The sequence below is a fragment of the Tyto alba genome, unplaced genomic scaffold (genome assembly GCF_018691265.1).
Source record: "Tyto alba isolate M040663 unplaced genomic scaffold, T.alba_DEE_v4.0 Super-Scaffold_6, whole genome shotgun sequence".
NCBI lineage: Eukaryota > Metazoa > Chordata > Aves > Strigiformes > Tytonidae > Tyto > Tyto alba.
Window position 1 is genome coordinate 41,474,606 of NW_024881327.1, and position 144,179 is coordinate 41,618,784.

A 144,179-nucleotide genomic window follows, 5' to 3' on the forward strand; every position below is an offset into this window, starting at 1 on the left:
TTCTTACCTTTAGGCATACCTCCGGCACGGAGCTGGGGATAGCACTGCCAACAACAGCCAGAACAGGTCTGTGCTTCAGTCCTGGGGGTATTGTGATGTGTGATGCAGGTGTCATTAGTTTTATAATGTGCTCTATCACCGTGTGTTTTGTGGACACGTGCTCTTGCCCCAAAGCCTTAATACTTTCCAAGGGTTCCTCTTGCTGCAGGTGGTTATACAAGGCAAGGCAGCTCCCGAGCACTCCTGCAGCAGTGCTCTGACCCCATGGCAGAGCCCTGTGGGCTCCGGGGACCTCCTGCCGTTTCCTGAGGCTATTTTCTAAAGAAGCCCTTAATTACTTCTTTAATTTAACCTGAAAGGATGCTCAGCACGCTAAGTAGTTTTAACACTACTCTGTTTCAAACTGACTGGTAACCACCTTTTGCCATTCTTCGACTGTGTGACGCCCACCTGGCCAACTCACCTACTTAGGAAGTCATTCCCACTAATCCACTAATTCTCTCTGCAGAACAAATGTCTTGACTTCTACTTATGGCAGGGATCTGAAAGCATTGCACAGCTGTGTGTATTCAAACTGAAAGGGCAGAGATCAGAGAAACCAGTCAAAAGATAAACAGTGAGAAATTGTCTGTGTTCAGAATAATTAAAGTAGGAGTGTTTAGAAATTGCAAGACTGAAATTGCCTAGCTGTACACACCACCATCACCACCACTACCCCCCCCCCCCGCCACCAAATGGGAGGAGAATAGGTCAAAAATCAAGAAAAAGATAATCTGAAAGTAGTTCCTTTAAGAGTAAGCGATCATTTTCTTAAAAATATATATAAAACCTAAAATCTAATAGTAAAGGGAAAAGTATGGATTTTGGTCCTTACATGTAATTTCCAAGGATGTCTTGATATGAAGTTGCAGCATTTGGCTTTGTGATTTTGTCTGTACAGGTTAGTAATAGATGCAGATCAAACACTACCATTTGTTTTAAACCTACTTATGGGTCTGGCAGCAATAAAGGTATCTATGAAGAGTTATAAGTCAAACAGTATGACTTTGTCACTACTTTAGCTTTACAACCTGACTACATTTCATTGCCTTAGCGTTTGTGGTGAGGGCTGTTATCTCTATAACTGACATGGCCATGTTGTTACTACCTGTGCCACTGCCAGAAAAACAGCAGATTGCCTGAACTGAAACAGGATGCGCACCTCCCTCTTGCTTCAGTAGGGATTTTACTGCTATAGCGTTTTCAAGTCCTTTCAATAGTATTTTTCCAAGTGAATCTTAAATAAATGTAAATGTGTTTATTTACCTGTTAGTTACTCTTTGAAAGCATATTGCTTTCTATGTTTCCTGAGTGCACAGCAGCTGATAAACACAAGTACTGTGCTTGTTTACCATAAGTATTTTAAGTATTCAGCTCTACCAGAACTGTCAATTGCTTTACTAATAGGCAGTTTTGTAAAAGAGATCTGTTAAAATACTGTTCTGCCAAAACAGTTGAATCAATTATGTTGTAGAAAACAATTACTTTCAAAATATTTTTAATTTTTTGGTACTGGTAGTGTCTTGGTAACTGTATTTTCTTTAAGTAATCTAAGTGAGTTATGTACATTGCACAAGGATGTTAATGATATTCAGGTTCTTTGTTAGATTTGTGAAAGCACTTAGGTGCCTCAAAAAGACACCCTCCTGTACCTACCTATATACAGGTACCCACAGACATATGTAAAAATATCTTTAAAAGCTGGCCTTCATTTTCCAGCAGAGCTGGATGTTGGTTTTCTTTAGAGTTTGTGTAAACAGTGTATGTTGGGTCGGTTAGACTACTGACAGAACACATGAACCATATTTGTTATCCATTTGTAGTCAATATCATTATTTATGCTTGACATAAGTGTAATTTTTCCCAAATGAGAGGAAGAATAAGCTTGATCAGGATGAGATGTCTTCATACAAACAGAACTGTCATTGCACTGTGGTGTTCTGTGGGCATGATGATACTGGGTTTTTTAAAAAAATCATGTCCCTGACTGACACAGTTGTAGCCTGAGGAGAAATTGTGTTTTGAATGGGCTTAAACTTTCTCTGAAATTCTGTGAGTTAGTATGCTGATCCTCTAGAAAAATGTCTTGACAAATAAAATAATTAAAAGTCTTTACAAATTAAGATCACAACTTTTCCCCAAAAGCAAGTATTAGAGACCTAGTCTTACTGAAGCTCCATGTGATCTAGGTTAAGAAAAAATGTCTATACAGATTAAAAGTTATTCCCCTGCAGTTGGGAGAAGGTAACCAGTCCCTGCTGCTGCTACTTCTGGAGTGTTTTATACTATCCATAGCTGCACAGTAGATCTATTCTACTAGAACAGGTAGGATAGCTTTTGAATGGATGACATTCTCCTTTAGTAGAAGTGATAGATACTTCTTTGTGTTTGCAAAATTATTTCCTTATGCAACACTCCTTTTTGAAACACTCCTTTCTGACTTTCTAGTAGTTCACATCTATGTATGATAATTGGAGATAGATGAAAACAAGAACAGAATACTGGGAAATCACAAAAATATCCACTTGCTCCTCTCTTTGTCCAGTGAGCTGTTGCTTTATGATCTTATGGCTACCTGCAAATTTTTTTGTTAAGAGCCAGTTGGATTGAGTTCAGCTGAGCAAAATGCAGTTAGGCAGTTGGGAAGGTATTAAAATACACCACTTTGGACTTCTTTGTAGGGATTATAGCCTGGAGATTGACACTAAACTACTACTACTATTGTGAATTAACTTGGCCATCCCAACACTCTTGAAAAATTGTCCTTTTCTGTGTCTCAAGCCTCAGGCCTGATTTGCTTTTCCTTTGTAATTCAGCTTTGTCTATAATGGGAAATTCAGCAGGGAATTGTGAGTTCATCTTTGTCCAGTGCTTTGAAGACATAAAGTATTTTTGGAAGCTGCTTGGTACAGTTGCCCATATTCCGCCCAGACAAACGAATCTAACATTTGCTCTCTGCAGCTTGCCCTCAGCTGAGCATTCAAGGAGTTCTTGCTCCCTTTCTGTTCCCACAAGGCAACTGGATATCTTTACTGCCAGTTCTGACTGAAGACACTGATTCAAGAACCAAATTTATGGAGAGTCCTGAAAGTGTGTGGCAATTTTCCTCAGCTGGTGTACTTTAACACTCAGTGGGAATTCTGTATTTCTGGAATTGTTCCTTGCTTGCCGTTTTTATTTTCTATTTTTTCACTGCTTTTTGATTTTGACTCATTCTTTTTCAACTGTGCACCATGTTTAGAGATTTGATTGATTTAAAATTCATAACTACTGGGTTTAGATTTCTTAGCATCTATGGTGCTTAATGCCCTCAGATGCCATTTCCTAAAGTAACATAAAATAAGTAATTCAAATATAGAGGTGACAATGCTGCATATTTTACAAATAGGTTCTTTTAAAATCTCTTATATCTCTTGCTGTGAAATACTGGTATTCCTGCACTAGTCAACGTCTGTGCTGTCTGCATGTAGGTGGTCTTGGTTTTAATTTTTTCAGCTAGCAGACAAGGAACTATTCTTGTGGCAACCAGAACCTGCAGGGTTAATACTATTTCTTTGAAGTTACTACTGATATTGCTTGCTACAACTTTTTGTCATCATTTTTCAAATTATCTTCTCTTGCATGGATTGTCAGCTTAAAGGAATGCAAAGTGGGTTACCAGGATAGGAAAAACTGCTGTTTTAAAGCCATGATAAAACTCTAATCTTACAAATGAGTGTGATGTGCAGTGCACATAAGCTGCGAATGAGGTTTTGCTTTTATGGTTCTTAATAACAGGCAAGACTTGAGCTTGTAAAAGCCTTTCCATCCAGAATGTAAAACTAATAATATTATATGTTAAAAGCAATACATTTTTAAGTCAAGATTACCTTTCTGATGTTAGTGAATTAGTTACACAGTTTTACTTCATTCGCTGACTTACTCTATTTCATTGAATCATAGAATGGTTTGGGTTGGAAGGATTACTATCTAGTTCCAACCCCCCCTGCCATGGGCAGGGACACCTTCCCCCAGACCAGGTTGCTCCCAGCCCCTGGCCTTGAACCCTTCCAGGGAGGGGGCAGCCACACTCACTGTAAAGAATGTCTTCTTTATATCTAATCTAAATCTACCCTCTTTCAGTTTAAAACTGTTATCTCTTGTCCTATCACTACCTGTCCTGATAAAAAAAATCCCTCCCCACCTTTCCTGTAGACCCCCATTTAGGTACTGGAAGGCCACTATAAGGTCTCCCCAGAGCCTGCTCTTCTCCAGGCTGAACAACCCAAATTCTCTCAGCCTGTCCTCAGAGGGGAGGTGCTCCAGCATCCAGACCATCTTTGTAGCCTCCTCTGGACCCATTCGAGCAGGTCCGTGTCGTTCTGATGTTGGGGGCCCCAGAGCTGAACACAGCACCCCAGGTGGGGTCTCATGAGAGCGGAGTAGAGGGGGAGAATCCCCACCCTTGACGTGCTGGCCACACTTGTCATGATGCAGCCCAGGGTACGGTTGGCTTTCTGGGCTGTGAGAGCATGTTGCTGGCTCATGTCCAGGTTTTCATCCACCAGTACCCCCAAGTCCTTCTCCACAGGGCTGTTCTCAGTTAATTAAGTTCAAAGCTGCACCAGGTGAGGTTTAGACTGGACATTAGGAAGCATTTCTTTACCGAGAGGGTGGTCAAACACTGGAACAGGCTTCCTAAAGGGGTGACCAATGCCCCAGGCCTGTCAGCCTGTCAGAGACATTTGGACAACACTCTTAACAGCATGCTTTGGCTCAGCCCTGAAGTGATGAGGCAGTTGAACTAGATCATTGTAGGTCCTTTCCAGCTGAAATATTCCATTCCATTCCATTCTTTGTCTGGCTCCACCCACCCTGAAAAATACGAATAGTGTAAGCACAGTACCTTGCTGTTTAGTAACATAGCTGTTTCCAGTTCTGTTTTTCAGTGTACCATATTTAAAGCTTTATTAAAAAAAAACCCACAAAACAACACAGTGGAGAACTACTGCAGTCCAGGCACCTAATTCTAATCATTCATTACTTCTTAAAAGGAACAATTCATCCTTTCAGTAAAGGTGGCTGGCTCATTCATGACTTGCTTTGCAGGCTCCCTCTTATTTTTCACTTGTTAGTCATCTGGAGTGAGCAGATGTTTTGTACATCCCCCTCTCTTTGTCCTTCCACATTTAGAAAGCTTTGTAAATAAGAAGCATATTTAGGTGCCACAGAACGACACATACGAAAACTGCCATATTCAATAAATGGGATCCTACAGATGTAGGCTCCTCCATCACTTGGCTGTTTTGGAAAACTTTTCCCATTATGCTGCATCCCTTTCCACTCATTTCAGCTTTTTTTCTCATCATATATTTAAATACTGAACAACTTCTTAAAGTGCCAACCTAACTTATCAAAAGTGATCATTAATTTCCTATGCCTCAGATTTTAAGTGCTCAAATTAAGAGTGGGTCCTGACTAGCTGGCTCCCTTCCCTTTGCTTTCTTGAAGCCATTCAGTTTCCCTGCTAAAGACTGAGATAGCCCAAAACCACTTGGTGGTTTTGGCAATTTCAGTCAGTGGATGTTGAAATGAAAGTGAAATCTTAGAATTCTGTCACAAGTACAAATTGAATGAAAAAGCAGAGACACAAAAATACAGAGCTTTCAATTTCCATGTACATTAGAAAATGCCTGATTGGGGGATTTTTGCCCTGGACAAGTTCTGTTTGCAAACTGAAATACAGTGAGATCAAGGCCATGTGCAAAAACTTAAATGGCATCTTTTGAAAAATTGCCCCATTAACCTGATGAGTTTCTAATTACAGTAAGATGTAAAAGCTTTTCTTTCCCCATGCTATGTAGGATTTTGTCCTAACAGTTTTTTTTAAAGCTACCCTGCTGTTAAAATAATTTAACTGCAGTGTTTCAGTGTAATTTGTCCTATATTTTTTTTGCTTTCTCTGAGGAGTTACATAACTTTTTCATTTCTAATGAGTTTTCCTAAATATAAATTGTGATGTTATATTATGCACCTCCTTTGGCTCCAAACCAATTAATCTGAAGTGGTTCAAGGCCAAAGAGAAGTCTAGGATTGTATCCTAGCATTTCTGGTGAAAGGTTTGTTTATGCAGTTTTTAAAAAAAAAATAAATCCATGATTAAGTCAATATTCTTTTGAAATAGATCTTATCCTTTAAATTCATGTAATGCTCTAAGTTAATAGAGGATCACTTGGATATCTGCATGACCTTGTGTTACTCAGATGCTTTTTAGAATCCATTTGTATAATAGCCATTGTGCTTTCCTGAATTGGATAACTTTAGCCATTTAAATGACTATTTGAATCATAAGCAGGATTAACCTGGGAAGGGATCAGGGAAAGATCAACCTTGCTCTACCCCTAAAGCAGTGCTTCCTTGTCTTTAAGTATATCCCACCACTGCTGTCTCCCCAGATTCCTCTGCCAGAGCTCTGCATCCTCATTGTCAGGACTGTCACCTTTCTGCCCCAACTGAGCAATGTGGTGGGTCTGGTAGCCAGGAATAGCAAGAGGCCTGGAGAACAACTTGCCTGCCAGCACTGCCTTCCCTTTCTCCCCCGGACTCAGAGCACTCCTCTCCCCCGCTGTATTTTGGCATCTTCTCGCTGAGATGAATCTGCAGGTCTGCAGACAGTGTGAAGTGGTACCACACGTCATCTGCCTTGTAGCACAATTTCTCCCTCCTGCTGCATTTGCAAGCTCAGAGTACTGACACTCAGAGCAATCTTTCTGGTTTTTACTGCGCTGTATTTTACGGGGGTATATCACTGGTGTTTGCTTCACTGCTTGAAAAAAGCTGCTCTTGAGAATCTGTCATGGTTTAAACCCGGTTGGCAGCCAAACACCACACAGCCGCTTGCTCACCTTCCCCTGCTCAGGGCATGGGGGAGGGAATTGGACAGGTAAAGGAGACTGATAGGTTGAGATAAAACCAGTTTATTAATTGCAATAACATAAAACAGTAACAGAAAGTACAAATAGGCAACACACAATGCGATTGCTCACCACCTGCCAATGGATACCCAGCCTGTTCCCATCCAGTGATCTCTAAATACCAAGATCCCAAAACCGCAATCTTGGAAGCAAAAGAGAACCCCCTCCTTCCTGGCCACCCCTCCTCTGTATACTGAGCATGACGTTACATGGTGTGGAACATTTTACTGGCCAGTTTGGGTCCGGAGCTCTGGCCGTGCTCCCTCCCAGCTTCTCGTGCCACCTGTGCCCGGGCAGGACATGGGGAGTTGGAGAGTTCTTGATCTCTCAGCAACAGCTGAAAATATCAGTGTGTTATCAGCATTCTTCTTGTACCAAATCCCATACTGAATCCAAAACACAGCACCGTTCTAGCTACTAAGAAGAAAAATTAACTCGATCCCAGCCAAAACCAGGACAGAATCTGAGTGCTTAGAACTTCCTCTCGGTGTTATTCCAATGTGTGGACTATTTTCCTTCTGAAAAACCTTATTTAGATGTCTGCATACGAAATCAGGATGATTAACATTAGGAAGCTAAGCTTGAATAATTGTTCGATGTTTTAAAGGATTTCCTAGCTTTCCAATGACCCAAAGAAGAATTCAATCATCTCCTCCATTTCAGTGATTTTAGAAATAAAAGATAAGCATTCTTCAATATCAATACCTTTATTTCCATTTGGCAGTTCTGAAAATCTGGCAGTAACTGAAAATCACATTTTTTTTCATATTGTTGTTTTGTGTCATCAACAAAATGTCACTTTTGTTCATACAAAATTTCACTATTCATTTATCCATTATCCATTTCAGCACAAATATAACAATTCTAGAGTTGTTCACACACAAGCCTATCACATACACAGATCAGAGAATAAAATCTTAAACAACTTCAGTTTTAGCTTCATTGCTGTCCCAGTGTGGATTTACCGGTCAGAGAGAGGGACTAAAGGGGCTATATACACCTTAGTGTATCTGATGAGGTAAACTCCTGGTTGTATCATGGGCTAGTAGCCATGCATTTCTTGCATCTCCTTTGGTACATCACTTAATCTGTGTTTCCTTATTGCTGACTAAGAGTTTAATATAATTTCTGAAGATTATTGGCTTATTAAAATGGACTAGTGGTTCACAATTATTTATGCAAGACTGCTCTTCTCCCTTTGGTATTTGTAAGTAACCTCAATGACTGAAGGGATGGACCACTTGATGCTTTAGGGTAAATAAACTGCTGGGACACCTGACAAACAACAATAGGTTGTGCTTCTTTACTCCAGCAGAGTTTGTCTCTTTTCATGAATGCTTATGTTGCACAAGCAATTGATGCATTGCACTGCATCAGCACTGTTCCTAATCCTGATTTGGAAACATCAACTGTTAACTTGACAAAGCGTGACACGTGGTATGTTGAAGTGTTTTCAGCTGCACTAACACAACAAATTGTAATGGCTCCAGAAGAGCCATTTCAGTTGATTGTGTCAATAAACTACAACCTACAAAGAAAAGGACGTGGCCAACCTGAATAAAGCATAATCAAATCACATATAATAGGCTAATGGTCACAATTTTTGTCCTCATTTTTAGAAAAAGTATTTTGCAAGGAAGAACCCTGTGATTTCTAGAGCTTTCGCCTGTGATGAATCAGAAGCCCAGCCCTATGGCACATGTTTACAGTATTTCCTTCATTTCCATATGTAGGGAGTGTGTGACTTTATTCTTTGTACTTCTGCTACAAAATGAGGACTTGCCATGTGTTCTCGGTTTAGGTCAAAGCCCAGGCTGTCCCGTGCAATTGGTCTTTCTGCAGCTTTTGTGAGACACAGGCTTACTGTAATTTAAGACAGACTTCTGTACCATTTCCTGGACCAAGTGCCAGCAGACACAAGCTTGGCATTACCTCTTTTTTTTTTTTTTTTTTTTTTCTTCTCCATTAGTTAGTTCATTAGGAAGAACTACATCTGCTCGATGGTAGTGCAAATTTTCTGCTTTCATAGTTAGGCTGATGGTACACACAGTGAATTCTAACCTCACTGAGACCATTAAGATTTCAGAGTAAGTAAATCAGGGTACAATCTGACTTAATGAGACTAGCTGCTAGGTCATCAATTCTGTGCACTGGCTGCTCTTTCTGTTGCCTACATACCAGTCAAAACCCACAAGGAGCGATCGTGTTTCCTCAGAGATCACTAACATTAGATAAAGATTGCTGGCCATGACACTTAAGTGCCTCAGCAAGGATGTGCGTTATTTGTTAAGCACCTGGAACTTGCTGAGTTACTCTGTAGAAGGTACAGAGAAGGACAGTTCTTTCCCAAAATTTACAAGCCCCTGAATAACCATAGGAAAATGACCTACAGCAGAAGCTCTTGAGGAAAAAGGTGTGCTAGTTTTGAAGACACATTTCAAATATTATTTAATATATAACTTTTTGCATCTTTAAGGCAGCGACTTCTGACTAGGAAGCACACCATTTTTCTTAGTAAGTTATCTCACTCTTTCTTCTGAAACCATCAGTAGCAAATTACATAGTTGGTTATTTGATATCAGAAATTAAATCCCCTTAGCTGCTCATTTTACATAGCTGGCAAATAAAGACACTTATTAGTCACAGATATTTGTGTGTGTATGTATATGCACATGCACACACACATATATTTTTTCCGTTACATCATAGTATATGGGGTCAAATGCACTGAAAATGAAAAACAGTAAGCCAAGTAGTACACAGTGACAACAGTGCTGTATCTAGTTGATTAACACAATGCTACGTAAGGATTTTTCTGTAAAACTAGAGAACTGGATAAGTCTATGCCTAGTTAGTATAAATTCATAAAAGGCAGATTACCACTGAAGAAATGCACAGTGCCAAAGAGAGTAATAATTTACATCATAGAAAGGATATCCAAAATTCTCCTTTTCTCTGCAAGGGACGCTAAAACAGACTACCCTGTGAATATGCTCCAACAACTGAAAAAAATGACTCGCCAGTCAACTGGGGAATTTACATCCGTTCATCTTAATCTGATACTGGTACTTCCTCATGCACACACTTAATACACAATTGCCCGTTGGTTTTGACCAGCTTCAGCCAACAGAAGGGCTCAAATATAAAATCAGGGAAGATGGAGATGAAAGGACCTCGTCAGTCCATTTGTTAAACCATTTGCTGTGTTATTTTGGCTTCCTGTAGTATACTGTCAAATACACTTCTGATCATTGCTTGGATTTTTGATGTCATTTGAATTCTGAATGACTTTGGCTTCACACACAAATGAATGGATTACACTCATCCATCCGTGGGTTATTCATCTGTTCTGTTCAAGAACACTTGCTTGTAAGACAAGGGTATTGCCAAAATTAAATAATTAAAGTGCTGCTTGTTTTTGAGACACCCCTTCATTTCCACTTACAGGTCCAATTTTCTATATAAAATGAGTAACGTATTTTTTCTGCTTAACACATCCAAGTATGATTTATGAAATGTTACTCAAGTAAGACAAGCTTATTTTACACTTTATTTACTCAGAACAGAACACTGATGGGAAAAATAAATGAGACAGACAACGTGATACATCCGTCAGACACATGACTTGCTTTATGCCACGGCTCGGAAGGGAATCTGGGCCTCTTACATTACAGACCATTGACCTTGGAAAAAGAGAGATGGAATATATTTTGGACTGGACAACTGGAACAAACCACATAAGAAATCAGTATGTATTGAGAGCTAATTACTGAATGCCAGCCGTATCTGCCAGACATATGGGTCAAGATGCTCAGAACACGCAAGGCTGCAAAAATAAGGCATCGAGAGGTATATAAATGCTGCTGCCCTTATAATGCTCAAAGGTAAATTCACTATTTCAGAGTCCTCCTCTTCTATATTTGGTATGATCTTCAACATCAGAACTGCTTGCTCAGTAATTGAGAGGCAGAACAGTCAATTTCTACCTTGAAAATGTTTTGTGTTTGTTTCGGAGGATTCTGTTCTATATTTGAAGTAACCTATTCCATTGAGAATGTTTTAAAAGTAAGTATTAGCCTATTGATCATCCTCAGCTTCTAGTATGTTTATTTGGCTGCTGCAAAGATAGTTATCCGGCCAGCAGTTTAACTAATTAAGTTGTACTTCCCAGAACTGTGCTGATGACACTAGCATTATCAATGATGTTGATGACAAAAAAACAAAGCCAACAAAGGAAAATCCATTGTTCTGGGCCCTCTAAGAAAGAAAGGACTAAAAACAACAGATCAGTTATTTGCCAAAGAGAAAAAATGAAAAGAGATCATCGGAACCAGAGCATCTTTCTTTAGGAGACCAAAAAAAATTATCATTTATAATTTTAAACTGTGAGATTCATATTAATTTTCACAGCAATAGGATGTTAAACAGCCTTCAGTAGATTGTTTTCATTAACTCTGCACCAGATTTGCTGAGATTCTCCTACGTGAGGTGGGTGAAATCATGACTCCAATGAAGTCAACAGGACTTTCTCCCAGTGACTGTAATTGAACTCAGGTTTCATTTGCTCTCTTAACACCCACTTAAGAACTTGCACAAGAGCAAAAAAAAAGATATAGATGGCTAACATGATTTTCAGACTAAATAAAATTCTTAGATTAAAACAACACTCACAAAAGGGTTTGAGATTTGAAAAAAAAAAATCCAAACCAACCCTCAGTTTTGCTATGCTCTGCATAGAAAAGCCTAAATTCCCATTAAAATCATGAAATTCTGACTTGTAGGTGGAAGGACTCACTGCTGAAATATCTCTGGTATTATTTATCTACACAGATCACAACCTTGCCCATTTTAGAATTAGTCCAAATTCAGCCACTGATGACCAGTGTCCAGTGCTTTTAAATGCAAATCAGGAAAGCCATGTCAGTAACTTATCAGTTCATGGGACAAGAGAAGCTGTGATCAGCATGGTCTGACTTTTCTCTGCAGTTAGATTTGCATTAAATATTTCTGCGGACTGACAGCTGAATTCCAAGCACAACTAAGTCTTCAGTCTCTGCCCCTTGTGATACGATGGAAAATCTTGTCCAAATGGGAGAACAGACACAGTGGTGCTCTGAGAGCAAGAAAATTTGAAACAAGAATTGCAGTCGCTTTCAAGTTCCACAATCTATTTTTTAATACACTATTTTGCCTATAATTTGTGCTTGCTTGAAGCACAGAAGGGAAAAGAGGGGCTGTTCATGCTATCATCTATGAAAAGTGGCAGGTTGGTACTGAAGCATAAAAGTGGCTCCAGGCTGAGCACCCATCTCTGCCTCTCAAGAGCTGCCTACCATCCAAGTCACTTGTTGCATCGCCCACAGTGGTTTTGCCTCCACACGCTGAAAAGCAACGCACCTGCGAGACTACAAAATGAGCGTGCTGGTTGCCTTGGGGTTCTAGGAGACCGCACAGTGAATATGAATCACTTTTTTTTTTTTTTTTTTTTTTTTGAGACAGATGAGATCATAAGATGTCCTCTCTCGGGCTGCAAAGCTCTGCAATACGCATTTACCTTGAAGTGACGCGAGCGCCGGTTCCAATATTCACATTTTTTCCGGCCCCCCTTTGCAGAGAGGAAACTCGGTCTCACCGTCCTGACAAGCACGCTCGTCCTTTCCCTGCAGGAACGACAAGGAGAGAGAGAGGGGGAAAAAAAAAAAAAAAAAAAAAAAAAAAAAAAAAAAAAAAAAAAAAGCAGACGCGCTAAACCCCCTCGGTTCTCCCCGCCGGCGGGGAAGGCGAGGCCAGGCCCCCGCCTCTCCACCACCACTTAATTAGCGCAGTCCCCGCGGCGGGGCTCCCCGGGGGCGGCCGGGCCGGGAGCCCCCTCGCCAGGGACCGCCGTGAGGGGCAGGGCGGCGGCGGCGGCGCCCACGCGCCCCGGGGGCCGTTAGCGCAGGCCCCGGGCAGCCGCCGCCCCCCGCGCCGCGCCGTGCCAGGGGAGGGGCGCGGGGGGCGGCGCGTCCCGTCCCGTCCCCCCGCCTCCTCCTCCACCTGCCGCCGCTGCGCCAGTAGCCGGCTGGGGGGAGCCGCCCGCCCGCCTCATCCCCGCGGGGCCCCTTTGTGCTGCTGCTGCTCCAGAGCTGCCCTCAGCCAGGCGGCGGCTGCGTCACGGCCCCGGCGCTGCGGCCGCCCAGAGTCGCCCCGCGGAGGGAGAGCCTCCGCCTCACCGCCCCCCCCCCCCCCCCCCCCCCCCGCCCCTCACCACCATCCCCCGCCACACGCACCCACCTTGCTCCGCCATTGCTGCGCGGGCCGCGGCGGAACGACGCCTCGCCGCCCCCCGAGGAAGGGCCGGGAGCCGCGGCGGTGAGTGGCGGCGGCGCCGCCCGAGCGGGGGGGCCGCTGCCCCTGCCCCCCGCGAGAGGAGGGCTTGGCGGGAGAAGGGCGCGGGGTCCCGCAGGGCACGGCCCCGCTCTGGGGCGCCGGCAGCGAGGGGGGCCGGGGCCGGGCGGGGGGATGCGGCGGGGCCGGGGCGGGGGCCGGAGCCCTCCCGCTCCCGCGGGCTGAGGGGCGATGCCGCAGCGGGGCCGTGCGGGAGGTCATCGCTCGGATCAGGGGCTAACGTGCCGAGGATTTGGGGCTGCTTTTGGATATTTTTTGTGTGGTTTGGTTTGTGGGTTTTTATGTGTTTTTTTGTTTTTTTGTTTTTTTTTTAAACTTAAACAATAAAAGTGCTGGCTGTCGTTCTTACTTCCCAAAACGCTGTAATGTAACGGAGTCACAGCGATCAACGCGTAATTTTTATTTTTTTTTTTTTTTTGTCTATAGGGTATTTCGTGTTCCCTGGGGGCTGGGGAAAGGTCTGGTGCTTCCCGAGTTTCTGACATTTTGCATTTCTGTCTGTGTGTGCCTGTGTGTGCCCGCAGAAAATCCCTCTATCCTGGAAGAATGGTGAAACTAGGGAATAATTTCAGCGAGAAGAGCACAAAGCAGCCCCTTTTGGAGGATGGTTTTGATACCATCCCCCTGATCACACCCTTGGATGTCAATCAGCTCCAGTTCCCACCTCCTGATAAGGTACAGTAGGCTTTAATTTCCACCCTGGAGAATCACACCCAAATCTCAGGCAAACAACAAAAGAATAGCTTACATGTAACTAGCTGCTTAAAAATGTCCCGTAATACAGGGTGTTTTAAGGAGTCTTAATTCCCTCTAGGCAAAAAAAACCCAAAACAGTTAAACTAATAAAAACCCAGTAGCAATGATTTACATTATAAAGTAGTGGGAAATGTTAGCAATAATCATATATAGATTTCAGTGCTGATGTATGAAATACATAAATGTACAAATGCAAGCTTCTCTATGCTACATTGTCATAGCCCTTCCCATTCTGTATCTTTATTTTTTTGTATCTGGAAGGCACTGTGTATTCTCTGTGAATGACATGAATTTTCTCTGTCTAGAAAAAACCCCTCTGATGGAGGGATAAAGCCCTGCTTCATTACTCTGCAAGATGTGCATGGGCAGACTGGCCACAGAGAGAAAGAACTAACATGTTCCTTCTGTGCATCAGTAGGGAATTTATGCTAGCCCCAAACAAGATGAAATAATGAGCTGAGAAAATGTGGTTGAGTTTTCTCCTTGGCAACTTGGTTCAAAACCCTCCGAATAGGTGATTCAGAGGCTCTGTAGCTGGGAGGGGACAGTCCAAGGTGCTGCTTACAGGTTGGAAAGGAGGTGTTCATCCTGCATTCCTCATTACATGGCTCGATTGCTAAGGATTTAATTTTAAGGATTTAGGAAGGTGATGTGATTGCCTATAAATACGTTTTTTCTCATTGCAACAAAGAATTTATTAAGTGTTACTACAGGTAACTACATAAAGCAGTAAGATGCTTTTTCATGTATTTCAGTATCCTGTTTTCAGTATCCTAGTTTAGCAGGATACTTGCACATTTCTCACACATGCATCTGGCAAAAAAGCTTCCTGGTTTTTGAAAACTACAAAATTTAACAGGGAAGTGGCCAGGAATCCCTTAATGCTGACTTTTATTTTTGGCATTCTGTCTTCCGCGAGCTCAGTTCTACTTCTAGATAAACCGACAGCTGTACATTCCTCATAGCTCAAAAAAAATCATGTAATCTTATCTTGGGGTAAAGAATTTTAGCTTGTGAAATTTGCCTCGGTAGAGTGTTGCTTGTAGGCAATACAAATAAATTTGTGACCCCCATTATAATTGCTATCAACATCATTCTGTGTTGTGTGTGGTGACCATTTGGCAGGCATAAATGCAATAAACTATAACAGCTGTTAGAGAGCCTGAGGGTCCATTTTCTGCCCTCAGTTACATGGGTGTAAATCTTGTAACTGAGGACAAAATTGCACCCTGAGGCTTTAAAATAAGTTAAGTCTTACTGTGTCAGATACGCCTGCCAACTGGTGACTGGATATAACCGATTACCAGCAGCCAACATCCAAAGGAATTTGTTATGTTACTGCACTGCTAAGCAGGAGTCTGAGCTAGGGACCTGTATGGTAATAGGTTTAACCTGAGCAGAGCCTCTGTAGTGAACCCAGGAGGTTTGTGCCAGCCTGATTGCTCCCATTAGAGTGGAGTGGAACTCCTCCCACCTTCACTGCATTTGCCATGAAGGAAAGCAAATGTACAACTAGGCTAGAAGCTTAATTAAAGGAGTATTTGATGGTCCTTTCTACTCTTTCCACAGTCTGTTTGTATATCAGCTTTCCTTTCCTTTCCTTTTGCAAACATAAAGGAGAAAAATAATAACATGTATTTATTGGTCCTACTGGTTTCTTTCTGTATCTAATCTGGTCAGTTGTGCCAGTGTGTCTTTACTGGTTGCTGCAGACTCACAGGCAATAGTAGAGCAACTGATGTGAAAGAAAGAAACAGTATTAAGTCAAGACTGACACATGGATCAAATTCTGAAGTACAAAGACACTCATGTATAATGAATAGGAGTACATACTTCATACATCTGTGCTGCTTATTCACTTAGAAGGCTCTGGTATGGCAGTGAAGCATAACTTCTTGAACAGTAGTGACTACAGTGCTAAGAATTTGATGATTTTGACAGCTTCTGAATTAAAGGGATGAACTGATTTAAATTAATATTTAGGTATGTCAAACAAAAGAAGACATTACATAACCAAGCAGATAGAACTGTACATTCAGTGTCAGCTGGATGTGATTTGAGTTGCCTGAGATTATGCAACATAAAGGGGGGAGGAAAGGAAGTAAAATGTTAAAAAGCATTCCAAAAATCTTCAGGCAGTTTATCTCCGTGATGCTGTGGGGCAGTTGTAAAATTAAATAGTTAATAATTATTTTATTAATTATAGCTGAAAATAGGTAAAGTAGTTTCTGAACCTATGTCATGCACATATATGTGTAATGCTGTAAAAGTGTCTAATAAGCTTTGTGGTACTGAGTCTAGGTACAGTTACCCATTGTAGAGGGTATTTCAAGGAAGTGAGGAGGGGGGAACCCCAGACTTTCATTTCAGTGCCTGGCTACCTGCAAGTGTCACAGTCTTAATTTCAGAGTAAAGTAGTGGCTATTGATACCACAGGCTGCTCCAAAGGTAGAATCTGGTTCTAAAAATCTAAAAGGTTCTAGATACTTATTCTTTGGAACAACAGAGAAAATTGAGCAAAACTTAATAGCACTGTCAGTATGATAAACTGAATCCTGTCTGGAAAGTGATAATTAGAAAAAGATCCTGAAAAATTATAGAAGACAAAAATGAGGCAAATAGGTTAGGTATGTGAAAATACTGTACAATTAGAATGCCTAGGAGAGCACAAGAGATATGACTGACGTAATGAATATTTTAGGAATACAGGTAAAATGCTAAATTGTGTAGTTTGGGACAAAAGCTCATAGCAAGGAATAAGCTGAAGTTAAAGAGCCTTGGGTTTCAAGAAATCTCATTAACACCAGGGTTTGTGTGCACCTTGCTGCTTGTAGCTGATAATTTAAAAGTTCGATGTTAAAAATAAGAGTGTGAAGAGCTACAGTCTAGCACTTAGTGAATAGCAACCATATGGGTCATTTCACTTTTAAACTCAAAATCCTGCCATCAAAGAACATGGCTACTGTCGGCATCATTATCTGCTTGATTTCTGTGGGATCTCTTCAATAATAGTCTCACCCTATTGGTCTCCAGTTTGAAGTCCTATTAATGGGATCTCCTGAAGCAAATGGAGGTGGCCATTTTCAAACTATGCCAATTGGGAAGCTTCATGATTTGGATTTGAGCTACGTAGATCTTTTCCCTGGTGTAGCAGCTTGGTACCACCACAGCTGAAAAAATTGAACGTTTGTGAAACTGTTGCATAATAAGTCTTCCTGTAGGTCCATCAAAACCACTTTGAGAGATAATTTTGTTGATTGCTATGACAGTAAAAATAACTAACAACTTGCAGCTTCTAAAGAAGAATTACACAAAGTGGGGGGAAAAAAAAAGTACTCTGCTAGATGCACTTGTAGGCAGGGAAAAGAAGAGTTAACAAATAAATAAGATTCCTGTGGCTAGTTTCAGCTGACAGCTTTTTGATTTTTTTTTTTTTAAAGGTTGTGGTCAAAACGAAAACAGAATATGAACCTGATCGCAAGAAAGGAAAATTCCGTACTCCAAAAATAGCTGAATTCACAATCAGCATCACTGAAGGGGTCTCAGAAAGATTTAAGGTAAGCAGTACTATCTGAAGGTGTTAGTGACTCAGTTGTGTTCACAGAAGTCCTTAAAATCAATTGCTGATTGTAGTCAAAACTAACTATAACTGAGTTGCTGTTGTGGGTATAGCTGGACATGAAAAAAATAAATTCAGTGTTATAATAGTTCAGTATTTAGCACTTGGAAGCAAAAGCCAGTCTTGCAGCATTATTGCTTGTAATCCCTCACTGGCAGATGAATTCAGAAGGCATTTCTGTCAGCATATGGGTTTCAGAATGTGGTTGGCCAGAGTGTATGTGGGCTGCACGCAGGTAGCTCTCATGGCAAGTATAAAGCTCCTGTTAGAATTGAAGGACAAGAACCACAAGAGTATTTATTTTCTTTTTGGCTTCTTATTTTTCACTGTGTCCAAACCATTCTCTTAAAAGCACTGTCATAGTCCATTTTGTATTTTTTTTTACAGCAAAATGTATGACTTGGCAGCTCAGGGATGTATACCAGAACTCTTTGCTATCAGTTTTCCTGGTCCAGTTGTATCTTACAGCTTGGTGATGACTGTTACTAACAGATGGCAGTTCAAGAATCTGACTCAGTTTTACTCTTCAGTGTCCACACCCCTGTTACTCCTTTCAGTAGTCCCAGAGGAAAGCTGATAACTTGACTGATGCAAGGGTTGAATTACCTTTCCCCATTCTCACTGGAGCATAGGTTTTCTTGCTCTGTGTAATTAAAGCAAAGTTAGAACTTCAGCTCATGCTTTCTTACCTATTCTCTTAACAAAGGAAGACTACAGCTTTTCAGTGCTGTTAATTTGTCATCTTACCCAAGGATGCCAAATCATTTTTAAACAGAAGACCACACTGTTCAGAGCACAAGTACAAATGCATTTGAAAAGCCTAATGTTTTGTGTGAGGGAAAAATAGTTTCAGTGAAGATGTGGGTTCTCCTTATATTGCACAATTCTCACCTCTGGATGGTAGATCACACCCAAAGATTCTAGGTCTGTTGTGCCTGACTGGTGGTTCAAAAAGCTTCCCCAGGCCCAAGCCTACCTTCAGAAGTGTATACACAGCGCTCTGTGGAGTGGGACCATGCTAAACAAACAAAGTGAAGGCTCAGAGAGGAGTTAAACACTTTAGGCTACATTTGCAGTGGAACTTTGCAGAGTGTTGCCAGGACAGATGTTTTAATTGCAGGTCACCTGGTGGAGTCTTCAGCCATACATGTAGGTTCCCAGTAAGCTGTGTGGGAAACCACCCCAGAGAGCTAGTAAGAGATGTTACAGGGAGTGTGACAGGGATTTACTAAGGAGGTGAGAAACCTAGTTCCAGGGTTTTTTTATTCCATGTTTTGGAGCAAGGACATCCCATCCCTCAGGGAAGGTACTACATTATGACTAATGTTCTCTCCTTCTGGCACCATAGTACCAGTCCTTGAGAGTAATCCCCTTCCTCTCAGGTGAGGGATGTGCATATTATTGGTTAAGATGCAGATGGACAACGTAGAACAAGGAGGACTTATGTCTGGCTGTCTTCTGTGTGTGTCCTGGTCACTCTAAGGTGATCTGAAAACTCTTCTACAACATAGAAAGCAAAACGGGAGGAAGTGTTTAGTTTGAGTACTCTGCTAGGACTTCAATTCCAAGCAACTAAGCAGAACCTGTACATGAGGAATTCTGCACTTACCCACTAGCTGTAGGGACTAAGGCATTTCATTGCTCGAACATTAAATTGTAGATAAGGAAGGGGTTTGAATATCTTAGTTGCATCTAAATGTTTTGCACATCACTTTGTAGATCTGGGTTCTTTCTGTCTTTGTTGGGAGAGCTGAGCAAATGAGGCCTCACTGAACAATAAATAAATAGCATGTCATGCTGTTAGGTAGTCTTTTCTATTTTGTACAGCTGAACAGTAGAAGCCTAACCATTTTTGTGCTCCATTTTTATGTACCTTTGGATGGCATACTTAAATATCTTTTAGATATTACTTTATGATGATCACTCTGGGATTAATCTACTACAGGGTTGCTAGGTTTTGCTGCTAGGTAACTACTGCATCAGAGAGAGGTTTCAGTCAGATTTGTTATCTCTTGGGAATTGCAGGGTGATTCACACTGTGGCTGTAAGTCTAGGTTTCTGAAGAAGTGTGGGGGTTGATCAATTAGGAAAATTGTGGTTCAGTTAATTAAGAACAATAGTTTCATGCAGAACATTCAGGTCCTAAAAATGTCCCTTAATCTCTATATAACAGTTCTAGAATTGAATTATGCTGCTTGCAACATTTTAAAGAGAACTGACTGGTTCTCCGGCAGGGATGATTGTCATATTCACCACTCCCAGTAGTAAATATAACATGAATAATTGATAACATCTCATAAATATGTAGATGAAAAGTACTGATTGTGTGGGGTTTTCTCCTGGGTCCGTATTAATTGTGAAGCATCATGTTAACTGCTGCTGTTGATTGTGAAAGAGCAAAAGGATATTTGTTTGAAAATTAAATATTTGCTATAATTATGAAATGCATTATTTAATTGGTGGGATATTGACTTTGGTTTGTGTTCATGAAAAAAAGCTTCAGATGCTGTTTTAATGACTTTAATATTGTACATCACCGATGCATAAACTTGCCACAAGACACAGCCCAAATGTTGTGCTAAAAATAAAAAAATTCAGTCAGTCATATTTACAAATAATTCACGTGTATTCTCAGATGCACTCCTTAAATAAGGACAAAGCAGATTGCATTTTTGGGATTCAGCAGTGCAGATCATCTAAAGCTGTTCTTGAGAAATTATACATTATAACAAATGAAGCAACTCCAGCATGTGCATATGTCTTGTAGATCATTTGGTGTTTTAGCAGCTGAGTGAATAAGAAATTATAAAATGTATTTTCTGCATTCAATGCACATTACCACAGTTATTACAACAGAGCTAAGAATGTTTACAAAGAAAACTGCAAGTATGATTTTCCTGTATGAAGCCACATTCTGAATTCAAATCAGAATCTGTCAGAAGAATGCGAAGACTTCCTGATTCTGAGAACCCTGTTGTCTTAATTTAGTTTTATGACATTAACCACACAAACAAATATGTGATTTTTCACTGAAGATTATGTTTAGTTGAGAAATAGAAGTCTTGCTTTTGTTCCTTGAACAGTGATAGGTTGCTGTGGGGAGCTGGTCCTTCACATCTGGAAAGCAGCTTTGAACGAGGCAGATTTTTCTCCCATGTAAATTGTCTGCTGTATAGAATAACACAACAAGGCTGGAAATGTCATTTCAAAGGAGGCTTATGAATAAGGACATAGGAGGAAGCTATTGCAGGAGAGAATTGATAGTATCAGTTACCCAAGGCCAAACCTTTGCCTCCCCCACGGACAGAGCAGCATTTTTACCAACTCCAGTTGGATTTTGTAGTGGGTTGTCCGTTCTGGCACCCATTGAATTGGGCTACACTCGACAGTTGTGCACAAACATACCAATTTAAAAAAATGTCTGTTGTATCAAAGCATGAGAATTTTTTGGGGAAACCTGAATAAAGAACATGCAGAAGTATTTTGAAACTTACATTTCCCAATAAATTTCAAGCCCTTAAATAAACCCAAGCTGTGGTATGCCTTCAACCATTTGGTTCTATTCAAAGGCAATTCAATTCTTCAGGCTTTATCCTTGACATCTCTACATATGTCTAACTGCAGAGCCAAAGCCTCAAGCTTTTTTCTGTGGTAAGACCATATGGTGCAAGCCACGTACTATCAAGTAGCAAACAGTTGTTGAAATGTCTGCATGAGGTTGTGGGAAGAAATTGAGACTTCCTTTCAAAATCGTTTTTTTCAGTTTAACCTGATCACTTTAAGACTGAAAAAAATGGATGCAATGTATATTTAAGTATTCCATTTTTGATCTCTTAGAGGCATCCTTTAAATCGTATTTCTGCCTCAAGACTTTTTTACCTGTTCTTAGTAATAGAATGATGCTGCAGCAGAAATAATCAGAGACAAGGAAAATGCTTCTCTCTCTTTGTGATTACTCTGTGTGTCGAGTAGTTCTTTGCTCCCACTTACAAAGTCTGTTAGGTGCATGAGATGTCAGCTGATTCCTGTGCAGGATATCACTTCCTTAAGTATATTCTGTGTCTGTCATTTAGTGCTGGAAGAATGACAAGTACTTACTGTCATGAGTAGTTCTGTTTTCTTCAGTAGAACTACTCACAGGATTAAAGTTGCTCACAAGTAGAAGTGTTTGGCAGGCTTTGAATTTTTCCGTTATTACTTCGAGCAAGAAAAATAAAGGAGATTCTTTTAATGTAACTGCTTTTCTAAAGCAGTTGGTGTAAGTAAAGGCACTGCATGGCAACTATTGTTGTTCCATTTTTTTAAACGTTTGCTGATTCTCTGATATTACATTGACAATCCTCCTGCTAAATTTTTGGCTAACAGGATATTTTACCGTCAGAGCTGGAAGATTTAAGTAAAGTGGATGCCTAACAGCAGCTCCTCTGCTCTGAGTCAGGTGTTCTTTGACTTTGTATCTCTTAGAAATCCTTTTCTTGAAGCAGAACCAGTGGCACTGGTGACACAGATGATGTTTTGGGTTTCTCCAGCTGTAACACTTACATAGCCTTTCCTCTTATGTAGTAACCTTTTCCAGCCTTTCTCATGGCCTCAGTGATATCTTTGGGGTTTGTGTAGGTAGGTAACAAGGTTCCTACCTCAGGGCCACAGGGCTTCTTGAACTGCTTCCTCAGATCTCTGTAGTTAAGAAACTAATACGTGGTGCTGTGTAATGGAAGATGATGGGAACGCTGTCATGAACCACTGTGGTAAGCCACAGTGCTAGACTCTGGAGGCCACTGCCTTGTTACCTGTTTTTGTCTAACACTATCTCCTCCAGGTTTCATTAATCGACTCCCTTGCAGGCTGGTTCTGTTGTCTTGCACTGTTGCTGTGAATAAGCACTGAGTCTGTAGCTTCTTTTCAGTTACTGTCCTTCATGAATCTATCTGCCTTTCTTGCTGCTTCTCCCAGTCATCTCCAGGTAAGTGTCTAAGCCAGTTCTCTCTTGTTCCTTGTCAGTTCTGTTTGAGGACAGTCTTTTGATTTCTTCTTCTCTTTCTATACTGTCTACCCCCAAAACTGTACTCTTTCAGCACAAAGGTTTGGTGGCAATCTTCTGGAGAAGTGGAGTTTAGTAGATAGATACCAGCCATACAGCTAACGTGACATGGGATGTTAGCAATACTCTTCTGAAATGAGGCACCTGGTTGTCTTTTGAGTCACTGGTCATCTTGTATGTGTGTATTTATATTCCCATAGCAGGTATGGGAAATCGTACCAAGTTGTTTTGTATAATTTGGATTGCTCTGTAAATTAAGGAGTCAAATGTTGCATGTATAGATGTGAATGCTCCTTTTTTTCTTTCATGTTGCCATTTATTTTGAATTGAAGGTTCCTTAAGGATTAAGTGCATTGTTTCAGATACATTTTTTCATGTAAACTTCTAGGGATAGGCCCAGGTAATAGGAAACAAGAATATAATTTTGGAAAAGCAGAAACGTTAGGGCAAGTGGAGAGCTGATTTCAGTGTTCCCTAACGTGCTGGTAGAGGGCATTGTGCAGCTGGAGATCAGGATTTTAGTGGAGAGAGGTGAAATGGAGGTCATGGCCATTTGCAGGGAAGTCAGTGTGATGTTTTACGAATTTTAGTCTGTGGGATGTAGCCAGACACAATCTATTGTAATTACAGTCAGCCTGCCTAAACATCTCTTGTAGTTTAAATTGGATAGCAATAATCTTAATTTCCTGTCCTAAGTGGTTCTACAGAGTTGCTGTATTTCATCCCAGAGAGCTTTGCATTTCACTGGTGAGCAAAGCATAAATTGGTTGTAAATCACTTCATATGAAAGGTGCTTTATAAATATGTCTTCACTCTCGGTGAGGTTTTTTTTTGTTGTTGCATTTTTTTTTTATTTGGTTTTGTGTGGGTTTTGGTGGGGTTCATTTTTTTTTTTTTGGTGCTAGAACCAGGTCTGTGCCTAGCACTTTACAGACAAATCAGAAATGAATGTTGTGTTCCCAAGAGGCTGCAATTGAAATAGATAATGCATAGATGTAAAGCAGAGATGAGATGTGACCAAGTGCCAATGATTGAGCAGTGAAAATTACTGCATGTCTTGTTAGTTCCACTTTAGTTCCACTTCTCATAATTATAGGAATGCTCCTAGGCGGGTTTGTGTGGTGCATGATGGAAGGAAAAGCATGAAGGAAGGTGGTGCAAAGCAGCATGGTGAGAATGGGTTAATGAAAGAATTTCAGGCAAGAGGAGGAGGTATGACAAGAAAGGTGAAGGCAGAGGAAGAACAGATGGTACCCAACCTTCAGTGGGATATAAGCAAAATGGAAGGAGATAGAGCAAAGAGGAACAAAAGGGGCAGACTTGTGCATGCCTTGAAACATGGCTTGTAATTTGTTCAGAAAGGGACAGGCACCAGGAAGGTGTGTGAAGAGAAGCAGACACAGTTGGTGCAATTGATGAATTTTGCTGTAATATTCCAGCTTGATTAAAAAGGGAGCACAATAAATGTTAGCAAAGTGAGGAGGGAGCAGACTGCAGTAGCCAGGCAGAGAAAATACAGCTTGCAGAGTTTTGCAGCTGTAGCAAAGTAGGGTGGACTGGTTGGGAAAATCTAGCAGATCCTGATGGTAAGGCCTTACCATGAGCTGTTTCTGTGTTAGTGTAGTTGTCAGATCTGGTGAGTTTAATTTGTTCCGCTAAATGCTTACAGAGTCTGAAGACAGTTTGTTTTTTTTTTTTTTTTTTTTTGCTGTGGGTACACTTCATTCATTAGTCATCTCTCATTTCGATTACTGTAATGGCTTCTGGCTAGACGTTGTCCTTCTGCTCTTCACTTACAATCTATTCAAAAATCTGCCACATACATAATACCTTGTCATCTTTTCTGTTTGCTTAGTTTTGCTGCCAGATCCCCTTAAAACCAACTTTAAAGGACACTCTCAAGATGAAAACAAAACTACCACTTGGAAAACAAACCTATCACTTTGTAGTTAAAATAAATAGTTGTTGGTGCTATCTTGTGGTTATTTCATAAAAAATACTTTAAAAGCTCATCGCTTGTGTGGTGTGACAGTCACTTTGGAGGTATTCAGGATCTACATGGCAGTGAATGATCACAGTAATTCAAAAGACTTCTGCTCCCACTGTATGGGGTCCTGCACTCAGCCAGATGGCTACCACAAAGAGAATAGATTCAAGATTTCCTTCCAGAAGAGAGTGGTGCTTGCACATGCATTGCATCCTCTCCTACCTTGAATGGAGGAAGCGAACAAGTTCCTGCCAGTGCCTTGGGCGGAAGAAGATAATAACTTTTCTTTAGTTTATAGTGAGTGTGCAAAGTTGCTGTGGAAGAAGGCAATAGAATGATAGCTTTGGTAGCGGCCGTGATCTAAAGAGCAGCTTATTGCCTTCCCTCTTTCCATGCTTTTATTTCTGAAAGGCATCTGGGAGGAGAGGGCTCAGAGTGTGAAACAGAGAGATGGGGTCACACTGTGTTACCAGTGGGGGAGAGAAGCTGACTGCCTCAAGTTCAGATGTGAACCTGGGGATCTGACAATTGTGGTCCATCGGTGAATTATTATGAGAGTGAAGGAAAATGGCTGTTAGAAGGAAGAGAAGCATTTTCCGTTTACAAGGGAGAAGTGGATTGGATTAACAGGTGCCTGTGATCACCTTGGAATCCAGTGATGGATTTCTTTCCTCTGTGTTGTTTACATGTGCGACTGACTGTTACTTAAGTAGAAGTTACTTGTGTCCTGAAGGATGGTAAGAGAAGGGAGCTTCTCTCCTAATAGGAATGAGACAAGAGTTTACTTGATCAGGGATTTGCAGATGGAGTGTGATTGCAAGTTATTGGAGATAATGAGAGTAAAAATTTACAGTTTAATACCAAAATTAATAATATTAGGCAATACAGTGAGCGAAAGATTCCATGAGAATTACAAACCAGGAGCTCTGAGAGCTCTTCCCAGTGGCTTACTGAGTGGCAATGGAAGATCCATGCTGGATGTTGACTTGTACAAGCAGTGAGAACTCTGCTCCATGTAGGTCGCTGAAACAGATAAACGCTCCATGTCTCAGCAAATCAGCCCTGAGGTTGTGGCTCTACAACTTGCCAGGCTCCAGCAATCTGCACAACGCTGGGCTTTTGACCTCTTTCAGAAAACATAATTACTCTCCAAAACAGTTTCAGAGCCTTGGAGAGAGTGAGCTTGCAGTGACTGTGGAAATAAAAATCTTTTTTTATTGTCTAGTATTTGATCTCAAATACAAAATAGTATGTTAGCTCTACAGTACATTCCTGAGGCTGCATCTGTATGTCAAAATGGTTATGACTGGGAAATAATGTTATAATTATGCTATTCCTTGCTAGTAGGATGGCCAGGGAGTATGGTTAAAATGCTTTGAGATTTGAGAATATTTTCAAAGAATTTTAAACTGTTCACTCCCATCTGTGGAGAGAAGACAAATGTGGGCTGAATCGGATCTGTACCACAGCAGTTGTTCTGCTTGGTGTCCGTGTCCCATGTCACAGGCCTGTGCTCCTGGAGAGAGGAGCCTTTGAAGGCTGTGTGGAATGTATCTTGCAGGGTATGGAAAGCCTCAGCAATAATCCCATCTGGATTTAATCTTTTTCATAACCATTTTCTAGTCTCTCTTTTCCCTTTCTCCTCCAAGGGAAAGCACAGTGGCTGTCGGAGCCAAAGGAACAGCGTAACATATATTTTGAGTCAGTGGGAAGTGAATGACCCAAACCCTGCAGCTTGGACTGGGCCATATGTTGTAGAGCTGCTGGGCTGGCTGGAGTGCTCCCTCCTTTCTGGTTCTTCTTTCTGGTTAGGGGTACAGCTGGCACAAGCTGTGGGGGGGACTTAGAGGTACCAGGAAGGCATCTGGGAGGTGGGACAAGGATCCCCATCTGGGAACTGCAAGCTTAGGGGAGAAACGTTGGTTTTTCTAGAGCCTGGAGTGCAAGGAGAATTTTGGGGAGGGGGAGAATAGAAAATAAGGCTCATTACAGTTGTGGGGAGGGGAAGACACTGGAAGATGGGATGCAAGGTTTGGGTCAAGCCAGAGTGTGAAGGGCCTTGTACGTGTGTGTGGGTGTGGTAGCTGAGGAAACCCCCAAACAAATGTAGAAATAAAAAGCCTGATTAAAAACGTATGAGAAGGGCTGAGCTTGGCCAGGATGGAGGGGAGGGTGTGTATATGTTGTTTGTTTTTAAACTGGGCCACAGAGAATGATCAGAAAAGAAAATGCGCTTTATCTCTTGTCTCAGTATGTCCTGCATGAGTCCATGGGACATGTGAGCAGAAAATAGGAGGTTGGCAAGACCTTTGTGTATGAAAATGAGTAATAAACTTGAGGAAAACACTAACTGGATTTGAAAACTGATGTCAATGTGAAGATTTTGGAGGGTGTTTAAGAATATGGGGGTTTTGTTTGGTTGGTTTTTTTTTCTTTTTTTTGGGGGGAGGGGCCTAATCCAGTGACTGTTCTGAGAAACTGAAGATGTTGCTGCTAACCAGAAAGGTCCTTTGCTCCATGTCCCATTTTGATTGGCATTGTTACATTAATAGCCACACTTCTGCTAAGTTACTTTCTGATCTGCAGTTCTCTCGGCCTCTCCTCTGTCCCTCTTTTTCTGCTTATTTTCTGTCTAACAAAAATCCTTATATAACCCTTGGCTTCCCAGCACACGATACTCTCCAACCTTGCTCGAGCAAGGAAATTTAGCACTCACTGTGGTCTGCCCATGGTGAAGTTTGCTTCCCTAGTATGAGAAGTCCCTAAAAGTTCATCTCAGTCCTTCAGTGTACTAGTTCCACTGCCACACACAGTTTGCAGTGTTGCAAATCCTATTAGTTCTGGGGTTTATCATAAAGGGAGTCTGTGGTGGGTTTTTTTACCAAGAGGCAAAGCTAAAATTTTTTTTGTTGCTTTACCAAATACCAGATTATTCTTGTTTGCATAATTTGACACTGATGTCCCTAAATTCTCTTTTTAGGAGGTGTATGTATTGGCTTACTCATCTTCCTTTAAAATTTAGATCACATTATATTATGTTTTAATTAATCACATAATCTTGTTTGTTTATTACTGTTTCTTACACTGTAGCATGTGCTGGCTTCTTTATAATTTACAAAAGAATTAGCTCAGCCACTCTGTAATCTTGAGCTATACATTTGTCTATCAGAAGCTTTAGAATAATAAAAACACACATCTCCCAGGTTATGAATGCTCCTTGATCAGTTCACAGCTTCCACAAAAACTGGTCTGAATTAGGAAGCTTTGCAGTGTAACTGCTAGGCCAAAATCCCGTGCTTTCCCTTTTCAGCAGGTGAGGTAGTTCTGGTTCCCGTCTCACCTAAAAGGCTGCCGGTCTCCAGCTGCTCAGAATTTATTCATGGGAAGGGTTAGCTTGATACTGACACTGATTTCAGATTCAACTTAAGGAGCATCTTGGATTTTCCTCCAGCCCACATGCAGGACCAGAGAGGTCCTTAAGGACGTGGTGAGAAGTCAGTGCCATGTAATGCAGTCTGTAAAGGCTTCTCTGTGAGCACTGTAGAAAGAGTTTCAGCAGAACTTGTCGAGGCTAGCCCTGTGTTGGACATGGTGTATTCCCTTATGGCTCTGGCAGTGAACTTCTGTAGAATCTCTGATGAAGTAGCACTGTTTCAACCTATAAATTAAGGAGCACTGAGCAGCTAAGTGTGCAGACTACTGGTGTAACTATCCATACATTCATCGTGGGTGCAACAAATGCTCATCCTAACAGGAGAGGGCAGACGTTACTGTCCCCTTGCCCTGCTAGAGTCACCTTTGTATTCTCTGGATGACACCTGTGCTAACTTACTGTCACCCAACTGTGTTCTTGGACAGGTGCAGGAAAAACAAGCATGCTTACCAGCTGACGTAAACTAAACTTACATCATCCAAATACTGAAAAAGCAGCAGACGCGAGCTACCTCGATGTGTGCACTGAACAGAACTTCAACCAAAAAAGCCTTGTAGTACAGAGGCAATGGGCCACTGACCAGATCATCTGCTTTCCTCTCTGAGAAGGGGGAGGTAGAAGCATTTACATGCTGCTTCCCTGTTCTCCCTCAATAATTAAGAAGCTGGTTTTATCCTTTGCTCGATTTTACTGTAAAGTGCATTCATAGCTGACTTCTGCTGTCTACAGTAACAAACAGCAATATAATAAGCAGTGCATTACTAACATAAGCATGTTTTATTTTTCTTTACAGGTAACTGTGCTGGTCCTTTTTGCCCTTGCATTCTTAACTTGTGTTGTATTTCTGGTAGTCTACAAGGTTTACAAGTATGATCATACCTGTCCAGAAGGATTTGTTTTCAAGGTAAATTGTGTACACATTCTAGAAAAATAGGAGAGTATCTAATATTCTGTGTTGTTTTCTGCATAACCTTGATTAGGTCATGCTGTATTGCCTAGAAATTGTTGTTTGTTTTCATAGGTTACTGTGTTTCCTGCTATGTTTGTTTCTGCTTAATTTATAATTGAAGTTGCACTATTGCACAGTTTTCATAGTGTTGTTATTTTGCTAATGCTTTAAACATTGAAAATACAGCAAAAGACACAACACCAGTGTTCTTCAAACCTACTTCATCTGCAGTTGTCTGGACAAAGCCCTGACTCGGTCCTATGGTTGCATGTTCCTCCAAATTCATGTGTCATGGGAAAGAAGAGACTGATAAAACCCGGAGGAGAAAAATTACTCTGGAATATGTGTCAAAGGAACCGTAGTGTTCTCATTAAGAGTAGCCATAAAAGTTACCTTAGGGTTATTTTTGTAGAAGGAAATTCTTGTTCTAGAACAGTGACCTCCGAGCCCTACTGCCACAGGCCAAAAGTGGTGCTAAAAAAGGGAAAACATATTTATTGGAAAAAATACTGGTTCTAACCAAAAGAGGGGCTGGGGCTCACTTCATTCGTGCGAGCTGGTAGTGCTGGCTCCTCAGCTATGGCCTGGGCTAAAAGTCAGAAAGGTAGAAAGGTAACATGGATGTCTCAGTTGTAAATTTAGCGGGGTTGAATTTGGCTCTAATTAGATAAGAGAGTAGCAGTAATGATGGCATTCTTCCCTCTAATTTTTAAAGAATAAATTTAAAGAAGTCACAAACGGGTACCTAGTATGATCTTCAAAAGGATTTAAGAAGGAATGGCTGCCTCGGCAGTCCGTGATGATCCTGTTCAGGACTTTTTGATTCTGTCTCTTCAGGCACATAAATACCTCACAAGAATCTAGTCCAAAGTTAATCAGTGATGCCCTCCTGGATTGCCTTAGCTCCAAGCATTCAGTTTTAGGTTACTGCTTTCCCTTGGTTCAAGGGCAAAAGGTGCTGTGGTTAGAATATTTGGCTGTAACCTGAGAGATCAGCTTTTGGTTCTGCTGTTGTTTTTTTGTGTTGTCTCAGACCAGCACTGAAACTCCGCTGTGCTGATGTCTCATGAGATGATAGCCCTTTTCTTCCTAAGCTTTCTCTTGGCTTTGAGTAATTTGGTTTATGGACTGTATGTTCCTACCGAACCTATCTTGATGTGATCCTGCCTTGACAGGAATGGCCGGTTACGTGCTCCTGTCACAAGTCTAGTAAGTCTGCTGCTTCTGCTTCCTTTCATACCATGTTATCGTCTTCGAGTTGCAGCCTTCTGGATTCTTTTGTCCTTTCTTTCTAAAGTCACAAACATTTAAGGGGAGAACAGTTTCTTAGTTATATTTCAGTTACGCTGTGAACAGAATCTAGTTGGGTTTCTCTCCACAGGGCCCTGTGTGTGAAACAGAAGTTGGGCAGGGTGTCCCATAGCTCGTGCTTTGTTTTTAAGGTGCAGCACGTACCCAGGGCTGCACTACTATTAGTTTCTCCCAGTGCTGGGTTTTGTGGAGGCTGTTTCCTAGCTACTTGGTAGCATAATGCCAGGAGACACAGCATCTTTGGTCATGAACTCTCACGAGCGTTACAGGATAAACACATTAGCAAGTGACACAAGGCCTGAAACTCGCTGTGTTGAGATGAATTTGTATTTGTTGCCTTTGCATCTTTTTTTGGGAGAGTCCATAATGCGTCATGGCATGGCTTGGCACAGATGTCCTAAGAGAGATGAAGCCTGTCACCTTGTGACCAGTGTCTCTGGCCTGGCTTCGTGCTTCAGGTGGACTCAGCAACGTTCCCTGGCCTGGATGTCCCCAGGCTTTGGATGCCGATGTGCTTTCCTGGTTAAGGGCAAAGGTGTCCCCTGCCAGGTGGTGCCATGGGAATTGCTGCACAAAGGCTGAGCTGCCACAGCTGAGGCAGACTCACTCGTCTCTGCTTTGATGCTGTCATACATGGAGCAGTTCCAAAGGTATCAGTGTTTTCAGCCTTTCTGCTCTCCTGCACATCCAGGGCTTGAAGGTATGCTTAAAGACGTGCTCATCTTCCTTTGTATAGCAATCTCAAAACTGCTTGAGCCTCAGTTTTGTGCTTGCTCAAGCTTTTTGACACAGCCCTAAGACTGCTCTTGTGTAGATGATTCCTCTGAAGCACTACTGACTGTTGGTGAGACTCACCAGTTTTCCTCGAAGACCTGAGCACACTTCTATCCTGGAGGGATTTCTCCAGGGCTTCAGTATGCTCCGTACTGCACTGGTTACCCTTTAGCTTTCCTTGCCAAGGCACCTGTGTTCTGTCAGACTCATGGACAGTAAAACAAAGTAATTTCAGTGCGTTAAAGACACCGCTATTATCTATTAAGGTTGGAATTTCTGACCCAGCAAAGGCAGTGTGACACTTATTTATAAGTGAATACCACTGGGCTCTTTGTGTCAGGGGAACGAAAGGAGTCATCTTAATGCAGCCAGATAGAGACTGGCAACCAGGGTTTTCTCTGGCATCAAAGGTTTTAACCCGTAACTAATTTCTGAAATAGAAGGGTTGTGAAAGAAACACGAGACTGGCAACTCACTCTGGAGCATCCCAATTTGTCCTCATGGCCTTCCTTATTACATCTGTCACCTGGGAACCACAGAAGCAAATAAAAAGGATGGAGAGAAATGTTCTGCGTGAGCTGAAGGTCTCGGGCAAGCGGCAGGGTGAGAATTGCCACCAGTTCCCATCGCTCAGTCACTCCTGAGTGCTGCATGGCCTGCCCTGATGGGAAGCCAAGCACAGGGGGCTGTCCTTGGGCAGTACACAAGGAGCAGTGAGTAAAAGGGGAGTGTTTTCCTGTCTTCTCTAGAAGCATGAAATCCCAGGAGCAAAAATGCAGTCAGGATGGAAATTCTGCTGTGTTTCTTTGGGGTCTTCTGTCAGATGTTGCGCGTGTTTGTGATCACAAAAAATAACATTACTGAGTCATTTTGCCTGTTACAAAGCAAATTGCTTCTAAAAGCAACACAAAATACTGTGGCGTGTTTTTAGACTGGCAGTGATCTTGGCTTGTCTTCAGCACTAATAATTGTATTTGCTTGAACTTCCTTGGCAGTTTTCAGTAGATCAATGGATTGTGTTCCTTCCCCCTTTTTAAATATTTAGAATTGTGACTACGTCCCATGACTGGGGGAAATAATCACTCCAAAGCTGTCTGTGCCTATGTTCTTAGTCATTTTATCGCATCAGAAGTAGTGTCAGTTATCCCAGATAGAGCGTGGATAATACTTCCAGAAGATGGTATGGTTGATGTAGGTGAACATGCATATCTAATACCTCTGTGCCAGATTCCTGAACTATTTTTTTTTTTTTTTAAATCTAGGTCCCACTCTTGCAGCTGGCATATACTATGATTATGACCATGGGGAAGCCTCCATTGACCTAAACACTGCAGCGTAGGCACGGGTGTCTGCTTAGCGGGGGTTAAATCCCATCTGCTTTGTAGTGCCACTTCAAACAAAACTGTGAGGGAAGATTTGCCCTGGCTGCTGCCTGAACAAAAGATAACTAAACTGAAACTGGGCAGATGTGGTAATTTTGAGCACTGTTGGGAGTGTGACATACATTGAGGCTTCTGTCACACAAGGGGGTTAGAACCGATGAGGTGTCACCTCAGCAGGAGGCCTGTCACTCTTGTGATGGTGACTGTTCTTTCAGCAGTTGGACTTCCCACAAAGATTGTCTTCATTGCAGGGCAGGCAGCTTCATAAGACTACCTCCAGGCCTGTGGTTTTGGCAAGTTTTCCTTTTTTCTTTGATACCTTTTATTGTGGTCTGAGCTCAGAGGGCAACTGAGCACCACACAGCTGCTCACTTCACCCTTTCCCCCAGTGCTGAGAAGGAGAAAATAAGTCAGGCTTGGGATTTGAGATAGGACAGGGAGGGATAAGTCACCCGTTGTTGATGGGGTGTTTTTTTTACTCTAACATGTTTGGGATGCAAAATTTGTATTAAGCCAAGATGGTCTGCTGGGTCTTCCCCCAGTCATTTTGTGCTTTATGATTTAAGCAATTTGCAACTGTTGTTACTGGTGCTTATTTATGACACTTCTCTTTCTTTTTTTTTTTCTGACAAGTCAACCCAAAAGTAAAATGTGGACACATTTGAGATAGACAGCATCTGGTCCTAAAAACCATGACATTTTTGCCTGTGTGTTTTTGCTTAGAAATTTCCAGTATGAAGTTTTGTTTGACAAGTTCTATGAGAACAGTAGCAGTTCAAAGTTGCTGTGCTGTAGTACTATAGTCTTCAGGTGCTGGAAGCAAAAAGACTAAACAGCCCATTTCTTTTTAAAACAGAGTAGAAATGTTTAAACTTACTACTTCTTCAAGCTGCGGCTACTTCTAGCCTGTATTTTAGAGGGTCAATTCCATTGCCCAGGGTCCTGCAGCAGAGGACCTGCGGAGAGACCTGTGGCCACCTGGGGTGAAACCTGGGGAGCCCCAGGAGATGTCCAAGTCCCTTTTTCCTGCAGTGCCACTGGCTGCTCCATAGGCTTTTACTGCACCGTCACTGCAACGGTGGCTCGACGATACCTGCTGACACACTGCATGTGCATGTTCACTTTGGTTTTTAAGATGACAGCAAAGTTTGGATCCTACTTGGTATTTTAACTCTCTGTATCAGGTATTTCACTTCCAAAAGCTCTGAGCATCTAGCAGTTTCCATGCAGTGCTCTTGTGCTTCTGGGAAATGAAATAATGTAATCCCACAGCTAAAGATAGCTTTTTGGCTACATCTTTCTGACAGTCACCAAGAGTGAAGTATTTTGTATGTGTGTACACACTTGCACATAAGCTTGGCCACCCACGGTGTTTTCTCTGTATGTCTTATTTACTGGGCTGTAAAACTGTTCATACCTTGGCACCAATAGAGCTATATTAATTTCTGTGGCTCAGAAAGAAAACACCGTATCAGAGTGCTTGGAGCCAACCTGAGGGCAGCATGTAGGCACCTGTAATTGTAGACCAAACAGTTGGAACAAGGGGAGAAAAAAGCCGCAAAATATGGCTGGAACTAGAGATTGAGTACTTTCAAAAATAATTTCAGGCAAGCATGTTTCTTGTATGTTAATTATTCCGGCATATAAACCCAGACTGGTCTTCCTGGCAAAGGCAGCAGTAGTTTAAAGATTGCCGGGAAGAACATTCTGAATGCAGTAGGACAACACTGCAGTTAATTGCTGCGTGTTGCATCTTGACTCACAGAAAGTGGATGTTGGCTTAGACTAAAAGGACAAGGAAAAAAAAAAACCCACCCTAACCTACTTTTGGTGTGTATGGGGCTGTATCCGTAATCTAAGTGATGGATTTTCTTTTCAGAATAATCAATGCATTCCAGCTGGGTTGGAAAACTACTACTCTGAGCAAGACTCCAGTGCTCGAGGGAAATTTTACACAGTCATAAACCACTACAATCTGGCCAAACAAACCATCACGCGCTCAGTGTCCCCGTGGATGACGGTACTGTCAGAAGAGAAACTATCTGAACAGGAGACTGAAGCTGCTGAGAAATCAGCTTAGTATGATAAGCTAATTATTAACACTATGTCATTTGAAGGTAACTAAGGGACTTCAAGGAACTTTTCATTAAATATAATTATGGATAATTTAGAGGTTACTCATGTTTATGGTGCAATTGCTTCTGTTTGCTGATACTGCTTTGCATAAAAAACAAAAACAAACCAAATCCAAAAACTTGCTGCAGAACATTCATGGGCATAAAACAAGGTGCATATCAGCATTGCTTTACAGCTTTGACACCATTTTCAATGTTAAAAAAAAAAAAAATCCAATGTTAGATATGTTCTTGCAGTTTATTGGATACTGACAGATTTCTTCACTGGATTTTCAGGACTTGGACCTTAGATAAACCATGTGTTCTGTTGTCTAAAATAATACTCTATTAATTTTTTTTACTCTTTGTCACTTTGCAAACTGAAACACCCTGGCCATAACTAGAGTGATCTCTTGTTTAGCTGAAAGCTATATTTAATGTTCAGTTTTGGCTCAAGCAAGAATGACAGTCAGCATTGATGTCAAGGGCACGATGTAATGACTTGTATGGAGAAAGAAACTGTCAGGTAGCACTTTTCTTACATTTTCTTTACTGTTGTTTATTTGTAAGTGATAATGAACTTCTCTGCAACAAGGCATGCTCAATGTTTTATTATTGCTGTCAACAGGATTTAACTGTGTTTCCACTGTGGCTTTAGCATCTTGGTAAGGATGTGCACTGAAACACAAACTAGATAGACATTATGGAAAAACACAGGCAGTTTTAGTGATGGATGTTGAGGAAAGTGTAAAAAAAATACAGTTCAGGATGTTCTAATGAGAAACGTCTTTTGATCATACTCAAGAGGCAGAAAGCCTACTCACAGTAGATGTAGTCCACTGTAATTTGTTGGATACAACTGAGGGAGTCAATTTTGTTCTTTTATTACATTAAGGTTTTCCCTTGTTATTAAGTAGAAGGAGCTTTCAGTTTATGTATGGTTTGCAGTTTGATACTTTTTTTAAAGACAGCATCGAAAGCGAAATGTAGTGTTTTAGATAACACAGCTGGCTGCTTTAAAGCTACATGTGAAACAGTGAAGAGTAGAACTGCTTATGTATGGCTTGGGAGGGGAAGAGATAGAGAAGAACATAGTGTTGTGGATGCACGTTCAAGTTCCATTGTAATTACAAACTTCTCTATTATTTGTGTGAAACCATGTTTTCATTCTTATTATAAATCTTAAATATCTATTACAAAAAAGACAACTTATTAATTTAACAGACAAAAGTGTGTGAAGCATCTGGGTGAGTCACCTTTTTGTTCATGTAACTTGAATGGGACAAGGGGGAGTGGACATGTCAAAAGTTCCTTTTTTGGTGGTTGTTTATTTTTCAGTAGTGACTATACCAAAATAAAGGGAAAACAGCGGTTTGGGCTGTTTCTCAAGATCTGTAGTAGAACAAACATGGTCAGCTCTGCTTTTATTTTTCTTCAGAAGAATTGCTTTATCAGCAACCTTTCTTACCACTAAAGTAAAAATAACCATTACTACCGAAGTCTCTAGGTTTGCTATGAAATGTGCATTACACAGTATATCCGTAAAGGCTTTTTATTAAGTCAGTATGATATGTGGAATGCATACAAAGCAATAAATTATGTGCCAAATTTTTCTTTGCATTTAAAAATGTCAAGCTTATGTTAAGAGATTCCAAACATACCATGTTTGCATTTTCTAACAGGCATATGCTTTATTGGATGCAGTTAATTCATGTGTAACTTTTGACATTTTCACTCTGTGCAGAGTAAAGAATAAAGATGGTGGTTGTTGCATATAATGTATGGAAATGTACAGTTCAGAAGAAAGACAGCAACACACACATTTCATATCAACATATTTACAGAGGGCATTCAGATTTTACAAGATGGAAAGAATTGTTCCCCAAGACTGTCCTACATAGAAATGATTCATGATACATCTCTTCCCCTTAAATTTAGGACAATAAAAACTTTACTGCACAAGGAAATACTGATGAGAAAAAACTTACTTCTCTCTCCCATACTAACAAACATTAAAAAGTACTAAGCTTTATGATCTAGGAGAAACAGATTGCTCATGCTTCTTAAAGTCAAAACCTTTTTTTCCTCCAATTTAACAGGTTGTAAGTAAGGTTGTAAGGATAAGTTGATCCTTATCTACAGTTGGTTTTGAGACTTTTTAATTTACTTAACAAATCGCTCCTAATTTTAGTATTTTGAAGAGTTTGGCTTTAATATTGTCTACCCTTCGGCTTTGCTCAGACATCCCTGAACGTCTGTTTCACTGCACAATCTGTTGGTGTTGTACTCTCTCTTTTCACCTAGAAGTAAAGCTCTTTAGTTGACAACTTATTATTATTACTATTAGATCAACCTGATCTCTGACTCGAGTAGTTTCAAAGGAGTAGAAGTAGAGGTCATACATGTGCAAAATGATCACTGTGTACTGAAGTGGCATGATTAAATAAAAGCCTGAGACAGTGTAGATGCTTTTGCACAGTAACAGTTCTCTCTTGATCTGGTCTGCACACCAGGAGCTGGACTTCAGACATCACAGATGTGTGGGTGACTATGATAAAACTTTTCTTTTCTTCCGTTAGCTGTACTCCAGCTTGCAGCTTTCTTACCAGCTCTTTCAAAGGTTTCTGTGTTCTTTGCAGGATTAAATGTGGGTTTATGTTTGATAAAGGGATTTAAGATGAATGCTGTCAGCTCCCTCTGCACTAATAGATATATACACATGCTTATATACTGGAAAAGATTTCCATCCTAGCAGTATGAAAAAGTGCATAAAATACACAGGTGTGCTGTGTACCCCGCTCTATTGAAAACAATGTCAGAAGTTTTACAAAGCATGTAGACAGTATTATATTTTAATTAGTTATCGTACCAGTCCAGGAAAAGCAAGGAAAATGAGCACATCACAAGGAAGAACAGGATCCATACTCTAAATCCAGCGTTGTTTTTGATGGCCTGTGAGGAAAAGGTTCTCTCCGTTACATCACTAGTAAACATACAATAGAATTTCAACAATAGCAACCCAGGATGACATAATGGCTTCACTCTTCCTTCCCGCAAGAGAAAGAACAAAATTTGCCTGTAGTTTCAGGTGACTAGAAGTCAGGTTGGCTATATCTCTTTAGATTTATCACACTAAAGAAGTTTCTCTCAAAATCGTAAATTTGGTTATTTAAAAAAAAAAACAAAAACAAAAACAAAAAACCCAACAAAACAAAAAGTCCCACACAATAGAAATATACTTAAAACATTAAGCACAACATAAATTACAAACTACATCAAAATGTACGTGCTTAAAGGTTAGTTTTAAGTTCCAAAAGTGAGATTTCATGATTAGACATAATCAGGCCTTCAGCAGTCTAATAAACCTCCTCTGACTAAAACAACCAGAGAAACCCAAACCCGATGGCTATTTCTGGAGGTGGCTTTAACACTGTCAATCATGTCTTTCAGCCTTGGAGCAAGTATAGCAAGCATTTCTCTTGGATTCTACTTCCCCAAATTGAGACCAGCATATACCAGGGGACCTGTTTTTCTCTCATTTGTCAGATTTACACGGAGAATAGAGTTCTTCATGTGATACAAACATTAATGCGAGTGACAAAAGTTGTGTATTTATCACCTTTCTCTACCGTTTCTCAGTTTGGTTTAGGAAATGGTGACAAATGAAGCAAAAATAACTTCAGTTCATGCCATGTTTGAGGCGCTTTTCAGGAGAGCTGAGCAGGAGATAACCCACCCGAGTTACATATTCCTTGTGCTTTCAGGAGGCAGAAGAAAAGGAACTGAGCCATTTACTCAGTAGCCTGATTTAAGAACTCTGTTTCTATTGAAATCTCAGTTCCTAAAAGAAAATATAATTTCATTCTAATTAATTAGTAAGACAATGGGATAGATTTGTTTACGAGGAGCATGAGAGATGCATTCAGCATGGTACAGAGACTCTCCTGCTAATGCTCAACATTCAACTCCAGTTTCAGCAATTTCAGCACTGTCTTATTTGTAGTCTGCAATTTCTCCCCCCTTATTTATTTTTGAAACAAACTCCACAGGTGCCTCAGTGCATGCCAGGTGGCCTTCATGTTTACAAACACAGGGGAGGCGGAGCAGGCACCTGCAGACCCCTACAGCAACCCAACCGATTGGGACCCTTGGCCAACTCATACGGTTTTTCCCAAATGGTCTCCTGCCGCCCTGCCCCTCTGCTCCGGGTGAGCTCACACGCGCTGTTTAAAGCAATGCTCGGACAAAACTGGGAGTTGAAAGAAACAAGGGAATTTAAAACACAGCTTTGAGGCATTACCTCTCTTATGTCTTCGTTGCCTTCTTTGATATTCTCTGTTGCACCCACAACTAGCTGATGGATGTTGTCAATCTCAGTTTCCTGATGAAAAATATAAAATTGAGAAAGTGTGATGAATGTTAGGAAAAAACACGCTTCCAAGGACTTGGGGAATGAGCAGAACTCACAAAGGAAATGAAATCTGCTATTACTGACATCTTAGTTTCAATGATGTGAAGGTAGAGAGGCAATTAAGTTGCAATGTCTTCACCTGTGATTTTATGAGCCTGAGTGGAGGCCACCAAGATCAGCAGGAAGGCTCCCATTCATCTAGAATCACATCTAACCTCTCCCATTTGTGCCAGGTCTTTTGGAAGAGGTGCCACCATTTCCAGAAAAAGATGCTATTAAGTAACACATTTAACAGGACACTAATTCTGAGGCTCATTCTAACCCATAATGTTGCATTTTCCATTACTAATATATACTGATAAGTAACAAGAATAAATATCTTGATTTTACATTTGGAAAACCACTCAATCTCTCCCTTTACATTTGTGTCAAAGATTCATTAATCTTATGTTTACATCTTACATGCATCAAGACCAAAACACCCCCCCGAAAAAAAAATCTTCAAGCCGTACTTGCTGCTGTAGTATTAAATTATACTAACCTGCTGCAAGACTTTCTCGGTGAATATCTCTTGTAGTCTGGAGATTTCCACCACTTTTCCTTCAATTTGTCTTGGCAAAGGACAGAAACACTCCATTAGAAACCAGCGCAAACATTTCTTGCTCCTACAAATTCAGCTTCTCCAGCCCGGTGAGCGGGCTGTGGGGGAGGCACAGCTATTTTGTTATCTGTCAGTGAGGCAGCAGCCGCCTGGGATTAGTGCTGACCACTCAGGGCTGGAGGGTGGCCAGACCCCACTGAAGCTCGGGGAGAGGCACCACCCAGAAATTCTCCAACAGCAGCCCCCACAGCGAGAGCTTCACGCATCTGCCTTCTTTTAGCCAACGTCACAAAATCCACGGTGAACCTCAAGTAGTTAATTCTGACACATCTTTTTTACACGCTGCTTAGGAGGTGTGGAATTCACCTTGCCTGGTACTGAGGGTCCAGAAGTAAAGCTCTAGCCCGAGCTGGCCCCGCAGGCGTTCTGCGCAGCACACGGAGAGCCGAGGGCTCGGCCGCTCTGCCACAGCAACGCGGCTGCAACCTCCCCTCCTGCTGCCCAGCCCCGCAGCGAGCGGGAAAACTTGGCTTCTCAAAACTTAGAGAAGCAAGGCACAGCGTAAACCTTCCAAATTTAAGCAGGACTATTTCCGACGGTCCGCCTGTCACTCAGAGCCCTTCTTTACCCCGTGGGACAGCGCAGGGTGTGAGCTCCTGCAGCGGGTTCCCCGGGCGCGCCGGTGTCGCCCCCCCTTCGCGCCGCGGCCGTCCTGCTGCAAGTTCACTGGGGGCGGGCACGGGCTGGGGGAGCCGCGCGCACAGCGCTCTGCCAAGGAACAGGGAATCCTACCTCACTTCATCGGAGAGATTATTCATTTCACCAACGAGCCTCTGGTTCTCCTGTTCAAACTGGAAGAAGGAAATCGGGAGCTGACGCGCTTGGACTCGGGGAACTTTCTCCAACCCCCACCCCAGTCACCCAACTTTCACCCTTCCTTGCAATCTATCTGTATGGCTCAACTAAACAGGTCTTCAAGAATTACTAATGCTGACCTGAATGAACACCACAAATCTGCTTCTTTGTAACCAGTCACTGTAATGCCTGTCCTTTTCCTCCCATTAATGAAACAAACCCCCAAAACAACTGTTAAGATTTTGCTCAAGTTCCTTTGTAGTAAGGAAAAATATAATGAATGATATCTGTCCTTTTTTATTATTTTAGAAATTTGTGTAGGGAAAGCTTTCACGCTTGTAGAAAGCATGGGATTCTCTTCATGACATCTTTGCACTGTCCTTCACATTATTCACATACTGACCCTGGCATGAAGTTACCAGCTTTTAGATTTTGCTGCAATATGAAATACTTTGACATCTAGTACTTAATACTTTACAAATGAATTGGCTTTAGTTATTCCAGCAGACTTCTTCCATTTAAAGCTCATGAGAAAGCAATGAAACATTTAAATATACTTTTAGCACTATGTTTTTCAAAATAACAGCATAAATAGAAGACTTCATCCCGGAAAATAAGCTTTGACTTTCTAGATATACTTGCCTGTCAGATCATTGGGGATTCATGACAGAACAAGTGGTCACGCAGCAAGTACGATGACTCAGTTTGCAGAAACAATACCTGCCCAGCCAAAATACAGCTGAGGAAGGTATCCCATGCCCTAGGGCAGCTTGTTGGAAACCGCACCGTAAGGACTGTGTTTTAGAAAGGACTTTTTCAGACAGACTGAGCTGGGATTTTCCGGGTGCCTGCACGAGTTCCATCCTGCAGTCTGGCCGCCAGCTACAGCAGGTTCCAAGCCCGCGGGGGCCCGCAGAGTGCCTCGTGTTGGAAGGGTGACAAATCCCGTTCTGGGGGAGGGACGGGCAGTGGGGCAGCGTATTCAAGGTATTCTGCCGAATAACTCTGCGTGGCCAAAGCCCTGGTAACAGCTGGACCTTTGTGGTATGGACACAACTGACAAGCTCTTGGCAGTTGCCTCACAAAACTGGGAAAGACCTGGTCTACGTGGTTATATAGGAAGAGCACACAGGATATACATCTCTGCTGAAAACATGAGCTGCTACACACTTCTGACAAACCCGAGTGATACGGTCAACAGTGCAAATAACAAAAAACAGGATTCAGAATGCAAAGGATTTGACACGGGAGCTGTGGAAGACCCCAAGGCCTGTTCTAGTTCAGTTAATCTCCTGATTTTGAACTAGCCTACACAGCGCACTGGGATTTTGGCATAATTCAATCATGTTACAATTTCATTAGCAGGAAAAGCGCAGCAGTCCTCTCAGCCACCTTGCAAGGTCTTGTTATCCTTTCCAAGACAGAGTAGTGTGTTGTCAAAGATGAACACGCCAACAGAGCAGCACTACTTACAAGTCAGACTTGGTTTTCAGTCAGTGCTCTCTGAGCATATGCCCAATGCTTAAGCTTGCAAGGAAAGGAGCTGTTGCACAGAGAAGATACTAACTATCTGAAGCAATGATCAGCTTATGCAAAAAGCAAAAGAAGGAGGGAGAGGGAAAAAGTCTGAATTGCAGAGAATGGTAATAGGGAGGCTCATGTTACATCAGTGAAAGGCAAATGGGTGTTCTGCTTTTGAGCAGTGCTACTGAAATAGCTGAAAATGAAGCACTTAGCATTTCAAACTAGTTTAAACAACAACGCAGTTCATCATGAAGATGCAACATGAACATTAGTGACAATAATATAAGTTCATTTGACCCACATTTTCTTTTACAGAGCCAGCCTGTAGGAGTATGTAAATTTAACATTATTATACCACTACGTTTAGTGATGCTCTTTGGCTCACCACTGTGACCCCCACCCTGCCCCACTCATGCCACCAGCGTCTCTATCTCAGGTCTTTTAAGATCTTCCCTGTACAGCTTGGGCAACTCCTCATCGTGCATTGCTTCAGTTGCTGGTGTATGAAACCCCTGAAATGATCCCGAATGTTCCAGCTGAAACTTCTGCCACAACAAGCACTTTCATAATACACAGAGGAGGAATCCAATGTGTACAGTGAGCGTACACTAAGGGCGAAGTGAAGAAGATCTAGTGCAGCCACTGAGGAATTTGTCCTGCTCCCCTCTCCCCACACAGAGAGTCCTAAGCCAGTGCTGCTGCTTGTCTGATTCCATGGTATGACATTTTAGCTCACTCACCACTTCTTCCTCCAAACCCTTCTTGTAGTTAGTAAACTGAATCCCAGCACAGGACCAGATGATAGGGCTGGCTTAAGGGAGAGTGGAGAGCAGGAGCTGGGCAAGACTTCTTCCCTGCCACAGACCAACACAGAAAAGCGAGAAAGCAAGGAAGGCAAGCCACCCTGCACACCCTTCACTCCCTCCTCCTCACACGCCACGCCATCACCATTGCCCCCACCCCCACTTCGTGCTGTAACATTTTTCATCTTGCTTCATACCCATCAGGAGCTTGGAGAGGAAGTACCTGACTGGCAACAACAAATTAAATGTCAGCCTGCATGACTTAGGGGGAAATGGTACTGTGTTAAAAACCCGAGATTTGTAGGTTTAATTGGGCAGGAGTGAGTGTGAAGTGACAGGTATGTTTAAAGAAGGGTAACAGTGAATCTCATAGAAAAAGGTTTAGTCTTCTGACACAGGGAATTTCTATCATGAAGAATAATAAAATTATTTTAAAAATTTCTTTTAAAATACAAATTTATTTTTGTACTAGTGGTTCACTATCTACCTGATTGTCAAGAAGAGCTTTCTCTCCTTGGTTAAAGGACTCCAGAGAGTCCAAGATCACAGACAAGGAGGAGGGCTGTCAGGCACTGTCACCTTCACTGTGGGCTGGAGGCCTCAGGGAAGGAGCCCAGTCCCATGGGTCGAGGGGAAACAGAGAGGAACATACTGCACAGCTCACTGAAGTCCCACTGATTTCCACCCCAAAGATCCAATGGCTTTGTTAAATAAAAAAGTATCAGTGTTGCAATATATTGAAATGCCATTGTCACTGCTGTTTGCAGTATCTCCTTCTACAGAGCCAAGCATTTGTTAAAATATAATTGACTAATACAGTGATATTTACTTCACAGCAGCAGATGGTTAAAGGTTTTTCATCACTGTTCTCCCTGACAATCCCACCACTGCGTGTTTCTGGTTTTAGTGGAGTCGCCTCAGAACAAAGCCAAGGAACAGAGCAATGAGATGCAGCCACAAGATTTAGCACCGAGTCGACTGGTTGGTCCTTAAGCAACTAAATGGGGCCAGCAAGCTGGAATGGTTTTTCTGAATTCTGCAAGGATAAGTATTTCTGCACAAATATTCAACATTAGAAATTCCCTATTTTGCTGCCTTAGTAAAACCAATAACTAATTTAGAAGGCAAATTTTCAATAAAGCAGCAGTGAATTATTTTAATCCCTTACAAAATAGCCCAAATCCACTTGAGAAAGTATTCTTTAAAAAGTCCCTTTGATATTTAAAGCCCTCCACTGGCACAGATTGCCTTTTAAACTGCTAAATGATCTTTGTGGTTTGAAATCATGGCTGATGGACTGCTTGGTGCAGACAGCAGTAAGATATGCGAGAACAGTCAACTGAACAAAAGGTTAAAACGCAGAACACATCATATACGAGTGTCACAAGGGATTTACACAATGTGAACATAAACCAAACTAGTGATCAATGATTTAAGGCTTATTAAAGTAGCCTCTTTTATGACTGTGAAATATTCTGTTAGCAGAGTATGGCATAAAGTGCCAAGAGATGTCTAAAAATCTTAATGCAGAGAACAAACAATCACAGTTCTCTTTTGTTATTCCATGAGATAAGTCATTATATGTACTATACCTGAATTTAAGACAAAAACAGACAAACAAAGATAAAGTCAGGGAAAATTAGGTATTTTCACAACTTGAACAGCAGAGCCAGGTTTTTTCCCACTCAATGCAACCACAAGACATCTGCTCACAGTAACTATAAAAACCATTAATATACCTGTACTCAAGAGTTATAAATGGAAATTTATTGTGCAAATCATACAATAGCCTGCAACCATTTTGAACAATGTAAAGCTCTCTGCTGTGGGTAAAATACTGATAGAAATTGTTGCTGTAGCAGTATGATAGGGCTTTAATTTATTTTTTTAACCACAGGAAGGATCATGGAACCATGACTGAGACTTGTTAAGTATGATTTGACACAACACATTCCAATTTAAAACGAACACAGCAGTTTCTACACTGTAACATACCCTCCTCTGAGAAATGCTGGATTTTCTAAGTAACTTAAATGTAGTTGGTCCACTCTTCACAATTCAAATGTGAAAAACGTAAAAATTAACTTCTTTGCAACAGCAAACAGAATGCAGAGGAGAAATAATTAAATGTCCTTTTAGTGAATAAATTAAAGCTGTGACGTTTGTTACATGTTTGTAAAGACCCTTTGATTCCTGTGTTAAAGGCACAATGAAAAAAGCATTGCACGTTCAAATACTCAAAATATTTCCTAGTTACACCTATATTTACGCTTTCGACCCAAATGTACCTGAAAATCAGAATAATGGCTCCAGTGACTTTAAAATCTGTTAGGAATGAAATTACACAGTATCCAACTTCTAATAAACCAACTCTTAGCTGTAAGTTTCCTCAAAAATGCACTGGAAGAGCAGTTTTGCTGTGGAATAGTCACCACATACATCGTTAGCCTTTGTAAATTATCTCGTTACAGTGTTCATAAGACAACAAAGAAGAACCCCAAACCCTAAAAAAACAAACAAAAAAATCACCTGAGGTCCACAGAACAGAGCAATGGCCTGCTCAGCTCTGAGCATCAACATACTAGTGGCAACATTTACATGGGAAATCCTGCTGTGCACATGTCCGTATTACACAAATCTACAACTCCCTGTTTACGGTTTGACAACTCCGATAATACGCAGTCCAATCCAATGGTAAAAAAATTACCTGACAAGAAACGACCCTCACGGGGGGGGCATTAACTGTAACTAGAAAAACCAGCTTGCTTTTGACTTGACAACTGGTGAAGAAAGAAAAAAACGCCTGTATTAACACTGCCATGAATGCTGCCTCACTTTTATTTTAAATCATATTAAATGTAGACTCATTCCAAGGCAAAATGTGGAAGTAACTGATGCTTGCTAATTTTGAGGAGAGGTGGAAAGCGAGCCTGCACTTCTTCACAACAGTGCCAGCAGCACAGACTCGTAGTCAGCGTGAGAAGCTGAGACAGAGCCCTGACTGCTGGCGGCCGCATTGTCAGCCTGCAGCGAGGTCCAGCAGGGGAGAACAGCTCTGGGTGAGATCAGAACCACAGCAAGAGGCAACAGCAGATTCAGCCATCCAGCTCAGAACCAGATCTCTGCAAAACTTAGAATAAATTATAAGCAGAGAGGAGGCTGTTCTAGTGGTAGATCCCTTTGCATGCTTTTTTCAAGTCTCGTGTCCTAGTATCAGTACCAGAACACGAGTCCCCATAAAAAAAGTAAACGTAAAGTCACACATGGAAATTTAAGAATAAACTATGGTACAAAAGCAGTAACAATATTTCAGTGTATTACTATACACAGGAATTCAAAGTATGTTACTTTCATTTTGATACCATTTTGAACTGCTGCTTCTCTAAACAGATTAGCAAATTTGTCTTTCTTTTTCCATGGACCAGACTGATAAATTTAAAACTGAGCTCTGAAGTTTCCAGCACAAGTCATTTTTCTAGGCTTAATCATGGCACTGACCTCAAGGCACTGTTATATACTATACATTTTCTTGAAAACTATAGGCAGAACTGCTTAAGCTAAGAATAAGGACATATTATAGTCTGTCTGAGCTAAAGGTTTATTTAATTTGGAGCATCAGAGTTATCTGTGTACCCCTTTTCACAGGAAGTGCAACTCCTGAAAGCACAACAGACATCAATCAGTGTAAAACAACCAGTAAAAGTTTTAAAAATATATAATAATTTTTAAAAGGCATAGCACGGGAGAGCTCTGAACGGGTAAAGAATAATAGTGGATTTTTTAAAAAGTATCTGTTGGTTCTCCCCTAGGAAGAGCTGTCTGAACGCCTAATAAGAAGCAGTTTAGGACTAGAGATTTAGGAGTCTAGAAATCCTTCAAATCATTAAACTGTGAACACAGATTTTTCTCTTACTTAGGCCTGGAATCACTCCCCCTCACAACTCAATAAAGAGAACTTACTCCAGGGAAATTCAGATCCTCAGTGGGCAGAAAGTATCATTTTAATATGTTTATCTTTCTTCAGTCTTGGTAACAGAAATAGAACAAAACTCACAAACTTCAGCAACTCATCTAACCTCATCATGAGGTATCTACAGCCTTACTCTAAAAAGTATGAAGGGATTTAATGAAAGAGAAATGTATTTATTTCCAAAATACCATGGCAAGGGATGTAACATGTTTAACACTTAATTACAGTGTGAGGCCTACAAAATGCAATCCAACATTTAGTAGTCAGTTGTTAGTAAGCCTTGCCAGAGCCATCACCTCTGATGCTTGTTTCCTCCTGCTCCTCTGGAAACTTACAGCAAGGGGGGCTAATAATATTGTGCCTGAGCACAGAAGAATGAAAATATGTAAAGAATTCTCTTTAAAAGGAAAACAGAAAGCAGGAGTAACCCTTGAGATTTCAGACTGAATGCTCTCATACTGTTCTTGAGTGCAAGAGCAGCCCCTGAAGAACCTTGTCTCTTTGACAAACCATACCATAATTGTGTGCAACTCACTCATCTGATGGGATGAGTGATGCATATTGTGTTTGGGAACATCTCTAATCAGAGCCAAGGAAGCTTCACATATTCATGCTGCAGCAGTCCTTTGGCTTAGTAAAGCTCACCATTTTGAAAACTGCACATCTATTAGCTTAGTTATAAATCAGTTTTTCTTCTTTTTATATAAAACAAGGCAATGTGTGCTAATGTAGAGAGGCTTTCTTCAAATTTTGAACCATGTTCAAAGTTATAAACTTTAGGAATATCAAAAACTCTAGCAGATAGGCTCTCATCCACCATGCCTATGTCAGAAATTTTGTATATCAGTTCAACTGTAAGCAGAATTGGATGAAACAGTACATAAACGTGCTGATAACAGGGAAATGCAGAAAAGGTAAAATTAATGAGATTCTGTTGTGACAGAAAGCTTGTAGCTATTCCTTCTAGTAAACTAATCTGATTTTGATAGTCCAAAAAAATAAAAAGGAATAAAATGACGTATAACTTCATAGTTATACTTAAATAGTACATCTATTTAAGGTGTGTTCTAGAAATAGTCCAAGTAAAACATGGCCAAAACTTTATTCTTTCAGAAGTTTCATAATGCTTTTTCTGATGTTGCCTTGACTTCTACTGTTTCCTGACTAAAAATGTAAGTAGTAATTGTGATTTTCGAATCAATTTTAGTTTCAATTGTTGAAAAAATAGTTGTTACTAATTTCATGGGTCCATGTAAGTATTTTGTAGCAATTTTAAATATTAACTGCTACCAAAATAACCAGAAAGCTATGTGCAAAAGATGTATCTTTATGGCATTGTTCTGCATAAAATTAAAGTTGAAAAAGAATTTGGGTGAATCTGTACTTTTTCTTAAAACACATATTAATGCAGCGGAAAACATAATAAAACAGACAATAAGACACAAGATATACTTACCATTTGTATTTCTTCAGGTGACAGCTCATCCTCACCTTTTCCGTCCCCCCATAATCCAAGGTTACTTTGGGCATCAGGCAGATTCCTGTCTGTAAAAGAACCACCAAACACTTGAGACAGTGCAGGACACTGGAGAGTAAAGTGAAAATCATTTTTTCATCTATTTCAGAATGCTTATGAAATTGCTGTATCTCATTTGTCATTAACTGAGATTCACCCCGTATTTACGCCACAAAATCCCACCAATAACCTTTAAGTTCTAAACCGGGACAAAAGCTTATGCGTATGTTTAATTTTGTGAACTACAAGGAATTGCACCAATGTGTTGACATTGAAGGATGTAAAACAACTCACAATGCACCGAGACTTCTCAGGGCACAAAATACTGTAGCATTTAACAGAAGAAAACACACAATTTTCAAAATGACAGTCTATATGCACACCATCATCTTCCAATGAGACTTGACAGAACCACCACCAGCTCCTCACTCCAAAGAGTAAAAACAGAATCTCAAAGACATTTTGAGCAGAGTTCACAGGACAAACTCCATTTCCTCACACTGTTCTAACTGCGTATTACAGTGCAAATCCTCCTGCGCGCTGTGTCTTCCTGTGTGTAACAGGAACCTGATCAGATCCCACAAACTAACTCTTACACATCATAGCTGCCTCGTTGATTTCAATAGCACTTCCCCTTTGATTAAAGCTAATCATCTGCATAAATCTTAGCAGGAGTTGGGCATAAAAGATCTTGAACAGCTATTTCTGGGATATTCCCTTCTGGAAGATTTATTTTTAGGCTTAATTATATACTTCTGATTATAGACGGAGAAGTTAGAATGGGAAAGAAAAGAAACTATGCTACAGGAACCTACTGTTTCTGAAGCTGTTCTAACATCAGTGTTTAAAATCCTACCGATCAGACTGCACTCTTGCGAAGGCCTCTCTTCTCCCCACTGGCTGTGGCATTTTTACAAAACCCCAAAGAGAGATTCGCACCACCCCACACTGGCTCAAAGCTGAGTATTGCTTTGACTTATCAGATGCAGGCTGCAAATTAAAATACAGAAAGATTTAGTTTTTGCTTTTTCAAGATTTCAGCCTTCTTATTTATCCCGTCATTTTTTTTTCCCAGGCATTTATAAGCATTTTCATTCATTTTGTTATAACCTTCTCAACCTCATTTTTTTCAATTGCATAAGCAGCACTGATGCATCATCATTCAGATACTGACTTGTATTGGGAAGCCTCAGAAAGGGGTAGTCCTATTTATAAACAAATATATGAAAAGGATTATAAGTAGAAGTGTTCCCCCTTATCCTTCACTATAATATTTGTGAAAACTTTTGAAAAATAAGTATTATTTAAAGAGTATTGTTGTGTATCTCTCCTTTATAAATGTATACCTTACTTCCCAACAGCCAAACCAGGATGTAAAATCAATGACAATTTTACAAATGAGGGATGTGGATAAGGAATATAGTAAATATAAGGAAAAATAAAATAAAGTCTGTTCTTTCTTACAAGTTATAAGAAATAAAAACAAGAATGTCTTTCAGGATTGTTGAGAAGAGATTCAACTCTACGTTTTCCATGGGGTATCATCAATATTTCACATCTATTTCACAAAAACACAAAACTTATTTGTTTAAGCAATCAATGTATTTACATAATATCAAAATCAAAGTGAATTATTTACTAGATTCAAATAAGAGAATAGAATTAGTTTATACAGCCAAAAGAAAAAAAGACATATCCCTATTTTATCCCAGAGGAACCAATTACTTTCAGGCACTGTCATCACTGTTAAAAAAACAGCACCTGTATCCAATATGATTGCTAACAAGCAAACACATTTATAGTAAGAGGTAAGCAAGAAACACGTATCTGCCCAGGGTTCCTCCTGTCACTGTGGCATGTTTCTGGCTACTGGGAAAGCTGTTCCACAGCCTTCCTAGAGCTGACACTAAACGCTTTTCTACAATTCATCCAGCAAAAGCCAAACTACAGTTCTTTTGCAGAAAGTGAAGTAGTTAAGGCATGACGGAAATACAAAGTAATGATCAGATCCTCTCTGAAAGGAGACAGCTGCTAAGCTTGTGCACCAGTTCAAAAGCTACTCATTATTTACATTTATTTCCATAAACTAAATGTCAAATTTGTAATATGCAAATAAATACTGTCAGCACATAAAAGCAAGCTCCACAGAGACTATTTTCCTACCGTGAGGCACGTCCAGTACAATTCTAATGTAAACAGGTGCTTTGCCGCAAAACAAAAGTAAACACATTTTGCTTTGGTTTCTGCCAAAAAAAAACCAGACAAAACCCAAGTTGTGCTTCAGCACACCAAGCAGCACATTCAGCTGTTCATCATAACATTCAAATTAAGGACAGGACCACAAGCTGCTCTCAAAAGAACTATCTTCACAGCTGAGATATGTAACACAAGGGACCTGGGCACACTGATGATGGCTAATTCATAAACACAAGTGATCACCATTCTCTAAACCACCAACATCCTGAGGGTGAAATAGTTTATTTCTAAACACGACAATTTCTCCAGTTTCTTAAAAACTTGGAAAGTTACTTGAAAAAAAAAAATAAATCAAAGGCTGTAAGATTTAGACTGAGCTGTTTCCTAGTCATCTTGTTCATGCTATTTCCGTGCTTTTGACAATCCCCTACCAGCAAAGTCACAAGACTGATTCCTATAAGCAGCAGCAACCAACACTTACCCTTATGTGAGGAAGCACAGGCTGCGTGCATTTACAATCTGTTTCAGACAGATTTATTTTGATAAACAAGTTTCATAGTTTTCTCAAAGACTAGTCAGCAATCCCTCATAAGTACTCCATCAGCAGCACTTGTGACAGGACCCCTACTTTCTTATAAAAAATTAAAGTATAAACTAATCGAAGTGAAAACTGGAGTAATCAAAATTAACGTGCAACAAACAAAGCTTCAGTTCTGTTTATTGCAGTAGTTTGCTGTGTCCAAGGCAACCAAAGAACAGTGTTTTCCACAGTGTGGCACAGATTTTTTGGGCTAAAAATTGTAACATCACTATGTGGTGTGCACACTGTCAGAGACTGCCGAGATGTTCAGTAACAAGGAAAGAGCACAGGGCAGTGAAGATGCTACTACACTGCTGCTGCCTCTCTGCTGGCACTAGCTCACAGCTGTGGAACACTGATAATGTGTTAAGGTGAAACTCATCTAACCTCCGTGCCTGTGTGCTGCATCACTTAAGACATACTATAAGAACAACATAAGCACTAGAAATGACACATATTCAAAACCTTTACTTCTTATAATATACTCAGTGTTGGGGGAGGGGGGAGGACAGGAGAAAAAACATACTGATAGGGCTGCAGAAGTACAAACTGGTTAGGAAGATAAGCCATGCTGTATCAGAAAATAAAACCATTTACACACTGTGAGGTAATTCAGTATTAGAGTCTTCAACCAGAAATGGAGTACCCACTTCACATGAATACACCCTTTTTACGGCCCTAAGGTCACCAACCAGAGGAATTTTACTCTTTTAATAAAAATCACTAAAGAAACAATAACTGATTATTGGAATAATTTGGCCATCCAGTGTATTTCTTCTGTCTTAATGAGGTATTATCCCAATGTAACGTCACATTTCTTACGGTTTCTGTTTCTCACAGAAAAAACCCCACAAACTTCATGCTGTAAATCACAGGATACCTTGGACTCCTCTAGACAGCACAACCAGGAGAACTCAAGCCAGAGAAAGCAACTCCAGAATCACAGAAACAAGATTTCTCTTTGGGTAGGAAACCTGAAATTATCTGCATAGTGGTGGTACTCCAAAAGGCACTTGGCAACAAAGTCCAGGCAGCGTACATGTCCCAGGACAAACTGAAATGGCTAAGAGAAGGGACTTACATCCCCCTGGCCTCAGAAGCATGCCACCAAGGAATGGGAACCAACGTTCCCAAGTCCTGTTAAGAACAGTGTCAGCTGAAATGACTCTGGGGTCAGACATACTGCTCTGGACTTCTGGCTGTCTCCTGCACAATGGAAGATGAGATGCAATCCTTCCAGCAGGGAAACTCAGTGCCGTGGAGAAGAACGTCCCCAAAACTACTGGATCTGCCCATCCAGTAACCTCCTCTCTATGAGCATATTCTACCTTTGAATTCCAACTGTAGAAGTGTCCAACTCCAGGTCAGGTCTCTGTGCTTAAAAACTAGAAAATGTTCCCAGAAAATCATTGAGCTACTTTCCAATTCCTTGCGATCAGTGGAAAAATCAGACAGATCTCAGAAGGTAAGTAGTTGGATATTGATAAAAATAGATAAAAAGGAAAGAGTTCACAGACTTTGAGAGGATGAGGAATCTAGCAAGGCATAAGACTTTTAGCTGGTTGGAAAAAGCATGCCAAAAAGTCTAAGATTTTTCTTCCGCAGTCTCACAGTGTGCTTCAAAAAAGCCTGGTCAACTCAGAAAAGATGAAAATAGAAAAGGTGCGAGTCACAGGAACAGGTCCCTGTAATGTGAAGGAAGTACTATTGACCAGACAGGCCTTGCCACAAAGAGTAAAATATAACTACGTTTTATTCTTACCTTTGCTTTCCTCGGCAGAAAGCTTTTCTTCAGAATCATCTAAAGGATTCTGTGAGGATTTTTCATGGGAAAGGGGTGCTCTGGACACATTGCTCTGCTCAGGTTCGAGTCTGGACCTAGAAGCACAAGATCCAATAATTTAACATATGAAATTCTCTAAAATGAGAACAATTACATATTATTAAATTTGACATTAACTCTTGCAAACTTCACAGTAAAGATTTCCCAGTCAAGACACAAAAGGTACTTAGTAACTTTCACTGAAATGTTATTACAAAAGCACAAAAAGCACAAATAGTATTCCTGAACACAACACATTACATGTTCAGAGTTGAGGAGAATTTTGAAGGCTATAGCATAAAAACACAGACACTTTATTAAACTTCCTTTCAAAACTCCAGTGTATTAAAACACATATATTTTCCAAAAACCAAAACAAACAACATTTTGAAACACTGTGGTCACACTGGAAGTTCTTTTTAATAGCAGTAGCCAACACCATTACTTTTTTTTTCCAAGTAATAATTACAATTTTACTTTATATTACCAATTATCATAAAGGAAAAGTAAGAAAATACAACAGAATTAGCTTTTTCCTGAAACAAGTAATTTTATTTAAGTAGCTTTAAAGAATACTTTAATTAGGATGAAAGCGATTCTTACCTTGTCTACCAAAAGACACTACAGACCATTTAGAAGCAAGGAAACAAAAAAAAGTATGCAGTGGACAGATATATACTACATCTAAGTCTCTGCTATGTAATTTTAACAAAAAAGCAATGCAAAACATGAGAAGCATATTCAGTGACTATATATTAAGTACTTGTCAAATATGTTGACTGTGACAGCAAAAAAAGTTTAAAATTAGTGGCAACACATGTTTTCCAGTAAACTTCTGTGGATTATTGCTGTCTACAATTAATTTTGTAACTGCTACATAGCAGACAGTTAAATGCTTAGCAGTTATGTTGTTAGAGAAGCTAAAGAACAAAAAACCAAAAAGCAATGGGCTGGATCACCTGCTGCGACACCTTAATCACATCCTCCCCTCAAATATAATCAACAGTTAATCTCATTACGATCTACAATCTTCCTCTGCTGCTTAACAGAAGGTGTTGCATTCTGTGTTCCTTTCCTTCTTTGTATTGTGTCTAAATTCTAACCCATAATTAGAAAATTCTGAGAAAAATAGAATATAATGCATTAGTCATCACTGAGTGACTACGTCATTTAAACAAGAAAAAACAGTAACAAAGAACCTTTCTTAGCTCTAAAAACTCTGCAAGTACTGGGCTTTTGGGCATTTTACAAAAAAGAACTCATCTCTCTTCTCCCTCTCAAGTCCCAAATTTGCCTAATAACGAGGAAAAAAAGACTTACCTGGATGTCCATCCAGTTCAAATAATAGTTCTGATATTAATAAAACACCAATTCCCCAGCTAATAAAAGTAGCATCTTGATTTGAATAATTGCATACATAATTCAAAAGATACTCTAATGGAAAAATCAGTTTAAAACTGAAATGAAATATAATTTTGAATACCAATAAACAGAAAAACGGAAAATCACAACCAAGTACCTTTACAGGAAAAGCTGCTTATGTTTCTAGTTCTCAACTTTTCATTCTGGGGAACTAGTCCTATGTAACTGGCAGAACTTTTTAATCAAAAAATAGGAGTTAATACGTAAAAGCAACTTATGTAAGAAAATTGTAACACTCAGGCAATTTGTTTAAGAGCTTAGGATGTTTATCAATACATGATGAAGTATATTTCTACTGCAAACCATTCAGTATTGTCGGATACACACATATTTAAGTTGACTAAATTGCAGGAAAGAAGATCTGCATTAGGATTAATTCACTTTAAAAGAAATGTATTCCTTTATTGTTTGCTGCCCTTAACTTTGCACAGTATGCTAATGTACAAAGTTCTCAATTAAAAATGACCAAAATGCCTGGGATGCACTAATTAAAGAATGTCTATTTCTTTTAAGTGATGGAACATGTTCTTTTTAGCACATACAATGTCTGCTGAAATCCTCGGAGAAATTACTGATCAACTAGTTGAAGGCCTATGAAAAAAGATTATTTTTCTTCAAGTCATCATAAAGATTGGTTTATGCTCTGTGATTTAAATTGAATTTTAATTTAAATGACAATTTAGCCATTACATCGCACGCACACGGACCCCACCCGCTCAACATCTGTTTTCTAGTTCTTACATCCATAAAAAGAGGCAAAGAGGTATTCTCCAATATTACATAAAAGGACTGCATATTCTGGGTTATTTTTTAATGCTTTATTGCTCTTTAAGTGGTATTCTAACTTCTGAAATAGCTTTTTAATTGCTCCATGTTTAACATACATCAAATTGATTTGTTTTCTCTGTGAGGCATCTGAGAAAACTTGAACCTCGGATTTCACACAGAAACAATAATATAAGAGTACAACAAACAGAAGAGCTGGTATTTGTTAGCCCATTCTATAGTTGCAGAAACAATGCTATCTTCTATGAAATTCTTTAGTGTGAAAAATACTGATAAGGTTATGCATTTTTATACACAAAAAATATCACAGTTTGTTTCTGTATGCTTTTTTTCTGAAAAGAATACCTATGCCTTACTTTTCTCTCATTATTTCCTACCAAATTTCAAAACTGGTTTGGGGTGTTTAGTTTACTTGGGTTTGGCTTATACTACTATTTATGTCTCAGTAGGATATATTTGAGTGAATCTTAATTGTGCTTAATCGTGCTGAATCACTCTGAATAAAATATACTTATGGACTTTTGAAAACATCTCTAGTTTCAATGTAAACAGCTGATCGAGCCAAACACCAAACTGATAAAGCAGCATCAAGGCTTGAAAAACCACTCAACAATTTAGTTATTGATGTGTATGGTACAACACTATATGGGCATTCTGACATTTACAGACTTAACTTCACATGCCAGAAGTGTGAGAGCACCCTGGAATGCACTTGCTGACAGCCGAAGTTGCTCATCCAACTACAGAGTCCCATTAAAATAATCTTCCTAGAATCTAAACATGAATAACAGTTTTGCTGAATGTCCTACAAACAAAAGGCACAGTTAAACTATTTTTTGACACTACTCACAGTCTCTTCTTATCTATCACTCGCTTAACTCGGATGGCTCTTTGTTCAGAATACAGCTTACACACTCCTGTTCAGGACAGCAGTAAACAAAATGTCAGTTTAGAAGAGCATGATTTCTTTCACGGAAAATACAATGATTCATTTTTAACCATTCAATAAATACTAAGTACTTTTTAAGTAGTCTTCAATGAAGTCCAAGACAGCTGTTCTGTGCTCCTTTACCTGAGCAGACTGGACACCCTTGTGAGCTGAAATACAAAAGAAAGATATAACACAACTTTTTAACTTTTTACTGAACTGCACAAAATTTTGCATTTTCAGTTGATATGCCAGTTATATTCAAGAGCCTATTAACATTTTATATTTGTTATATTAGTATCTCTTTTAAACATAGCTGTATTTAAATATAGGTTCTGTAAAACAAATCATTACAACAAACCAAAATCTGAAAACAACTAGTGTTTTACAATATTTATGTTGTTATGATATATGCCACTGAATCATATGTCAGTTAAATTTATAAACAAGAATAGATGTCACCAAACTAGGCGTAACAAAACAGATCTAGAGATTTAACTTGCTTAAAATACTGAACTTCTAACGTTTTACATTCTCCGGTGCATAGGCTATGTGGAAATCTTTGGGATTTATGTGAATTAAAAGGATGCTTGACACAATATATTAATATTTCTTATTAATATATGTTATATACATATATAACTAAGTAGTTCCCATGCATGACTGACTTTCAATGATTCTGAATAATGCTGAAACCTCGTTTAGATGGCATTCAAAGCTGATGAAGATCTTTGGTATATTGATAAAACACACACAGACAGCAAGTCAACTTGAAAATGGCAATACAGAAGTTCTCTCTACAACTTCTGTAAAATAGTGTTGTAAAGGTATGATCCCATCTTCAAGTTGTCAGAAATGCTGTTACTTTACCAGGACTCCATTAAAGTTAATTAATTATCTTAAACTTGGAAAAATTATACTCTTAGTACCCTACAGGTGGGCAAGCTAGAAAGAGGTAAGCATTGAATTTAGTGAGCTTTGGTTTAGGCCTCTGTGTCACAATGCTAAATTACTATTCAAGTACTAAATATTTAAGTCTATTTTTCTTACACTTGATAATTATCGTATTTGAATGAACAAATAAAATTCTATGCTCTGGCTTCTCCTTCCACTAACACGAAATAAAATTAAGTACAGTACTAATCAGCCAATGGGATTACATAGATGCAAACGAAAAAGCAGTGAGACTTCACCAATCTCTTTCCAAAAGCATTTCAGATTCACCAACCAATATTCAGCATTATATTAGCCTTTATCATTAACTAAGAAAAAATATTTAAGAGTTGCTCAGTTTACCTTCTGTTCTCAGCTGATGAATGGCATCGGCACACGTCCTCATAAATATCTGAGCATCTTGATCTATCTGATCACGCTCTGTATCTGTCATCCTCACATACTCAGACATAATATGGCTGAGAAACAAGACAAACTGTCACTTAAGAAATCCCCAACATAAAATCTACAAGTACACATCTTAGACCTTCTTCCCACTCACCATCTCCACAGATGCTTTTCTGCAACACTGATTTTCACAGCAAAAGAAGTACCGTACAATAACCATCACTGATGAAAATGCCACTTCTATAAAGCTGAGAGGTTTTTTAAAACATTTTTTGACTACCAAAAGATGTAGAAAAAGCAATATATCTTATCACCTTGTCCATAATCAAATACTGAGCAGATATGGAGAAAATACAACTAGAAAACATATTATTACCCTCAGTACTTATTCCAATGAAGCATATTTTAATTCTAAAACCAGGAAGACAAGTAGGACAAAGGAACAGCTCAAATGTTGAAATAAGTACAAAAAATTTGAACTTATTTTACTTAAACATATATTTTCAATATCCTAAATACTGAGCTTCATTTTTAAAGTAGCTGTACTATGAAATCTGTGAATTCAAACCAGAGTAAAGAAGAATACTGGGAAAAACAACACTTTTTAAATATCAAGTAAATAATAAGATTTATTAAAACCTGTTCCTGTTGTTTATTTCTATTTTAGATGATACATGATGTATTTAATATTTTCTAATAGTATTAATATATCTTTTTGTTACTAAATTAATAAAAATAGAGGCCTGTCAGTAAAATATTAACACAGTGCAGACAACCACTAGAATAACTGTATAAACGTATATAACAGTACTTCCACAGCTGCAGATGAGAGGATGATAAAACCTTGCTACAGCCGCTTGTCCTATGTTCATCTTGGGTTTCCTGATGATACAGTCACCACAGCCTGTTACATTTTTTTTTTAAAAAGAAAGAAGCTTAACTTATATGCTCATTTCAATTTAGATTTTTATTTATATGTGAAAAGTGTCCCGCCTATTCAAGGTAGGTATAATGCAAGTATATTAATGCAGTAATACAAGTAAAAGAAGAGATCTTCAATTTGTGTGTGCTTTTGAACAAGACCTGGTCAAACCACTCGGACGCAAGGATACCTGAAACCCAACCTCCTTGGGAAGGCAAGAATGGTGTCATACAATCACATCCCATTATGTCAAAACACATATGGCATCCACCAGTACTAACAAGGTACTGAAGTCCCCACTGCACTCCCCAGTGAACCTGCACACACAGATTATACTGAAAATCTATCTAATCACCATCCTCTAGCCCTATCATAAAAAGAACCATTCATTTTAAAAGAACAGTCCAAGGAAAAACAAAACCACAAAAATGAAAACAAAAAACAACCAACCAACAAAAAAATCCAGCTGTGTCCTGTATGTCAGAGATACAAATACTTGCTCAGAAGTGCAGTGGCAGTATCATAGCAATGGACTGATACATGACTATATCAAGAAAGGTTGAACAAACCTGTTTTTTCAGGGCTAATTCTTCTGATTACTCAAGGGATGCACTAGCTAATGCATGCAGATAAAAAAAGGAGGAGAGAGGGACAAAATTCTTCTAGATTTTTAACCTAAGCAACAGGAGAAAGCTTCATGAGAAACCTGGGCTGGAAGGCAACTTGGGTTATCTGTGACTTTTAAGAAGGTGTGTGAAGAGGAAGATAAGGACAGTGGCCATCAAGTAGGCAGACTTCAATAGTGTAGAAAAATTAGCAGGTTAAACTGTACAGAAAAGGGAAACCTAAAATGGAATGGAATTCAGGTGAACTAGTAGTTTTCATATAGAAATTACATCATGATAATTTGCAATTCTGATCTCAATGAAAGGGAGGAATAGGCAATACAGTAAGAGATCAGCTTAGCTACTTCATGAGCTCAAACACAAAAAGCAGAATACAGGAAGTGCAAATTAGGTCTGATTGCTACTGACAAGTCTAAAGGAACACAGCATATAGAGACACAATCAGAAAAGGGTCAAGTGCAGGATGAGACACAACTGGCAAGGGATGCCAATGATAACAAGAGACTGCTCTGTAAATATTACCAAGAGAAACACCTAAGAATGTGGTGCCGGCTTGTTATTCAGTAGAGAAATAAAGTTATACGTAGAGTATGAATAAATTCTAGATGTTTACTGCCTTTTTTTTTTTTCTTTTTTTGCATTAACTTTCATCATTAAGGTCACTTGTAAGCTGCAGTTACTATTCCCTTTAGCTTACTGTTTCCAAATCTTCTGGGCCCAATTTAGTGCCTCTGTCATTAAAATAAAAATCATTGTTACTTGTTGACATTTTCATCAGTAATAACAACAAGTGTCAGACAATATATTAATACCAGAATGCTGAGTAAATGTGTGTATGAGAAAGCGTTACGCAAACCAGGTCACGGCACGAATGTACTTGAAGGTGCAGTGCCTCCTGGGGTAATGCTGAATGTAAATTTGATGATGCAGATACCCCTCCTATCGGTGTGCCAAAGAGTGCTCTTGAAGGTAACCAACTGACTTCCAAAAAAGCCCAGGGTGTATGCATATTCATATACTGTGCAAAAACAGGAGACTAGGCCCTGGAATAAAATAGGAATTGAATCAAATGTGCTAGGTCAGCGAAACGATGAAGTGTGGCAATTATCTTTAAAAAATAGGGTTAAGAAAAAGAAAAAAGCAAAGGACCTACAGGGCACTCAGCCTAGGAAAACACAGGAACAAATAATCAATTTTTAAGAGCTTAGGAAAGAACAAAAAGGTAACCAGTAGCCAAAATGTATCAAGAGTAATTCATATGCAGTGTAATTTACTTTTGGGATGCAGTAAGAGGTCTTATGGATGGATGAAAAGTAATCACTGCTATATATCGTCCCTTTAGTGTGGCTTTTGTTACCATCTCACACAACATTCTCACAAGCTATCAGCAAATCAGTGAGTAAGAAGAAACAAGCACCATATCAATGTGAAATTGTTTGAAAAGCTGAACTTGAGGTAGTTATGTACCAAAAAAGGACACACTGAGCTGTGTTCCACACAGGTTTGTCCTGATGCTGTTTAACACTTTCATTAACAACTCAGTAGAAGGGAGTATACACTTATTAAATTTGCAGAGGCATAAAGCAAAGTGAATTAAAACTGTATCAAGAGAACAAGACTTCAGTTGAAAACAATACTGGCAACCTGGAGAAATGACATGAAGAATTTGAATAAGGAATGGTCAGAGGCTCTTTGTTGCAGCAGAAACAATTACTTGAACCCACAGAGAATGGGGAACAACTGATTAGAGTTGTCATTTGGGATCATACTGGGTTGTAAACAGAACGTAACAACAACATGTTGTTGCATAAAAAGTCATCATTACAATGGGATGCATAAATGCAGTATAATCCATTACAAAGGAAAGGTAATCTTTCTGCTATCCTTAGCTTTGGGCAAGGCCTTATCTAGAGTTTTGTTTCATTTCGGCACCTCACTGCAACACCAACTGGGACAGTGTCCAAAGGAGAATAAAAAATACAATCGAAGGTCAAAGAGAACATGTATGAAAAAACAAATATATTGTAATTGTTGTTTCTAGAAGACACTGCAGAGAAACCAAATTAAGTTAGTGTAAAAAAAAAAAAAATTCTAGCAGCATGGGTAAGAAAACAGGACAAAGCAGGAGGGAGGATATGGAATCTCCACTGAAAGAAATACTTTAAAGCAAGCAAAACATAGTGTTAGAATGATTTAGTAATTCTCTTTTTGAATTTGTCAGCCATGTTCCTTCCAGCCTATCGTTTCTATGATCTTATTTTGCTGGCAAAGCACGAGGAACCAGAGTTGATGGAGGCATTACATTAGCTTTTAGAATTAGTAACTCTTTCTGCTGGTGCATTAAAATATTTTCTGCTTACTGATTCAATAAAGACACCAAATCAAGCAGAAAAACTTGATTTTCCTCCAACCATGTATTATAAAAGAGAGAGAAGCAATAAACTGAAATGAGCTAGTTGTAAAATACTGGCATGTGCTGTTTTAGCAGAGATATGCCCAACCTACCACCTGCAGATATTGCCTTACAAATATATACATAAATGCTCATACATACACACAAGTGTGTAGGTATATGCACATATGTACATGTAAATATAACCTTAGTTGTAAATACAGAAGACATTTTTAAATTTCCTCCCCTTGGTTTTCAATTATTTAAACCTAGTAGGTTATAAATTATTTTATTTCTTATTTAACTACTACATTTAAACATTATTTATTATGTTTTGTGCATTTGAATTTACTTTTTCCATCCAAATGGTATCTGGCATAAATCCAAGGTAAAAACTTGTCTACTCAAATGATGAAACATTCCACAAGAACATGTTGAAAACATTTTTCTTTGAAAAAGTCTGTGGGGAAGTTTCAGCTACTAGTACAGGGAGTACAGGCATACCTGAATTAGTATTTTCAGTTTTGCAAAATATTGCTGAGAAATTCCGTAACACTGCTACAAAGAATTACTATTTCTAAAATGCGATGCATGAACTTGGTACAACCAAAAAGGAAGACAAATAACTTGAAAATAATTCCCCAGAGAACAGGAAAATACTATACACTCCTCCCTGAAGAAAGTCCTTACAGATCATCTACAAGTTTTACTATCTCAGTATAACAAGCAAAGCCTTGCTTCTTGTAAATATGCGATTAAGTCAAGACAAGAAAGTAGTCTGGCATTGTACAGGAGCCAGTAAGACACTATTTTTTGAGTCCTTTAATGGCTACTACTTTCCTTTTATTGGTTAAACCAAGGGAACACTTTCCAAAAAACATAGGGTAAGCATTCAACAGTTCTCTATTAGGTGACAAACATGTAACTGATTTACTGCTGCCATTTTTTTTTTTTTTTCTACTTTACCAGGTAGATAAATGCTAGGTCAAGAGGCATAATTACTGGGCGCCAACATTATTTTTTAAGACAGAAAGAGAATTTGTTAAGAATTTTTTCAAAGTATATTATTTGTAATAAACAACACGTGAAATGCTAAAACACTTCACAGGACCGTAGAAGATTGTAATGAAGACACATCAGAAGCCACCCATCCAGCCTTTCTTGTGGAAAAAGCATAATTTCTACTCAGGATCAATCTACGCTACACTGATGAACTACAAAAGTATCTCTGCAGTTGCAAAAGACAATAAGTTAGATGTCTAATAATCCCAGAAGGAAAGCTCCGCTTTCAAAGATTTTTCTTTTAAGTATGAGGTGTTCTGTGGTCGGAATTTAGTATTCTCTCAATCCCTTTCCAATGTCTGATTAAAACAGTAGGAATAACTACTGGTCTTTAAATTGCCTAAACCTTACAAGATCCTTCAGAGAAACTGAAGGCTGTGGAGGTATCCCAAGAGGATAATTTCAAATTCCCAAGTGTTAGGGCACTACAGCTAGTTCCTTGAACTATATTTAACACAAACATACAAACTGTCTTGGTGGTTCAATCATCAAAAAGATGAAGGAGTGATGATGAAAAGCAAAGGCCCAAACTGGTCACAGAGAGCACATCAGACAATTCACCAAAGACTGAAGACGGGATCTCCCATGGCACAGGGTAGAAAGCAATGTAGGAATGTGTTACAGCAAATGGACTAAGAGGAAGAATATATAGAATGTACAGCAGTCATACACTAAAAATGGGAAGGTAAGTAACAATCCTTATCTGAAAGGAATGATCACAGTTTGCTTAATAAGCAAAAATAAAAGAACACCCACATCTTGTTAAGATCTTCAGGAACCAAGAGTCCCTGCCTTCTCCTTTCCAGGAATAGTGAGCAACTTGTTCTGCTGGAAACAGTTTATGACGAAAGGGAGATGAAAGAAATAGCCACCCACCCTTACAGTTAATTCTCTACAGAACTGAGAAAAGGAAAGGTACTATTAAATTTTCTGTTATGGCAACATAAATGAGAAATTATTCCACTAAAGTCAATAAAGTATCATCAGCATATCATGGAAGAGAGAAGAATCCAATTTTCAGACTTTACAGAGTCAGGAAGGGGCTTCTGTTTCGGTTTTGTGGTTTTGGATTTTTTTTTTTTTAAGGTATTATTCATCACTAACTCACTAAAAATACGCATTAGCCAAATGCAACCTTTCTGGGAAAATCCTTAAAGATCACAATTTAGCAGGGATAATTTTCTAACATACAAATGTCTAGTGTTTACCATATTTACTCATCAACTGAAAATTACACTTGTGATTATCTAGTAAACTTAAAAAAAGTGAAGCAGTTGTGTTTTAAGGAAAAGTCCTTGGTTATTTTTCTTATATATTGCCTCAAGGACTAAACCTTACATATGCTTTGTAAAGACCACTATGAAGCTCAATAAGCCTCCTTGAATAGGCTGGTGAGAAAGTTCCTGAGATAAACCATAAACCAGATATGAACAAATATCCAAACACTGTTTATCATTGCTGCTTAAGTACTGTCAGTGCATTTTCCAACAGAAACTAATTAATTTTTAAATACTCTGAAATGTTGTCATGGTTTAATCCCAGCTAGCAAATAAGTGCCATGCAGCTGCTTGCTCACTCCTCCCTCCCGGTGGGACAGAGAGAAGAACCGAAAACAGGTAAAACTTGTGGGATGAGATAGGAACAGCTTAATAATTGAAATAAAAAATAAAGTATACTACTACTAATAATAATTGTAATGAAAAGGAAAATAACAAAAAGAGAGTGAAATAAAACCCAAGACAGAGAAGTGATGCACAACACACTTGCTCACCACCCACTGACCAGTGCTGAGCCAGCCCCTCAGCAGCAATCTGCCCCTCCCCGCTAACTCCCCACAGTTTATATACTGAGCACGACATCATATGGTATAGAATATTCCTTTGGCCAGTTTCGGTCAGCTGTGCTGGCTGTGTCCCCTTCCAACTTCTTGTGCCCCTCCAGCCTTCTTGATGGCAGGGCATGAGAAGCTGAAAAGTCCTTGACTTAGTATAGGCACTATGTAGCAACAACTAAAACCACCAGTGTTTATCAACTTTATTCTCATATTAAATCCAAAACACAACACTGCCAGCTAGCCAAAGAAAATTAACTCTTTCCCAGTCAGAACCAGGACAAATGTCCCAAAGCATTTCTTGATTGCTGAGGTTCACTTCTTTCCAAGGATTTTTTGCAGAGACTGCAGTTCACAACATTGCAAGTGACAGCAGCTACTATTAGCAGGAACAGTGATGATTCAATGTCCCATGATTTAGCTACACATTTCTTATAAAACACCCTGTCACTGAATGTATTCACTGATTGCAAGTATGACACCCAAAGGGCTTCGTTAGGTTTGAAACGTGTATATGAAGCCATAAAGAAAATAAATAAAAATATCAATTTTAATTAAGACACAGCTCTAATGTTAAATAAAAACAATGGTACATAGAAAGGTATTGGTCCTTCCCTTAGTAGGTGTAACCAATAATAACACAAGTCACTCAGTCTTTGCTACTTATTCAGTGTTTTCATTATTTAGTTTTTTCCTAATATGTGTGTTGCAGAGAAAGCCCATTTCCACTATTATTGCTAATACAACCCCCAATTTTTAAGTCAAATTACAAGAAATAACCATACATTTGGAGAGAAGTTTAAAGAAGGAGCTTCTGTACGTGCCCCTCTGTAAATCAGTCTAACAGGCCAGTTGCAAGTTTCTTTCCATCATAACCCATGCTGTCAGTGGAAGACAATAACACATCACTGGTACTGCTAAAGTTCTCAGAAGTTCTAACCAGAAGAAAGAATCACGGTAGAAAGGTTAAAACAAGGAAGACCACAAAATGGAAAAGTCCCTTATTACAGAAAGCTGAAAACTAAGGTTTAAGAAAGCAAATGGATCCTGGTAAACAGGAGAGGATAAAGGTGCAACGGCCTGTAAGTAAGCAAGCTCAGATCACTGCATCACTAGTTAACAACATGTTTTGCCATTCACATATTTTATAGCTAACAGTCAAATCAAGAAGAAAGTAGGTGAATAAGCAATTACTAATTCTTGAGCTTTTTCGGACTCAATTTAGGTATTTCAGTTTAAATACTTAAAGTTTGATAAAATGGGTCAGGGCCTTAGTTTCAATTAATTCTTCCAGTTGTCTTTCTCATTGCTAAAAATCTTCCTCTAAAAATGAATTAAAGACATCCCCTCTGTAGCAGGATATTTTATGTATGCCACAAATAAAAACTATTATTAAAGAATTTATAGGCCAAAACAGTAAGGTTAAAGGAGCAATCAATAACCTGAATGTAACACATCATGAAGTTTTAAAAGGCATACAATAATTCAGCCCAGTATCTCAAACACTGCATTTCACCAACACATCATGCTATAGTTGGAAAAAAAATAGTAGGATCGACAAAATAGAGTAGCCAAATTTCACAAACAAAATTAAACGTCCTACATAAATTCCAGCACAGCCTTTTAGTATTCCAGTGTTTAAGACTGAAAGCACCGATGCTACGGTGCTCTTTGCATACATGAAGTAGAACAACATAAAAAATCAGGTATAGAATTTGTCAGTACTATCTATTTTAAGTGTGATCATTAAGGACAGGATCAACTGCAATTACAGATGAGATCTGGAGGATTATTTTATGGTTTAATAAAGGAAAGGACACTTTTTTTTTCCTCTCCTTTGTTAATATCTGAGGGGGGGGGGATGAATATCACTGAGAATTGCCATGATAACTGGTTAAAAGAAAGTTTACAAAAAGAATATTAAAAACTTTTAGAAACTAAAATAGCTTGGACAATTTTTTAATCCTCTTATCACTTCAGTTTTATGCACACTGCTGTTACTAATATACAAATATTGCCCAAAATTTAACTGCTGCTGACTGTTTGCTCTTACTGCAATTATTTGCAGTTTCTAAGCCTCTGCATTCACATTACGTTTTCACACAGTAAAAAGTTATTTCAGTATTAAATTGGTAGCTCCACCTAGTGTTGTTCATGACTTACTCTAACTGGAACTGAAAAGCAGAGAGCTAGTCATAACACACAGCTGTACACTACCTCTGCTTGCTGCTTGGAAAAGCAGCTCCTCCTATACCCTGCACACAGAATCAACACCCACACCCCAAGCTAGTAAGTTTGTTTGCTTGTTTCATTCTTGCAACAACGAAATACTGCTTTTTAAATCTCAGGGAGACAAAAAAGGAGTCAGAAGTCTTCTGGCAACTTCAGCTCACAGTTCAGGACCACTGACTGTACAGTATTGCTATTACTGTGACAGACCGTTTCAGGCCTCGAATTTGTTTCTGAGAAAGACTGTTCCTCCAATATGGACAGAGCCTAAGGAATAGCAGATGGCTCATCTGTTCCTATTATCTTTCTTGGGGGGTAGATATCTGTCTGGATAATGCTCCTGTTTGGTACCCATGAAGCCTTCTGAAGAAAGGTATTAAATTGACTTAGGACTCGGTGTCGTCAATCCAAGATGACTTTAGACTGCATATTCTCTACCCTGATTGCAGCGACAGCTTAGCTTTAGTCAGGGTTGTGACAGAATTGGAATGCAGAGACAGTTGACTCACCCCATGCAATACAGCAGTTACATTGAGGGGCTGAAGAAATACAACACATGAAGTACTGAAGTTTCAGAAGATCCTTTAAAAGGGAAAGCGTACCTACACTGTTTCATTTGGATATATTGCTGCCGCCTGCCTTCCCCCCCTGAAAAAAAAAACCAACAAACCAAACCCAACCAAGTGGGTTGTGTGCTTCTCAGATGACTGCGAAATAAAAGATATTTAGTTGTTTTAAGTGATACTCCCCCACCCCACCCAAGAAAGGTATTGTCACAATGATCCACCTTTGTCACCTCAAGAACAACTTGCTGACATTTTCTTTAAAGTGGAAACTTAGTAGAAATTCATCGGCATCTTCATAAAGAGTGCATCCCAGTTCTTTAATGCATCGCAACTGGGATGTGTTCTGTATTGCACACATTGTATACTCTTCCAATTTTACATCTGGTTAGAATTTTCAAAGTTTTGGTTCTGAATCACTAATCTCAAAATAAAATGGTGCCCCAGAACCCTGGAGAACTCCTCTTTGCCTATGCATAACCAAGGTGGCAGATCAACCTGCTTTAAATGACAGTGTGATAAAGGCCAGGCAGTTCTGGTGAGCGTTTTTGCCCACACAAATGTATTTCCCCAAAAGACAGCATTCTCTGTATGCTATGTTGCACTGTTCATTTTTTTTTTAAATCTCAGGCATACCTATAGACTGAGAAGGAATGATTAGTTAGATGGTGTGAGGTCTGCACTATGAAGACACACAGAGGGTATACTTTTTTCAAATAAATATTTATAGCACTCCTAAGTGTGCGTCAAACCCATTTCTATAATATGAAATAAAATAAACTGGTGATTATTTCAACTGAAACTGTTGAACTTCTTTTACAACAGCAAAGTTAGTTAAGTGCAGATATCTACATAGTATTTTCTATTTCTAGAATGAAATACTGTGCAGCCTATAATATGATTACTAAGTTTGCAAGTAACAAGAGTTTAATTAGAAAGCAAGTTTTCAATCTCTCAAATGATATGATTATTGGTACTCAGTTCACCAAAATACAAGTTGCAGTAACACTTAGCTCTTAGGATAACTTGATTTAGTAATTGATTAAGAATGTTAAATTTGCAGATCACAAGATACCTTTTTTTTGTGTTACTAACACAAACCTGCACACTTGTGTTTTAAATCTCCTAAAACTCTGTCCGGGGTTGAGTGAGTGGTGGAGTTTTTTGGTGGCAGGGGAGGGGGCTATAGGGGCCACGACAAACTCCTGCTACTAAAGCTATCAGCAAGTAAGCAGATACATCAGTTCTGAATGTTTCCTAATGACTGAAGAGAATCAAAACTTTCTCCATACAATAATAATTACCAGTATTGAAGCCTACAGTTTTTGCCACAGAAAAGCAAATTCTGTGCTGCTGTCCCCTGACACCATGCTCTCAATGGTGCCCATCTGGAATTCACATGCCCAAGTCTGAAGAATTTATCATTCTCCAAGACCTGATGATGGTACTGACTGTATACTTGGTGACATCAGGTAGGTTTAGCGTCACAGAGTGAAAGGGAAAACCTGGATCTTTGAATCTAGAATTCTGTTACCTCGGGAACCACTTCAGAAGCTTACTCTGCAGGTCTTTAAAAGGTGTTGGACTCGGACTGCCAGGTTGTTTTGTTTCAGAACCCACTCCTAAGAGCCAGAAATCTTCTTCAGGTTGAGTCTCACTTTATTTAGGACTATTTCTTCTTGTGACAGCACTATTCTTCATCTTAAATAGCTTGCAGTAATCCAATTCATAAGCAATTTAAATTTTGGTTTTAGTCATGCCTATAGATTTTTCAGCAGTTTACTTTATAGATCTGAAAATAAATATTTAATCACAATGCACACTTACCTGTAAGCATTAATGTAATCCTTTCTGTGTTGCAGAAGAAAATCTTTCAGCTTTCCAATATGAGAAATCTAAATTAACAGAAAACATAATTAAACTTCAGTCAGATAACTGATTACTTCAATGTTTAAAGTTCAGTATTCCAACACTTCAAACATGAATCGTAAAATTATTCTGTAAAATCATAAAATTTACTGTTTTATATTAGAATTTTCACATTCTGCAAGCAGTCAATACATAAAAATAATCTAAAAAAGACCTGTTGTTTGAAAATATAACTCAAAGTAGTAAAAATATGTCTTCTGTCCAAAACCCATAAACACTAAACATTACTAAACACTAAATATAACTACAAGACTAAACATTAAAAATACTAAACATAACAGTAACACAAAACATTATCTAAACTGGCAATCTAGACCCTAAGGTACATTTTGGAAAATAAATTCATTTTAGGAGATCACACAAGAAAGTTTTAAACATTTTACTGATGAGATATGATATAAATATTCAAGTTCAGTTATCTGAACTTGTAGAGTAAGGTGCTGTCCCTTACCTTTCTTTTTTGCTATAATAGTATAACCAGTCTGTGTCCAAACTAAAGTAGTATCTTTATCATCTGACAATCTTTAATAAGTTTTGCAGAGCATACACCCATATCAAATTTCTGTTTCTGGATTTCCACTTCACTGTGGATACATTTTACTAAAAATCCATTTGATTTACTGTAATTAAAGTATTTACAAAGATCCTTTGAAAAGATGAAAAAATTCCTAAAAATCTGAAAGAACTTCTGCAAATTCTCGTCTGATTTAAAAGATTTGGTGTAGCATAAGATTAGAGAATGAAGGAACTACAGAAATCTAGTTTAATTGGCCACAGAAATGAGATGACTACCAATATGAGTTCCTTGGCAGGTTTTGAAGGGGACATGATGGGGGCAGTGTGGGGGGGATTATAGACATTAGTGGTATATATTTTCAAGGGGTAGGCAGGGGGAACCTTTCTAAAGCATATTTTCGAATATTCACTAATAAGTCAGTATTAAAAAAGTGTACAAGGAATTTTACAAAACAAAAGTTGTTTTAGTTTACAAATACGATAAATGCAGTTTACTCCATGTATCTGGGAAAAAGCATGAGAAGCTGTTCAAGTCTTAAAATCCTATTTTCATGCAAATGTTCCTTGTAATTAAACAAAAAATACACAGAGAAAGAACACAGAATAGTTTGGATAAACAGAAGATAAATTCCCCCAATTATTTTTTTTCAAAAGATCAGCAGCTCTTTGAAAAAAAGAGAAAAAAAAAATGTACTTAGTAAGACCACAGTGTTTTGTACAACTAAAAGTAAGTGTTTCCTTGTGCAAAAAAATATGCATACATTTCCCTATTATTATTTGCTCTGTTTCATTTTTACAATTTATCATAATGGATAAGAATTTTCCCAGTTTTCACGTTTAAAGTTTTCCATGTGATTAACAGCACAGGAAATTTCATCCCATTCATAGCAAACTGAGTTCCGTTAGTACCTCCAGCAGATCTGAAGTTTCCTAAAGTCTGTTAGCACTGTCACAGGAGTAAGAAGGGAAATTCTAAAATCACTACAAGATCAATGAGGCACAAAGAATAAGCTAAACAATTCTACAGATGTTCCTTCTCATCGCCACTGGTACTTATTTTTTGTATAGTAATCTCTTTTTCAGCTCAGACTTCGTATGTAATGAAATTTGCTGAATAGGTAAATTAAGCTTGACTATGAAAGCAAAACAGTTAAAACAGTCATACAGTGTTTCAATAGAACAATAATACTTAATAGGCACAAAGAAAGTACTAAAGGACAAAGAGTAGAAATGTAAAATAAGAAACACATTTCAAAACATTTACATTAATATGTGAACAAACACTAAGCTAGAAAATAGATTAGCAAAATTTTCTTAGTAATAAATCTTAATATTACTGCAATAGCTACAATTTAGGAGTGATTAACAAGCAGAAAGAATCAGAATGACAAGCAAGAACACTGTCTTACAGTAATTAATTCATCTAGTCACAAAGAACGTTCTATTTAGGCTAAAATTGTCATCGTGTGTTTGAATTGCACTGACCCCACTTTGCCTCTCCTTCATTTGTAAAGCTATTTTCATGAATTTAGAATGACACCATTATGCCCATACTTGCATCAAGCTCTTAGTTCCCAAGATTTGCATCAGAAGTGAGACTTCTTGTTCTACTTTCCCTCAAATTCTAACAGCATCTCATGCAATCCTGCACTGCTGCTATTTCTCTTTTGCCTTTTCCTACTGTGTACTACTGGCATAGTTTTTAATTCAATTTGTCATTACCATATCAACAGAATTAAAGAATTTTTGTGGAAAATAAGGTCTCCCTAGCATTAAAGGAAATGTGAATTTTATCCAAAAATATATTTTTTTTTTGGGGGGGGGGGGGGGGGGGGTGGTGGTGGGGTGGTGTACAATGCTTAATCTTCTGAAGACACAAATTATCCCTGATTATACAAATATAAATTGCAGGGCATCAACCTGCAGTTACTCTGGCATTATCCGACACACAACAATACACTATTTACAAAGTTATCAAGTGCCAGCCTAAAGGTAATAAAGCATCTCCCTACTCCAACCGAATGGCTTTACTAGAATCCTGTTGCTCTTATTCATAAAAGCCATCAAATTTCCAGGTTTACTGATTACCAACTTCCATCCACCTGTTCTTGCTTCAAAACAGTTCTTTCCCTTAAAAGCTCTGCTGCCCTGCATGTGTGCGAGTTTACCACCAATAAGCCCACCTGCTCTAACTTCTGTAGCCCCAGACAAATGACCCCAAGCTTTTAGTTTCTTCTCACAAGATAGTTCTGAAGTTGCCTAACCTGTAACTTTCCTTTGCATGTGCTCCAGTTTCTATCCATCTTTTTCCAATGCAGATGACTAAATGGGCATTCACTGGTGTTAGTTACTTTGTAACTCACCTGGAAATACTTTCCTTCCCCCTTTTTCATTGATCAATTTTGACCTTATTCTTTGTTTTGTTCTCTAAATACCTATTCTACTGCCAAATTTCTTTCTTCTCCCCACAACTCCAGACCCCAGAGTCATTCGGCACTTGCTGTAACATATCATGCTCCTTCCTCTTTCCTCTCAGCAATCTCTCTTACTCTGGGATAGATTTTAAAACTCATCTTGTTCAGTACTGCTCTTATTTTTGGAATGCAAAAAGCAATTCCACTATTAACCTCTCTTCAGCCCAACACTTCTTTCAACACAGAAGCATTGTTTCTGCTTATTTATCTTACTCAGTTAATATTTTCTCTGCTAGCTCTTCTAGACTTCCCATTAGCACTTTATCAGACACTTTACCATCAGACACCACTCCATCTTAACAAAGGAAAGGCAGATTTTCTTAAAGCATCAAGTTGGTTGGCCACATCCCATTTTTAGTAAGACAGCAAATTAATACTGCACCGTATCTTGCTTTCTATTTATCTTTTTCCCCTTAAAATCTCTTCTGAATCCTGGACTACTACTGGGTCAGGTCCTGCTGATGCCATTATCTGTTTCCATCTGCTGATTTAATTATGGGCATTAAGTTTGCTTCCCTCTGATCAAATGGTACCATCTTCATTTTCATTAAAATTATGTATTAATTTAAAATTATTAAAATATTAAAATTATTATAATAGTAAAAGAAATTATTAAAAATATTAAGTTGTGTGTTACTAAATATCTGTGTTTTCATTTAAAATAGCTGCCTTCAGAACCTGGGATTTCTCAAACCCATTGTGTCGGAATTCAACCCAGAGATTGTCTGATAACCACAATTTGACTGCATTGAAGTGCAGAGATTCTGTACAAATTTCCAGTTCCGTGCTCTGGTTTCCCAGAATATGTCTTGCTTTTACACTGCTAGTCCATGGCTTTTACCTTATTTAGTCTGGAGACCATACCTAAACTATTCTTAATCTATACTCCAGCTGCCAGACAAATCCACTTTTTTTGCTATTTCTCTTTTTATTTACATAGCTAAAGAGTATTTTAACTTTGGAGGGAGTTTAATACCATTAATTAACTCATTGTGCATCTGCCAAACCTGGATTTATCTCTGCAAAGTCTTCCCTTCTGCAACAGTCTTCTTCAGCCTCTCTCCACCATCCACCCCACCCCCCCCCAGCTTTTTACTGCCTCTGGGCTAATATTTTGTTCCTTCTCTAATCTTTCAAGTAGACCTAGAACAATTTTAAATCCCACTTGCATTTCAGCACATCCATTTTTTCCACACCAATTACCCATCCATCATAACTGCAAGTTCTTATTTGCTGTGTATGCCTGTTTTCAAAACAATTATACTACCAGTTGATGCAGCCATCAAAAGGATAGATGAAAGCAATCTGAAAACAAAGCACAAACACTTTTGAGCATTGGCCTCTTGTCATGGTTCCCATTCTCTGCCTCTGGAAATTAGATTCCTCCTTCTTAAAAAGTCTGGAGCAGAGAAATAACCCTCTCCTTCAACCCTGAAATAATGAAGTTATTTCATTTTTTTCCCTGAAGTGATACGAAGACTTAGAGAAATGCCTTTCATAGTTGCAGCACTCTTGCACTACATTAAGACTAAACTTACGCAGAACACTACTACTGAATTTCCAGATAAAACTGACATTTTTATGAGAATCATGGGAGAAAAAAAATACCTTTCCTCTCAATATTGCCAACATCAGTTACATCGTTATGCTAACAGCGTGTTCTTGAGCTTCTGTTCACCACCAGAATACGAAGGGTTATATTCTTTCTAAGGAGGAAGACCACTTAAAAAACTCCAGGCTTCCCCTCTTCTCTTTCCATTCCCACTAGCACGCCCTTGAGGGTCAATACCATACACCAAAACTCTGAAATGACTTTTTCCTAAATTACTATTCAGTAAATGTGAGTTAATAATGCTTAAGACCAAATACACAGAATTGGTTTCTTTCATTTCAGCTCCACAAATACCTGTATCAGCACAAGGGAGAGCAGAAGCTGCATAGCACCAGTAAGGAACTTCTTAAATGATGCATCTGCCATGAAAGGAGCTATATTTAGTTACAAATTAAGAAACTTAACACAATAATCTCCTAAACTCAGGTATCGAAGCTGGAGACTCCAGGTGTTATTTAAAAAGTCCCAAGTGTAGTTCTGATCATGAAAAACAAAATGATTCTCCACAGTGGAACAGCAGCAGTTTTCCACTGGGTGGCAACAAAAGCATCCGCATCATGCAAGTAAAAAACAGTCTATAAATTCACATTAAAGCCTGTAACATAGCTTCTTTAAAGTTACTTTAGGTTCCAGTTTGCACTTTTAAAAATTTAACTTCATTGTAAACTACTTCTTTAATGCATATAACTGTATTTTGTTGCCACCATAGATTTTAACAACTCTTATTAAAACATAAAAGCAAATATTGCATATAATGCAGGTCCAACACAAAAGGAAGCTGTGAATGGCTGCCATCTGCTACCACAGGTGGCATGCACAGCTCCATTTATACTTGGGGCCTTCACTAGAAATGGTAGGTTCCTCTAAAACAAAAAAAAAAATTTTTTCTTATAGCTTTACAGCAGGCTAAACTTTTAAACAGGACAACAAACAGGAAAGCTTTCCCTCCAGAGCAGCATCTTCAAAAGACACACATAGTTTAGAACGAAGACGCTGGTTATGCTTCCTTCAGTATCTTAGCAATACATACATTTCTTTCCACTCCCAACAAAGAATTGATCACTCATGAAACAGTAGGTTCCAATTTGCATACGTTTAACCCACTGCAAGAAGCAGCAGCATTGTTTACGATTAAAATGATTGGAGTAGGTTCCCGTGACATATTGTAGAGAATTCGACAGTGCTGAATAGTCATTTTCATTGAACAAACATAGCGTTTTATCGAGTTTACTCTTCCATCAGAACAATACGCAACTATTTACTACCATATATAATTGACTGTTACACTTCACGCTATATTGCCACTTCGAAATTTTAAAATATGTACTTTGTTAAAGGAAACTTTAAAAACACTTAAACCCAAAACATAATAGAAAGGGTCTTGCAAAAGTCATGAGAGACACGGTATTTACTGTTGATTTAGCAGCACTGACAAGTAGTGCTGATGGAAGGGAGTTTTTTTTATGGTTAATAGACAAAGAAGTTTTACATTTAATTTTTTAGTATCTCCAAAAAGCCTGATCTTCAAATGCCTCACGTAAATATATTCCATCTACAGATCCATGAAAAGGTGACTACATTCTACAAGCCCTCTGCAGAGCAGAAAGTTTAAGACTGTTGCAGTATTAATATCTAGACACCTATCATGTTTTTGATTCCAAACATACAGTCAACCCAAACATACCCCCTGCTTATTTCAGAAGAAATGAAGAATTTCAGTAAGACATTAGGTGATATACAGGGACTGCATGTTTCTGACCAAAAAAAAAGTACAGTCTTAGTACCAGGAAGAGATACCTAAGTACATAAGCTTGGTTTTATTACAGAAAAATGGTTTCCAACGTCTAAACCATATTAAAAGAAAAAAAGAGAAAATTTTCCATGGTTAGTGCATGTAATGAAGGCATGCATTTTCAGAAATCTGGAATAAAACCAAACAGAACAGATACTAGAAACAGAAACCCAATTTACATAAAAGAAGTTTTTAAATTAAGAGCTTAAGCTCTTACCTAAACTATTACGGTTGGGAAAGACTGGTTAGAAAAGTTTTGATGCAGAAATTACTCCTATGGAGAAGTTTCCCACTACAAACTATCTGATTAGATAGAGTTACAAACTTTTAAAATATGCAACACACAAAAGACAAGGCCCCACAGAGCTTCCTTACAGCTTATATTTTAAGCACTGTCAGCCCATTGAATTCACAAAGGCTCCTGCGGGATGTTGCCTAAGAACAGACAGGATTTTGTTTTAAAATATTATTATCTGGATTCTACATTTCAGAAACTGGAACCTTCTAAAGATGAAACTATATGATTATATCATTCACTGATTCACTGATATGGTAACATGAAATGAAGATTAAACCAATTAAATTAAACCAAAGATTAAATTCAGAGCTGAAGCTTCAGCTGCATCAAAACAGTGTGCAAACTGCTATTTAAAGATGTTTGGATGGTGACTCATTAGTAGGCCATGAGGTGGTGCTGTCCTACCACAATTCACTGCAGGGGAGCACCAGCTGCCTCCAAACTTCAACTGGCCAGTTTTCAGCCGATTTGTCTCTTGAGGGGATACATTTGGTTTAGGTTTCCCCAGCAAACGTGAAAGTTTCTAAAATAGGTCACGCGGATCAATTGCTCTTGTAATCTGAAACCCAAAAGAACAAATAATATCTAAACTGTGACATGGGGGTGGCCCGACGCTGGAAGCGGGTTACAGGAGGCGAGGAGACAGCCAGCCTGGCTACCTCTAATCTCAGGAAAATTGTGACTTTGTTCAGTTTCTGCTTTACATCAGCATATATGTTACAGCAGCAGCAACAGGCAGGGAAACATTTTAATTGCATTTTATTAGTAGTCTTGCATTCAGAGCAAAGGAATTAACATAACCAAGAATGGGGGTGTTGTATTAATAAAACGTGTGGTACATGGGATCAAAACATTCAAAATTGAATTAACTTAATTAAAAGCCATGTAAATGAAGACTGAGGCATTCTGACTCTTCAAGATGGCACAAACTTTTAAAAGATTTAAAAAATAAAATGTGTAATACTGTCAGTGTTTTTCTAATTTAAAATAACACAAATTTTATTCTGTAAAACCAAACCCAAAGTAAAATTTTGAGAAATCACTGCAAAAACTTGCATTAGACACTGTGGGATATTGGAAGATAAAACCTATTTGCAGAATACCACAGGCAATATTTGGTGATCATTAACAAACCGATTAAGAAACCTCTAAACTGCAATAAGAAGCAAGGCCTATTTCCTAACACCTGGTCTGAAGCAGAAAATGGTCCCTTTTGCTTAGTATCAAACTGGCAAAAAGGAAAAGGTATAAAAGCACGGTCTTGCACAGTAAAGAAAAAAAAACGGTTTGCTTTTAAAGAAAATTTTTTTTTTTTTTAATTCCTGCTTCACTTAGCATATATTTATAAATACTGCCTATGGTTCAAAAATTGCATGTCATTGATTTTTGCTACTGTCAGTTCACATTTGAAATACTTAGCCTCTAAAGTGCGTGTCAGATCTGCACTTGGTTATTCTGACTTTTTATTCACTATTTATTATAGAAAGTGGAAAATTCGGTAGTAAATAACTCCCCATCAGCCTAAAGGCCTGACATTTTATCTTACTATGCTTTCCTTAAAAATAATCCAGAGCTGGTATAAACTTTGGTCAAGTGCATGATGAAGAGATCATTTTTCAAATTTTGTGACAGAACTGCAAACCATTTTTAATTCAAGAATCTTCTAATACAAGTAAAGCAAAATTAAGACCTAAGGGCTAGAAAACTCCAGTTCTTCACTGACCACAATAAAGAGTAAGAGTACCCAGTATTATCACTGGATGAAGGTTTTACTGCAGTGCTCTTTGGGGAAGGGGTTACTCTATGTTTTAAAAACGTGTAGGTTATCTACAGCAAACTCCAACTGTATAGAAAAATTATTCTGAAGCCATTTGATTTTTTTTTTAAGATTGAAATTACCCTAAAGTATATTGTATATTCTTAAAACATTTTTAATTATTTGTATTTCAGGCATTTATAAATGCAGGGAAAAAAATATCTTATAGGATAATTACTTATAAACACTGAATTTCAATTCTGAACCAGAAAAACACGATACACATAGTATTTAAGGTAAAGAGGTCTGTGTTAATTTTGTCACCATTGTCTTAGATCTTGTGGGAAACACTGGTCTGATACCAGCACATCCAGAAGCACATCTAAATACTATGAAAATGGTCTGTAGAGAGTCAACAAGCACATGAGGTGACCTTCAGAAAAAATTAACAGGAGGCTTTCTACAATGCAATGTCATGCTAAATGTTTTTAGTAACCAGTCCTCATTTATTCTCTGTGGCAACAAATATTTTCAATAAAAAAAAAAAAAGAAACATCTGATTTTAATAAAACTTTCTATTTCCCTTTTTCTTGTTTATTATCCAACTCTAATCATAACTTTCTGTAACATTTATATTTTTACACAATCATCCAAAACCTCACTGACTAAAATATAAACCCCCATAACAATTGTGGGGAATGTTTTGGTTGAGAGATAAAAGTAAACTGGTCAAAATACATATTTGCAATAATTGGCCTTTACTATTGCTGTTCAAAACGCTCCATTTACAGCCTTTCAGTAACTGCATTCAACTTAGCTTGTGTCTTTCTGTAAGAGATATTTTTCTTGTCCCTTGTTCTCACAGTCTGAACTCATTTAGTACTATGTCTTCTTGACTCAAAGATGGCTTACAATATAAAGAGATTTCCAGTCTCATTTAACAGATACACAGTAATCAAAGGTTACTCTGTCTGGCCATCATTACGAAATTCAGAATCCAAGTTTTTTCAGTGCAATTGAGAGAGTTACATGTGCACGTGCTTCCCTTTGGGACTAAAAATTGAACCTGGTTCAGCAGAAGCCATCACAGGGCACCAGAGCAGTTGAGCCTGTGGCATCAGTTGTGCCGACGTGCTCTCTGCCAAAGCCACGGCCGGACTGGAGCCTCCCCCCCACACCCCGCAGTCCCACGCTCCTCTGCCAGGCCCTCTGCATGCAGAGTTCTGTATTTTCGGTGTACGTACACTAATACACCTATACACTGATGCAGGCAGCATGAATTGACACAATACTTACTCCGTCTCAAAGTTCTACCTTCTGTCAAACAAAATTCAGAGGGGATTGGCACCACTCTGTTTCAGTGTTCAAGTATTTTTCTGGATTTTCATCATCAGTACAATAGTGTTCTTAGATCAAAAAATCCTTTCATTATCTTTCAACAGCTTCATCTGTATTATGCTGATGCGACATTGCTTTAGTGGTTGCTCCAGCATTTATGCCACTAAGTTTCTTCCCCATTAAAATACTGGCCTGGACCAAGAAAATGCTCGGACAGAAATGAGAAATTTATGATTCCTTATCTAAAGATCATTTATACATCAGGCAGAAAAGCAAATAAATATACTGGAAAGAAGCTAATTCTGAATACATTAAGATTTTTCATCCAAGTGCTTTATGGAATCCGCAGAAAAATTCAAACAAAGGGCCCTTCCCCTTCCCTCCCTTCCATGTAATAGGAAACTCCAAGACCTGGATCATCTGCCCTAAACCTTAAGAGCTTATTGGGCCCTGGTCACTACAAGTCCTTACGTGGCTGATGCGGAGTGACGTGCTGACAGAGGCTATCCACACCTTCGGTAAATCTAGACAAAGCTTCTCACTCATGGCACACAGATATCTTCCGTGCCACCCCCACTTCAATTGGACTTCTTCGCTGTGTTTTATGAGCAAGGTAATATTCCTCTGTTATAGCACCTAGGAAGTAGAACCAAACAAAAAAACCCCTCCTCCATCCCCAGGGAAAGTAACTCTTCTCCACTAGTCCTTATAACAGCAAAAAATTCAGCTAAACTAGGACGAAAAGGATAATCCTTGTAATATCTCTTGGACCAGACAGAAATACTAACAGTCAAACTGAAATCCAGTCTGCTAACATCCTGCTCCCTCCACCCTGTCCCTTTATAAGAAACAGAAGTGTCTTATAAAAGAGGTAATTAAGGCAAACCATGATAGGTTCTCAACTCTACAGCAAGGGCTAGAAGTTTACCAGAGCACAAGCTGGCCAGAAAGCATCACTGAGAACAAAGGCACCATACTTTGCCCCCACTCAAGCATCTTCTGACATGACTGAAGTCCAGCCATAATGTCTGAAAAAAATCCCTTCCTTTAGAGTACATCGCTCTGTCATATTTCTGTTAACTACCAAATGACCATTAGCTTTACAAGGTAACAAACAATATAACATGAAAAAGTGTCTCTGGACCCCTGCATTTGGTCACCACAAAATGCTGTTCATGTTGGTCTTGATCTACCTAGGGGTATTTGCCAACTAGTTTGGCCTATGAAAAAAACAGGTCCCCCCCAACCATGGGGGAGAGCAATTTCTACTTTAAAAAATTTTAGTAGATAGTCACGTAAAAATTTCTCCTGAGACAGTGCTTGCAGAATTTTGGAGCAGTAAGCTTTAGTTGTAATTAAAAGGGAAAAATCAATGCTATTGTTTCACATCTGAGTAATGCTGACAATTCAAAAATATATTTTTAATCACTGAAAGCAGAAACTCCTGACAAGAATTTAAGTTGTGAAGGCACTTTTCCTTTCTCACTTTCTCAGTCATGAATCTCAGTAAGATTTTTTAAATGTCCATTTCCTGTAATTTTGGTAATTTTAGAGTGTAATTATTTTTACATTTTTATGATGCCTTTGGGGTATCATTACAAATATTTTTTAAGCATTTAAACTTAGAAAAATAAAATTAAGTAATAGCTTCTCTTAAGGAGAGACTGTCAGCCTTGTTCTGAATAAACAATCCCTTTTAAAAGCAATCTAGAGATTTACATTCGTTGTAACCATAGAAATTAATCTTGAATTTAAACAAAAGAGTAAAACATTTATTTAATGAAAATCATAACACTACTATTGCAAATGAAAGTTGGGTTTCTGGTTTTTAATTCAGACAGCTTTGTATGCAGTTGTAAGATTTTACTTGATGAGCTACTTCTTATAACTTAACCATACTCACTTAACCAATTTGAACAAAGCATTCAGATTTCTGAGTATTTTAATTTTACTCAAGATAGACGTGAATCGGTAAGAAAAAAATCAGAGATTTTTCAAATTAAAGAAGCTGAAGTTAAATTTAACAAACATTTTCAATAGGAGCAATCACAAAAAAACTCCTATGACATTGTGAGGCCAACAAGAAGACAGCACAAAAATTGTTACGAGTTTTTCATATAAAAAGTTTGGGAATAGCAGAGAAGAAAAAAAAACACATACTGGGAAACATTTTTATATGTCAGCATAGCTAAAAAAATGACATATTCAGAAAACAGTGTTTCCTTACGACTAAAAGTATTTACAAGATTGCATGAAACATTTCAGCATGCAGACCCTCAAAACCAATGATAATGCATAAAGAACTTCAAGGTTAAAACAATTAAATATTTATAGCTCAGTCAAGTAAGAGCTAAAAAAGCATCAGCATTTGCTGTATTTTCAAAAAGCAAAGAAAGGAACTTGAAGATCACATGAGGTAACACTGATATGCTTCATAATATAATATCAAAACAAAAAATCATAGCCCAAAACCTAGAAAGTTTTTCGTATTACAATAGATTGAAATAGTTTTCTGTGGAAACACCCATAACAGCCATGTAAATTTAACAGAAGTTGTGAAAAACATACAAGTATACAGCAGAAGGAATCTTTACCAAAAGAAATACAACCTAACAGATCGTTTCTCTAATTCCCATATGTATTAAGATAAACTATTAGATAAAGTAACATGTGGCACTTCTAGCTGCTACATTACCTGTATACAGGCCTTCTTCTAAGCCTCCCTCAATCATATCCATAAGAAATTATAGGACCAATCAGAAAAAAAAGAAATTATATATATTCAGCCTTATTTACAAATATAAAGCTAAACTCTGAACTCTATAGCCAATTGTTATTATACAATGACATATATAATTGAAGAAGAGAAAGAAAGAAAATTAAGCTGCTTAAAAGCCAGAAGTTGCTAAAAAGACAGTAACTGTTCGTAAGCCAGAATACCAACTCTGAAGTCCTCAAGAAGCCCCTCTACATGGGATGACTCACTGTCTAGATTTGACATTTGAAAATCAGCAAGCTGCTGTGATACTCGCAGCTGAAAAACATAGTGTTTCCCATAATTTAAAACTTCATTACAACTTCAATTTTTTTTCTCACTGCCTGTGATAGATGAGTTTCCCGTATGCCATTGCTTTTACCTCCTTGACCAAGGGTCTTTTAAAGAAGAAAGTAAACAGCTGAACATAAAAGGGCTACTGTTATAAACCCATTTATTTCAAAGAGTAGGGTTTTTTTGTCAATACATAAAATCACAACATTCTCTACTCCAACATATGAGCAGTTCTAGGATGCCCCTATCAATCCAACCAGACTACAATTTGGAGTGCTACTGGTTTACTACAAATACTTTTGTCCATAGAACCCCCTGTAAAACCTCATGTGAGCAAGACCTGAACCTGACTCTTCATTCACAGCCAGAAACCCAAGTGTTACAATACCTTTAACTTTTACCATCAAGAAAACAAAAGCAATGCAATGGTACACTGACATTTTAATATGAGCTCCCTCCAAAGTAATTTCTCTCAAACACAGAATTTAGGCAACTTTTCTCGGTGAAGTAACCTTCTCCCATCTTACAGAAAAGGCGAATCACATGCTCCTGTTACCCTCCCCCCACCTCCCTCTTTCACACACGTGCACCCTCCCAGGAAAAATTTCTGTCTCTTCCAGCTGCATCCAAAGCCCGATGACACTGAACATACTATATGTTCCTCTTACCAGCACCTAGAAGAGAGATTTATGAAAACCTCTGTATCTAGCAATGCTCCTTAGCAGCAATGGCAAAAATATGTCAAAATAGCACACACTGAGGGCCTGGGGCACAATGCCCCAAATTGGTCAACAGAAGAGAAACTTGGGTGCAATTGGGGCAAGCTAAGCAATTGTGTAATAAAACACATGAATATACATCATCCTAACCAATGCTAATGGGAGATACAAGCTTCTGATCTCCTCCTTCTACTGCAGCCCATGAAAGGGAATGATCTAGGAGACAGCCAAACTCAAAGGTCACATAGACATAAGAAAGCTTGGCTTGTAATACAAATGGGAAAGAAGAGACTCAATGAAGTAAGCTTTGCAAGGCCATACAAGACACCTGAAAGTACAACAGTCCATTCCTACCTCCTAGCTATCTAATTTGTTTACTGTAATAGGCTATCTCTCTCTGCAGTGTATTACTCAATTCTGAAACCATCATACCTATCTCTACAAAGCCTCAAATTCATAGGAACTCAAATTTAATGTAGTGGGTAGCTTTTTTATGGCATGAATTCACAGAAATGAAAATACACACTGTGCAAATAGGGAGAGAACACAGGAAAAAAAAAAAAAACAAAAAAAAAAAAACAAGGCAAAAACTTAGCACAGATACACAAGAAGAAATAAAAGGTTTGGCTGAAATAAACGGAAAAGTCATCTGCACTGAGACATACCACCACTGCGTACTGCTGCATCAAGTCTGAGGTTTCAGCCAGTAGCCACTCCAAAGGGCCTCCAAGAAGAAAGGGCTGTAAAGTACGGAGTTATCTTCATGGCTGCTCAGGAAAGCAACACAGTCTCCATTCTGAAATTACTGACTATAAATACAACTGAGAGCCCAGTCATTTGTGAGGCAACCTTAGGAAGCAAGACGGTGAAACACACACTGACACATCTTACATTTAATGACAGAGTTATGTTCACAAGCACTTTGTAGTGAGAGCACACTTCAGTTATCTAGCACCTAGAGTACACGGAGATAAGATCATGTTAACTACCAGTGGGAGGAAAAAGACTGTACTTACTCTGCAAACTAATAAATCAGAAGAGCTTCAGAAGACAAAATCTATTTTAAAACTATTTTGCAAAATTAATTTGAGTTCTGATTTTACTTGAAACAATCTGCTAGAAATAAGAGATATTTTACAGGCAACATCATTGTTTTTCGATAGCTTGTGACACAAACATTTCAAAGACATTATAGCTTTCAGAGAGACCTCACTTTTCACAACTTTCTGCTAATCTACATACGGGTATTACTGTAGCATGCTGGGCAAGAAGGAATTATTAAGTAACTAAAACACCACCATCTCAACAAGTAAACACATGCAAACTGTCTACAAGTTTATAAATTAAGCCTTAAGAGTTACTAAGAAGCTCTGTGTTAAGATTCAGTGTCCATCAAGCAGTTTCAGTGTGTCTCACAAACGTGCACACAGTGAAGAGATCAATGTTACCCCTGTCTTTTGCTGTAACAACCAGATTGCTAGGTTGGGCTGCAGTACGTAAATGCTACTGCATTGCAGGGGAAATAACAGAACAAGATAGAAAATACCCGTGTTTCAGCAGTTATGCACATGTAGGAATAGGAGTATCTCTTGTAAAATGGATACTTGTTTACATACAATTTTCACTCAAGGTTAGAGTAAAATGCTACTGCAATTTGCCACACCGATGTTTCACAGCTCTTACATGAACTCTGTGAACAGTCTCTCATGACAAGGACAGAGGTGATACTATATTTTCCAGTTTTTATTTGAGTTACAAATACCTGATTTATAGATGTCATACCACCACTCCACAGTTTTGCTCTATATTACAGATGAGTCAGGATTACTGAAATGTACTTCATCAGTATTTCAGTATTTTGCCTGTGCACTGGCATGATGTACTTGGGAAGAGAGAAAGGCAAGCATAAGGTACATTCCCACTGGGGAGCAATCTATCAACTTGAAGATGAAAATTATAAGGCTATGAACCAGAATTAAAACATGAAAAGCTTAATATAGGAAAGAGAATTTACCATAAGGAGACTCCTCAAGATTACATGGTAAATGTCAAGCAGGTATCTGGCTGTACAAGTACATGGAACAGGCGCTGAAGCTCGCTGTGGCACAGAGGTGAAAAAAGTAAGAGCAACAGTGAAAAGTGAAGGAAGAAAAGAATTGAGTATTTAAGAGAGAATAAAAACAGCAGCAGGAGGGCATGATCCAAGGTAAAGAATGAAAAAATCCAAAACATCATAAGATATGTCCTGGCTAAAGCAGTAATTATATTTTCAGTGCAAATGTGAGTCAGATACTAGAGACACAAGAGTTAGCTTGTACTTGGAAGAACGGGACCCTTATTTAGGGTAATCAAACAAAAGAACACTTAATAGGGAGAAGAAGCACCCCCCCACCCAGTAATTAAATCTATTAGGGTGTTAAATATTCTCCTTAAAAGTATTCAAAGGAGCCTAACCAAAACACTGTATGCTATGTATACGCTAGCAAAGAGATGGTTAACATGACCTCATATTTCACTCCTTGGCATACCAGCATTAGAACCAGCGCAACCCAAAATTATATTTTTTCCCCACAAAAACACATAATTGCAAATGCCTGCAGCTTTAATATTATACCCATGGAAAAGCCTATTGTTGAATGCTCTGTACAGTTGTATAACTGTACAGCAGCAGTGCAGATACTGAAAGCCACTGTATCTAGACCAGTCTGAAGGTATTTTTTTCTTTTTTGTCCTGAATGTTCTTCAGTCCCCTTCATACTGATTCAAACACTGTCTCCGCAATAAGCAACTTAAGTGTCTGATGTGACTACAGCATCAATAAGCATAGAAGAGGCAGATAAAATAGATTAATGATAGAAAAACAGAGAAGGAAAATAAAAACTGTTGTCTACATAAAAAGTATTACTAATGTAAGTTTGTTTAGTTATATTTAAGTGCACTGTATGTAATTAGCTGAACCGTGACTTCTTAGAAAGTTTAAGTAACTCAATGTTATTTTTCTTTTATTTAACCTGATTTGAGGAATTTGCACTTTAGAAAATAAAAGAGCATAGCTTTAATGACTGCATACATCTTTTTATTGCTTAATGAGTAGCCATTATTAATACTAATCAATGATATGAATGGAGTCAATAAAAGGAAAAAGTCTAAAAAGCAAGAGCTGGACAAGAGAAGGAAAAAAAGACGAATGAAAAATTAATTTTATAGATTAGAGCTTCACATGGAGTGCCCTTTTCCTTTTAATTTCTTTGTCTTGTAAGACAAATTAGACAACAACAAAAAGAATAAGCCTGCCTTCTGGTGCAGAAAGTAAAACAACTGATTAGATATTTGTGGGCAACCAATTTATTCTTCCTGCAGTTAAAGTTTTCTTACCATTTAAATAAAAAAGAAACTATTAATTCTGTAATATGTGCTGGTAGAAAATCAGTAAACAAATACAGTAACAAAGGAATCAAACGTAGTGCAAATGAAGAAAATACCAACAGTAAGAAATCAATGACACTAAAATTGTGAAACAGAGATTTCAACAAAGATCTAGGACAAAATACAACACAGAGCCAGAAATAAAAGCACACGTTGTCATAAAAAGTAAGAGTTGTAAGTAACAAATGAAGGCAAAAAAAAAAAAAAGTGACACAAGAAAAAAAATGGGGTGACATCTAAAAAGCTATTTTTTGCCCAAAATCAGGAATTATAATATAGTTAATATTCCCTTTGGATTTGAAAATGATCCTACAAGGAAAATTAAGTGCATTTTCTTGAACAGTTAAAGATGTGTGCTCTCCGCCTGGTTCCAAGTGTGTGCTCTGAGGCAGAGGCTGTATGTACAACTGTAAGAGCTGATTTAAGTGATCTGGTTTGAAAACAGTCAAGACAAAAATATCCACTGAAGCATAAAGGACAGATACTTTCACTTTTTAAACTTCCCTTTCCATTAAACTGAAAACACAGGGTTTTTTTAAAAAATAATAGTACATTATGAAGTATATGCAATGAACACAGCAGAAAATCTATTAGGCAGCGTTTGGATGAATGCAATTTCCTAACTGAAATTTGGTAATTTCTTGCAACAGTCACAAAACAAAGTCCTTTTGCTAATGAGCAACGGGGTGGAACCATACCAACAAACCCTCACTTGGGACAGAGAGTCGAAAATGTCATGAAAACTCATGAGACTATAAAACAGTTATTTTTCCATTTTTACTGCAACTCAATTCTTGTCTATTGCAGCACGCATTACTCTTAACAATTACTGTTAGTAGCCATAGCACCTGAGGTGAAAGGAGGAATGTCACCACACCTTAGAATTAAAATTAGCTAGATCAGACTAAACAGTGCAAAATCTAGACTTCTCATTTCAAGTAACCTACAGACTAAAGGCATTGCCTTAGTTTACTCTCAGAACATACTTATTTTAGCTGTTGGTCTAAAATGCTTTAATTTCTGAAGTTCTGTGCAACACTGAAGCCCTGTAAAATGAAATGGAGCACAAGTAACAGATTCAGCATCCTGGATGTAGTAGCCTTTTCCTATGAAGCTACAGCACAATTTTATTACATAAATTCAAAATTCAGAAATTTTGATCAACCATCCTTACTTTCAATTACAAAGCCTAGTAGTATGTTGAATGGCAGCACAAACTTTACCAGAATTTCCAGGTGAGCTGTTCATTTCTTATGGCCACTATGGTAAAGAGTAGAAAAAAAAGTGCTAGGGCGCTTACTGGAAGCACTCAAGGTTTTTAGACAGCATATGGTCCTATCTTCTATGATAAATCCAGTAATACAAATGTGATTGTACAACAGATTATGACATTTGCCATTAGCAACAGCTGAAAGGTCTTCTTAGCTCCTGATGTGGAGTTACGGCAAGGAAGAAACAGTAAGTTCTCAGTGCTCCTGTAAATAGGATTTTGATGAAGGACTGAAACTGAAGACTGGACTTCCTGACTTCTGAGTGCATGACAGTCCTTTTTTGAAAGAAAAAAACCCCATATTGATGTTACATACCAAAAACTACTACATTTCTTCATCATGCACTATTAAAATTTTTGCTTTAAAATTATGATTATGAAAATTATTTTATATATTTCCATATTACCTTTTCAGAACACTATAATTCATACAGAAAACTACTATACCCTATAAGAAAAACAGAAGACAAATACTGGAGAACTTTTCCCCATGCTTACAAAATACATTCAGAATAATCAATGCAATCTCTAGGGCCTCTCAGCTTTACAGTTATGCAACATTTCATTAGATCACTTTTTTCTCAAGTGTTACAAGGCAAACCAATTAAACATCAAAAGATTCCTGCTTGTCACATCAAATTTACTACTCATCGGAACAGTATGCCTTATTCACTAAATACGTGTTGACTTGGAAGTCATCATGAACCACATTCTTAACTAATTACAGCAACTGCCACAAAATGCTGATTACTATTAAGAATCAGTAAGTTAAACTAAACGCACCAATTATCATAGCCTTCACTTGTCAAGAGATGCCATTCCATCAAAAGCACCCTGCACAATTATAAGTTAAAAATACAGCATTTATTCTGTCCTTAATCATTGCTCCTCCCCTGCTACCCAAGAGATAGGAAATGTACTACTGAAACAACAAGTCTTGCACACTGCTATCGGTTTCTGCAAATTACACACATCTTGATTGCAAAGAGCGCTTTTCAAGTAAAGGTCACAAACTATCCTATAACAAGTAAGAACAGCATGCTGGCAATGTTATGTAAGACAGTGAACGCAGCACAAGATACTTCTCAGCAAGATGTATATTATGTGGTTTGTTTAGTTTGTGGAATAATATCAGAAGATGCCTGGGCTTCAACTTGGTGGTCAAAGGGATAACCTAGGCTAGTTGCTACAACTTGTAGCTGTGTGTGTATTCTTTAACACTGTACGCCTGAATGGATAGTCTGTTTGCTCCAACTGACATAAATTAAGAAAACAGCTGAAAACCTATTTTCAGCATAGTTTCTGCGTCAACTACTGACAACATTACAGTCAGGTAGGTTTGGGGTTCATTTCTCTAAAAGAGGAAAAAAATAATATCAAAGTTTGTTCTTTCAATCTGAACACTGAATATATGGATACGAGCACAGAGAATAAACTACATAATTTTGATCAGATTCTTTCAGAATTTCACTGCAGCAATATTAAAGACTCAAAAGAGTCGGTTAACCCACTTTTGTTACATTAAAATTATTTATCCAGTAAACTCTTAAGACTTGGTGTCATTTTATTAACTTCACTGCGATAAAAATGTAGCTGTAAACACTAGCTCAAGAAGTAAAAAACCTTCATGATCTAGCAACTGGGTAGCAAAATATATCCTTTAAAAACTATCAAACGAAGCTAAAAATAAAATTAGATATAAATTCAAGTTTTAGACTGTGGTCAATTGAGGTCTAGACAAAACCCTATGTTTGTTCACTGCCTAGTCTCCAGTCTGCTCCAAGTTTGAAAAGGTAATTGAACTCAGTCTATAATTACTGGATTAGATACAGATGGGCTCTGTACATTTCAGGGGAGGAAAGAACTGTTTTGATTCATTTTATGATTGCCTGTAAGGTCAAACTTTTCAAAATGTACTTTCATCTGTTAAATGGTTTCTCGAAGTCCCAGGGGGACATCTTCAATAACTGATGTTTTAAGCAATTTGGGTCTATCAGATCCAGTCTTTGAATGTAATACGCTGTCCATTTTCTAGAATTATAAATGTGCATGTAGGTTAATTGCTACAACTCGTACATATTTTCAAAACTACACTTTTTTGAAAAATTGCAAGTTCTACCCAACAACTGTTATGCATAAATATTTGTAGAATTATTTTGGTTTAGGGTACAGAATATCTTTGGAAATACAAATAAATAACACATTAGAAATGTCCTTACTCCTAATTCCTTCCCATTTGCCAGAATGCTCTCTTAGGCCCCAATTCAACAATGTATGAATAGCCTCAGTGAATTCCGTTCACTTCTTACAAACAAACAAAAAAAAAAAAATATGAGGAACATACCTTAGGAAAAATCCTAAAAAGAATTTGAGAAGATTTCTCTTTCAGTAGTCTGTTATTTGACCCTTCATATCCACTCACAGTCAGAGGAAAAAAAGTGGAACAAACAATGAGCAAACTTTCACTCTGCTAGGAATATTTTGCAAAATCTTTTCTTCAATTAAATGAACCATAACTTCGCAGCCTGTTTCAGTACAACCAGAATTTCATCTTGCATATTTAAGTGTCTTGCTTAGATAAAAGTTCAAATGCTCCAAAACAGATATATCTAGCTCTGCTCTTAACTAGGGACTCTCAGAGCTACCGTTATAGCAATTTAAAGCAAAACATGCACCAAGCAATCAGAAGGCAATATAATAGATCAGTTCATAGTGTTAAAAGAGGTAGGAGGCTTAATTCCAAACAACTTACTACTCAAGAGTTTCCGTTTATTTGTATTATAACAATCTTCTTGCTTATAAAATTCCAATAAGAAAGTATTTTTTGTTACAACATACATTTGTATTTAAGCAACAACAGCATCTCACTGGCAACAGCCTCAATCAGACAGTTATCTTTGTAGGATCAGACACCTACAGAGTTGTTCAGAGATTTAGCATTTAAGCACCAGTAATAAGGATAACAGGAAATATGTTATTATAATCTCTCTCTGACTCCAAGTGTGCTAATGAAAGAGATTTAAGAGCATAGCAAGTGATCTCATTTAATTTCCATCATTAACATTTTCCTCTTGTTATTTCAAAGTCCTCCACTTAAGGGACAAAACCTGAAGACAGAACAAACCACCACAAAGCCCAAGCAGGAAGATGCATGATAACAACAAATTATTCATACGCCTGCTCTGACAGATCATGCCTGTCATCATCAGGCTGTGCAGAATTCCCACTACAACTCACAAGTCTCACTGAAAGAACAAACTTCTTCAGCTATATTTTAAGAACTGATTGATACAAATCAGTTTGTTCAAAACAGTTCAATCCATAAAATGCCTGCAAACAAGCAATGAGGTTTTGTAATAGTAGGTCCTTTTTTAACACATAAAAGCATCAGTAACAATCATGTATAATTGAGTAAGAAAATGGTCTTTAAAGTAAACTTCTGATTCTTATTAGTGTCAAAAACAAGCATGCAAATTTACTCAAAAGATAAAATCCATGTAATGTTTGCATTATCTTCCTTCCCATATCTCTAATGGATGCTTCTAAATGTATTTCTTTAAAATTAGAATAACATTCAATTTAGAATTTACATAGGGTGCATATGCTTGATTCAAGAAAATATGAATCTATCTTTAAGAGCTATATAGAAAAGGCTTCCTTTCATTCATTGTAAGCAAAAAAAAATTCCTTCAGAAAAATGTACATGCCTTATTTTCCCAACAAAATAAAATTACAATAAGTATTTCAAGTGTATTGTGTGAACCCACAAACCACTCCTGAAAGTACTGCAATTTTTCAGACAATAAATTTTGAAGAAATGGTAAAGCAACAGCCAGACCACAGCACCGTGCATTCTGTATGCCATAATCCAGAAGAAGATAAATACAGTGTAAGAAGTTACACTAGCACACATTTTAGACCAAAATGTGAAGGAGAAGAAAAAAGAAAAAAATACCAAAGAGTTAATTAGTTGATTATCTCTAAGAAGTATTTTCCTGTATTTGCTGCACTCTACATCATATTCAAAAACATAAGAAACAGTACCTGAACTCTCTTAGGAATTTCCCATCCTATACTTTAATGGCTTCTGGAGCAAGCTAAAAATCTTAGGAATTGGAAATATCATTAAGAGAAATAAGTGTATTCTTACAATAGCTATTCTCGCTCACATTATGTTGTGCCATTGTGTCTTTACACAAATTTTTAAAAAATAAAGACAGGAGATATCCAATTCATATACATAAAGTGAGTCAGTATGCAGACTGCAGCAATGTAGTATTATTTAATCAATGAATATCTCACATTGTTTAAAGACTGAAGGAGTCATTAACAAAAAAAATCATTTAACTGTACATCCATTCATCCTCTGAAATTTGTTAGGAAGCAATCAGGAAAAAAACAAACCACATTAGAAACTTACTTTGTAAGTAACTTCTGTGGTAGATAACTAGATTAAGCACCCTCTGAAGTCTATTATGGCTATTTTATTTTAGAAATACTTTAACACGTTGTTTCCTGTAAGTTCATTTATTATTAAAAACGAAGACAGAACATTCATACATTCGCACAGTCTAAGGGCAGACTGATCAGAGTCATAGGTCACTGAAGCAGTAGTCTGGGATTTGGAAAACCAGTATCCAGTTCTTTGTTTTGGTAGGAAGCAATGTCCCATATGTAAAAAGGAATTCCTGAGCCATCCCTCGTCATTAACTCTTGCATTACTTGTTCAGTACTGTATGTACTTTGGAATATAACCACTTGACTTAAAAATTTCAAGTGATGCAGAATCTATCAAATCAAGGATCAGCTGAATCACATCACAAATAATGTGTACTTTTTTCTGCACTATCTTGTTTCTGCTTTTTCATAAGATTCATGAACAAATCAGAGACGCCTTGTGATCATGTGTCCTAACAAAAGAGGATGAAAAAAATTTCTCACCACAAAGTACATTTTTTCAGACTTTAGATCCTTTTTGTAGCTCTTTTCTGTAAAAAACAGAACAACCTCACTACCACATTTTTGAAAAAGGTTGACATCAGAACCGGACGTGAAATTCTGTCATTTTAGTAGTGTTGTACTCTTTTCCTTTAACTGATAATTCCCTCTATGTTTCATTAAACCTACATCTTTATAAAAACTTACATTTATTTATTTTGGTATTGACTCCTATGTGCAGTATTTACTAGGAGCCAAAGAGGCAAAATTCTGCCCTACCATATCCACAACCAGAATTGATAAATGCCTTACTTACACATGTAAAGATAATATATGCAAAGATTCTTGGGCATGATATGTAATAATTTTTCTATAAAGCTGAATGAGTTATGCATCAATTTAAGCCTGCATAAAGGAACACCTTCCCTTGAATATCACAGCAGAAACTACAGTATGCATCACACTGTCCAGTTAAATTGACACAAAGAAAAATATATATAACAAAGACAACTGAAGAAAGGAAAGTTTTAAATTAATCAAAAATTTGTAGTTGTCACTTAAACTGGTATGCAACAAGGTTCTGAGAGAAGAACATCCCAAGAACACACACATCTGTTTAATATTACAAGCCAACTGTCAACATCCTAAGTGAAGTTTTAATTTAATATTTTTTCTTTCTTGATGTTTTACCTTTAGTCCATGCCTTTTGAGAGTATCAGCTTTCTATAAGAAACTGTTAAATATAAAGAAATGTTATTGTAGCGTGTTTATAAAATCATAGTTCGAGAACTTTTTATTTTTCTAAAGCCTGACCACAACTTAATTATCTGCAGGACATTCCAAGCTCACAATTGCAAGCTCCAGTTCCCAAGCAATTTTAAACAATATCTACTGTACAGGACATACGGTATTGCAAATACCGCAGCATGGTAGTGTTTCCAAAAGTCAGCGTTAGAGCCTTTAGACATGGTTTTTATTTTCAATAAATATTTGTTTCCATACTAACCATTAAATGGTTTTCATCACCATTATGTGTTTGTCTTTCACATGTCAGTCTGCTATGACCATTTATTTTTAATATAAGCGAAGTAGTTATAAAAAAAGACAGATACAATGTATAACATGCCTTATATTATAACATAAAGTCTTATAAGAGTAAGCAGTATGTTCTCTGCAGTTCACACAATGTTTTGCTTCTTTTCCAGGAAAGAGCAAGAGTAAAAGCAAGAAAAAAAGACTTGTTAAACTGGAGATAAGGTAGGGGGAAAAAATGAGACCATTAGCGCAGCCAAACACTCTCAAAGGAAAGCTGGAATTTCTTTAAGAGAAATCTCAAAAGGGCTGAGAATTCAACATTGTTTCTAGTTTGTAAGAATATCCAAACCACCTGAAAATAGGCAAGAAAAAAAAATTCATCAATGATGCAATTACATCTGTATTTTACACCTCAGTGTGAAAACTAGCAGATGATACAACACTTCTAGAACAACTCAGAACTCCAGAAGTATGTTTTCCTCCCCAAAATACCAATACTCTGTAGAATACCTTGGTTTCAACACATTGCTGACAAACTCCTGTGTCTTCCTGCCCCTTTAATCAACTTTCCTTTGGAGGAAAAGTCTGGAGACTGAGGACTCTGGCCGCTTTGCGCTCCCCAGCAGGCTGCCACCATGGAGCCAGCGTGAGGAATCCCTGCCGCGCTCACAGTGGGCTGCTGTACAACCCGGTGCTCCGTTCTCAGCTCCTCTTACCTGCCAGACCTCAGGTTTGTATTTTTTTCCAGAAACCCCCCAAGTCCTGCAGCAAGATTATTTCTGGTCTTCTAAATGTAGTGACGCTTTACTTTCACCTGTACTAAACATTTGAGGACTTCTTTTTCCATTAAAAAAATAATCATTGAATGATCACTTTAGAATTCTAATTAGAATATTAATCCATGTTAGAGCTCTAATAAATTTTTGAGTCAAATCAAGATCCCTTATTTTCAACCATAGACCAGCATAACATTTAAGAGCTTCTAGATATCATCACAGAACCTCCACTGGCATTCACTTGAAACCTATGTTACAATTGCTATCCAACTAAGATGTAGAGAGGTGGGAAACACCAGTCAGTTGTATCTTGTACTACAGAAACGAAATACTCAGTTTAGAATCAGTGATATTATATCCACATTCAATACTCCTTAAAAGTCAACCAAAAAAAGAAAACATCCAGTGGGAAACATCAAAAAATCTATTAATAGTGGAAAAGCAAAGACTGAAAGGAAGCTGGATTACATTTAACTGTATTTGTTTTTCGGTTTGTTTGTTTGTTTTTCAAATGCTGGGCAATGCCTACAGAAAAGGAATAGATTTAAATCTGAGCAGATGCTGTATATCCGCTTTTCTGTTGCTCTCACCATACTCTATAAAATGGAAGGCAGAGTCAGAATGAAAGGGTAACGAGAAACAAACACCTCAATGTTGGTACCCGATCATTACAAAAAGTCATTTTTTGGCAGACGAGAGAGCTTTGACACACCACCCTGAAGTCAGGAAACTTACATTTTCAAGAAAGTATCCATCATTTAAAATTCTATGCAATTATATCACACTGTAATATTTTCAACACTAAAGAACATTTTCCCAAAATTGCTGGAAATGATTCATACCTCCAATTTTCACCCTTTAATTGCTTTCACTGCTGAAGTTATCGTACCAAGTTTTAATATTTGCCAGTCTGAAAAATATGTTCAAGAATAGTTGTCTGAAGTTTCAAAGACACAGCACATAATTACCTAATCTTTCGCTGAAAAAATATATCCTTTCCTCTATGGTGAAACACACAAAACTTAATCCACACATTACCAAAAATCACAAGGAATCAGATCGGCATTACAGCAAGAGCTAATCCTCATGACAAAAACCAGCCCCAATTAGCAAAAACACAAGTGTCAGTACTACTTGTTGAAAGCAACAATTTGTAACTGATTTTTGTGAGAAGTTGCAAAATATTTATGCTTTGAAATAGCTGTTCCCTAAGATTAAGAGTTTAACCTTTTTTTGCTGATCACATGGAGCACAGCTAGCATCTTAAATTACAATAGCTCCTCATTTTACTAATATTCCAATACACTTCAGAGTTCAAAGCAATTAACATGTGTGATGACTCAAATTCTGTTCACTAATTGTCTCAAAGAAGAACATTCCTTAGTCCAAGTCTAGATTTAGCAGAAGTTAACAAAAGTAGTACTTTGCAAATGTCTAAGAACACCCCTCTCTGCCTAACTTAACAAGCAGGATACTCCACGCACACAGGAAATGAGAGCTGCAGGATGCTGGGAAGAGTGACAGGTAAATTCTTCTCTGGGCTACTATCCACCAAATTTGTCCTATTTAAAAAAAAAAAAAAAAAAAAAAAAAAAAAAAAAAAAGACGATGAGGAAGAGAATCAGAACCTTGAAGTTACTAACTTCCAAATAAATTAGTTTTATTCTGCCTCCACTGCTAATATCTGGAAGAATAAATTCCAACAGTTAAATCTCTAACAAATCACACTGATATTCTTTTGAGTACTCTTATCTTTAAGTTCATTTCTGACCCAAATGAGATACCATATTTTTTAAAATATACAGAGCCCAAAGCTTCTAGTGATCACAATGTATCAAATAACTCAAAATAATGAGCTGTTCTTGCTCCAAAATCTTTGATAAAGAACTCAGAGAGACAGTAAAAAGCATAAATGCATCAATTAAATTCACTAACCTGTAAGTATTAAGTTTCATGCTCACTCTTCCTTTTTCCATTTCCCTTCCTTTCTTTCCTATTCAGGTGTGTTCTAGCATAGCCTCCATATCATTTCCTGGTATTCATTTTTTTTTTTTTTAACCCATATTTCTACTTCTCATGTTAAACTGTCTCTTCTCTAACCTGTGTCATTCTATTTTCTTCCAGCTAAGCCTGTTCACTTGCTGTTGTCTTTCTCTTCCATTGTATCTGTCCAGCTTTTCATATGCCACAGAACCCACCATCCTGCCCCTAGACCACATCTCTCCTTCACATCATGCTAATTTAACCTATGTTTGAGAAAAGAAGGCGACTACATATTATAAACCTCAGCTTTCTTCCAATTCCATATGCACTACAAACTTCCATAAATTTTATCCTTATTTGTGGCAAGATGACAAATCAAGAACTCACAAGAGGTGTCAGTTTAATGCACAACCGTCATTCGGAAAGAGTTTATCCTGACCAATAACATGATAGAACAATTCTTCCAACAACTCTAAGTCAGGAAAGAGCCTCCCACAACCAGCCTGGAAGGAGGAGAGGTGAAGACAAAGACGACAACCTCAAAATGGGAACTACAGCCTTAGATATTTTTGTACTCCTCAGCACCACATGAGGTCCAGTCAGACAAAACAAAACTAACAGGCAACTAAGGAAAGTTGTCTCCCAAGCCAACTTTCAATCCTGCTGTTCAGTTATATTCAGAAAATAATTCCCATGGAGTTAAGAATGTACTTAAAAACAAACAAACAAAGCAAGGGGGGACAAACACAGACATTTCCCAAAATGTAAGCGTTCATAACTCTTCCCCCAAGGCCAACCTATACCCTTACCACTCTTACTGATGTGAGTTTTGCTAAAACTAAAAGCATCACATGGGGAACATTACTGATTAATGCAACAGGATTAAATGCCAAAACAAGGTCAGCATTTCATTCCTCTCCAAAAATCTTAAAAAAAAAAAAAAAATAAAAAAAAATATCTTTCCTCTGCTATTTCCTTAACTGGCTTTTTATGTGTTTCTCCTCTACTAATTAAAATTATCAACTCTTTCCCTTCAATCTTTCAGGCTAAATTTCTTCTCTAACGAGGATGAAGGAAATGAGAAGTAAAAACAATAAATGTTCATAATAAAAACCTAAAATTAACCATAATTTGCAGAGGGGAAGAGATAAATCTGAAATATTAGAAAGCAGTACACTGTAACTCCCCACTTGAAAAGGTATAATTTAGAATCATATTTTCTGCCTAGAAAATGGAGAAGGGAAACCCATGTGCATGTAACCGAGTACAAAATGCAGCACCAGCAGTGAACTTTGAGGAAAAAAGTGTTCATAACTATATGTGGGAGAAGTCAGATTTAATTCTAATGACCTCAGCTATTGGGCCCAATTTATTAGAATTTACCTCTCATTAAAAGTTAAGAAGTGAACTAAAATATCACTTGCTGTCCAAAATTTGGCACAGTCATTAATTTCTAATAAAGACTATAATTGCCTATACCATAAGCAGTATGTATTTCCCTTGCATCCAAATATTCTCTCATGGGAGTTATTCTTATGTAATCATTAGTCAAAACGATTGTATAAACTAACGTTAGTAAATCAGGTTAGATTTTTTTTAGTTTGAGTGTAAAACCAAAAACATCAAAGCACACCATTTTAACCATTTTTGGCCATTTCTCTCATAGCACTGGTTAGTATCAGCTACTCACGAGAAGCAGTTCACTACGTGAACGTCTTTGATGCACTGGCTGTGTTCTGCCATGGACTTTAATGGTACCACGCTCAGATATGGAAGTTTTCAGGATTAAGCCCCATTCAGGTCTGGTTTAGATCTGGCAAATATATGTCCCATCCTATGAAAAGTTAATATATCAAAATGACAATTTCATTACTTTGGCTATTTCTTGGTCTTTTAAAAAGCTTAGATACAGTTTGATACATTCTGGAGACACCAACCTGAACTTGACTCAGAACCAGCAACACAATAATTACTGCCATATTCCAATAAAAGATTTAATACTCAGAATTTTTATTTTCATATACCTTTTACTTTTAGTCCAGGGATGGTGTTACTCCCTGCATCAACAGACTGGTACCTGCCTACCACCGAAGCAACTATATATCTGTAAGTAGGCAGTGGAAAAGCCAGCAGACCTCCCAGTCTGCAAGTCAGCTCTTTTCTTATGATACTGAAATGGTATTGAGCACAAGGAATCCTTTGTTTGAAATCTAGATCTAATCATCTACTAATGATTTTAGAACTATTTTTGATTTGTAAACCCCTAGAATTTTGAAGTGAGGGTGCAGACTTGTCTTTCTCTGTTAGTGCCATGTGTTGGCTACTGATTATATACTATACCCAGACCCATCACACAATTTCGGTGGCTGAATTTTATTCTTGGTATCTCTGCAAACAATCCTGAACAGCAGGGAAGGGATTAGAAAGCATATATGTTTAAAAACACTCACTTTTAATTGTGCTATGTCAAAAATTATGCCATGCTCTTCAAGGTGGTTCTATGTGGTCAATTTGTGGAACCAGCTACTTGTTTGGACATTCCCCATGTTTTTTTAGGCTTTATTAATGCAGTGACACTGGCAAAGAATAAGCCATTGTAAACACCATATACAAACACCTTTGCCTCTTTTGTCCTATGAGAATGCTCTAAATACTGAACTGTGCAAAAACGAGCAGGAAGATCCCATGTTTGGGACCAAGAACAAAACATCAGCTCTCAATCTTCTAATGCTATTTTGAATTACCCCATGGGCTGCATCTGAACAACCAGATACACTGGAATTACACAAGTATGCATAAAAAGTTGTTTACTCAGAGTGCGTAAAATTTAAAAACTAACAAACAAACAAAAACACAGAAAAGCCACCACTAACCTATGTGTAGCCAAAGAAGTACACTATGAAAGTCAGGTGGCCTTGTAATTAGGAGATTTGCTCAAAATTTATATTCAATATAATTTGTTCTGGCTTTCACAAGAACTAGTTTTGGAGACAAGTTTTATGTGGAGATTTTTCCTCCTCACTACATATTTGTACAGAACAGCCGAACGTATTTTTGATGTGAATATTGGCCTATCATACCAATTTTTTTGAAGAATCAGTTAATCATCCTATAGAATCCATACACAGAAGTTATATGAATAACAGATGCTGTAGTCTCATGAATCTGGCATCCTTATGTTCAACAGCTTCAAACACAGACATTTGATCATTCTGAAATTTTGCATTTGGAGACTTAGAAACATTTAACCTTTCAAATTTTCCATTCTCAAGGATATATTTTCAGATACGTCTGGTATTACTTCTGAGGAATTTGTGCTTCGACACTTCATTTTTCAGCTTTTCACAAAACCTTAAAGAAAAGAATCTCCCTACCAAAACACAAAATTTCATTCATGGCTGTGATCGAGACCACCATGAAATTCTGCCTGATCATTAATTTATCTTCTGTTAATAGGCTGTATCAGCCCTGATTCCATTCCTCCACCACATATTGAAGAGTCAACAGTAATAAAAAGTTCTCATTCCTTCCGTATTTTCAAGTAATTAAGGATATTTGACAGATATTCCCTATAGCTCATACTTGCCATAAAAAAAGTAATAGAAAAGTCTTAAATAGTCAGATTTCCTATGATTGTCCTAAAACAGGAGTTCAAGTGCCAAACACCTTCCAAAACTGGCAGTGTTTTAAAAATATTCAAAACTGCAGGTTTAAGACCATGGTAAAGATGTGAACAAGTGTCACATAAACTGGGCCTACGCTATATCTGAACTGCTTATGTTTGTCACTGAGCACTTCAACTCTTGCTCTAATCTTTAAAATTCTTCAATCCTTTAGCACATTAACTCAGCTTAACCTCAAATCTGACACCATACTAAGGAATTAATGTATTGGGTTTGAGTGGCAAGGGTTTTGTAGTACAGGGGACAATAGAAGTGACTTCTGTGAGAAGCTGCTAGAAGCTCCCACTAGAACCAACAGAACCCATGCCAGCCAGCTCCAAGTCAGATCCAGCACTGGCCAAGGCCAAGCCCATCAGCAACTGCAGTAACACCTCTGGGATAATGTATTTAAGAAGGGGAAAAAGTTGCAGCACAACACCAGCAGGAAAAAAGAAGAATGAGAATACATGAGAGAAACAACTCTGCAGACATCAAGGTCAGTGGAGAAGGAGGGGGAGGAGGTGCTCCAGGTGTCAGAGCAGAGATTCCCCTGCAGACCCTGGTGAAAACCATGGTGAAGCAGGCTGTGCCCCTGCAGCCCATGGGAGTCCATGGTGGAACAGATCTCCACCTGCAGCCCATGGAGGACCCCACGCCACAGCAGCTGGATGCCCAAAGGGGGCTGTGACCTCATGGGAAGTCCATGCTGGAGCGGGCCTCAGGCAGAACCTGTGGAGAGAGGAGCCCACTCATCGTTTGAGCCTACTCAGCAGCTAAATACTACGCAGTCGCTCACCCACCCTCCCCCCACTTGGGAATGGGGAGGGAATCGGAGGGGCAAAGGGAGACTCACGGGTTGAGATAAAAACAGTTTAATAACAGTAACAGAATAATACACTGACAGCAATATCAGCAGGTAATGTACCATACAGCTGCTCACCACCCACCAACCAACCAACCAACCAACACCCACCTGCTCCTGGCTGGTGATCCCAAACACAAAGGCCCCACAGCCACACTCCCGGAAGTGGCAGCCCCTCCCAGCCCACTCCTGCCTTTATATAGTGAGCACAATGTCACGTGACCTGGACTATCGGCCAATCGGGGCCCAGCCCTCCAGCTGTGCTCCCCCCGCCCCCGCACACAGGTGAGGGCACTGGGACCTGGGGAGCCCCTGGGGTCTCGGGGGCTGCAGCACTCCTCCAGCTACCAAAACCAACAGGAACTCTAGTCCAGGCCCAAGCAGGACACCCACTCTGGGGCAGGTTTGCTGGCAGGATGTGTGGCCCCTTGGGGGACCTACACTGGAGCAGCTGGTGAAGAGCTGCAGCTCATGGGAAGGACTCACATCAGAAAAGATCATTAAGGACTGTCTCCCATGAGAGGCACTCTGCACTGGAGCAGGGGAGCATGAGGAGTCCTCCCCTTGAGGAGGAAGGAGCAGCAAAACAATGGGTGATGAACTGACCGCAACACCCATCCCCTGCACCCCTGCAACACTTGCAGGGGAAGAGGTAGAGAAATTCAGGAGTGAAGGTAAGTCCAGGAAGAAAGGAGTGGTGGGGGGAAGGTGTTTTTAAGATTTTGTTTTATTTCTTATTATCCTATTCTGATTTGATTGGTAATAAATTAATTTCCCCAAGTCGAGTCCATTTTGCCCGTGATGGTAAATGAGTGATCTCTCCCTCTCCTTTATCTTGACCCATGAGCCTTTGTTATATTTTCTTTCCCATGTCCAGCTGAGGAGGGGAATGATAGAGCAGCTTTGGTGGGCACCTGGTTTCCAGCCAGGGTCAACCCACCAGAACTACATAAGCCTGTAAAAGTATGATGAAATGCAAACTTTAATATCCCTGTATATATAATATCCCCTACATTTTAAATAGCCATATCACTGTAAAAGTCTAAAAAAAACAATAAATTGCTGCTTTTGTTTTAATTGACCAAAAAGCACTAACACACACATAATGAATTCTAACAGTCTTATAAATTGCAAGCAATGGAAAGTCTGTCACTATTATTGTAGCTTTCTTATAGGGAATCCCTCAACAATCATTTCTTACCTAGTCCTAGTCAATATGTAACTAGTGAACAGCTAGAGAGGTGACAAAAACATTCACCATACATACAGCATTAGTCATCTTTCATTACATATTGGACAACCCAATGGTTGTACAATGCAGCTGACAGACCAAAAAAAACCAAGTCAAATAAACAGTGATGGGTCAGTGCTGGGGCAAAGAAAATCCTTTCCAAAGTTCATGGCCATATTTGTCTTTGATTCAGAAGAGCAGCCATAGACAAGTGGATCAGTTTTGTCAGTTTAACTGTATCACCAGCAACAGCAGCCTCTGAAACTACCATTACAATGGTTTTAGATAACCTTGTAACACCTTTGTGTTACCAACCAACTTAGTCTCAAATACAAAAACCTCCATCAGCTCCCTACAAACTGCAGCAATACAGTATACTCGAACATAAACCAGTCAGTTTTGAAAAAAAAAATACAAATTAACACAGAATGTTGAAGTATTTTTTGTGATCCAAAATAGCAACAGTGCACAACAAGTATATTCCCATCCCTAAACTGGTTTCCCCACACTGTACCGATTCAAGTCAAAGCTCTTACCTTCCATATTCTACTTCAATCCACCTAAAAATATCATGTTAAGTTCAAGTATGTAAAATAGGACTTCATAACTATCCCCTGGGTACAATGAAACTTTACCATAAATATAGAAGCCCACCGTGAAGACACAGAGCTTTCTTAGGCAAGACAAATTAAATTCAACAGAAAATAAGGAACTATTACAACTTTGCCAGCTTCTCCAAATGCTAAGCACCTTCAATTTTCCTTCTTAAACACCACTTAGTCTGTCTACAAAGATGACAAAAAAGTAAACATTTTCACAGTCCTCAGATCCTACAGCAAAACTCATAGTCCTTCAGGGGGAAAAAGGAGGAAGAAAATATACTATGCACGACATACACTTAATACAATTCAGACAAGAGTTCAAACACATTAATAATGTGATACAAAACCTCTATGGGATGGGCTAGAAAGAAGAGAACTCTGCTCCTAGAGCTCAGTGGCCACTCCAAGCAGGGCTGAGTGCCCTCCCAGCCCCACAGCCTCTGGACCAGGGCTGGCTGCCGTTCCTGCAGCCTGGAGCGCAAGCGGCATCAGCACAGCCCTACCTGCAAGAAGCTAGGCAAACCCACCCAAAATATAACATTGAAAGGAGTAGGCATGTGCATAGACTGCATAAAGTATTTCAATATTTCCGTATTTGCATGTCAAATGGAGATCTTAAACCAAGGACTTTATATTTGTCTAGTTTGGAGACAAGGAGGCTGAGGGGAGATCTCCTTGCTCTCCACAGCCTCCTGAGGAAGGGACATGCAGAGGGAGGTGCTGAGCTCTTCTCCCTGGGATTCAGTGACAGGACATGTGGGAAGGGTTCAGTGCTGCACAGGGGAGGTTTAGGCTGGACATTAGGAAGCATTTCTTTACCAGGAGGGTGGTTAAACACTGCAACAGGCTTCCTGTAGCGGTGGTCGATGCCTCAGGCCTGGCAGTGTTTAAGAGGCATTTGGACAATGCCCTTAACAACATGTTTTAGCTTTTGGTCAGCCCTGAATCAGTCAGGCAATTTGACTAGATGATCACTGTAGGTCCCTTCCAACTGAAACTATTCTATTCTGCAACCAAATAAGGCATAATGAAAGTGGTGACTAGGTTATCCAGGGTCTCCACTGTTATCCTGTATGGATTCTGACCAGTATCTTTCACAACAAGTTTTAAAGACAACACTAGTTAACTATTTGATATGTTTCTCAGTTTAATCAATAAACAAAAAAACTGTACACAGATGTGGAAGAATTCACTAGCTTTTGGGTAATTTTTACAAAAATTAAGAATTAATGCATCTATCAAAGATTACATTTGCAAGGTAAGTTGCAGTCTTGACAGAAACAGCTACATTTCTAATTGCAAGGCTAAAACAAAGTATTTGAAAGAGGGTTTGGCACATATGTAATCCAACTGTATTTGGCTGAAACAAGCAATTAAAAATTTTAATTTATTTTACTACAAAGCTTATTCTTCTGGCTGCAGTTCCAATGTTTTATTCACACATTAAAATGGTGGTCTCTGGTCCGGCAGGTTGTTGGCTCACTGTCACAAATGTAACTGAATTACATGAGCAGAGCAAGGCCAGTCCATCTCACTCCTACTCACTGACCAGCATGTTAATAGAAATCATGTTCAGATGTGCCTCAGCAACACACTTTTAGCCTTGGCTTCTTCTCCGAAGTCACTGTTTATGCACATACCATTACTTGAACCCATTCTCCCCCTCAGACAGACCATTCAGCTCATCTACGTTTGCATTAGCTGTTTACTTCACTTGAAGCTCTTGCAATTAAACAAGATACTTTTATCTACATCTATGCCCTTCTTTCAGTTGCCTGGATAGTACCCTGAGTAAAATCAGAAAGGATGAGGAGCTCAGAGAGATGACTGAGGCCAGCAGTAAGTAGCGGCTGTGAAGGTGGGGAAACAAGGCACTAAGGCAAGAGGAAAAGGACATGGCTATAGCACACCATCACTGCACAGGACTACGGCTAAGCAATGAGAAGACGATGAAAGTAAGACTAGGCCAGAGTATGAACAGAACTTAAAAAAGAAAACCAAAACTGGGAGGAGGCAAAATCAGTGGAGCACTGGTGGTAAGAAGAGAAGAGAGAGAACAGACTAGGTGGGAGGAAGAAATGGGTCTAAGCCTAGTCTGAGGCTATACATTATTTGGAATACAGACAGTGAAAGTGAGAAGGAGAAACCATAGTTCAGAGACAGTACTGGAAGCGATGGGGCAGAAGGTAAAAAGCTTCAGAAGGAATGAACACAAGTCTGTGGCTACAAGAGTGTCTAGAATTGAACCTAAAATCCTCAGATTTTGTCTTGCTTCCTCTGCTACTGAATATAACTATGAAACACTTTGGCAAAGCATCCAAACACCATTTAGTGTTAACCCTTAGAGGGTAACAACCTGCCCTCAGCATCAACCTAAGTGCTGAAGTCCTGAATGGCAGATTTAAAAGTTGCAGTCATGTTGAGGATGCAGATAAATGTCAACATGATGCCCTGTGATAAAATTTCAATCATTTTGAGAATTCTTGGAATTCACACACACACAAACTGTGTTAAAATTTAAAAAGGCTGCCCTGTTCTGGAGTAAGACTAAAGGAACCTGTTTTCTCTACCACTGTAGAACATGGAATATCCTTAGTTAAAATCAGAGGATGCAGTGGGTGGCAAAAAGTTAGATCTTGTGGACAAAGATCTTGAACGTAGTTTTATGGACTGGTCTTTTCACTGCAGATAGATCCCTACCATAGAACTCACAGTTGACAAGTCACTTCAAACAGCTTTTTGTAATGGTTAATAATTATACGTTCATTTAACAGGCACCCAGCTTGACACCCTCTGCTTAGGCCTCAAAGTAATCACTGAGTGACTGAACATCAAACATCAGGAGTTATAAAACACATCAGTTTTTAAGTACTCTCTCTCAGAATTGGGAAAAACACAATGAGCACAGAAATGCAACATTAATATCTGTGCTTGAAAAAATAAATTATTCATAAATTAGAAAATGACAGCACGAAGCTACTTCCATATGTATTCTGCCAGCCTGTCTCCTCAGAGAGCAAGTCTTTTTCACTTAGCTTTTCAAAAAATGGACCCGTACCTTATTAAACACGTGCTACTCAAACCCTGCTTTGGTATCAGACTTCCTTCCCCGCCTTTTGCTCAGTATGGTGGAATATAACCCGCAGCAAATCTGTTTTTACAGCACAACTGTGTGCTATTATTAATGCTGGTCAGCCTTTAGCTCTGTAATTCCTTAACTTCTCAGTGCTTACCTTTGCGAGTCTTAAAATGCTCAGGTTACCTTTGTACACGCCATTTGTATAGAACTGGCACTTTAGAGCCATACCGTGTGACAGGGGAAAACGGCAAAACTAAAGACAGTACATACAGTGCAACACTGCAAACGCTTATGCTCCTGTTTGCTACGAGAGCGTTCTCTTACGTGGCAGCCGGCGTGAGGAAACGCCCGTGTGAAGGCGGGCACGGCCGCGGCGCGGGCTGAAGGCCAGGCGGTTCCGCACGCTTGGAAGCGCCGGCGCTCGCAGGAAGGGGCCGCAGCCAGGGGAGCCCCCCAGCCCGGCCCTGCGTGCCCCTGCCGCCGAGCGGGCCCCCTCGCCCGGGAGGAGCCGCGCCGGGGGGAAGGGCGGGCGACAGGCGGGCTCGGAGCCTTCCCCAGCTGCCACCTCAACCGCCGCGCTCCCCCCCCCCCCCCCCAGCCCACATCCGTGTGGGAAAGAGCTGCCCCGGGGTTGTCTGCGGACGACGCCGGGGCCCGCTCGCTCGCCCCGGAGCCCCCGGGGACGGCTGGACGCGGCGGCCCCGCTCCGAGGCGGGGGGGGGGGGGGGGGGGGGGGGCGGGCGGGCGGGCTGCCCGCGGCGGCGCCGCTGCTGAGGGGGCGCCGTCAAGCGCCGGGCCGCCCCGCTCGCGTCCCCGCCGTACTCACCACCTCCCGGGCCCGGCTGGTGAAGTCGCTCTTGGAGCGGGCGGCGCTCCGCTTGAGCAGCTCGTCCCTGGCGCTGTCCCCCGCCGCCACCCCCAGCGCCTTGTTGCGGGTCTTCACGGTCTTCACGCTGGCCTTGAACAGCAGGGTGATATCCACCGCCATGGCGGCCCGCCCCCCTCAGCCGCCGGCCGGGGCCGGTGCCGCCGCGCAACTCTTCCCCGCGCAACGCGGCCCCGCGCTGCGCGTTCCGCCCCGCGTCGGGGGTGTGGGACGGGAGCGGGGGGAGCCGCAGCCCCGCGCTGCCGTCCCTCGGCTCCCACTGTCATTCGGCGGGGCTGAGCTCCTCGGCGGCCGAGGGTGCGACGCCGGGCCCAGGCAGCCGCTGCTCCAGGCTGGGGGAAGCGTTTCCCCCGCCCCCCCCCGCCCAGCCGCGACCAGCGCCCGGGCCGTGCCCACCCCCGCACCTGGCCGCTGCCTCCTCCTACCCGATAGCAGCTTTGAGGAATAAAAGTTGTATTTCGACAAAACTTTGACGTCTAGACCAGCCCGCTATGGCGTCGTGGCGGGCGTCGCCAGGTGGTGCTGTTATACGCCCGCTCCCAAATGCTTGGTTTGGTAACATGGAAAGACGGGTTAATGAGAGTTGATTAATTAGTTAGCAGACCTGCACTGGGGTCAGGGGTTGGCGCTGGTGTGAGGTTCCCCTAGGAAATGGTCAGGCGTCTGTGTCCCCTGAGCTGTGCGGGCAGAGCCGCCTCCTCGCCTGGAAGGTGCAGCCGTGATTCCTCCCCGGGCTGGGAGCTGGCCTGCGAGGCCCTCGGGCCTGCTGCCCCCCAACACTGGGACACTGTCACAGCGCAACCTGGAAGATGTGTCACACAGTCAGTTACAGTACAGCGCTGTTTGTGATCTGATTCTGAAGAAACCTTTGTGAAATTGCCCTTGTTATCGAGGCAGCTTTATTACCATGTTTTGTGCAGTTGACCAGCTGTGTGAAATTGTGTGGCACACGGGAAAACTTTTGACCAAATAACCAGTGGTGGAGTGGTGGTGTAATATATATATATATATATATATATATATGTGTGTGTATATGTATGCCCTATAATGCTCCGGGATCCAGCAGATACCATGTAGTATTTAACTGTGCTGTCACTGACTAGAGCACATTCCCTGAGACAGTCGCCAAAGAACACAATTTCAAAATCCTGCCTTTCCCCAGCAGACTGGAACTTAATCAACCACAACTATTTTTCCTATCTACTCCAGAGTATCAGGCTTTCTTCCCTTGTTGATTACCACTCTGCTTTCAGTTCAGTTCTCATCAGTTCAGCCTTAGCTATAGATTAGTGGTTCCCTCACATTATGATTAGTATTCATTCGTACTTTGTTATTATCATTCTATTTTAAATTGTGTTTTTGTTGTGGTACAGATAAGTATTTCTAATTAAAGGAATAGACTGTTTTAAGTCCCTGTCCTCGGTGCTGGATTTACCATGGAAATATATTTAAGGTCTTAAAAAAGCGGACAATGAAGGAGATTAACCTTTTCATTCCAGGAACACCAGCCGTATTTGACTGAATCTCAAGCCAAATGCCTTTGCTCTTTCAAGATTAAGAAATTAAGCATAAAGGTATTTTAGCAAAGGATGTATTTAATAAAGCTGTGTGGAATTTACGCATTGTAAATAAGATACATTCAGGTATGTTTACTAAAATTGGTTGTTTTCCTTTTTTTTTTGCATTACCAAAACCAAAGTAAGCACACTTAATAAAATTCCAGGAATGTCTTGATCACACTGACCCCCCTCAGTCTGAAACTCCCTGAAGACACTTCTGAGACATGTTCACCAACGCCATGTGTTGGGGTAGTTTTCATATGCTGTGGTTCTGCCATCCTTGTGGTAACTAAATGCCTCACTCCACAAACACATTATTTCACAGGCAGTTGAACAGGTAACTTCTTGTCAACAGAAATAAGAAATTCACAGCTTGGCCCACGGTAGTATCCTCCTGAAAAGGTAGTGGATAGTATTAACCTCTGGTTTTGTGCCTATTCAGCTGTATAGCTTGTTCCAACGTTTAATGAAGCTGACATGCACACTCCCTTCAAGTACTCCCATTTAAGTGGTCATTAGTTAAGGATCTAGAGATTTTTGCTATTAGAGTGCTGCCTTTTTACATTTAAACTGTAGAAATATAAAAGTTATTTTGAAATTCTGAACTTCCCTTCCTGCTTTTAGAAAAAACAACTTATTGATGCCTATGTGATATTATAGTTTACTCATTTTCTAATGAAATTTGCATACTTTAAAATAACTGGAATGTTCTATACATTTTTGGATGAAAAAAAGAAACTATGGTTCATCAAAGCAAAGTAAATTTTAACAGGCATACTATAGTTTGCCTCCTAACTTTGCAAAGATTTACACATACTAAACAGCTGTGAATACTGTGAATACTCCCACTGAGGTCAATGGAGCCACACATAGCTCATACAGTTAAGCACATAACCCTTTTAGTGGATCAGGACCCTAGCTGGAAATTCTTTGGGAACAAGTTTGTCTCTTAATTTCTACGATTACGTATTTATTTGTGCTTTATGTATGTGACCGGTAGTTATGGAAATAACAACCCCCGAAACAGGAATAGTAATATTACACAACCAATTTTGAACCTCAGCGATCTTAAAACTTCCATTCGGGCATAAGGAAATAGAGAGAGACACATTTGAAAAGAAACACAGTATTAAAATTCCATATAGCTGATCTCATCTGTCAGAAATGGACTGAAAAGTTAATCTGGCACAGAAAACGTTAAAGTAGCTTTTTAATGTGAAAAAAGGTTGCTCAAATGGTCTAACTCATTAGGTATATAATACCCAGGGCCTCTGCTCTAGAGATAAATAGATAGCTTTGAAGATTGCAACTGCTTTAAAATCAGTTGCTAAGAACTGGTGCCCAGAGCTTTTATTTGAACTTGATCCTAGCTTCCTGTATACAGTAACTGCATCTGCTCAGTAGTTATTTGCACTTCCACAGCCACCTTGTTTTGAAAGTTTAAAGCTTACTTTGGAGCAGATAGGTTTCAATAGTACATGACGGAGCTTCCTGTAATTGCTAAAAAGACTAACCTTGAAATTTAAGATTTTAAGGTTGGAGTAAAATTCCAAAACACACACAAAGGACTACAGTCCCACCACAATCAATACAGGTAAATCTCTAATAACACGTACACTGTGCACTCGGTCATGCCTCAGCAGGAGCATGTGTGGAAGAGGAGGAATTAGGAGTTTGCAAACTACAACAGTTTTGTGTGCAGTGTGAGGAGAGCATGCTGATCATCAGGTCTTGGTGTACCTGCTTAACAGACATGTCCAGTAAAATGTCCTGGGCAAACCTGCCAATGAAAAGGAGTCAATGTTTCCCTGTGGTTATCAATCAATGTATCTGTTAGAGAGACTGGTGGGGTTCATCTCCACTCAGAGACAGGTAATTCCGCAAATTGTAATTTACTTTTGTGTGAGAGGTAAACAAAAAGGACAAAGCTCCTGAATGAATTCCTTTACAATGCGCTCCAGCTACGAAGGTCCTAATTTGTTATGGACAATAGAAAAAACTACATGTTGTCCATTTTATACATTTTATATTTTTTCTGGCATAAAAACAGTAACTTACTTCATGTGATGTCAGTGTTGCAAACTGATCAAAATATCAAAAGGAGGGCAATTTGTTTACTGTGCATGTTTGTAATCAAGAAAAATCAAAAGGGGAGAAGCTTTATATGATGACTGTTTAAACTTTTAAACCCATAGCATGCATGCTTATTGGATTAATCTCAAAAGTAAATACAACTACTTTGTGGGTATGTAAAGAAATATTCTTTGGTGTTTAAAAGTAGGATTAGAAGACAGTACAACCTGTGTACTGTGTATAATGAAATAAAGTTTTCTGGAAAGAATAGATATGGATTGCATAGATATAAGCAACTTGTGTTGTCTATGGCAACAAATATTGACTTCTAGAAGCCAGTTCAATTGGCAGTAACATCAAGGTTCTCTCATCCCTCTTGAAACTAGACCATCACAACAAAATTTACACCGAAAATAATTAAAAACATAGAAACCCCTAATATAAAATACATTATTGTCTTAAATTATATCTGTATATATAATATCTAACAATAGAAATTCAGGGAAAAAATGAAAACTTGATTTTCTAATTGTTGAGGAGCACATTTAATTCTTAGATATGTTATGTATAAAGCACTCTTTAGTTGTAATGTAAATCCTAACATGATATATGCTATCCAAACTACATCATCAAAGAAGTGTGTGTGTGTGTTGAATGCAATTAAACTTGAACTATGGAAATGTTAAAGATCTGGCTACTGCATGCAAGAATAGTTCTCAGGAGTGCTGATTCTTCCTCACGGAAATGGAAACACTATCCCTGCCTTTGGATATTGTATGTAAAAAGCAGAGGAAATTCCAAGTGGGGAAGAAGATTGTAGGTCTTAATTGAAAAAAACTAGCTTACAGGCCAGGTTTTATAACAAGAATGATTTGGGGTTATATACTTAACCTATGCACCAAAATAAATATTATTTTCCAAAGCAGCAGATTTCAGAGTGTAAAACCTTCAGTTCTTTGCTCACAACTCAAATTGTAAACCTTCAGATCTGTGCTTCTCCTACAAAGCTCTGAATTTTATAGTACAGTTAGTATCTTATAGAATAGTTAGATTTTTTTTGGCCTTATCACTACTGCTTCTTGGCTGATCCAACAGCAGCAGTAGTTACAGCAAATATATTTGTGCACCTTTTAATGCTGTTTGCTGCTATTGTTCTGAGCAGATTATCATCTAACTTGGATAACACCCGACTGGTGGAACCCAATCAATGGTAGCCAAGAGGAAGCCTAGAATCAAAGCCTTAGCTCAGATTCCCCAAAGGTAATTAGGAGCCTAACTCCTGAGGAGATCTGAATCCCATTCAAAGTATCTACATATCACTTGATTTCAGTGAGTTTTGCGTGTCAGGTCTCACCAACAGCCTTGGCTGTCCCTGATCAGCCTCCTCGGGGGCCTCCCTCATGACCTCCCTGTGGGCTGATGTCAGGGGGGTGCCCGGTGCCCTGGGCTGGGGGTGCCCCGGCTGCCCAGCTCCCCTCACTCTGGGGCAGCAGGACAGGCTCCTCCGGAGAGGCCCTAATCTGCTGGCTGCGGTGTCGCAGCCGGCACCCTGTCCCTGAGCAAGCAGCGCGTCCTCGCTCTGCCCTGACATTGGGCACCTAAATAACATCTTTATGACTGTCAGAACTAGAACAAATAAGGCCAGTACTACCTATGGCTGTCATTTCCCACCACCAGCATATATGCCTGGAAAAAGTCAATAGAGACAGTGTTCTTTGTCTTAAATTTTGCTAAAGAGATTTTAGCTTGTTCGAAGTCTCTCTCCTTTGAGAACTTCCCATACCCTTATAGGCTCTTGCAGACTGGATGGCCTCTTCTGCGAGGCTCTTCAGGAAAAGAATACAGCTGGCACATACACAAAGAAGTTCAGTCTACTGAATTCTGTGGTGACACTACCTCAGACACTCACAAAGTCAAACCATTTTTTCCCAGTTCTTGAACATCAGTCAACATTTGTCTGAGGATTTGAAAAAAAATCTTGACCTCTACATATATGAACAAGGCCGTGCATTGTCTACCAGGCAAAAAGAAAGAGTAACTAAACTGAGATATTTTTTAAATAACAAAAAATATACGCACAATAACAACAGGCATCGCTTCTCATGTGCTTGGATAATCTTAGTAAATAGTCAATGAAACAGCTAGATTACTTTCTAATTTTCATCAGTTAAGTGGTTTTCAAGAGCAGCCACTAAAATATTAACAAGATAATACAGGAAGGCTTGCACTGTCACTACCCCAAGCTGTTATTTTTCATGTACCTTGAAAATATTATATTTTGGTCTCCAGGGGTAGCATGCACATTACATGTATTTAAAAAAAAGAAAAAAAAAAAAACAACCAACCAAACAAAAACAAATAAATAAACAAACAAACGCAAAAATCAAAGCAAAAAAAAAAAACAAAACAACAAAACATTTAATGAATGAAAAAGATATTCAGGCCTTCCAAAACCACTGATTTTGGAAATCCTGAAAAAAAAATGTTGAGCATATACTCAGACTATTTCTATGTTGCATATACAAGAATCCCACATGTCTGTCTGCTGCTAGACCTGCAACATTTGCAGACTTGCATATTCTATAGTTTAATATACTGCTATCTGAAGAGCTTCTTTATTGGACAAATGGTAGCAGTTAGAAGAATGGGAATTTAAAAATGAGAAATAAAGTACAATGATCTTAGAGGAAAGATAAAAAGTGGAAGAAGAGATGCAGACAAGGTCTATACCAACTCAGATCTGACAATAAATTCAAGCTGGGAACAAAATGTAATGCAAAGAAAATGTAATACAAATAAAGAGCTTGTAAAACAAATAAGGGACTGGGAGGTGTTGGGGCAGGGCACAAACAACTCTGTATAGCTGAATTTTAAGAATTTTGAAAATATAAGTGGCAATAATGCACTCAAGACAAAGTGAGACCTTTGAACACTCTAAATGGTACTAATGGATGTTAAGAGGCAACTTTGGCTAAGCATGGGAATGTCCCGATGCTTTAAGCAGAGCTTGGTTTAGTGCCTAGTACATTCACAGCCTTGTTTGGAGCTCACAAGCTTCCCTGAGTAGACGAATCCTTATAAACTGAGCAGCAACCAACACAAAGGAAACTCAGCACAGAGTTCTTACAAGTATAATTTAATATAGGTAGTGAAGAGAATGAATATCCCTAACAAGTACATATGTGGCTGTCAGCCTATGGGGCCTTAGAAATGGGATACAATGAGCACAGACCAGACAGGCCTGGATTTTGCACACCACTGTCCACCATATTAGATGTAAGAGGATTTGGCTTGAAAATATATATGCAATAAATATTGTATATGTGGGATGCTCACACTGTCCCACAGGCTCTGAATTACTGGCAGTGAGCAGAGCTAAATGTATATATGCAAGAGATCCCTTAGAAATTCCCCAAGAAAAATAATGTTGATATGCCCACTGTGAAAAGAGTAGGAGAGAGGTTGGAAGGAAACACTTTTCAGGAACCACCCTACTATGAAGATTGAAAAGCAGCACAGACAGAGCAGTTCCCTATAGCATAGTCCAGATTCAATTTATTTCTCAAGATTCATGGGTTTAGGAGTGAAACCAATCTAGCTATTCTCTAAAGTTCCAATGCCTTAAAAATGGAGAAGAAAATAATTTGTTATAAAATATTTAGATGAGCTTCAGTCATGGAACAGAGTACAGAGCATACTAATGACTTGCATTAAAGAGGAACTGTAATTAAATGTGATTTTCCATTGATTCCATGTTAACATGCAGAAGTGATGGTGGAGTGGCACTTAAAAGAGGATGGGTAGAACAAAAATGCAAAAAGGGTAAAAAGAGTAGAAAAATTAAAATGTAAAAAGAGCCTATTTAAAGAATTATTTTAAAGGAGAATAGGAGAGGAAGAGGGAAGATCTTCTTTGAAGTTATTTACAGACAATGGTATAAGAAAGGGAATTGTGAAATATGGACCATTTTTGTTCAATTTTCTCATAAGAAACTCAAATCCTGGTGTGTACATAACCACGATGGTTGGGCAGGCATTGAATTTATGTTATTATGAGTGCTTTAAAGGTAAAAAGGGAAAAATCAAACTGGGACTTTAATTCTTTTTCATTTGATGTTAACTGCAATGGCCAACTAATATGTCAGAGAAACAATATCTTTCTTAATGCCTGAGTGCTCCCCACATTTATAGGGTCAGAAATAACAATAAGCCAAATCAAAGACATTTCCGTTGTTGGGATTTGAACAGGGCCCAGCATACGTCACTAAAGATCCTACAAAGTCTTTGCCAAACCCACAAAGGACTGGAGTAACTCCATAGCTCCATTCTGACATTTCTGAGGTTAGGCAATGACTCACTATCTGCTGAATATCATGCAGATTAGCAGTACAGTGGCTTGTCATAGTGGCTTTCACGGTAAATAAAGCACCAGTAAAGACACCAAATTAATTGACATTGCTGTACTCAAATTTTTCTCTTTAGTCCTGTTGCTTATGACTATAGGCTTATGTATGTTCTCACAATATTTGCCTAGTTTTATTACAGCTAAGATCTCTGAATTTTTCATGGCCCAGTTGCTCAAAGCACTACTGTGGGTACAGGGGAAGAGGTGGGAATAAACAGCTTGGGGAAAAAAGGGTAGAAAGGGACTGCAACAGCCCCATCTTACATTGGTTTATTCTGTCAGTGAACAGACCCCAAAACAAACCAGCAGAAATAAACCAAGCAGACTAGCTTTACAGAGAGTAATTTTATTCTCATTTGTATCAGCTCATTTTAGTAACTCCCCAAAGCCAGTGAAAGAGGCATAGAAAATAGTGTCTGACTATTCCTGCTTATCTTGGTAGCAGTAGGATTTAAACTTGATGTAAACAGGTGTTAGAGCACTTATGGCATGTTTACAGCCTGCATAGCAGCACTCTGTAGAGATCCCTGAGCTGGCTCCAAGCAGGCTACCTCTCCACAGCCTATTGGATTCAGTACCCTGAATACTTTCTGCCAGGGTGTAATCATATCCCATTAGCCTTTCAGCTTAGACTTGTACAAAGGCATTATTATTGCTATACAGAATTTACTTTACCTGATAGGGTTTTAGAGCCAACTTGTTCTTTTCATGTTGGTGGTTGAGAGTCAGCATCCCTACTTTCCTGGTCATCTGTCTTTTCCAACTGGTGAACCTCCAGTTTGGAGCAGAAATTCTTCATGTTAGTCCCTAAGAGGAGAAGAAGGAAAGAATTGATGCTCCTTAACTCTAAATAATCTCAAAGTTGTACACAGTCTTAACTCATTCTCTAGCCAGCTCTACAGCCAGTATTCCTTTTGGCTAAGTGTACCCTTCAAAGGGACATCTGTGGTGGATGAGATGCATCTTCTTCTTGCAGTGCCTATTTTCATGATCTAGTTTAGACTAGACTTTCAGCTTAGACTGGGCATCTAGTTTTGAGGCAGATGATTTTAGGTTAGATAAATGCAATCTTTCTTATCATGCTACTTCCTGTGATAAAAATGGAATATACCAAAATTAAATAATTCAATACTTCCTTGAGAACACTGGAGGGAGCTCACAGAAAGAGACAGGAAAAAAAGGGGAAAGGTGGCAAGAAAGAGAAGTTGTTCCAGTTATATGAAAAGTTATGTGAATATTTACACCTATAGATGTACAAATGTAGGAAAGAGGTAATTTTGTTTATATTAAATGTTGGTAATTTTTCTTTATATTTGTACCTTGGCATCATTGTAACTTTCTACTTTGGACATGTATACTTAGAAAACATACATTAAAGGCCTAAACAGGCCTTTTCTTTTTCATTTAAATTTATGTTTATTTGAGTTCTCTTGTTTCTGTTCACTTGGCTTCATGCTCTGCAGTCTGATATTTAATCTAAAATGAGAGAGAGGGACTTTGGCAAGCTGTAGTTATACATCCCCTAGGAAAATACCATCATCTTCAGTGAACACAATATAATGAGGAGGTGTCCTGTTACATAATTGAGTAGGCATTGTCTTTTATATGCATTCTGGTTCACTTTTCACACTAAATTAATCTTAATAAGCATCTGCTTTGAGTAAAGAGAGTTTTGTGATATTTCAACCATGACCTCTCTGGAAGTCCAAATGATTTCACTTTACATTTCAGACTGGAGTATTCTTTTGAAACATTTCCCTTTACTATATGATAATCAGTGTGTTAACATGAGCTGATTAATCCCGTCAGTCTAACACTGATACCATGGCTCTTGTGCCTTTTCCCCAGTAACCTCATGGCTGCAAAATCACTGGCTTCTTAAAATAATTCAGGGCAATCCTACAGATTATGTTATACAGGAGGTCAAATTTAATGATCACAGTGGTCCCCTCTGGCGTATAATCTATGAATCTGTAACTCAAACTGAAAGAAATACAAATAGCTGTACAATAGCAGTAACTGAAGAAATAAAACTAGCAGTTTTTAAGACAGGGCTTGATATATTTATGAAAAAGATTATATGAACTGGTTGCCTGCAATAGCTGGAGCGTGGACTTGGTGGCCCGGTAGTCACTTCCAGATCTATTTTTACTGTGTTTCAATTGCTCATCATCTTGCTCTCATTTTTAATATTTATTTTAAAACAGTTTTTGATACAGTTACTGGGATAACAAATTAAAGATGGATTTTAGCTTTTTAAAGAAAGACTCTCTTTCATTTCAGATGACAGACTGAATTGAGGCCTATGAATAATGCTTGTGTTGACCTGCCAGAATATGTCTTAGCAGCAATGAATTCTCAAATACTGAGGCTGAGTTTATTCATTTTGAAGTCAATGCGAGGGAAGGCAATGCAGCCCAGTGCTGAATCAGGCTGCATTTTAACATAACAGTGATCATATATTTAATTTTCTTTAAAAAATAAGAAAAGACTTTGCAAAAGCCACATTTGGTTTTTTGAGTGTGACTTTTACTGTATAGTTTATCTGCTTAAAAATATACTACCATACAGCATGTGTCAAAGAAAGTGTTCAAAATTTGCTGCAGAGTTCCACAGTTGCATTTGTCTCCAGCCCCAGTAGTTTCTAAGACTTGACAGAGTTGCAGCTCAGGGAAGAGCTGGACTGGACAAATATGGGAAATGGAGATATTTTCAAGAAAAGTAGGAGATGGGTTTGGTAGTTTATTCAGTAATACACTAAGGATCTGGTCCAGTTAAAACACTCGGTAAAATTTACGCTGTCTCAGAAGGAATAAACACAGGGCTAACCATTTTAAAAGCAAGTTTTTTCCTTACTCTGGAGATACGCCTCAGATGAGACAAAAGGAGTTTCCCGTTCCAGTTTGTCATTACCAGATTCATGGCACTTTTTAATATGATTGAGATTGGGAAAAGGATTGTACACCATCATGACTTGGCCAAATTTAATCTCTGGTAACTATTTTTAACCACCTTAATTTCTTCCTGTGGTTTCCGTTAGAGTGTTGCTAGTTTTTTACTACCCCTGCTGTGTTTTCCTCAAGATGTTCTTGCCTTCCGCTGACAGGTGACTAGCTCCTGGTATACTTTGCTGCCTCATGGAAAGATTTATGAAATTTGGTAGGTATTTGTGAAACACTTAGAACTACTTGTTTGAAAAAGAGCTTGGAGATGCTTGTTTAAACTCATAGTCACTGTAAATCTCAATATGTAAACCAAATGCTTAAATCAAGGGCATACTTAATTTACATTCTTCGTAAGCTTTCCAGTGCTTTTCTCTTCTGCTTTTCTCTCACTAACGTGAAGTTAAAGTATTTCTTTCATTAAAGGTTAATACTTACTGCATTGTTTATATTTCTTTGTCTGTTTATTGGCAAAGCACCAGCAGATTGCTTACATAGTACAAGAAGCACACAGACTCAGGGTGCAGTTACATCGTCTCTTAAGGGAACGTAAATTCAGGCTGGTGCTGAAAGACTCAGCCTGCCTGTTGCAGGCCCTGGCAGCTGATGCCCATGTGCTGTCATTACCACTTGTGTGGCTGCCCAGTCAACTAGATCACCTTGCATTTTCTGTAGGTTTGTATTTCCATCAGATTGGCTTGCTCGTGAGCATGAGTGCCAGCATATTTAATGAAGTGAGAGTGCATAAAAGGAGGCAACTGGGAGGTTAGGATTCCCTTTCTCAGAAATGACCCTGTGTAAGGGTGACATGGAGAAACCACACATACGATTTTTAAAGATCACTAGTGATTATGGCTGCCTCTATTTCTGGGTATCTAATTCAAGATATTTTTAGAATGTGGGAAGTTCAAAATCCTTTGATAGCCAGATCCCTTTAAGGTGCTCAAATTGAACTCATCCAAAAAATCAAATAATTTCTGAAAATCATAGAGATAATTCTCTTGCTTAGGGCTTTGTATCTAGGGAAATCTTTCAGACATGGATTATTTGGTTGTTACCTGTACAGAGCTGAGCATCAAAAAAACCCTCTTTATGACTATGAGATGCAATAATACATATCAGAGATATCAAAATAAGAGTAAACTCATATCCTAAGGTTAGAATCAATTGAGTGGATTTCAAAGATACATTAAAAGTCATGGTTTTTTTGTTTAAAAAAAAAAAAAAAGTTAGTAAATTCCTTGCATTGTATCATGTCACAGGATTTTAACATCTCTACCTCTATCCAAATTTTGAATCAAGATTACTTGAGTGGGTATCAGCTATCATGCACCTCCAAATCCATTTATTCAATTCATTGTCCCCTTTCATTTCCAACTCAGAGTTGCTTGCAAAATATGTGCTTAAACTTGCAACCTTAATTCATACGTCAACACATTCCCATTAACTAATCACAAATTACCCACTTCAGTTCTGTAAATCTGACCACAGGTAAGTTTTCCCTTTGTCCAACACACTTTAGAGCTCAGGTGGAGATTTTGAATGTGATTATAAGTGATAAGTTATGTAATGATAGCAATATTTTGTGCTTGAAAGGGCATTTTTAGATTTGCATGCTTGTGAATATATTTGTGTTTAAATTAGCACGAACAAATGGTGCACATATGATCCAATGGATATGCATAGAGGGCACTCAGCAGTTGAAAAAAAAAATGTTTAGTAACTTTATTACTTGAAAATTAACTTGAGTCATATGAACTATAAATGTGTAAGTTAAGAGGATTTTAAAGGAATGTTACCTATAGGAGAAATATAACTGTGGGTTAGAATTTGCCTTGGAGCAGAGTATTATTTTAGCGTGGCTGGGGTGGTCTTTCCCAGCTGATCCCCTAGGTAAGAAGAAGGTGAAGTGCCTCCACAGCTCGAAACCACTTCCCAAAAGTTCTGTGATAGCATTGCTAGAGAAGTGCTGTTCTCTGTGGTGCTTTGTGGGCAGAGAGGAAGGGGTGGGTGGGCTGTAGAGAACAAGCCCACAGCCTCAACCGGTGGAAAACTCTTGTGTCATTCACAGCTGCCACTGAGGGAACTCAGCAGAGCTGAGTTAGCGTGGCTGTCACCAGACTGAGAGCAGAGTGCTGGCAGACAGTCATACGTGTTTTCAGCTTTAGGTATCCTGTGTGAGCCCCGGCAACCTGTGACCACTGGTGGGCACGTGTCTCTGGAGCCCGCTTATGAATTCAGTATTTTCTTCTCATGTTCTTTACCAAAAGAACTAAACTAACTCCTTATTGTGAATTCAGTTTCATGTAGTGTTAGGTTGGGATAACTACTGATATTAATTATAGCAGAAAACTGGAAGACATATGTTTCCATATGAATATACAGCAAGTATTGCCAGACATCACTTATTAGAGAATGATGCCTCAAAACGAAAACTCCAATAAAATCAGACAGCTCTAAAATCTTTCCACTGACACTTCTGTTATATTCATACATGAATTGCAAAAAATTAAATACTGTATTTTCTGTCCATTGATAGCCTGAAGATTGCACTTTTCTCACTGACTTGAACTTAGGAAGCAAGGCAGATGCAAAGCTGGTAAAAATATGCAAATGTAATTGGTTTTATCTAAAAGAGGTCTCATTCTGTAATGTTTTAAAAGGCAGCAGTAATCTTGTTTTTAATTTCAAAAGTCTAATTTGCTTTTATGACAATTTCTGTTTCTCACTTGGTTTATCACAATAATTTCTTAATTGCACAACAGGTTTTACAAGCAAAATAGTTGAATACAAAATATTAAAACCCCTGACAGCTTCTTATTAAATCAATGTCACATCCTGAACCCACTTGGTCAACTTTTTCACCTTTCTCTCCTTGACTCACAACGAATCACTGAAAACTAGTTCTAAGAAATTTAATACAGATTTTAGCATTTGTCCCCAAAATAGTTTTAAATTGCTATGTCCAAATTACTAAACATATTAACCAGTCCATTTATACACATTCATATACTTCATTTATACTTTGAAATCAAATTGGTGTAATCCTACAGATTTTCAGTCTTTGTTCGAGATGATTTTGAAGCCATGCCCATAGTCAGCTCCTGTCAAAATTTAGCTAAATTGGCAAAGGATTGTTAGATCAAAACACCAGCTGTCTTAATATAAAGACAGTCATATTAGCACAAACATGGTCATAGCCTATTTGTTCACATTTGACTTAATTTATGACAGCGTAACTATTTTGAAAAGAAAATGTCTTTATGATAATATAACTGCATCCAGACTAAGGGATTATAACAATTTAATTTGTCTTTTTGTTTATTTGTTTGTTGCTGTTTTTTTTTCAAATTAGTGATTTGCTCAAATTGTTGATGCAAAAATCGAGTGTAGATCAGGCCTCAGATCATGCTCTTATTAGCAAACCAAACACCGGTTTTGTTTTTGTTGCTGACGTTGTTTGTTTTCATTGCTGTCTGAATGAGCCTTTTATGGTCTCTGCCTTTGCCTGGCTGACTGCACCCGATTGTATTTAATTACATTTACTCAGTAGTTTTAGCCGGGATCCCCGGCCATTACCTATCAAGTCCAATCACTATTATTTAAATCCAATGACTCAGAATCAGAGAATTTATCTTTTACACAGTTATTGCCTAAACATCCAGCATAAACATGCAGAGATCTGGAGGACTTGTTCTGACTGTGCTGATTAAAGGCAAAGAAGCAAGATGGATGGAGTCAGTTGTGATCAGCAGGCTACAGTGTCCTGCTGTGCTCCAGTCTCTGCCATTGTGCTGGGCTCTGGGTACCAGACTTGCCATGGTCCTCTCAGGTCTAAAAGGAAAGCTGGCTTTGTTTGCCTGTAAGCATCTGCAAACTGTTCTGACACATGATCTACCCTCTCAGCAAGGCCACTCATTAGGCTGATTATCACTTCAAAGTTTGTATTATCATCCATCTCTAAAGGCAATTAGGAATGGGTGGCTTTGAGTATCAGACACTGGGTGACACTAAGTGACTCATCTTTATTGATTCTTTTGTGAGCAGAGACAGTGATTGAGATGATAGGATTGCAGCCTACCTGCCCCTTTGACTGGTAAATACTGAAGAAAAACGGTGTGTAATTAACTGACAGTTAATATAGGTTCTGTTTAGTGTTCAGAAAGCACAATAGTGGAAGCTGCCCAAAAGGAACAAAGTAATGAAACTCCTTTGACAAGTTAAACTCTAAAGCCAACTGTGTAATTATCTGACAGTTAAAGGGGGGAGGGGAGGACTTGGTTTAGTATTTATGAGACCAAAGGAATTCCTGCGCCTGAACAATGGGGACAGTTACTGACAATAATCATAACTGCTACACAAAATATTTGTTTGTGCAAGTCTGGCTTTCAAGTGAATAATGGTTGGTTTCAGGGTCAGAGGAAGCCTTGCAGTTTGGTACTGCCGTGCTGGTGTCTCTCTGGCCTGCCAGTGCCCGGGAGCGGAGCCGTCCACTGGGGCTGTGCCTGTACTGGAGGGCTCTGGGCCCATCGATTAGATTAACTGAGCTGCCCTTGCGAAAGTCAGACTTGCATGAAAGGCTACAGCTTGGTCTGCACGAAAGGCTACAGCCTGGTCTGCACAAAAGAAATCTATTGGCAAAACTTGATCCACCCTGGCTGGTATTCACATGGAATGTTGTTCTACTAACAAACTCTTCGCTTTGCCAGCATGTTTATAAATATTCCTATTTATGTAGTGACACAAGCCTTCTGCCAGAACAAGTCGATCAACACCGAGGTAATTCAGAGGCACACTTACTGGTCCTCCACTGCAACATGATAAGCTGTTCTCCATGTACACACTCTTCCACGATGCAATATTCCCTGTAGGAATAGCCTGCCTGGCGGCATTTTGAAATCTTCTGCATGAGGGTAGCAGTAAACAAGGAAGAAAAAGTCAAATTCATGTTCAGATGTGAACCATACTATTTTATAAAAGGATCTACTCTGTCATTTGCTCCTGGAAGGTGCTAAGGAGAGAACCATCGACTTTTAAAGTTCACAGAGGAGTCTTATTACTAAAATGAGCCTTCTGGTAGGTATTGAAATCCGAAAGAGATGATCAGGGTGTGCTGTTGGAAATGTCAGGCTACTAACTGTCATGGAGTTTCAGAGGAGGTCCTTCCAGAGTCGTTAGGGTGACATTTTGTGGACTGAGGGCTGTTTAATACTACTTGTTATTTCATCACCCTGGGAATGTGGGGGCTTCATTTTTAATTTTGTACAAATTGTCAATGAATAAGTAATGCTTTAAGTCTCTTTATGAACTGAGGATCTCAAAGCACATGTCAGACTAAATAAGCCTGAGAATGTCTCCATGAGATGGGCAAAGAAAGGGAAGCATGTTAGCTCTGCAAATTTTAAAAATATATTCATATGCAGCCTATAAATGTAGGCTAGTTAGCTTGTTGAAAGAACACTGCTACATGTTTTCCTTTCCTCTCCTCTTCTGTTGACTTCCCATTGAACTTTTCCATACAACAGAGAAAGACTGGGGGGACATAGAAATGATGGCTAGGACTTTTCATTTCAAGCTGTCTCTGAAGTAACTTCCCTACTGCTAGCACTGATCCCATCTTGTTGGACATGCTCAGAACAGGTTTAAATAATGATCTGTGGAGTTTGTGGAGTTCAGTGAAGGCCCAAGCAAGGAAAGTATTAGGATGACCTAGGGAGCTGTGAGGTTAGGCATGGGAAGGAAGGTAACTTAATGGAGGACAAGATTCAGTTAAACGGGGTGGTTGAATCATCAAGCAGTATCAGTATCTTGTGGCAGTGGGAGACCAGCAAGACTGTGTGGGCAGAGGTCTGAGGTATGTACAGGTTATCTACTTTTAGTTGTCATAGTAAATAATGAAATGAATATAGATGATGTCTGGATGTGTCAGCAGAAGACTAACCAAACACAAAGACAATATTGCAACTGTACATGGTCTTTCTGAAACTGCTGCAGATGCAGAGTATTTTATGAAGTTTCGATACTCATTCTCCCAAAAGAAAATACTGATAAGGTAGAAGAAGTACAGAAAAGAGCTATAAAGATCCATGTGAAAGACTAAAAATCCTAATCTATTTAATTTATCTAAAAGAAGCTTAAGACTTTTCAAAACCATCCACTCATTTGGGAGATTTTAATCTATCAGACAAATACTTAACAAGGATCAACATCTGGAAACTGAAACGTGACAAATTCAAAATAAAAATAAGTCATACATTTTAGAAAATTTACCATTGGAAGAGGTTATGCAAGGGTGTGAGTTTACATAGGGGTGTTGTGGCTTTCTTTTTGGTTTTAAATCGACAAGTCTGTCTTAATTAGAAAATAGGTCAGAAGGAATGGAAGAAGGATGCCAGAACAAAATTATCCAGCTTGGAGAATGAAGGGCCATTGACTAGATAATTGTATTTTTTCCTCTGGATTCATATCTATGAGAGGGTGAAGTGAAGAGGAGCTGAGGAGAGAGTGAGAAGTGGGAAAGATGCATATACTAGTGGCTTGCAGATGCTGATAAAGCACAACAGTTCTCCGGAATCCTGGCCTTGCTGCTGTTGGCCTGTTGTGCCTTTGGCAAGTCATGATATACTGCAAGGTTTTTAATTCCCCAGGCATCCTTTGATTACTTTATCTACTTGAAATAAAGTTATAAGATAGTGCTGCTTCTGATCAAAACAGAATCCAAATCTCAGATACAGGTATTATTGCAATACAAAACCAGAACAACAACAAATGACTTTAACATGTTTAGCTTCTCCCTTCCAAATCACATCCCAGTCAGGTTTCTGAGTCTTCTTGTGAGAAATGTAGGATCAATTTCATAGACTTGCACTGATACAACAGTTAAAATGAATCAGTATGAGAAATGCATAGTAGGACAGAAAGTAATAGCAGCCACTTCAAGAATTGTCAGCAGGCAAGTGTGACAAAGGGAGCTAATTATGTTAACTTTAATTGTGTTAGAGTCTTTCATTCTTCCCAAGACATTTTCTTATGTTACAATAATAAGAGACATTTCATAGTCACATGATCTAAAAATTTCCTTTGGACATGCTGTTATAGCTACCCTATTCCAGAAAGTACACCGAAAAGTCAGACAAGAGGAAGAGAAAATTTCAAGCATAATATTTGCTAATTCATTTTGATCTCCACTAGCGATTTGTAAGATCCATTGTACTTTCTCTGTCTCCCACTTTTACTTTGTTTCCAATTTTATCTGATCCGAACAAATTATACATGAACAGTCATTTTCATTTGGGTCTTGTTCACTGAGACACTTAGCAAACAATCAACTGAGGAACAAGATAAGGACAGCAAAGGAAAGATAAGCTTTTGTTTAGATAGCAGAATCATAGATAAAGACCTAAGCAGGCCTGCACTAGCTCAAGAACCAGTGATATTATCTTTTAAACTATGGTACTGTGGTTGCTTCCATTGTGTTTATTTGATATGCATACTCATAAAGCCTAATTTACAAATAATTTTCAATGTACACAGTCCAAACACTTTGTTTTGTTTTGTTTTTATTCTCCTGTTGTTTGAAATTGAGAGATGTAGTCTGAAAAGTATATTATTTGTTTTTGAACCTTTGTGATTTTAGTCTGGAAAAAGGCAAGGAAAAAATAATTAAAAAATAATCACCTGAACTGACAGGAAAAGAGGAAACAAAAGGAAAAAAAATGTCAAAGTTACAGTATGGGACCCACTCTTCTCATAAAGACTTAGTTTTATTAGTGGGTTCGGAGAGCCGGTGCCATGACTATAAATGTAGTACCAGTTCTATGGACAAAAACACCACCTCAAGAGATATACTTTGCTTTCAAGCCAGATGTTTCAAAGCACTTTATGAACATGAGCAAAATAAGCCTCATAGATTTCCTGCAGAGTAGGTAGGAAAGATTAAGCCCTCTTCATGGATGGGCAAACTGAGTTACAAAGCGATCAGGTGGCTGACCTGAGGTGAAGCAGCAGGTCCTGCAGGGCCGGGAATGGAAACCTGACCCTTTGACACATCCCTCTATTCCCTAGCCACAGGACCTATAATACTTATTCTGTAATAGTCTTATGCAAAATAATAGTATCTAGATGAAACCCATAGAAAATTGCAATATCTGAAGATATTTATTCGGGAGCTTTCACTAGCACTGCAGCTGCACCACTATTTTTGAAAAGTATGCTCCCATTTAAAATACACTGAAAACTATAGCAATTTATATATTCTGTGAGAAAATACATGTGTACAATTAGAATACAACCAAATATTTAACTTGATGAATGAATCAAATATTTACTTTGATGAATATGAACTTTACTAACAAGTTTTGCTGAGAAAGTATATTTTAATGCTGTTCTTTTGAACATATATACAAAATATATTTGCATAAAATATTGCTGGAATATGTGTCTTGTTATAAATATGGCCTCAAATTATATTTAAATATGGACCTAAGGACTTTCTTTAAATATAAGGAATTTAGAAATTATGCCTACAGTTTTTCCATGTCAGAGAAATAGGCTTTTTGTGAATTTTTGTTGGGATGGCTTTGTGCGTCAGAGGAGACATTTCTTTCCTTTAGTTTGTATGATACAGAAGCTTTAAACCACCACTTCTACAATCATTACTGTGCAATGAGAAAAGTGAAATTTCCTGCAGACAATGTAGAGTGGATATACATGCCAAGAACTGTACTGATTGAAGCCTTATGCTGACTGCAAACACTTCACAATTACCGGGACACTCCCAGCCAAGGCACTGTCTGTGGACACAGGTGTTCACACGCTTTTTAAAGAACTGTGAAAAGAGATGTTGTGCTTGTCTGCTCTTATACCTGTTCAGAAGATCAAAGCAGAAGCAGACATAAAAATTTCCTGACGTTTTGTGCAACAAAACTCAAAGATGGTAACGTAAAATTTGTCTGCTGGAGAGCAGATGGGTGTAACTGATCAATATAACACAAAAACAGAGAAGCAAGGGAAAGGAAAAGTGTAAGGCATCCTGAGGGGAATCAGGTGTGAATTTGATGCAGTGGAATGAGAGTAACTAATGAAAGGATTCAAGGTGCCTGTAATGGATACTGTGGTCAATATGGTGGATAACAACCATAGCAGCAGTGTTTTGAATGGGCAGATGGTATGTAGAACAGACTGACACAGCTGGAGACAGGAAAGGAAGAGAAGCAAGTGAATGTTAGAAAAGTCAAACATCAAGCAAGGAAAATGTAAGCCACCAGAAGAAGTCATGCTGTGGAAACATTAGGGAGAAATTATTAATACATCTTAGCTGTAGTTTGGATATTTGGAATGAAGAACAGGGATGAGCTGAGGAAGAAATGAAATTTCAAAGGAAAGAAAATAATTCTTAAATTAGATCTAGAGCTGGCTCCAGGTTTCAAACATCCTCTACTCTGGAGTTTTGGCTCAGGTCATAAAGGAGGAGCCATTCAAGACTGAGTTCAGATTTCAGTCACACTAAAGATGCAAGGTTTTGGTTTGACACCATCTTAAAAGAAATACCCATATAAAACAGCTTGGAGTTAGGTCTATATAGAGGCCAAAATATAGAGTATTATGGTGATTGATATTTGTTTGGGAGTCAAATTTGTTCTGCATGAAAAAGCCAGGGAAAGGGTTCCTCTTCTCTGATTCACTGAACAGAAGGTAATTGAAAGATCTCTTTATGGCAGGATTTACGACCCCTGAGCCTCAGTCGTTTTGAGCTAAATAATAATGCATTTGCATCGTAAGTGTATCTAATTTGAATTTCGCTTCCTGCCTAAACACTTTGAAAAGATGCATGCCTTGAGGTGTCTGCCTGAATAAAATTCCTGTGGAATTGAGGCTAACAAATAAAGTATGTCGTGGTGCGTTAGAATCTGCTCTGCCCTGGAGAATAGCTCCCCTGATAAACTGTCTGATTTATAATGACAACTGCTCCCACTGTTGTATACAAGTATACCTTACAGTAATGGGGAATTAAAGAGTCTTTCATGTGAACCAAATATTTAGCTTTGAAGTCAGTGGGAGCTGAGAGAACCCAGCACCTCACAGGATTAGTTCCTTGGGAATTAACCTTTTCACCTTACTATAGGAGAAGGATGAAATTTTAAGAAGGGATTTTAATGGTGTGAGTGTACTGAGTAATAGGAAGGATGAGAACTCATAACAGTGAGTTACCTTCTACTTCAACGAACACTGGGATCATTCTACAAGACTACATGACTTTCTCAGTACCTTATCCCCTCTAAGAATTACACAAAATTAGTTTTCATATAGGATGTAGCCTGTGGTCCTTTGTCAGAACCTTGATCATAAAATAGAAGAGCCTCAGGAAGGAACTTTATGTTTTAAGTTGCTGTGCTAACTAACCCATCAGCACCACATCAACTGTGCAAAAGCAGTAACAGTTTTTACATTTTCCTGTGAGAGACTTTCCATCTGCTTTTTGCCTTCTGTTCACTGAATTAACAAAAGTGACCGTGGAAATCCAACTCATTCTGCAGTTTCTTGGTCAAAAATTAGCAGATTTTTTCCAGGTATTCTTTTGTTGATGATGATATTAAAAGTGGTTTTTAAATTGACTGTTGTGAGACAAACAGAATATGCCATTGAAGGAAAAGACAAACTACTTATAATTAGTTCTGGCAGCTGGAGGATGGCACTCCTGCTGTTTCTGCTGCTGGCAATGTAAAGTACATCATGTCACAATGCATGAATTATCCAAGGTCAGCTCTTTAACACACCCAAATTGCTACCAATTATTAATTAATTAGTATCATTATGGGACTGCCTTAAGAGCCCTATTAGTCCCCTTGAAACAAATAAAGTGACTAAGAAAGATAAAGAGGTAGAAATGATTAGTGGTGAGTAAAAAAAGTAATTCTAAGGACAAACTCATATGGGTCTAATCTTGCAAGATGCCTAATGCTTCCCAGCTGATCTCAGATGCTCTCCTCGTAATCTCCAAATGCATTTGAGTTGCATGGGGATATAAACTACCTGTTGCATGTTAGTGTATTTTTCATTACTAAAATTTTGCTATTTAAATGTTACTGTCCAATTTTATTGTCTTTCTTACGTCTTTCTTTACCTGCTCTTCCTCTGAAGGCTTCATCTACAATACTTTAGGAGCTGTATCTCAGAAGACTTGTAGTTATAGCTAATGTTTTGTCATCTATCCTCTGAACTGAAGAACTTAATACTGCAAAGTTTCCCATGCAATTCAAAGGTTCAGTTACTTAGAATGGGGTTTAAAAGCGCAAATGCAAAGAGAGGGGAAGAAAGATGCAATTTATTAACTGGTGATTACAGGTTAAGATTGAGTGAGACAGAAAGGCTATAATTCTACCTAAGTGCCACTTTAGGAGCCTAAATCCTTATTTATGGGAAAACAACACTATCAGCATATACTGCACTCATTGTAAATGTGCACAAATAAATACATATCTAATGCGTATGCCTACCGCACTGACATCTGGTTGTACAGAATAAACGATGTGTAAAGTTTGTCAGATTGTGATGGTTTAGTATCATCCAAGTTTTCCATAAGTCTCCAGTCATTGTAAAGTGCTAATTATAAAATGTCTAAAAATATGAGATGATGATGTCTAAAAATACAGTGAGTCAGGTGATACGAGACCAGAGAAAAAGCAGAGACTCTGTGGCTATATGCTGACTGTATGGTCCCTCTCTACAGAAAAATATGTCTGATAAAAGTGTCCATCAATTGTTGTAGAATGACGAAGAGGAGCACAGCCTTGATTGATAGACATTTATAGTCAGTAGATAGTTCTTTAGCTCAAGTAAGAGGCAAATGTATTTTTAGGGGATAAACATCTGGATTTTTCCCTGAAAGTATTTTGCAGTCTAAGCCACAAGAAACAGATGTTTGTAACTCTTAATTTTTCTAGATCATTCATCACTGGAATATCAGAAGACCAGAGTTTCAGAAAAGCTCAGCACCCATCTAGATATGTAAATGAGATTTACATTTCAAAAGTGCTTGGCACACAGCAGATTCCAGTGTAAAGTTTACTGGGAGGTGTTTTCTTCTGTAAAGGGGTGCTGAAGTCTTGAAGATCAACCACTTATTTTGGCACAAAAAGAGTTCATGTCTTTCTAAAACACACTTCTTAAGGACCTCAATTCTACATGTGGGGATAAGTAATTAAGAAATTAGAGCAATTCAGTAGGTGAATGTAATCTCTAGTTTTAAGTCTGCTTCTTGCATGTTTTACCTCAAAACTTCAATGGCACGTCTATGCTGTTCTGCCTTAAATAGTTTCCAGAAATTTTTCTCAGAAATAGGGGAAGTAAATAAGACAAAAGAACTAATCTCAGTCAGAAGTGATTTAAACCATGGATGTTCGTTATTGTTTCAAAACAGCTGTATAAGGGAGGCTTTTAAAAATATATTGCCACTATTATATGTAATTGCTGTAATTGTATTTTGGGTCCATAACCAAGTGAGGAGGTTTATCAACACGTTCTCTTTCTCCAAATGCATCACAATCATGATGGGTATAGTCAAAAGCAAAGAAGGTCAAAAGAAGAAAGGAGGAGGGAGTTCTGGAGAGAATAAGTAATAAAAAGGAATTTTCCAAGTGAGAAAAGAGCATTCCCTGTGTGGATTCCACTTTCCTGAAAACTGGGCTGCTTTATTAAGTACTTAAAAAATGTGGCTGTTCTCATGCATACTAAAAATTTCAATCTTAGCACTATTTATCCCCCCCATCCTCCAAAACACCTCCTATGTTAATTTATATTTTAATTATTACTTTTTAACTTTAATGATGTTTTTGTTTAGGAAGGGTAGTAAGAATTGAATAAGGATTTCAGCACATGGCCTGCCGAAGACAGCAAATGAAAGGACCTAATATATAATTTTTCCATTCTTCTACCCATCATCCTGGTTTTGCTTTTCCAGTTTTCAGTTTAATTGCTATTCAGTCATGGTTGTGCTCTAGAATGCCTTTCCAGGGAGCAGTTAGACTTGCAAATGTGTAGTTTGACCTGACTATTAAGAATAATATCATCTGAGACATTTAATTACAAAGAAATGTCCCGGTGGTTGTAGCTACAATCTTAAGAAACAATATCTTTTCTAACAAATTAATTAATTACTGTAAAGAATATGAATTTTCTGTGCTGGATTTTGACCTCTGAAATATATGTGTGAGAAGTTCACAAGCAGTATCTTCTATCAGCAAAATTGCACTGGCATTGGCATATATGCACATATTAGACAAAAAAAGACTATATATCTCATGAATAGTGAAATCAGGCTTGAAACTGCAATGTCAGAACAGTCTTCCCAAATAACCTCCACAAACAGGCAAGATGTTCCACCCATGAACTATATCCAATTTCCACTATGCTGATGTGAATCCAAAGCTACTTTCCCCAATACTTACTAAAATAAATGGAATAATACATCCTCCTGTGAGGTTACCCACAACACAAAGTGGTTTTCTACATGCATCTGTTGTCCAAAATGGTCTGAAAGAGAGCTTCGTTATGTTGTGACAAACACTACTAAGGAATGGGGAATTTTTTGTGATTTCTGTAGAGTTTGGATGTTCATAATAAACTGTTCTGAATAGGATTATCTTCTGTGCCTTATGTTCTAATGTCTTCTAGAGTGCAAACAACTCCGTTCTCGTGGGTGATTGTTCCTTTGCCTGAGGTTCCCATTGTCCAGCTCTCTGAAGAAACCACCTAATCTTTATGACCACTTTTGGCAGATGTTTCCAGAACAGCCTTAGGACACCAGTGCAATGCAGTATCTACCAAACTGCACCTCACAGTGATCAAGTTTGGATAGGCACACTCAAGACACTGGGATTTATGGCCAATTGCTTCAGACAGATGTAGACTCAGGAAAAAGCTTTATGACATTCCTGTGGTTCTGATGTGGCACGTCAGGCATGCTTTGTCTTCTAAAGCACTGTGTACATTGTACCACAAGTAACAGATCCAGACATGAGAGGTAACTTGTGACTGATAAGACCAATACTAGGTTACTTTCAGAGGAGACAAAGGAAGAGCCACAGAAGGAAACATCAAGTCCCGTTAGTCCCGTTTTGGTGTTGTTTTTTTGTTTTTTTTTTTTTTTTTTTTTGTGTTTTTTTTTTGTTTTTGTTTTGTTTTTGTTTTTGTTTTTGTTTTTTTTTTTGCATTGGATGCAGTGAAGTTAACACATTAGTTCTTAGCAGAACCAGTATGAGGTCCGCCTTTTTCTTCAAGAAAACAACTTGCACCACAACCACCCTCAACTGAGTGGAAATTAAAAATATGTGACACCTTTCAGAAATAGTAACTAAGTAGGTAAAAGAACATTTTGTTTCAGATGTTTTTTTTACCATTACAAGGGCTGTGCCATGTGGTTTAGGGCCTCAAATTAGGTTTCATGAAGTTGGTTTTTGAAAGACAGTAGGAATGGAAATATTGCCATGATCTGTGCTCATTATAAAGGGAAATGTTTTGCATTTGAACATTCCCTTCCAGTGGTGTGAGTCCAGCTAACCCTCTAGGAGTGCCTGAGAACCAGTCTATGAATGTAGCCATAAAACAGCTATAAAAACAAGTAACGTGGACTTCTCTGTTTTTCATTTGCATTTAACTCAAGTGGAAGGTAATAATAAGAAAATTGGATTAAAAAATGTTTTGGACCCAATTCTGTCTGTCAATTGTGCCTCCCTGTATAGGCATATACTAAATTGTACCTTCCCTAAAATCTTCAGAAAGACCACAGTCACTACACAGAAGCTCATGAAGCAATTTTCACACTGCAGACTAGGGGCCAGAAATACACAGGGTGTGTACGGTCTTGTTTGTCACAGCTCTGTGTAGTCTTTCTCTATTAGAGTGACTTGTGCTCCTGGAGAAGGAGCCTGTGCATGGCCACACTAGGTAGATGGTCATCCCTACAGCTGCTCTTGTCACTGTGACTGATGAGCTCAGTGCTCTGATTGATATGGTCTAAAATGGCATCACCACATTGAGAGCTGTGGCTTCACTTCCTCAAAGCTTTTGGTACTCTTTTCTCTTTTTTGGGTGTTTAGGGACCAAGAGATTAATAAAAAGGGTCTGAAACTGTGCTCCAACTACTGCACAGATATTGAAACATCTGTGTTCTTTTCCCCCTTCACATTAACAAGGTTAATTTGGAAGGAAAACCATGGAGTCCAGAAATATCTCCCAAGTAGTTATGAAGATCCAAAGAGTTATTAATAGAATTGGCTCATTTTCTTACCTCAAAGTTTCTTCCTATCAGAAAGTGTAATTTTGTTGATCAGAATTTTTTTTTTTAATGAGAAAATTGTTGATTGAAAGTTTTTTACTTGAAAAATATGAGGAAAATATTTTCAACATATGAGGAAAATAATTCCAACATAAAATCAAATTTTTACATTTCAATTAGAAATGTTTTACATTTTCTGTTAGAAAAAAATGTTAAACCTAATGTTCCCTGAAAAAAAAAATCTACTTACTAGAAATGTAGAGATCTTTTTTCTGCCTGTAAATACATGAATGCTATGTTGATAACCTCCCTATAAACATATATCCTTTTCTTATTTACACTGTTGCAAAAAAGTATTGGGACTGACAGCTCTTAAATCAGAAAAGGGCTCAACAATGCAGTCTCAGATACATTTCTGAAATGCCAAGAAGACGAAATGTAGCCACATCCTGTTGAGTATCTATGGCTAGTAATGACACTGTGCAAAACTCTGAGGGGATGTGTCTCAATTAATTAACCTCTTTGACCAGCTTCCTTTTGTTTGGTGCCAGTTACCATATGGAATCTCTAAACTCTTCCCATTACCATGGGTGGAGATTTTTCTATGTATGCTGCCATTATTTAACTCAAAGGTAAATCTGAATGTTTTTCAAAAAGATTCTTTCAGGTCCTACTCATTAACAAAATGCATCTTTCAGATTTCAAGTTCAAAACAATTATCTGTTGACAACGAAATGCAATGCATTTTATTGATGCAGGTGAACCAGAATGGTCAAGCTAAGAATAAATATTATTTTTCTCCACAAAGCTCAAACTGAATCAACTCTTTTCTTAAGAAAATAATTACATAATAATGGTGTGCCACCAGAGGTTTTCTTAGAGCATTTTTAAAGTCCTTCACAATTTCACTTGTCCCATTTCTCCCTGACTGTATATTTATCTTTAGACTAGTGTTCAGCAAGTCTTTTCCCCATCTCAGACAAAATGCAAAAAAACCTCTGTCACATGAGAGTAAACCTTCTTGAGCCCTACGGTCTGATGTCCTCCCTGCTGAAGTCAGTAAGTCTGTTAATTGATTTCAAAGGGAGCTGGATGAAGTCCCAGTATCAGATACAAATGTTTGGAGAGTTTTGGGGGGATAGGGTCTGGATAAGCAGCTAAACATTTGATTCATTATCTGAACCCAATTGAATTGCCAGTGCAGAAGGTTCATTCATCATTTCTTTATACTTTCCAAGTTCAGAGCTCAGGGATTTATCTGCTCCTCTTTCATCAGTGAATCACATTAGTAACATGATTATTTAAAGCAATGCAGAAGCAGAGCTCTCCCCAGTGCTTGTAGTGAAGTTGCTTGCAATATGGTAGATAGAGGATATTGTTGAAGGAATACTGAGCATGTATGACATAAAAGGATCCACTGACTCTTTTCCTCTGGTTTAGCTGAACAGAGTCTGTGCTGTCTAATATCACCTCAGCAGTCTTGGCTAAGTATTTAAGCAAGGGACTTCAGACAATCCCTAGCCCGAATCCCTTGTAGTCTGGAAAAGTTCAGACCAGTCACTCCTAAATTTTTACTTCAGGTTTCATCATTTATACACAAGAACTTTTCTAACAGAGGAAATTTTGAACTCGATTGCCCCATTTTTAGTAGTTAGATGAAGGAAGAACTATGCTTAAATGACAAACCTTAAGCTACATTTTCAGTGAAGCATTTGTAATTTCTGGTTGTACATGTATGTTCTGCTAGAGATCCAACATTTAAAGGAGTTTTATGTGTTTAAAGTACATTAGGTCGCCTTTAACCACAACTGTATAACACAAGATGATTCTATTTCAACTTGAAAGCTCAAGGGTCTTCAGGAACTGGAGACCCTGGAGTCTTTTGGGTTGGACAAACCAACAGTCAAGTGAGGCCACAGTTCCTAGTGCCTGCCACCCTACCTTCAAAGCATCTGTGGGTGCTCTCACATGGCAATTTCCTCCTCCATAATCTGACAATGACAGTGTAGCCATGGAACTTTTCTTTTTCTCTCTTTTCTTTCCCTGTTCTTGATGCCTCTTTCAGCTTTAAGGCTGCTACACAGTTGTCAGAAGTCTGGCTTCAATGGTCTGAAGGGAGACAGATACTGATAAATTTCCTTTTGATCTCTGCTCTGCAAAGCCACTCAGTCAGAAAAAAATAGAGGGGTCTGTGTGTGTAGGGGTTGGAGGATGTGAAAGGCAAAAAGCACCCTCTCATGCCAGAGTGAGTATAACTCCCACTTCACATTAGATCTGAAAGATGAATATAAAGAGTTTTGTATACATTTTGCAAATCAAGACAATGCACTGTAAGAAAATGAAGCCAGTGAGTAAAATGGGGGTAATGATACTGATCTCTTTTCTAAAGTGCTCTGAGATCAGTTGATGAAAAGGACTGTACAAGAGCTAGGTATTATTATAGTTAGATCATTGGAATTGCTTTTCTCAAAAACCTTATCTTTTTGTTGCATATTCATCAGGATCCGTGTTGAAAGGTTACAGTTTACAACAACTACTTTGTTATACTATAAATGAGACTGAGAAAGAACTTCTGTTTTCATGGGGCTACAGTAATTTGCACGTATCGTTTGAGGATGCTTACGTACAGATGTAGCAGGTGTCTTCCACCCAACTTTCTCTACCTGGCCTGATCTAAGGCTGAATGAAGACAATGTTCCAGTGGTCTGAACACTATCAAATGAAGAACACAATTTTAAAATGCAAAATGTGAACCTTGATTATGCATAGACAAACAGTCATGAGCTTGGTAGGCACAAGTCATGAACAATCCAGGAGCCATACATCTGCGTTAGAGAACACTATTCCCAAAACACTCTACCTGTCTCTTAGAAAATTTGACTAGCTGAGACTCCAACACAGCTAACCAGCCTTCTGACTAGAGGAGGCTCAGAAACAGCCATCTCAAAAGCAGGGCAGGGAACACTCATGTCTGTTGTGTCTGTAAAGGCATATTTATGTGTTCCTTTGCTCAATGAGTCTCAGTGTTGGAAGAACTGAATCTAATTTGTCAGAACTAGCAAAGGCAGAAAACTTAGGAGGGAATAAAAAAGCTGAAATGATAATGCTCTGGTAGGATTACTAAAGCAGCAAATGGCATCTCAACATGAAATAAGCTCCAAGAAAAATGACCCAAAGTATTAATATAACATCCCAAATTAGCTTTTTCTCCCACAGTAGCCAGACTGTCACCTGGGGACAGGTTATTGCATACAGGGTATGTACAGCAGAATATACAAACAAATTCAGAATTGGAAGTGTGAAGAAAAAAAGTAAGGCAACTGAGAAGTATTTTTCCTGAAAAACGCATTATGCATTCTTTAACATATCATCATATATTACACTTATAAAATAGCTGGTAGTTATAATGTGCTAATAAAAAGTGACAGCAAAATACTAGCTATGAAATGTGCGGGTAAAACTAACATGACTCTTACATATAGTTTAACAAGGCCTGTACTACATTATTTACAGTTTATAATAAAGTCTGTGCTGTGTCTTTTGTTCATTTCACCACAAAATCTCATGAAGTAACCATGTAGTAACAACTGAGTCTTACAAATGCACAAAACCACCAAAGCCTACAGGTACATACAAAGGTTCTCGCTGGGTTTGTGACAAGTTCTGAAACAGAGCACAGTGAGTGTTAGTAAAGAACTTCCTATTAAACTTCTCTGTCTTACCATATGAAAAAAAAATATTTTTCTTACAGCTTTAAAATTGAGATGTCTCAGTGTCTCAATGTAAACATTTAATTTCCAGTGATCCATGAAAAAATCCTTTATGTTTTTGAGTGAAACAGTTTTTCCAGAGGTTTAAAAAGCCAAAATACAAAAGTAGTTTTATTATCTGTTAGGATTTTACAGACCTTGTTGCAATATTCATGGTAAATGCATCTGCATACAGTTCTTAAAAGAAACCTCAGTTTAATAGATGCATTGTTGGGATGGGGATGAACTTGCTGTTTGTTTATAATAGTTTTATAAAGAGGTCATTCAATGCCTTCATGCAGGCAAGCAGCAGTCTCCAGATTCAAAACACAAATCCAAATGAAAATGGTGAAGCAATTTTGTTTAGCTTGCACATGCACAGATATATGTGTGTGTAGAAGAGATTTCAAATTGAAAAGTGAAGTAAAACTCAGAAATAGATTGAAGACATGAAAAGAATCAATGCTAGTATATACCCTAAGAGAAGTCTACAGAGTGTAGTATTGGTAGGGTATTGACTGGAGAATGTATTGTTTCTGGTAGCTTGAATCCTGATGGTATCAAGAAAGCAGGAATTTCTTTCCTGGAAATAAACCTTTTCAGAAATAAACATCAAAGAAAATTTACCCCATCAGTTTCTCTATCCAATGGGAATAACCTATGAGATCTCAAAATACGGCTAGTTGCTCAGATCAGAAAGAGTAACCATATGTTTCTCACTATTGTTAATTACAAAGAAAAGTAAATTACTAAAAAAGGCCTTAAATTAAACAATTCAAATAAAAATAAGGGTCTGGTTTATTAACAATTATGTGCATTTAGATACAGCTGAAATTCAGTTAAGCCTTCAAGGTATGGCTGTTATTACTGAAATGAAGTGGTGCCTTAGTCATGGACTGAGACCCCACTGCGGGAAGAGTTCTATGAAGAATGGATAAAAAACAGTGTCTTGACTCAAAAATCATCTAAAGATAAGACAAAGGAACAAATTCACACAAATGAGTACAAGGAATCTAGGCAATATCGGATTAATTTAGTAGAAGTAGTGATAAGTAAAAGTCTCTGCAGGCCAGTAATATAACAATTGTCTGATTATCTACAGACATCAAGGAAAGAGGAGACTGTGAAGGAGCTGTGTCCTGTTGATATTTGTGTCTACTTCCCCCCCAAGCATAATGGACGAAGCGGGTAAAGGAATGAAGGTACTTGTTTTAAAATTTATTATGTGAGTATAAACTGCTGAGAGCCCCATTATGTTCCTGTTAATATCTGTGAGCCAATATTTGAAAAGAAGTGAGAGGTACTAAGCAGGATAAGTATACGTGGTCTAAAGGTTTGAAAAGACTTGAGCAATCATCGTTTTGGTAGAATACAAAAAGTGTTGGCTGAAAGATATTCTATGATGGAACCAGAGGAGAGAAACTCAATTTTTCATTGAGTGAATTTGTAAAGAAAAAGGTAAATAGGGCAATTGATGGGGAGACAAGGGTGGGGAGGTGACTGTAGGATAGACTGAACCAGGATGGTACTGAAAGGGGAAAGTGACAAAAGCTATAGGAAGAATAATGGATAAAATGGAAGAAGGTGATCAAGTGATGGGATGGGGCTGCTAGAGAAAGCGAGCTCTGAGAATAATAGAGCCACTATAGCATCTCTGCCTCAAGGGAAAAGGAAAGTTGGGGATGAGAAGAGAAAGAAAGACAAAGCAGAAGCCTTTGCTGATTTCTCCAAAGATGTCAGTGAGATGCCATTTGAGGAGAGAGAAAAGTAGATACAGGAGAATAGAAAGTTTAAGGAGTGAGTCAGAGATGTGGAAAAAGTTACTGGGATTAAGTAGATTTACTCTGAAGAACGTTACTTAGGGAAATGGCAAAACTGGAGGAGAAAACACTTCTATGGTGCAGGAAGTCATCTAGTCCACCAAGTTGTACTGTGCTGTGCAAGATCAGGAAGAGAGGAAAGGAGTAATGTTAGTGAGTTAGAGTTCTGCTGTCTGAGAAGGGATAAAAACAAAATGAAGAGTGAAGGACAGGGAATCACAGGAGCAAGAATTACTGGATCAGTGAGAGAAGGGAACAGAGTGTGAGGCAGAGAGCTGGTTTCCTGTAGGTTTGCTAGTCCGGCCTCAGCTCAAGAAGGGGTTAATTTCTGTGAAGCTAACCACATAGTCCTATCGTGCAATCAATCAAACCTTTAATTATTGTTCCCTGAACATCATCTTTCAGGCATGATTTCTGTAGCATCTTTAAGAGGTCAAAGCTAAAGAAAAATAGTTTGATAAATGGCCATTTGTCGCTCTTTGCCTGGTCCAAAAATGTATCAAGTAATACAGTTAAGCTTAAATTTGGAAGCAAAATTCTTTCTTACATCAAAACTTTATAGAAATACAGCAGAGAAAACACGCTTTAATAATAAACAGATAATTAAAACCACTTGAAACTCATGCATGTGTTTTATTAGTGACTAAAATCAATGGTATGTTGCAATTTAGTTATGCGGGCTGATTTAGTATCATGTTTTGTACCAGTTACATAGACATGTGCTACAGGCTTAGTCATAAAAGTGTGGAATGCACCACTAACAAATTCAATTTTTTGCCCTTAACTACTCACAAAACTCCTCTTCTTCTAAAGGGAAACCACACATCATCTATTATAAAGGGCTCAGTCAAAAGGAAAGCCAAAATACAGACAGTCCTTAATGGCCCACTGGACCCTCGCTAAACTATATATTCTGGGGGAAAAACAAAAAAGAAAACCAGTAAAGTCCATCCCCATTCTTAGAAGAAACTGCTGTTCTTAATGGAGTTTGAATACTGTAGTGAGATATCAATGTCACTTGGAAGACCTGAATGTGTAAATGTCTAAGAAAATGCTGATATATACTTTTTCTGTCATTCTGGTTAAAGAAGCAAAGCACATGGCTGGCTCAATAGTACATTAAGGATCTCTCTATTTAGCTTTGTATTGGAAATTATATTTTCAAGTAACTAATTAGGGCAGACATCTGAAGAAATAAGCCTTCTTTTGGAATGCTGTGTCACTAATGCCAAGAAAATTAAAGCACAGATATTTTCACAGATACATGCCCAAATGCCTAGCCTTGGCCTGCAGCCATGTGTACCTTTCAGCTGCCACAGTGCCTGATGGGAACTGTAGCTTCAGTGACTCGAGCCTGATTTTCCTTCACTGGCTGAACTTCCAATGTAAATGTCCTTGAATGCCTTGTGTCAGACAGTTCCTATTATACCTTGTCCAGTGATCCAGAAGGCAGATGTGACCTTGCTGCATCAGGGAAACCTGACTTCAGAGGAGAATAAGACCTCTGAACTTTAATTCCAATGAAGCGTTATAGCAAATGTATGCTAACGTCAAACTGATCTCAAAAAAATGTATGGTTAGAAGAGATCTCCTAGGTGTCTGAATACTGCCCCAGCAGCATTCCATATGAAGGAACTGCATAGCTTATCATACTTCATGTATGATCACATACTTAGATTAAAACAGACTCTTAATCCTACAGTGACTGCATACTAGTCACAAGCCATATCTTTCCCCATAGACCACTTTTCTCCATGGGAGAAACCAATCTGTAAGTTTATGAGTAGCGTGTGAAAGAAGAATGACTTTTATTTTGCTTTAAAATGTATTTTTAAGTTAGAAATCTAATGGCTGTGAAAAATAAATTGAACAGGAAGGGATCACCATGGAAACTAGTCATGTAACTGCAGTTGACTTTTTGTGGAAACTAAGTAATTCAGAGCTACCCATGCATCTGAAAATCTATGATGTCATCAGTTATTACAAGTTTACACTGAGATTGGCCTACACACTTCAGCTAATTCAGACCTTCAATGTGCAAAAATCTGTATTGACCTGAGAAACGTCAGACCTACTTTCCTAACTTATGAAAACTAAGCTCATTTTAGCAAAAGTTTGCACCAGTGTAACTATATAAATTTCTAAACATTTTAAATAATTTTATTAGATTTCTTATGTAGGTATTATACTTACTCAAATTCACTTACATTCAGATTTCCTCAAATACTTATAAGTGGTATATCTGAAGATGTTTATAAGTCATGCTCACTCTGATGTGGATAATGTGGACACCTTTCCTGCAAGTATAGCTTCTGTTGAGACACAGCAGCACAAAGTAGAGCACAAGGAGAGACAAAGCTTAAAATATTTAGATTCAATGTATAATAGTGTGTGAGATGTGCTAACAAATTCAATGTATAATAGTGTGTGAGATGTGTGTAAACAAAGGATATTTGACTTTTCCTTAGGCAAAATGTCTGAACTTAATCTCTCAGGAAACATTGATGGAGAAAAGAAGTAACACAGGTTGATAAAAGTGCATTGTAAACTTTGTATTGATGGTTTATTGCTTACTTAGGTGAAGGAAGAAATCCCCCTAAACACTAAAAAGATTTGGCAATCCCTTATGAAGAAGTTGGAGTCTAACCTTTCAAAATACCAGTATTATTACTCTCTTTTTGTTGGGTTAGGTTTTGTTTTGGTTTTTGTCCTTGAAATAATCATGTTTCAGAGAATGTCAGCAATAATATAGCAATAACAAAACAATCCTGGTCAGTCTTTTTTTTAAAGGCTTAAATAAATGTGTTGCAGTGAAAGCTAGTTTCATGCACTTCAGGATTTTATTGAGCTTAGGGGACTGGTCAAGTTAGGCTTGTCATTTAATTTGGTGTTTGGATGCTGAAACCATGGAATCCACTTAGAAGTTTTTGCTTAGGCAGCTTTTAGCCAAACTTTGACTAACAATCATTTTGCATGGCAGCAGCAGAGTTGAATCCTGGAACATCTCACCTTTCTGCTCTTCAGTGCTTTCACTGTCAGCTTCTGTGACATAATGGTTACCACTATGAGTGATAAGGAAAGATATTTCCTATCTCACAGCAGAAAAAGATGAGACAACCAGTAGTTAGGATCTAAGTCTGTGTTATGAGAAAACGCATGTCATGTGCTGCTTGAGATATAAAGGACTTGAATCTAAAGCAGTGGAGACAGTGTCCTCTGACTCAAACAACACCTACTGTGCACAAACCCCCTTCTCTCTGCCAGCAGGAAGATGGAGGAAAAATTACAAAAACACACTTTAGCCTTTATCAGACAATATCAAAACACCTATGCTAACAATTTAATTTAAATTAACTGGCTTTTTCTGAGGCAGCATGAACAAGATTCTTTCCTCCAGCGGAGTTCTGGGGCAATAGACTGCAGCCAAAAAGCAGTACTAGCATTTTCAGCTTGTCCTACTACATCCGTGCTCTGCCTCAGGCTTCAAAATCCCCTGTGAATGACCCCATCATCTGCTGCTTCTGAGATGGATCTTCTTAGGTTTTTTTTATAGGCTGTTTAAATTAAAAAAAACCCAACCAACCAAACAAAAAACTAGATCTAAATTCTGAACCTTATTCTCTCGTATCCCAGATACTGACTGGGCTAATGATGTGGGTTACTTTCCTCTTATTTGGGACAAGAATTGCACGTTCATTAGAAATGGTCCAAATATCCCACTGAGAAATTTTGATTTTGACTGGCATTGATTGAAAATTACATGACAGGAAGTCCCTGAAGAACTCTAGGTGTCATGTTTGTTTCACAGGCACTGAGGATTCACAATGATTCAAAAGCAGATGAGCTCACAGGCTGCCTCCAGGAATTACCAGATGATCATTTTTCAAATTTATTTTCTGACAACAAAAAGAACTGAACCCCATACTCATTATCAGTGCACCTTTTACTAAATGAACCCAGTGGTAAACACGTTACAATGAATTAATGAGATATAAAGCTCCAGAATTATCTTAAGCGGAATTTTTACTGCCAAAATGAGGTGCACTATGAATATGATAAAATCCATACAATAATTAGCTCTTACTTTTACATAAACAACCTTATGAATTTAAGCTGATGAACAGCAGTATGAACTAGAGAGTGAGTTTGGGAATCAGAACACTGGAGCTGGAACAGTTTTGAACTAGCAATGTAAGAGAAGAATCAAGCACAGAAAAACTTTCTAAAGCTAAAATAATCTTTTCTGGACCTTGAACTAATTTATATTGTTACTGGATTACCTATAGCAACGGAATATTAAAATCAGTTTTCACTGTGCAGAATGGAGTCATATGCTCCCAAATCAGGGTGTTAATGTACCTGTGCAAGACAGGAGGCTAATATACCACACAACCTGTCACATATATGAATTATTTTGCCAAAAATGAGACATCTAGATTATGTCACTGCTCTTTTATATGAGCTCTTTCTTTTAGTTTTATTTTATCAACTGTTTAGTAAGACTTGGAAATAAATTTGTAGTGTTAACTCAAGTGTTAAAAGTTGGACTGATTTGAAAAAGACTCTATAATTATGATCTCTACTAGTAGTTTTTGAAAAAGAAGTAATTCCCCCAATACTTGTGGCATATAAATGAAAATACAGAAAATCCCTTCAATGGAAAAAATAATAGACAGTATCAAATTAAACTGGAATTGACTATAATTTATGATTATTATTCTGGGAAAATACTTTCAAAGATTCAACATGCTAGTTAGACTAACATCTAGTATTTGAATCAAAGTATGTGTTACTAATAATGTACATGTATATAACCATCATAGTAAAATAAGTTTTTATTTTAAAACACTGATTAACAGTTTGACATCTGAAGTGCTGTAGTGGTCGATATGGTTTTGTTTATATTTCACGCCAAAGAAAATTTGTTAGACTAAGTTGCCATGTTTTTTGCATCTGGATTTTATGATGTTTGGCTTTGTAATGGCTGTATATAGAACTGATTCCATTACTTGTGATTCTGGCTAAATGTAATTAGCTTAAGTGCTTAGAAGATGAAAGTTTATTTGCTTTATACTGGATTAAAGTGTAAGTAGCAAAGGTAGCATGAACAGACTGTGTAAGTTACCTCCAGCTATGTAAGTTCCAAAGATCTACATACCAGCAAAGGACAGTGGTGGCCAGGAAGTCTAGGATGTTTGAATTTATTAAATTTGCTGTAAAAAAAACATCAAATATGTTCACGCACTAAAAAAGTTAAGTAAAACCACAACTTGCATAATGATTTGTCTGATCATATTTCTTCTCAGAAATTCTATCACATATGCATATCATACATCAGTGCTTGCACCTTGAACAACATTATAGGTACATAAACTTGCTGTCAGGTTTTTCTCACCTTCTGCACTGAAGAAGACAGAAGTAATTCTCACTATCATAAGTACTGAAGGATAAGAAGAGGGAAATGTACAGGTGATTACTCACATTACATTCTACAGATTTATATAAACCATTAGTGAAGGAAAGCAGACATCACAAAACTGATGGTTAAGACCCAGACATTGGCAACCAAATTTTGCTTTTTATGAATTGTATGCTAAAGTGTAATTGTAGCTTACTAAAAATAAGATTAAGTCAGAATGCCAAAGCAGTTCCACATGGAAAAGATCACTGTTGATTGCTAGATGTGGAAAATATACAAGAAGATAAAAACCCAGCCTAGCAGGCAGAGGCTACTGGCAGATGGAACACTTATCTTTTTGAAAGAGATAAACATGCATGCTTGGATGTTATTCTTTATTTACAAAAGCAAATTACATCTGTTTTAACATGCCTGAATTCATGTAAAACACATGTAATCTGGTAATTCCCTTTAGTGCTATTAAAGCTTGGCTTATTTATAACTTTGAGGTTTTTCCTCCTCACTTTGATACTAGAATAACCTGCAGTTTTTTGCACTATACCCTATGATAAGTGATGAGACTGCCAGAACCCCCTGGTTTG

At 38.6% G+C, this 144,179-nt stretch overlaps 2 protein-coding genes and 1 long non-coding RNA gene across 5 annotated transcripts; 1 reads left to right on the forward strand and 2 right to left on the reverse strand.

Moving 5' to 3' along the window:
• Window positions 1-8,891: 8,891 nt before the first annotated feature.
• LOC116959560 lies at window positions 8,892-12,865 on the reverse strand. The gene is made up of 2 exons (XR_004405942.2): window positions 12,547-12,865; window positions 8,892-10,675 (listed from the first exon to the last, which is right to left on the reverse strand). It is a non-coding gene; the product is annotated as an uncharacterized LOC116959560 (long non-coding RNA).
• A 197-nt stretch (window positions 12,866-13,062) lies between these two features.
• Window positions 13,063-34,873, forward strand: NSG1 (neuronal vesicle trafficking associated 1). Of its 2 annotated transcripts, XM_042807797.1 has the most exons (5): window positions 13,074-13,343; window positions 13,904-14,054; window positions 17,576-17,692; window positions 29,009-29,119; window positions 34,511-34,873. In XM_042807797.1, exons 2-5 carry the CDS (start codon window positions 13,926-13,928, stop codon window positions 34,709-34,711), a joined length of 558 nt encoding a protein of 185 aa, XP_042663731.1. In that variant the 5' UTR covers window positions 13,074-13,343; window positions 13,904-13,925; the 3' UTR covers window positions 34,712-34,873. The 2 variants fall into 2 exon arrangements, with proteins under 2 accessions (XP_042663732.1, XP_042663731.1); XM_042807798.1 differs by lacking the exon at window positions 29,009-29,119 and having other exon boundaries at window positions 13,063-13,343.
• Window positions 34,874-36,410: 1,537 nt separating this feature from the next.
• On the reverse strand, window positions 36,411-106,685 carry STX18 (syntaxin 18). 2 transcript variants are annotated; one of them, XM_032984536.2, is made up of 11 exons: window positions 106,299-106,685; window positions 68,953-69,020; window positions 57,456-57,571; window positions 56,252-56,329; window positions 56,082-56,148; window positions 52,964-53,079; window positions 48,366-48,454; window positions 40,550-40,608; window positions 39,698-39,767; window positions 39,046-39,126; window positions 36,411-37,697 (listed from the first exon to the last, which is right to left on the reverse strand). In XM_032984536.2, exons 1-11 carry the CDS (start codon window positions 106,458-106,460, stop codon window positions 37,602-37,604), a joined length of 1,002 nt encoding a protein of 333 aa, XP_032840427.2. In that variant the 5' UTR covers window positions 106,461-106,685; the 3' UTR covers window positions 36,411-37,601. The 2 variants fall into 2 exon arrangements, with proteins under 2 accessions (XP_032840427.2, XP_032840428.1); XM_032984537.2 differs by lacking the exon at window positions 68,953-69,020 and having other exon boundaries at window positions 106,299-106,398.
• Between the last annotated feature and the right edge of the window lie 37,494 nt (window positions 106,686-144,179).

Excerpts from the sequence above, each read along its gene's own strand:
- STX18 (XM_032984536.2), bottom strand. The coding sequence starts at position 106,460 with ATGGCGGTGGATATCACCCTGCTGTTCAAGGCCAGCGTGAAGACCGTG. Across the intron at positions 53,080-56,081 it reads GTGATAGATAAGAAGAGACT|GTCCAGACTCGAACCTGAGC; the intron begins GTGAGTAGTGTC and ends TTGTGCTTCTAG. Across the intron at positions 39,768-40,549 it reads AATCTCTCCGATGAAGTGAG|ACAAATTGAAGGAAAAGTGG; the intron begins GTAGGATTCCCT and ends TCCTTTGCCAAG.
- NSG1 (XM_042807797.1), top strand. The coding sequence starts at position 13,926 with ATGGTGAAACTAGGGAATAATTTCAGCGAGAAGAGCACAAAGCAGCCC. Across the intron at positions 14,055-17,575 it reads AGTTCCCACCTCCTGATAAG|GTTGTGGTCAAAACGAAAAC; the intron begins GTACAGTAGGCT and ends TTTTTTTTAAAG. Across the intron at positions 29,120-34,510 it reads CAGAAGGATTTGTTTTCAAG|AATAATCAATGCATTCCAGC; the intron begins GTAAATTGTGTA and ends TTTTCTTTTCAG.